The 126,978-nt window shown below is 47.7% G+C and overlaps 2 protein-coding genes across 2 annotated transcripts; one reads left to right on the top strand and one right to left on the bottom strand.

Moving 5' to 3' along the window:
* Positions 1-7,280: 7,280 nt before the first annotated feature.
* EPOR (erythropoietin receptor) lies at positions 7,281-67,023 on the bottom strand. Its single transcript, XM_073654280.1, has 8 exons — positions 66,682-67,023; positions 24,332-24,455; positions 24,022-24,203; positions 22,416-22,585; positions 21,058-21,208; positions 9,290-9,374; positions 9,126-9,213; positions 7,281-9,035 (listed from the first exon to the last, which is right to left on the bottom strand). Exons 1-8 carry the CDS (start codon positions 66,827-66,829, stop codon positions 8,406-8,408), a joined length of 1,578 nt encoding a protein of 525 aa, XP_073510381.1. The 5' UTR covers positions 66,830-67,023; the 3' UTR covers positions 7,281-8,405.
* A 57,079-nt stretch (positions 67,024-124,102) lies between these two features.
* SWSAP1 (SWIM-type zinc finger 7 associated protein 1) lies at positions 124,103-126,942 on the top strand. Its single transcript, XM_073650958.1, has 2 exons — positions 124,103-124,441; positions 126,441-126,942. Exons 1-2 carry the CDS (start codon positions 124,202-124,204, stop codon positions 126,858-126,860), a joined length of 660 nt encoding a protein of 219 aa, XP_073507059.1. The 5' UTR covers positions 124,103-124,201; the 3' UTR covers positions 126,861-126,942.
* The last annotated feature ends 36 nt before the right edge of the window (positions 126,943-126,978 follow it).

The following is a 126,978-nucleotide window of genomic DNA, read 5'->3' as shown; positions in this document are numbered from 1 at the left end:
TATACCCCTTAATAAAATCCTTGAGGGGTATAGTTTCCAAAATGGGGTCACTTGTGGGGGAGCTCCACTGTTTAGTCACACAGGGGCTCTCCAAACGCGACATGGTGTCCGCTAACAAATTGAATGGAAAATCGGCTCAAATTGTTAGCGGACACCACGTTGCGTTTGGAGAGCCCCTGTGTGCCTAAACATTGGAGCTCCCCCACAAGTGACCCCATTTTGGAAACTAGACCACCCAAGGCACTTGTGGGGGGTTTCCACTGTTTAGGCACATCAGGGGCTCTCCAAACGCAACATGGCGTCCGCTAATTATTCAAGCAAATTTTACAATCAAAAAGTCAAATGGCGCTCCTTCCCTTCCGAGCCCTGCCGTGCGCCCAAACAGTGGTTTTTCCCCACATATGGGGTATCTACGTGCCCAGGGGAAATTGCACAACAAATTTTGTGGTCCATTTTTTCCTGTTACCCCTGCGAAAATAAAAAAAAATGGGTCTAATGTAACATTTTTGTGAAAAAAGTTAAATATTCATTTTTTTCTTCCACATTCCAAAAATTCCTGTGAAGCACCTGAAGGGTTAATAAAGTTCTTGAATGTGGTTTTGAGCACCTTGAGGGGTGCAGTTTTTAGAATGGTGTCACTTTTGGGTATTTTCTGTCATAAAGACCTCTCAAAGTGACTTCAAATGTGATGTGATCCCTAAAAAAATGGTTTTGTAAATTTTGTTGGAAAAATGAGAAATCGCTGGTCAACTTTTAACCCTTATAGCTCCCTAACAAAAAAAAATTTTGGTTCCAAAATTGTGCTGATGTAAAGTAGACATGTGGGAAATGTTATTTATTAACTATTTTGTGTGACATATCTCTCTGATTTAAGGGCATAAAAATTCAAATTTTGAAAATTGCAAAATTTTCAAAATTTTCACCAAATTTCCGTTTTTTTCACAAATAAACGCAAGTGATATCGAAGAAATTTTACCACAATCATGAAGTACAATATGTCACGAAAAAACAATCTCAGAATCAGGGGGATCCGTTGAAGCGTTCCAGAGTAATTACCTCATAAAGTGACAGTGGTCAGAATTGTAAAAATTGGCCTGGTCATTAATGTGCAAACCACCCTCGGGGGTAAAGGGGTTAAAGGGGTTTTCCCACGAACGAAAGTTCATTTTGATCTTGGAACGATGATAATTTCCACAATTGAATGTGTTTAAATAAAATGTTCCTGTGCTGAGATAATCTTATAAATGTGCCCCTGCTGTGTACTGTGTAATGACTGTGTCTGACCGTGCAGGAACATGGTCTGATCATACCACAGCTCCTGGGTAGGGGAGGAAGAAAGAGAGTATACAGACAGGACAGAAGGGGATCACAGCTGATTCTTTCAGTGAGGTAAAACATTTCCCTGTCAGTTTTTAAACAATGTTTTACTTCAAAGAAAGAATCAGCTGTGATCCCCTGCTGTCCTGTCTGTATACTCTTTTGCTTCCTCCCCTGCCCAGGAGCTGTGGTATGATCAGACCATGTTCCTGCACGGTCAGACACAGTCATTACACAGTACACAGCAGGGGCACATTTATAAGATTATCTCAGCACAGGAACATTTTATTTACACACATCCAATTGTGGAAATTATCATCGTTCCAAGAACTATTGATTAAATGAACTTTTGTTCGTGGGAAAAAGCCTTTAAGTTTTGTCTTCAGTATGTGAAATGCTGCTCGATGGGGTTGAGATCTGGAGATGACTCGGCCATTGCAAAATATTCCACATCTTTGCCTTAAAAAACTCCTGGGTTGCTTTCGCAGTATGGTTTGGATCATTTATCCATCTGTCCTGTGAAGCTCCATCCATTCAACCTTACTGCATTTGTTGAATGTATCGCCCTGTACACTTCCGGATTCATCCGGCTGCTTCTGTCTTCAGTCACAGCATCAATAAACACTAGTGACCCGATGCCATTGGAAGCCAGGCATGCCCGCGCCATCAGACTGCCTCCACCATGTGTTACAGAGGACGTTCTGCGCTTTGGATCATGAGTCGTTCTAAGCCTTCTCCACATGTTCTTCCTCCCATCATTCTGGTACAGGTTGATCTTTGCTTTGCTTGTCCAGACCTGGGCCTTTTCTTTAGATGTCTTTTGGCAAAGTCTAATCTGGCCTTTCTATTTTTAAGGTTGATTAATGGTTTGCACCTTGTGGTGAACCCTCTGTATTTGCTCTTATGAAGTCTTCTCTTTATGGTAGACTTAGATACTGAGACACCTCCTTCTTGGAGAGTGTTCTTCACTTGGGTAGATGTTGTAAAGAGGTTTTTCTTCATCATGGAAAGGATTCTGGGACCATCCACCACTGTTGTCTTCCCTGGATGTTCCGGCCTTTTTAAATTCCCAAGCTCATGGGTGCAGAATGAACTCTCATCCGCCCTGAGTTTATGTTCCCTGAAGAACTTATCCCTGGAAAGACCCTGACTGTCACCGGGATTGGGGGTGTTGGCCAACGATTACCGATGGCCCGGGTTTTCCTATACTGGAATTCCAGAAGGGGGTTAGGGGAAGTGGGGGTGTCCGAGAACCTCCCCACAAATGTTTTATTGGGGACTGTGATGGTTGGTTGCTCAATACCTTCCTGACAACCCTCCCAGATCTGGCCCTTCATATGATTCAAATAACTTGGGTGTCAATGTCATGCATGATGATCATGTGTTTTGTGGTACAGGAAAACTCAGCTATGTCACATTGTGGGGTGATGTTGCTCAGGATCCCCTAAAAACAGTAAGCATCAGTGCTAAGGGCGATGGGAATAGGCATGGAGATCATGAAGCAGGTGGTGCTGTGCAGCTGACCACGACTTACTGTGACATGGCCAGTGGTAGCTGCCCCATGATTAGCACTGCTTCTGAGGTATCATGGGATGCGGGGAAAACTTTATGCCCAGCCTGTCAGGATGGTAGGAAAGTGTGTCCCACAGCCTGTCAGGGTGAGGGAAAGGTGTTACTGACTGCCTGCCAGGGTGATGAAAAAGTGGAACCCTCAACCTGTGAGGGTGGTGAGAAAGTGTGTCTCACAGCCTGTCAGGGTGAGGGAAAGGTGTTACTGACTGCCTGCCAGGGTGATGAAAAAGTGGAACCCTCAACCTGTGAGGGTGGTGGGAAAGTGTGTCCCACAGCCTGTCAGGGTGAGGGAAAGGTGTTACTGACTGCCTGCCAGGGTGATGAAAAAGTGGAACCCTCAACCTGTGAGGGTGGTGGGAATGTGTGTCCCACAGCCAGTCAGGATGGTGGGAAAGTGGTACCATTAGCCGATCATGGTGATGGGAATGTGTCATCCACAGCCTGTCATGATGGTGGGAAAGTGTATCCCATAGACTGTCAGGATGGTCGGAAAGTAGTAGATAAAGAACTGCCTTCTGGACCCCATCATCAAGCGGGATTGATCCGATATTTATTCGAGAAATATTATCAGCGTCTTAGAGAAGAGACGAACATAACATATTCACTCACATCATTGTAAGGCCATTCTAACCCATCCAACTTAACGTTCCGATGGATGATGCTACCCAGGTCATGTTTCATCTCTATATAAAGGTAAAATTGCAATAGGAAAGATAACGACAATATCTTGGGACCTCCAGGGGCACATCCCATAACCAGCCTCCATATGAGCTCATCAAGGGTAGGTATTTGGGCGAACCTTTGATCTAATAAAAATTAAAGTTTAGGCTTTTGTTACTACCAGCCCTGAAAGGTACAGCTTGCTGAGGGTCCTGTCCATTTTCCTAAGGAGTACCTCCCTTCGCTAAGCTCTGAGACATTTCCGTGACACAGGTTTAGTAATTTTCCTTTTGTTATCTCTTATTTTATGTAATTGTATATACCGTATTGTTTGTTCCCATTTTGTATCATCTTTATAAAAAATATACAAACACTGCCTACCTTTCCGGATTATATATAGAACATTTAATAGCCCTGTTCCTCTTGCTCTGTAAACCGCATCCCTGAAGCCATACGCTACCTGTAACCAGTGTCCAATCGGCCAGTATGAACGGTTGGTGGTGGCAGGTAGTAGTTCTTTCGTTATTGTGGAGTTGGCAGTGACCTTATCGGGGTGTGTGTATATATTCCATGAGCTGGGAGTGTGATGCACTCACTGTTGGCTCCCCAATGGCTGGGCTAGTGGCAGAAGAAGTCGCAGCCTCATCCATCCTTCTTCAGTCAATTGCGTAATTGTCCTGACGATTGTAGGCAGCTGAGTTGCGTCCCCTGACAAACTGGTGGTGACGGTTTGATCTGCGTGATCTCCCTGGTGTTATCCATGACAAACTGGTAGCAGCAGTGGGATCTGTGTGACTTTCCCAGCTGTTATCCTTGACAAACTGGTGGCAGCGGTGGCATCTGTGTGAACCCTTCCCCGGCGTCCTCTCATGACATATTGGTGGCAGCGGTGGGATCTGGGTGATCTCCCTGGTGTTATCCGTGACAAACTGGTTACTGTGGTGGGATCTGTGCGACTCCCCCAGTTGTTATCCTTAACAAACTGGTGGCAGCGGTGGGATCTGTGACCCCCCACCACCACCGGAGTCCTCTCATGACAATCCACCACTATTGTCTTCTGTGGATGTCCAGGCATTTTTTTCCCCCCAAGCTCAGCAGTGTGCTCTTTTTTTTTGCAGAATGTTGATTTGGCCACCCCTAACATCTCTTTTTTTTCAGCCTAATGATGGTCTGTTTCTTTTCCCTTGAGAGCTCCTTTGACTGCATGTTGTGGGTTCACAGCAACAGCTTCCAAATGCAAATGCCACACCTGGAATCAGCGCCAAACCTTTTACCTGCTTAACTGATTATGGATTAACGAGGGACTAGCCCATGCAGCTCATTAAAGAGCTTTTGTCCAATTACTTATGATCCCTTAAAAAAGAGGCATCTACGTATTAAACAGCTGTAATTCCTAAAACCTTACTCCAATTAGGATGTGAATACCCTCAAATTAAAGCTGAGAGCCTGCACTTTACACCCATATTGATTATATAACTGTATCTTGAATATGATTTGGTAAACAGCTAAAATGCCAAAACTTGTGTCACTGTCCAAATATTTCTGGACCTAACTGTAGGTGTGAAAGAGCCAAACACAAGTAGTCCCATCACAGTCTATAACACATTTAGTAGTGATGATGCCCCATAAAGAGGAAAATCAAGAAAGAAAGCTGGAAACACGTCCCAGAACCTGAACCTCACAGTAAAGGATGTGTCTGATAACAAGGTGGTTTTCAAAAACAACCAGCTGAATAATGAGTGCAGCTCTGAAGTATATTGAGTATAGTAAAGGATGTAACTCAGGATCAGTGCAGGATAAGTAATGTATGTACACAGTAACTGCACCAGCAGAATAGTGAGTGCAGCTCTGGAGTATAATACAGGATGTAACTCAGGATCAGTACAGGATCAGTAATGTAATGTATGTACACAGTGACTGCACCAGCAGAATAGTGAGTGCAGATCTGGAGTATAATACAGGATGTAACTCAGGATCAGTACAGGATCAGTAATGTACAGTCATGGCCAAAAGTTTTGAGAATGACACCAAAATTATATTTTCACATGATCTGCTGGCCTCTGGTTTTTATTAGTGTTTGTCTGATGTTTATATCACATACCGAAATATAATTGCAATCATATTATGAGTACCAATAGGTTATATTGACAGTTAGAATGAGTTAATGCAGCAAGTCAATATTGCAGTGTTGCCCCTTCTTCTTCAAGACCTCTGTAATTCTCCCTGGCATGCTCTCAATCAACTTTTGTACCAAATCCTGACTGATAGCAGTCCATTCTTGCATAATCAATGCTTGCATTTTGCCAGAATTTGTTGGTTTTTGTTTGTCCACCCGTCTCTTGATGATTGACCACAAGTTCTCAATGGGATTAAGATCTGGGGAGTTTCCAGGCCATGGACCCAAAATCTCTATGTTTTGTTCCATGAGCCATTTAGTTATCACCTTTGCTTTATGGCAAGGTGCTCCATCATGCTGGAAAAGGCATTGTTGGGCGCCAAACTGCTCTTGGACGGTTGGGAGAAGTTGCTCTTGGAGGACATTCTGGTACCATTCTTTATTCATGGCTGTGTTTTTAGGCAAGACTGTGAGTGAGCCTATTCCCTTGGCTGAGAAGCAACCCCACACATGAATGGTTTCAGGATGCTTTACAGTTGGCATGAGACAAGACTGGTGGTAGCGCTCACCTCTTCTTCTCCGAATAAGCTGTTTTCCAGATGTCCCAAACAATCGAAAAGGGGATTCATCAGAGAAAATGACTTTGCCCCAGTCCTCAGCAGTCCACTCCCTGTACCTTTTGCAGAATATCAGTCGGTCCCTGATGTTTTTTCTGGAGAGAAGTGGCTTCTTTGCTGCCCTCCTTGAAACCAGCCCTTGCTCAAAGAGTCTCCTCCTCACAGTGCGTGCAGAAGCACTCACACCAGCCTGCTGCCATTCCTGAGCAAGCTCGGCACTGCTGGTAGTCCGATCCCGCAGCTGAAACAGTTTTAAGATACGGTCCTGGCGCTTGCTGGTCTTTCTTGGGCGCCCTGGAGCCTTTTTGACAACAATGGAAGCTCTCTCCTTGAAGTTCTTGATGATGCGATAGATTGTTGACTGAGGTGCAATCTTTGTAGCTGCGATACTCTTCCCTGTTAGGCCATTTTTGTGCAGTGCAATGATGGCTGCACGTGTTTCTTTAGAGATAACCATGGTTAACTGAAGAGAAACAATGATACCAAGAACCAGCCTCCTTTTAAAGTGTCCAGTGATGTCATTCTTACTTAATCATGACTGATTGATCGCCAGCCCTGTCCTCATCAACACCCACACCTGTGTTAATGGATCAATCACTAAAACGATGTTAGCTGCTCCTTTTAAGGCAGGACTGCAATGATGTTGAAATGTGTTTTGGGGGTTAAAGTTCATTTTCTGGGCAAATATTGACTTTGCAAGTACAGTAATTGCTGTTAAGCTGATCACTCTTTGACATCCAGGAGTATATGCAAATTGCCATTACAAAAAATGAAGCAGTAAACTTTGGAAAAATTACTATTTGTCTCATTCTCAATACTTTTGGCCATGACTGTAATGTATGTACACAGTGACTGCACCAGCAGAATAGTGAATACAGCTCTGGAGTATAATATAGGATGTAACTCAGGATCAGTGCAGGATAAGTAGTGTAATGTATGTACACAGTGACTGCACCAGCATAATAGTGAGCGCAGCTCTGAAGTATATTGATATTGAGTATAATAAAGGATGTAACTGAGGATTAGTGCAGGATAAGTAATGTAATGTATGTACACAGTAACTGCACCAGCAGAATAGTGAGCGCAGCTCTGAAGTATAATACAGTATGAGTAATGTAATGTACACAGTGACTCAGTCTCTCTCTTTAGGAAACCTGTCAAATAGTGTGTAGCGCTTTGTGCTGACTTTGGCACAATAAAATTACTTTAGTCAAGAAAGATCAAGACCAGAGCGAACCAATAATTCGATGGCAAATAAAGTGGGTTTCCTATACTCTTCCTGTGTTGATGTCTAGGTTTCGGTAGGTGAGGCTGGTAAACGGTTTTCACCCCCACATTTTCCCAATACTCGGCCCTATTCTTTTTCAGCACTAATACACCAGTTACTCGGATTATGCAGTTTTGTCATATGTAGTAGAATAAAATAACTGAGTACAGCGTGGTAAAAAAACCAAAAACATATTTATTACAAAAAGTGGTAAAAAAAGACAAAAAGGTATTCACAGTGGCTTATCAGACTATACCTGCAGCAGGAGGGGATTACACTGCAGGGGTCTATATACAGAGGTTGGGGCTACAACACGGCAGTATGGGATCAGTTCTCGGCCTACATGTGGGGGTACATAGACATACTGACTATGTGACTGTATATCCTAACTCAATATCAGCTCTGCAGAGTCAAAAGCCGATTGTCTGTGACCCTGTAAAACATCTTTTGTTGGTCAGATCAAGAAACGCCCTGGTGGGTATACTGTATATAGAGTCACTTTGCTTCATTGGATATTCTCTAGTTGTTGCCCACACAAGGATGGGCCAAGCGTATGTCTGTGTGCATGCAATCATGCATCCGAGGAAAGGGATATAACATATGACTGTATCCTGCCATGGGAAACTAGATGTTGTGGAGAGAACAGTCGCAGGTTGCTGCAATGTAGAAACTAGGCTAAGAGCAAAGAGAGCGCAAAAGTCGAGAAGACATAGAAACACTGAGTGAAGCTTTGTGAATGGATTGTGCATATCTTACAATATGTCCAAACCCCATAGTATATCCACAGACCATGCACAGTCCTCTGTCTTTCTACAGTATTTCTATATGTTCTGCAGACTTCGTCCATGGCTTCTTCTCAGCACTGGGAGTAGATGTGGGTCGGTAATTGGACACAGATGCTGTTCTGGTAAATGTTTGGAGATGGTGGAGGACTTTTTTCCCCTGATTCGGACATGAGTAGGTAAGCATACTTCAGAGGCTGGCGCGGAGGAATGGAGCGTGTCCTGGGGGATAACAGTCCCTCACACGTCTCTAAGGCTGTGTACTCAAAGCTGGATCCTGGACTCGGCTTACCATCCTCAGAGTTCAGGAAGTCTTCTCTCTGCATGGTCAGAGAGCACGGCTTTTCTTTGATAGGATATCTCTTGCTCTCCTCCACAGGAGGGACCTCCTCAGCAGTCATCTCCACCACGTCTCCTTCTGCTCTACCCTCGTCCATGGAGGTCTTCTCCTGGCCTGGAGTCTCTGTAAGACTCAGCAGCTCCAATTGGGCATCTATTTGTCTCTGAGTGACCATCCATGCTGGAAGCTGGGGCAGAAAAGTCTTGTCCAGGGTCACATAGCTGTCCTTGGAGAGCGGTGGTGTTGAAGGAAGAGGTGGGGGAATAGGAAGTTCGGACAGGACCTCGAGTGTAGAGATTGGGCCTTCATGATAGATGTTTCTGGAGATCCACATGAGGTAGGAGTCTGTTTGATCTAACCACAGCTGTCACAAAATAGAAAATATGGAAAATGAGCAACGCAGGTATCATTTTATCTATTTACTATCATGTTCCATAAGAGGCTTTGTCTGTACCTTGAAATTGCCTTTATGAGTTGTGTATAGCTCCTTGAAATGATGTTCTGGGCTCGGTACTTTCGGCCATACCTTCTTCTTGAGGAACCTGCGGCGTTACAGGAGATGGGGCTCAGTCATTGAGTTTGATTTTCTCATGTCATAAGCTTCAAAATGTCGCTTACCTTCTCTGACATGTAGTTATCAGGATGATGGCAGCAACTGGGATCAGGCCGCAAATCACGTACAAGATGATATACTGAACATCAACTGACAAAATAAAGGTTTGTTTTTAGTGAACAGTTACTGAAGTGCTGCTGCCACCCGTTACTGAAGCGCCGCTCTCTGCTGCCACCTGATACTGAAGCACCGCTCTCTGCTGCCACCCGTTACTGAAGCGCCGCTCTCTGCTGCCACCTGATACTGAAGCACCGCTCTCTGCTGCCACCCGTTACTGAAGCACCGCTCTGCTGCCACCTGATACTGAAGCACCGCTCTCTGCTGCCACCCGTTACTGAAGCACCGCTCTCTGCTGCCACCCGTTACTGAAGCACCGCTCTCTGTTGCCACCCGTTACTGAAGCACCGCTCTCTGCTGCCACCCGTTACTGAAGCGCCGCTCTCTGCTGCCACCCGTTACTGAAGCACCGCTCTCTGCCACCCGTTACTGAAGCACCGCTCTCTGCTGCCACCCGTTACTGAAGCACCGCTCTCTGCTGCCACCCGTTACTGAAGCGCCGCTCTCTGCTGCCACCCGTTACTGAAGCACCGCTCTCTGCTGCCACCCATTACTGAAGTGCAGCTCTCTGCTGCCACCCATTACTGAAGTGCAGCTCTCTGCTGCCACCCGTTACTAAAGCACCGCTCTCTGCTGCCACCCATTACTGAAGTGCAGCTCTCTGCTGCCACCCGTTACTGAAGCACCGCTCTCTGCTGCCACCTGTCACTGAAGTGCCGCTCTGCTGCCACCCGTTACTGAAGCACCGCTCTCTGCTGCCACCTGTTACTGAAGCACCGCTCTCTGCTACCACCCATTACTGAAGCACAGCTCTCTGCTGCCACTCGTTACTGAAGCACCGCTCTCTGCTGCCACCCGTTACTAAAGCACCGCTCTCTGCTGCCACCCGTTACTGAAGCACCGCTCTCTGCTGCCACTCGTTATAGAAGCACCGCTCTCTGCTGCCACCCGTTACTGAAGCACCGCTCTCTGCTGCCACCCGTTACTGAAGTGCTGCTCTCTGCTGCCTCCCGGTACTGAAGCGCCGCTCTCTGCTGCCACCCGTTAATGAAGCGCCGCTCTCTGCTGCCACCCGTTAATGAAGCACCGCTCTCTGCTACCACCCGTTACTGAAGCGCCGCTCTCGGCTGCCACCCGTTACTGAAGCACCGCTCTCTGCTGCCACCCGTTAATGAAGCGCCGCTCTCTGCTGCCACCCGTTACTGAAGCGCCGCTCTCGGCTGCCACCCGTTACTGAAGCACCGCTCTCTGCTGCCACCTGTTACTGAAGCGCAGCTCTCTGCTGCCACCTGTTACTGAAGAGCCGCTCTCTGCTGCCACCCATTACTGAAGTGCCGCTCTCTGTGGCCACCCGTTACTGAAGCGCCGCTCTCTGCTGCCACCTGTTACTGAAGCGCAGCTCTCTGCTGCCACCTGTTACTGAAGAGCCGCTCTCTGCTGCCACCCATTACTGAAGTGCCGCTCTCTGCTGCCACCCATTACTGAAGTACAGCTCTCTGTGGCCACCCGTTACTGAAGCACCGCTCTCTGCTGCCACTCGTTATAGAAGCACCGCTCTCTGCTGCCACTCGTTATAGAAGCACCGCTCTCTGCTGCCACCCGTTACTGAAGCACTGCTCTCTGCAGCCACCTGTTACTGAAGCACTGCTCTCTGCTGCCACCCGTTACTGAAGCGCCGCTCTCTGCTGCCACCCGTTACTGAAGCACCGCTCTCTGCTGCCACCCGTTACTGAAGCACCGCTCTCTGCTGCCACCCGTTACTGAAGCACCGCTCTCTGCTGCCACCCATTACTGAAGCGCAGCTCTCTGCTGCCACCCGTTACTGAAGCACCGCTCTCTGCTGCCACCTGTCACTGAAGTGCTGCTCTGCTGCCACCCGTTACTGAAGCACCTCTCTCTGCTGCCACCCATTACTGAAGCGCAGCTCTCTGCTGCCACCCGTTACTGAAGCACCGCTCTCTGCTGCCACCTGTCACTGAAGTGCCGCTCTGCTGCCACCCGTTACTGAAGCGCCGCTCTCTGCTACCACCCATTACTGAAGCACAGCTCTCTGCTGCCACCCGTTACTGAAGCACCGCTCTCTGCTGCCACCCGTTACTGAAGTGCCGCTCTCTGCTGCCTCCCGGTACTGAAGCCCCGCACTCTGCTGCCACCCGTTACTGAAGCACCGCTCTCTGCTGCAACCCATTACTGAAGCGCCGCACTCTGCTGCCACCCGTTACTGAAGCACCGCTCTCTGCTGCCACCCGTTAATGAAGCGCCGCTCTCTGCTGCCACCCGTTACTGAAGCGCCGCTCTCGGCTGCCACCTGTTACTGAAGAGCCGCTCTCTGCTGCCACCCATTACTGAAGCACCGCTCTCTGCTGCCACCTGTTACTGAAGTGCCGCTCTGCTGCCACCCGTTACTGAAGCATCTCTGCTGCCACCTGTTACTGAAGCACCGCTCTCTGCTGCCACCTGTTAATGAAGCGCCGCTCTCTGCTGCCACCCGTTACTGAAGTGCAGCTCTCTGCTGCTACGCGTTACTGAAGCACCGCTCTCTGCTGCCACCCGTTACTGAAGCACCGCTCTCTGCTGCCACCCATTACTGAAGCGCAGCTCTCTGCTGCCACACATTACTGAAGCACCGCTCTCTGCTGCCACCCGTTACTGAAGCACCGCTCTCTGCTGCCACCTGTTACTGAAGCACTGTTCTCTGCTGCCACCCGTTACTGAAGTGCAGCTCTCTGCTGCCACCCATTACTGAAGCACCGCTCTCTGCTGCCACCCGTTACTGAAGAGCCGCTCTCTGCTGCCACCCGTTACTGAAGAGCCGCTCTCTGCTGCCACCTGTTACTGAAGAGCAGCTCTCTGCTGCCACCCATTACTGAAGCGCAGCTCTCTGCTGCCACCCGTTACTGAAGAGCCGCTCTCTGCTGCCACCCGTTACTGAAGAGCCGCTCTCTGCTGCCACCTGTTACTGAAGAGCCGCTCTCTGCTGCCACCTGTTACTGAAGAGCCGCTCTCTGCTGCCACCCGTTACTGAAGAGCCGCTCTCTGCTGCCACCTGTTACTGAAGAGCCGCTCTCTGCTGCCACCCGTTACTGAAGCGCCGCTCTCTGCTGCCACCCGTTACTGAAGAGCCGCTCTCTGCTGCCACCCGTTACTGAAGCGCCGCTCTCTGCTGCCATCCGTTACTTAAGCGCCGCTCTCTGCTGCCACCTGTTACTGAAGAGCCGCTCTCTGCTGCCACCCGTTACTGAAGCGCCGCTCTCTGCTGCCACCCGTTACTGAAGCACTGCTCTCTGCTGCCACCCGTTACTGAAGCGCAGCTCTCTGCTGCCACCCGTTACTGAAGCACCGCTCTCTGCTGCCACCCGTTACTGAACACCGCTCTCGGCTGCCACCCGTTACTGAAGCGCAGCTCTCTGCTGCCACCCGTTACTGAAGCACCGCTCTCTGCTGCCACCCGTTACTGAAGCACCGCTCTCTGCTGCCTCCTGTTACTGAAGTGCTGCTCTGCTGCCACCCGTTACTGAAGCGCCGCTCTCTGCTGCCACCCGTTAATGAAGCGCCGCTCTCTGCTGCCACCCGTTACTGAAGCGCAGCTCTCTGCTGCCACCCGTTACTGAAGCATCTCTGCTGCCACCTGTTACTGAAGAGCCGCTCTCTGCTGCCACCCGTTACTGAAGCGCCGCTCTCTGCTGCCACCCGTTACTGAAGCGCAGCTCTCTGCTGCCACCCGTTACTGAAGCATCTCTGCTGCCACCCGTTACTGAAGCACCGCTCTCTGCTGCCACCCGTTAATGAAGCGCCGCTCTCTGCTGCCACCCGTTACTGAAGCGCCGCTCTCGGCTGCCACCCGTTACTGAAGCACCGCTTTCTGCTGCCACCTGTTACTGAAGCGCAGCTCTCTGCTGCCACTTGTTACTGAAGAGCCGCTCTCTGCTGCCACCCATTACTGAAGTGCAGCTCTCTGCTGCCACCCGTTACTGATGCGCCGCTCTCTGCTGCCACCCGTTACTGAAGCGCAGCTCTCTGCTGCCACCCGTTACTAAAGCACCGCTCTCTGCTGCCACCTGTTACTGAAGTGCTGCTCTCTGCTGCCACCCGTTACTGAAGCGCCGCTCTCTGCTGCCACCCGTTACTGAAGTGCCGCTCTCTGCTGCCACCTGTTACTGAAGAGCCGCTCTCTGCTGCCACCTGTTACTGAAGCACTGCTCTCTGCTACCACCCGTTACTGAAGAGCCGCTCTCTGCTGCCACCTGTTACTGAAGAGCCGCTCTCTGCTGCCACCTGTTACTGAAGAGCCGCTCTCTGCTGCCACCTGTTACTGAAGCGCCGCTCTCTGCTGCCACCTGTTACTGAAGAGCCGCTCTCTGCTGCCACCCGTTACTGAAGCGCCGCTCTCTGCTGCCATCCGTTACTTAAGCGCCGCTCTCTGCTGCCACCTGTTACTGAAGCGCAGCTCTCTGCTGCCACCCGTTACTGAAGCGCTGCTCTCTGCTGCCACCCGTTACTGAAGCGCAGCTCTTTGCTGCCACCCGTTACTGAAGCGCCGCTCTCTGCTGCCACCCGTTACTGAAGCGCCGCTCTCGGCTGCCACCCGTTGCTGAAGCGCAGCTCTCTGCTGCCACCAGTTGCTGAAGCGCAGCTCTCTGCTGCCACCCGTTACTGATGCGCCGCTCTCTGCTGCCACCCGTTACTGAAGCGCAGCTCTCTGCTGCCACCCGTTACTGAAGCGCCGCTCTCTGCTGCCACCCGTTACTGAAGCGCCGCTCTCGGCTGCCACCCGTTACTGAAGCGCCGCTCTCGGCTACCACCCGTTACTGAAGCGCCGCTCTCTGCTGCCACCCGTTAATGAAGCGCCGCTCTCTGCTGCCACCCGTTACTGAAGCGCAGCTCTTTGCTGCCACCCGTTACTGAAGCGCCGCTCTCTGCTGCCACCCGTTACTGAAGCTCCGCTCTCGGCTGCCACCCGTTGCTGAAGCGCAGCTCTCTGCTGCCACCAGTTGCTGAAGCGCAGCTCTCTGCTGCCACCCGTTACTGATGCGCCGCTCTCTGCTGCCACCCGTTACTGAAGCGCAGCTCTCTGCTGCCACCCGTTACTAAAGCACCGCTCTCTGCTGCCACCTGTTACTGAAGAGCCGCTCTCTGCTGCCACCCGTTACTGAAGCGCAGCTCTCTGCTGCCACCCGTTACTGAAGCGCAGCTCTCTGCTGCCACCCGTTACTGAAGCGCAGCTCTCTGCTGCCACCCGTTACTGAAGCGCCGCTCTCTGCTGCCACCCGTTACTGAAGTGCAGCTCTCTGCTGCAACCCGTTACTGAAGCGCTGCTCTCTGCTGCCACCCGTTACTGAAGAGCCGCTCTCTGCTGCCACCAGTTACTGAAGCGCCGCTCTCTGCTGCCACCCGTTACTGAAGCGCCGCTCTCTGCTGCCACTCGTTACTGAAGTGCTGCTCTCTGCTGCCACCCGTTACTGAAGTGCCGCTCTCTGCTGCCACCTGTTACTGAAGAGCCGCTCTCTGCTGCCACCTGTTACTGAAGCACTGCTCTCTGCTACCACCCGTTACTGAACTGCTGCTCTCTGCTGCCACCCGTTACTGAAGCACCGCTCTCTGCTGCCACCCGTTACTGAAGAGCAGCTCTCTGCTGCCACCCATTACTGAAGAGCAGCTCTCTGCTGCCACCCGTTACTGAACACCGCTCTCTACTGCCACCTGTTACTGAACACCGCTCTCTGCTGCCACTCGTTACTGAAGAGCCGCTCTCTGCTGCCACCTGTTACTGAAGAGCCACTCTCTGCTGCCACCTGTTACTGAAGAGCCGCTCTCTGCTGCCACCTGTTACTGAAGCGCCGCTCTCTGCTACCACCTGTTACTGAAGAGCCGCTCTCTGCTGCCACCCGTTACTGAAGCGCCGCTCTCTGCTGCCATCCGTTACTTAAGCGCCGCTCTCTGCTGCCACCTGTTACTGAAGCGCAGCTCTCTGCTGCCACCCGTTACTGAAGCGCCGCTCTCTGCTGCCACCCGTTACTGAAGTGCTGCTCTCTGCTGCCACCCGTTACTGAAGTGCCGCTCTCTGCTGCCACCTGTTACTGAAGAGCCGCTCTCTGCTGCCACCTGTTACTGAAGCACTGCTCTCTGCTACCACCCGTTACTGAACTGCTGCTCTCTGCTGCCACCCGTTACTGAAGCACCGCTCTCTGCTGCCACCCGTTACTGAAGCGCCGCTCTCTGCTGCCACCCGTTATTGAAGCGCCGCTCTCTGCTGCCACCGGTTACTGAAGTGCCGCTCTCGGCTGCCACCCGTTACTGAACACCGCTCTCTGCTGCCACCTGTTACTGAAGAGCCGCTCTCTGCTGCCACCTGTTACTGAAGAGCCGCTCTCTGCTGCCACCTGTTACTGAAGAGCCGCTCTCTGCTGCCACCTGTTACTGAAGCGCCGCTCTCTGCTGCCACCCGTTACTGAAGCGCAGCTCTCTGCTGCCACCTGTTACTGAAGAGCAGCTCTCTGCTGACACCCGTTACTGAAGCGCCGCTCTCTGCTGACACCCGTTACTGAAGCGCCGCTCTCTGCTGCCATCTGTTACTGAAGAGCTGCTCTCTGCTGCCAACCGTTACTGAAGAACCGCTCTCTGCTGCCACCCATTACTGAATCACCGCTCTCTGCTGCCACCCGTTACTGAAGCGCAGCTCTCTGCTGCCACCTGTTACTGAAGCGCAGCTCTCTGCTGCCACCCGCTACTGAAGCGCCGCTCTCTGCTGCCACCCGTTACTGAAGCGCAGCTCTCTGCTGCCACCCGTTACTGAAGCACCGCTCTCTGCTGCCACCTGTTACTGAAGAGCCGCTCTCTGCTGCCACCCGTTACTGAAGCGCAGCTCTCTGCTGCCACCCGTTACTGAAGCGCAGCTCTCTGCTGCCACCCGTTACTGAAGCGCAGCTCTCTGCTGCCACCCGTTATTGAAGCGCCGCTCTCTGCTGTAACCCGTTACTGAAGGGCAGCTCTCTGCTGCCACCCGTTACTGAAGCGCTGCTCTCTGCTGCCACCCGTTACTATAGCCCCGCTCTCTGCTGCCACCCGTTATTGAAGCGCCGCTCTCTGCTGCCACCGGTTACTGAAGTGCCGCTCTCGGCTGCCACCCGTTACTGAACACCGCTCTCTGCTGCCACCTGTTACTGAAGAGCCGCTCTCTGCTGCCACCTGTTACTGAAGAGCCGCTCTCTGCTGCCACCTGTTACTGAAGAGCCGCTCTCTGCTGCCACCCGTTACTGAAGCGCCGCTCTCTGCTGCCACCCGTTACTGAAGCGCAGCTCTCTGCTGCCACCTGTTACTGAAGAGCAGCTCTCTGCTGACACCCGTTACTGAAGCGCCGCTCTCTGCTGACACCCGTTACTGAAGCGCCGCTCTCTGCTGCCATCTGTTACTGAAGAGCTGCTCTCTGCTGCCAACCGTTACTGAAGAACCGCTCTCTGCTGCCACCCGTTACTGAATCACCGCTCTCTGCTGCCACCCGTTACTGAAGCGCCGCTCTCTGCTGCCACCCGTTACTGAAGTGCAGCTCTCTGCTGTAACCCGTTACTGAAGCGCTGCTCTTTGCTGCCACCCGTTACTGAAGCGCCGCTCTCTGCTGCCACTCGTTAGTGAAGCGCTGCTCTCTGCAGCCACCCGTTACTGAAGTGCCGCTCTCGGCTGCCACCGGTTACTGAAGCGCAGCTTTCTGCTGCCACCCGTTACTGAAGCGCCGCTCTCTGCTGCCACCCGTTACTGAAGCGCCGCTCTCTGCTGCCACCCGTTACTGAAGCGCCGCTCTCTGCTGCCACCCGTTACTGAAGCGCCGCTCTCGGCTGCCACCCGTTACTGAAGCGCCGCTCTCTGCTGCCACCCGTCACTGAAGCGCCGCTCTCTGCTGCCACCCGTTACTGAACTGCCGCTCTCTGCTGCCACCCGTTACTGAAGCGCAGCTCTCTGCTGCCACCCGTTACTGAAGCGCAGCTCTCTGCTGCCACCCGTTACTGAAGCGCTGCTCTCTGCTGCCACCCGTTACTGAAGCGCAGCTCTCTGCTGCCACCCGTTAGTGAAGCACCGCTCTCTGCTGCCACCTGTTACTGAAGCGCCGCTCTCTGCTGCCACCCATTACTGAAGCGCAGCTATCTGCTGCCACCCGTTACTGAAGAGCTGCTCTCTGCTGCCACCCGTTACTGAAGCACTGCTCTCTGCTGCCACCCGTTACTGAAGCGCCGCTCTCTGCTGCCACCCGTTACTGAAGCGCCGCTCTCTGCTGCCACCCGTTACTGAAGCGCAGCTCTTTGCTGCCACCCGTTACTGAAGAGCCGCTCTCTGCTGCCACCCGTTACTGAAGCGCCGCTCTCGGCTGCCACCCATTACTGAAGCGCAGCTCTCTGCTGCCACCCGTTACTGAAGCGCAGCTCTCTGCTGCCACCCGTTACTGAAGCGCCGCTCTCTGCTGCCACCCGTTACTGAAGCGCAGCTCTCTGCTGCCACCCGTTACTGAAGCACCGCTCTCTGCTGCCACCTGTTACTGAAGAGCCGCTCTCTGCTGCCACCCGTTACTGAAGCGCAGCTCTCTGCTGCCACCCGTTACTGAAGCGCAGCTCTCTGCTGCCACCCTTTACTGAAGCGCAGCTCTCTGCTGCCACCCGTTACTGAAGCGCCGCTCTCTGCTGCCACCCGTTACTGAAGCGCCGCTCTCTGCTGCCACCCGTTACTGAAGTGCCGCTCTCGGCTGCCACCCGTTACTGAAGCGCCGCTCTCGGCTGCCACCCGTTACTGAAGCACCGCTCTCTGCTGCCACCCGTTACTGAAGCGCCGCTCTCTGCTGCCACCCGTTACTGAACCGCCGCTCTCTGCTGCCACCCATTACTGAAGCGCAGCTCTCTGCTGCCACCCGTTACTGAAGCGCAGCTCTCTGCTGCCACCCGTTACTGAAGCGCTGCTCTCTGCTGCCACCCGTTACTGAAGCGCAGCTCTCTGCTGCCACCCGTTAGTGAAGCACCGCTCTCTGCTGCCACCCGTTACTGAAGCGCAGCTATCTGCTGCCACCCGTTACTGAAGAGCTGCTCTCTGCTGCCACCCGTTACTGAAGCACTGCTCTCTGCTGCCACCCGTTACTGAAGCACAGCTCTCTGCTGCCACCCGTTACTGAAGCGCCGCTCTCTGCTGCCACCCGTTACTGAAGCGCCGCTCTCTGCTGCCACCCGTTACTGAAGCGCAGCTCTTTGCTGCCACCCGTTACTGAAGAGCCGCTCTCTGCTGCCACCCGTTACTGAAGCGCCGCTCTCGGCTGCCACCCATTACTGAAGCGCAGCTCTCTGCTGCCACCCGTTACTGAAGCGCAGCTCTCTGCTGCCACCCGTTACTGAAGCGCCGCTCTCTGCTGCCACCCGTTACTGAAGCGCAGCTCTCTGCTGCCACCCGTTACTGAAGCACCGCTCTCTGCTGCCACCTGTTACTGAAGAGCCGCTCTCTGCTGCCACCCGTTACTGAAGCGCAGCTCTCTGCTGCCACCCGTTACTGAAGCGCAGCTCTCTGCTGCCACCCGTTACTGAAGCGCAGCTCTCTGCTGCCAGCCGTTACTAAAGCGCCACTCTCTGCTGCAACCCGTTACTGAAGCGCCGCTCTCTGCTGCCACCCGTTACTGAAGCGCCGCTCTCTGCTGCCACCCGTTACTGAAGTGCCGCTCTCTGCTGCCACCCGTTACTGAAGTGCCGCTCTCGGCTGCCACCCGTTACTGAAGCACCGCTCTCTGCTGCCACCCGTTACTGAAGCGCCGCTCTCTGCTGCCACCCGTTACTGAAGCGCCGCTCTCTGCTGCCACCCGTTACTGAAGCGCAGCTCTCTGCTGCCACCGGTTACTGAAGTGCCGCTCTCGGCTGCCACCCGTTACTGAACACGGCTCTCTGCTGCCACCTGTTACTGAAGAGCCGCTCTCTGCTGCCACCTGTTACTGAAGCGCCGCTCTCTGCTGCCACCTGTTACTGAAGAGCCGCTCTCTGCTGCCACCCGTTACTGAAGCGCCGCTCTCTGCTGCCACCCGTTACTGAAGCGCCGCTCTCTGCTGCCACCCGTTACTGAAGCGCAGCTCTCTGCTGCCACCCGTAACTGAAGTGCCGCTCTCTGCTGCCACCGGTTACTGAAGCGCTGCTCTCTGCTGCCACCCGTTATTGATGTGCTGCTCTCTGCTGCCACCCGTTACTGAAGCACTGCTCTCTGCTGCCACCCGTTACTGAAGCGCCGCTCTCTGTTGACACCGGTTACTGAAGCGCCGCTCTCTGCTGCCACCTGTTATTGATGTGCTGCTCTCTGCTGCCACCCGTTATTGATGTGCTGCTCTCTGCTGCCACCCGTTACTGAAGCACTGCTCTCTGCTGCCACCCGTTACTGAAGCGCAGCTCTCTGCTGACACCGGTTACTGAAGCACTGCTCTCTGCTGCCACCCGTTACTGAAGCGCAGCTCTCTGCTGCCACCCGTAACTGAAGTGCCGCTCTCTGCTGCCACCCGTAACTGAAGTGCCGCTCTCTGCTGCCACCGGTTACTGAAGCGCTGCTCTCTGCTGCCACCCGTTATTGATGTGCTGCTCTCTGCTGCCACCCATTACTGAAGCGCAGCTCTCTGCTGCCACCCGTTACTGAAGCACCGCTCTCTGCTGCCACCCATTACTGAAGTGCTGCTCTGTGCTGCCACCCGTTACTGAACTGCTGCTCTCTGCTGCCACCCGTTACTGAAGCGCCGCTCTCTGCTGCCACCCGTTACTGAAGCGCCGCTCTCTGCTGCCACCCGTTACTGAACTGCTGCTCTCTGCTGCCACCTCTTACTGAAGAGCCGCTCTCTGCTGCCACCCATTACTGAAGCACCGCTCTCTGCTGCCACCCGTTACTGAAGCACTGCTCTCTGCTGCCACCCGTTACTGAAGCACCGCTCTCTGCTGCCACCCTTTACTGAAGCGCAGCTCTCTGCTGCCACCCGTTACTGAACTGCTGCTCTGTGCTGCCACCCGTTACTGAAGCACCGCTCTCTGCTGCCACCTGATACTGAAGCACCGCTCTCTGCTGCCACCTGATACTGAAGCACCGCTCTCTGCTGCCACCCGTTACTGAAGCACCGCTCTGCTGCCACCTGATACTGAAGCACCGCTCTCTGCTGCCACCCGTTACTGAAGCACCGCTCTCTGCTGCCACCTGATACTGAAGCACCGCTCTGCTGCCACCCGTTACTGAAGCACTGCTCTCTGCTGCCACCCGTTACTGAAGCACCGCTCTCTGCTGCCACCCTTTACTGAAGCACCGCTCTCTGCTGCCACCCTTTACTGAAGCACCGCTCTCTGCTGCCACCCGTTACTGAAGCACCGCTCTCTGCTGCCACCTGATACTGAAGCACCGCTCTGCTGCCACCCGTTACTGAACTGCTGCTCTGTGCTGCCACCCGTTACTGAACTGCTGTCACTTTTTACTGAAGTGCCGCCCTCTACTACCACCTATTAGTAAAGTGCTGTTTCTTTAATGCCAACACAAGTGCTTCTCTCTATTCTAAACTACTAAGGAAGTGCTGCTCTCATGTGCCACCTATTGACCTATTGAATATATATTGCTCTTTACTGCTGTCTGTTAAAGTGCTGTTCTACACTGTCACCCTTTAGAGAAATGCTGCTCTCTACTGCCACCTAGCTGTGGTGCAGGACGGATGGCAGCTTCTGTGTTTTCACTGTGTACTCACCATTTGATATCTTAATGTGAACATCATCGGCCCAATGACTCCAGTAGCCGTCATAAAACTCATCTGCTTTGGCTCTCACACTAAGTGTGTACTCAGCCCCTTTGATAACGCCATAGAGGAAAAGTTTCACGTAGCCCTGCTGTACTGGTACCTGAATGAAAACAAACAGGCCGTCGATTAGAAAGTAAACTACGAGTGCAGTGATGTCACCGTATGCCCACAGTATACGTCGTTTAGTACAGTGATGTCATCGTACGCTCACATTACACCTTGTTTATTGCCGTGATGTCATCGTACGCTCACATTCTGCCTTGTTTAATGCATTGATGTGTCATTGTACGACCATTTTATGCCTCGTTTAGGGCAGTGATGTCATTGTACGACCATTTTATGCCTCGTTTAGTGCAGTGATGTCATTGTACGACCATTTTATGCCTCGTTTAGGGCAGTGATGTCATTGTACGACCATTTTATGCCTCGTTTAGTGCAGTGATGTCATTGTACGACCATTTTATGCCTCGTTTAGTGCAGTGATGTCATTGTACGACCATTTTATGCCTCGTTTAGGGCAGTGATGTCATTGTACGACCATTTTATGCCTCATTTAGTGCAGTGATGTCATTGTACGACCATTTTATGCCTCGTTTAGGGCAGTGATGTCATTGTACGACCATTTTATGCCTCATTTAGTGCAGTGATGTCATTGTACGACCATTTTATGCCTCGTTTAGGGCAGTGATGTCATTGTACGACCATTTTATGCCTCATTTAGTGCAGTGATGTCATTGTACGACCATTTTATGCCTCGTTTAGTGCAGTGATGTCATTGTACGACCATTTTATGCCTCCTTTAGTGCAGTGATGTCATTGTACAACCATTTTATGCCTCGTTTAGTGCAGTGATGTCATTGTACGACCATTTTATGCCTCGTTTAGTGCAGTGATGTCATTGTACGACCATTTTATGCCTCGTTTAGTGCAGTGATGTCATTGTACGACCATTTTATGCCTCGTTTAGTGCAGTGATGTCATTGTACGACCATTTTATGCCTCGTTTAGTGCAGTGATGTCATTGTACGACCATTTGATGCCTCGTTTAGTGCAGTGATGTCATTGTACGAGCATTTTATGCCTCGTTTAGTGCAGTGATGTCATTGTACGACCATTTTATGCCTCGTTTAGTGCAGTGATGTCATTGTACGACCATTTTATGCCTCGTTTGGTGCAGTGATGTCATTGTACGACCATTTTATGCCTCGTTTAGTGCAGTGATGTCATTGTACGACCATTTTATGCCTCGTTTAGTGCAGTGATGTCATTGTACACCCACATTACTCCTCGTTACCTTGTGTTCTTACCTTTTGAAACCTCTCAGTTTTTGGCACGCTGCTTTCATCTCGCGTGTATCTCACTTCGTACATCATGGAGTTGGACAGCATAGAAATATTAGTAACTTCGAATATGATCAATAATCCCAGCGGCTTGGATTGCTCTTTTACTATGATGTTTACAATGGGCTCCAGATAGACTTCAAAGAGAAAGAAAATGGCTGCAAAGGTTTCTATTAAGAAGCAGAATTCTCAAATACTGGTCATAGCCCCACAGCTGGTGGCCCCGGCTATCCTCATGGTAGACTTTCACCGGACACTTAAAGCGTTTTTACACAAAAAAAAAAAATAGCTCAGAAATGGTGTCAAATAGTAAAAAGGTAAATAATCACCAATCAATGGTCTATGCTTCTCGGGGCTCCCACCTGTCTCTCGGCTTCCTGCTTTTTTTGTTAAATGTTGGACATCTGCAGCCAATCACTGTAATCAGTGCTGATCAACACGTTACTATTACCGCAAGTGATTGGCCGCAGCAGTCACTTCTCCATCCATACAGACTAGGTAGCACAGAGTCTGTCTTTGTACATCCTGCACTTTCTAGGTGGGCAGGTGATTGAAGCAGCCAAACACTGGCTATAGTCGGGATGTGCTAGTCATCATTGCGACTAGTGATTGGCTGCAGTGGTCGCATATGTCCAAACGGAGCAGGAAGTACAAAGACAGAGTCAATACTTATTGTTCTCTCTGGATGGACATGTGACTGCTTTGGCCAATCACTGTCGTAGTAGTACCATATTGATCAGAACTGTAACCAGTGATTGGCTGCGTTCATCTAGAAAGACTAAGTAGTACAAACTCAGTCTTGGCAATTACTGGTCTTTCTGGACAGAGAAGTGATTGCTGCAGCCAATCACTGGCCACATTGCTAGTCAACATGGTATCACTACTACAGTGACTGGTCACATGTCTGTCCAGAAAGAATGGGCAGTACAGAGTCAGTCTTTCTACTTCCTGACTTTCAGGACAAACATGTGACCACTGCAGCCAATTACTAGCAGTATTAGGGATGTGCTGGTCTCAAATTCAAGCAGTGATTGGCTACAGCAGTCATGTGTCTGTCTAAAGCAGGAAGTATAAAGACTGACTCTGTACTACCCATTCTGTCTGGATGGACATGTGTCGGCTGCAGACAATCACAGGCCATGGCAGCAATGTGTTGGTTGGTGATTGGCTGCAGCAGTCACATGCACAGTTGGAGCAGAAAGTATAAAGAATGGAGGGGAACCTATGAAGAACGGGAGCGGTGGTGAATCAGTAAGGTATTACTATGAGTGGTTTATAAAGACTTTTAAGTGGCCCTTTAGCAGTGCCAGCAAGAGTGCCACCATTATATGCCAGCCAGTATAAAAATTCAGAAGCTGAAAAGTAACCCACCCGCAACTCAGTAGTGGTCAGTGGCAAAAAAGTGCTGAATGTAACGCAGCGGTCCCACCTCTTGGCTTAGCTCGCATGGGGGTCCACTTGAACCCCCTCTTACACGTTACTCCCGGACGCCTGGGTGAACCATTATGACTGAGGTTTCTGTATGTCGTGTGTCAGTACATTATATGCAGACGAGGCCGGCAGAGTTTCTTACCAACGTCTTCAGGTCTACAGTTTCGTCTGAAGCTGCTGTTCTCCCAGTTGTCTGTCACTGTGACGTGATAAGGATCCGCAGAATACAAAGCAACCTTTCCAACAGGAAACTGACAGACGTGCCACCAGGTGCCATTGTGAGCAGCCACCGTCTTAAGTTTACAAGTTTCTGTTTCCCCATCACTGGTAAAGAGAAAAATTAAATTAATATAATTTGTTAAAAGTGCATGTAAATACCTCTGGGTGGCCGGGTAATGGCGGTCAGACCAGGCGATTCCTGGCAGTGGTTTCTGATTTACTTTGATACTCACAGTTTATAATGAAAGGTATAGCTGGAAGAGTCCGATCGGCCACTTCCCCAAAAACACGTCAGATCAAATATGGTGGTTGTGAAGCACAAAGGAAGCACAGACTTATTTCCGATGACGCTGGACACTGTGGAAACGAGGAGAGTAACAGTCGGTCAGTAACAACTATGGCTTGCCAATCATTTCTTTGCTGCGAGGCTATCAGGCTCGGCAACATGGCGGCACAAAGACTTGCAAAGAGTCGACGTGTTATCCAGCACTGCAACACGAGCTGGCATTGTCCTCTGACACTTTGCGTCTGTGCAGATTAATAAAAAACTAGAGAAACGCTGTCAATGTGCTATAGCAAAATAGGCAAATGTATCGGGTGACAACTGACAACCTACAAACCTCCACACAGTAATCTGTTGTCACTGGATCTCCCACTTTTCTGTCGCTGATGTAAGGTTTTTCCGACCTGCGACACATGCAGCTGCACAGGTACAGTCTGCAGCCTCTCCTGTGCCTTTTAATCTCTAGCTTAAGGCTTCATTTACACCTCTGCATGTGACCGCTGCAGCCATTCACTAGGCTCAGCAGCTTGTGCTGTCTAAATCAGCAGAGCTACTGAACTCACTGTTGGCTGCAGAGGTTACGTGTTGTGGCTTCACCGCTGCAACCTGTCAACTAAGACCAAAGCAGCAGCGGAGAGGCATCGCTGGGCCTGTGAGCGTGAGTATTGGTGTGTTTGGTATTTTCAATGCTAATAACCCTATATTAAAAAAAATAATTATATATTCCCAGACAGTCCCCTTGAGAAAGTAATTTAAAGCTTAAAATTATAGGTAGACTAGCTTTTACCCGCGGCTTCGCTTCGCGTGGAATTTGGTCTGCCACATTAAGTTTCGTGACAGATCATTTTAATAGTAAAAAAAAATAATCTTAATACTAAAAAAAAATAATCTTAATAGTAAAAAAAAAATAATCTTATTTAGTTACTCGTACATCCAAAATTTCAGATGTCTAACTTCAAAACTGACGGATTCCATACAATCTTTGAACCCCTATAATATGAAGAGGGAAACTCTTGAGGGTGGAATTATCAAAATTCCTTTCTTAGTGCTCATTTAAGCTATAATAGAATCTGCAAATTTCAAGATGCTAAGTTCAGTGGTTTCGGCTGTGCGTTGACCGCTAGGTGTGTCAGTCAATCAGGTTTACAGTTTTATATAATCTTCGCCTGTATGGTGTGTTTATAAAAAGTAGCCCTATGTCCTTCCCCAGGCTTGAAATTATCCATATCAAATTTCATCACAAACGGATTACTAAACACTGATTAATAAACAGGACGGACTGAACTTACTTGCGTTTAATATTGTTTGTGTTAGTAAAGAATTAGTATGTAATTGGAATAATGGACATCTGCAGGTAATTTATCTATGTGTTTTTACTGCAATATACTCCTGTAAACTATGTTATTTGATTTCTTTCGTTCAGCGAAAATATGTAGATTTTGCGATTTAGAAACACGTGAGCAAGCTACGTATAGCTGACCGTGGGAAAAACAGGGCGCGCCTAAATGTATCCCCGCTACCTTCAAAGTTTGCCCTTGCGATTTATTGATGGTCATTGAAAATGCAACTTTAAGTGGGAACTGCAAACGTTTGAAATTAAAGGGTAAGTTATTGGGTATTATTGGGATGCGTGGTATAAGAATATTTTCACCCTTAGCTTCTCCAGTTAAAATTGTGGCCTTTACAATGTGCCTGCCTAGTTCAGTGACTCGCAATCTAGTGCCATTACATAATCTCGGGGCGTTCAAGTTGCGCATTAACAAAACGGGTATACCGACCTTTAATTCGAGCTTATGAGATGGGACCCCGGATAGCTCCAAAGAGTTAAGAAACTCCACGGGGTAGCTCGTACAGTCTTCAGATGACATGACTGTCGATGGAGTTGTAGGTTGTTGCATCGCTGGTTACTTGGTCCAAGATAATTTTATTGATTTTCGCAACTATTTCATTTCTTGGTGCTAGTATAGTTCTTTCACATAGCCAATTTTCATCGTGGATGTTTTGTTGCAAATTTGGAAAAACTTGAGCAATAAGTGCGTCTTCCGAATCCACAACATGACAAAATTGGTTAGTGAATAGAACCATACCTTCTTCGTCAGTTTCGATTCAACCTTCACCGATCTCGAGCAGTTTCTCAGCGTACGCGCCCGACTCTAGATCACTGAATAACTGGACACGCATGTTGGTGGTGAGGTGCAGCTTTTCAACTTTGGTCCATAAATATGATGATTTCCGACATGCGTTAATTTTGTCTGCTGCAGTGCCTCGCTCGATGACAGGCAAAGTTTGCCTAAAGTCCCCAGCCAATAAAACAACCACACCACCCATTATTGTTTGTTTACTGTGTAAGTCTTGTAGACAACGATCAAGAGCTTCGATGGCGCGTTTGTGTGACATTGTGCACTCGTCCCACACGATTAGTTTGCACTGTTGCAACAGGAGGCCACGGGCGCTGCTCTTGCTGATATTACACGATGGGGTTTCTTCGTTCACCAGATTAAGAGGTAATTTAAAGACTGAATGTGCCGTCCGTCCACCGCTTAGCAATGTTGCAGCAATTCCAGAGGAAGCCACAGCTAATGCAACGTTATGACCGCTACAAATTTTTGCTAAAAGTAAATTAAGCAAGAAAGTTTTTCCTGTACCACCCGGGGCATCAAGGAAAAAAAGTCCGCCTTCACCATTCTCAACTCGTCCTACTATTTTGTGATAAATCTCTCTTTGATCAGGTAGCAAACGTGGCTCAGTTTCGCAAACGTGAGCGTCTAACTGGTTGGTATCATAGCTTAGCTCTTTTATCAACTCGTTCGACAGCTCTCTTCTACGCCGCGGTGAGGGTAGACCAAAATCGGACAATTTCTTTCCAGAAATTATTAATATTTTGTCCTCGATAAGCCCCAACGCCTCATTGAAACAGAGATCATCGTTAACGTGATCCATTCTTTCAAATCTGTGCATGATATCCTCTGATAACGCAGTTTTATACTTGTGCCAGAGTTGTAGAGGATTGGATAAACCGCAAGTGCATATCAATATGGCAAACAGCTCTCTTATTTGCGCCGGGGAGCGACATAGCACGGCCTCTTCTAAGGTGGTATCCCAGTGGTTATCATCTTCCAACAACCCCATCTTCTCACACACCTGCCGAAAAGTTGCAAGTTCTTGACCTTCAAATGTTTTTAAATCCGAGAAGTTGGTTGGACCCCTTATTACATTCAGCAGCATACGCAAGCAATAACATTCAAAATTGCTAACGTGCACCGTGCAAATGCGACCTAGAGCGTCTCCTGCCTTCACACCTGGCCAGCCATCGACAGGTGTTCCTTGTAAATGACGTTTCCATTGCTTCCGTGCCACATTCCAAGTATAGTAGCGAGGCACATCAATGTAAAGTAATGTTTTTGCAAGCGTATCACTTTGGCACAACAGGAAAAATGCAGTTAGTGTAGTTTTAGGTGGTGCTTCTAATCTCTCTCTAAAATTATTTTCCGTAAAGTAAACCCTCTCGCCATTGGGTAAATGAATCGCGAGATGAGTGACGGTTGGGTGTCTCTCGTGCAGAGGCAGACCTAAGATCTGCCACGCTGCTTCGTTACTACTAACATCGGCCGGTTCTAAAGGTCTGCACCTCATCTCTTGGGTCAATGTTAACATTCCCTTGTTAAAAATAGCCTGGTCGCTACCCTTATTAATATATTTACAAATATATTTTATCGCCTGTACCGTATTACAGAACTCTACATTTAAATGAGAATTAACATTTTTTGATAAGAGTGGAGAATATGGGACCACCCAGCTATTGTCCACCAATATTTCCTGTGTTCCTCTACGGGTTTTTATAATCGTCGTGCGTCCACCATTCTCTGGTGCTCTGCGCCTGTACAAAGGATAACCTTTGTCATTGGTTTGAGTGTCTTTTAAAAGCTTCCTCGGATATTTTTTGGTACATTTTCCTTCCTTCATGCATGGCGATGAAGAATTGAATGTACCACATGGCCCGTGAATCATATTCTTTGTCACTGTATCATAGAGCTTTTGATCGGTTTCTGGGTTTGGTATCTCAGCACATATGATTTCGTCAATTTGGTTCGGATGCAATTTTTCCTTTAACCACAGCAGTAAGTGCACATGAGGCAAACCTCGCTTCTGTACTTTTATTCTAAATACTCGAGCTGTTAAGTCATGTCTGTCCGTTGAATTTTGACCAGCCATAAGCTCTTTGGTGATTTCTGGCCAAGCGGGGTTGCAAGTCATTGTAATAAATAAATCAGGCCTCCCATAATTACGTACGTATGTGAACGCATCTTGTGTGTATTCGTGTAGGTATCTCGGGCTATTTACAAATGATGACGGGAGAATCACCATCTGACCTAAGTTATTTGGATCCAAATCCGCATCATTTCTTATTGCATCTTGCAAGTGAATATAATTTTCTGCGCGCAGTTTTTTTTTATTTAAAGAAATGAACCTTAAGCGCTCACTTTCCATCTTTACATACATGTCGACCAGAAACTGATGAAGTAGGAGCCTACACTTAAGCATCAAATTAAAATCGCTGCGACGGACCATCAAATGAAAGGCATAAAAATCTTTGCAGGACACCTTTTTGCTTGGCATTGCTTGTTTGGTAATTGGATTTATCTGAGGAATATCAATGCTGTACCCCTCTTGTCCTTTCCAAAAAATTATTGGGTACTCGAGAGCGTCATAGAATCTATGTGTATCGGGAGCCCTAGTGAGCATGCCATCGCGCGGCTGCACAACGATGTCCCGAGACATAGTTTGTTCGCTACTAACTATTACAGCAGCTATTTCATTTGTAGTAGGGGCATTGAATCGTCTCTCATGTTGACCACGTGGTACACGGTCTGGGTGAATCACTACTTTGAAATGATCGTCATTGATCATTCTGTCTCTAGCCGTTTTAAATTCATGCACCAAAATGTTGTGGTCGTGAAGTACTCGTTGTAATTTTTTAACTATGTTTCTATCTACGCTTTGCACGCACTCAGTACGCCTGTTCATTTGTTCTTCTTCGTCACCTATGAAATAAACTTGTAAAAATTGTGGTTGCGAAATGGACGTAGGAATTAAAGAACCGATACGGTGGTATACTTGTCCTTGTATTGTAAAGGTCGGGCAAAACCCTGGCATTGAGACAATTTGATCTGCTCCAAAAGACGTCATATGAAAGCACATGTTGTATTTTCTTATATTATTTAGAAAAAGGCGAGATTCATCAGTTTCATTAGAGAAAAGCTCTTTTAAAGGTTGAACTGGCTCGTCTATATAAGGAAGAGCTACTTTCCCGCCCAAACACCACATACCTGCTGCTTCCTCTTTCCACTTAAGAGCTCCGCAATATTTGCAATCTATGGTCATTGCTTCTATTTTTATAAGCTTGTGAGTTTCATAATCAAGAGTCTCGTCATACTCAAATGCAGCTTTATTAAACAATATCCATGTATTTCTTGTAAATGTTTGACGTCGCTGTGCTGCCCTTTCAGCAACAGTGCGTCTGCGAGATTCGGCCATTTCATAAGTTTCAGTGGCTCTTTGGGACGCCACGTAAGTCGCTTGCTGCTGACGTCGAGCTTGGGACTGTTCTGGAGTTTCAGCAGCCCGTTGAGACGCCAGATACTCCGCATGCTGTTCACGTCGGGCTTGGGACTGTTCTGGAGTTTCAGCAGCCCGTTGAGACGCCAGATACTCTGCATGCTGTTCACGTCGAGCTTGGGACTGTTCTGGAGTTTCAGCATCCCGTTGAGATGCCAGATACTCCGCATGCTGTTCACGTCGGGCTTGGGACTGTTCTGGAGTTTCAGCAGCCCGTTGAGACGCCAGATACTCCGCATGCTGTTCACGTCGGGCTTGGGATTGTTCTGGAGTTTCAGCAGCCCGTTGAGACGCCAGATACTCCGCATTCCGTTCACGTCGGGCTTGGGACTGTTCTTGAGTTTCAGCAGCCCGTTGAGACGCCAGATACTCCGCATGCTGTTCACGTCGGGCTTGGGACTGTTCTGGAGTTTCAGCAGCCCGTTGAGACGCCAGATACTCCGCATGCTGTTCACGTCGGGCTTGGGATTGTTCTGGAGTTTCAGCAGCCCGTTGAGACGCCAGATACTCCGCATGCTGTTCACGTCGAGCTTGGGACTGTTCTGGAGTTTCAGCAGCCCGTTGAGACGCCAGATACTCCGCATGCTGTTCACGTCGAGCTTGGGACTGTTCTGGAGTTTCAGCAGCCTGTTGAGATGCCAGATACTCCGCATTCCGTTCACATCGAGCTTGGGACTGTTCTGGAGTTTCAGCAGCCCGTTGAGATGCCAAAAACTCCGCATGCTGTTCACGTCGGGCTTGGGATTGTTCTGGAGTCTCTGCAGCTCTATGTGCCGCACAACGCACCGCCTGCTCAAGCCTTCGTTGCTCGGCTTGTTGAGACGTCTCATCACGTCTAATTATTTTCATAGCTCGGGCTTTATTAGAGCTTTGCGAAATGTTAGACTTACGCTTTCGCGGCATTTTTATAAGTACTAATTACAAAATAGGTACTTAGTAAAGGTCAAACAAAATACTAAAACAATCTAATTAGTTATATTACGATCGCTGTACAGACGATATCAGTTGTATATGATTGGTCTATGAGGAGCAGCTGTGGGCGGTTACCCATAGCAACCATTCCCAGTGCTCTGTGGGAGCTGAGAGCAGCCTGCTGGTGCTGTGGGTGACATGCTGCGCTGCACACACACAGGGCTGTGCTGCACACAGGAGGGGAGGACGCCATTTGTGTAGCGCTGCTGCCGGTGCTGTCAGGCTGCAGTGTGTGCATCCTCCATGGAGCCGCGCTCAGGTTACTGCCCCTCCCCGTGTGTGAGTCACTTCCCCTCCGCCCAGGTGAGGCGCTCGGAACTGTCCCGGCTGCAGCAGCTGGCGCAGGTGAGCGTATGTTTTATTATACGGTGTTATGTGGAGGGACAATGGCGGCGGGGACCCCCTGTGTGAGGACAATGACGGCCCGGTGCATCCGGGCAACCTGCAGGAGGAAGCCTCACACTCCCCCCGGGCTGTGGGCGCGGGCAGGCCGTGCTGGGACGTGTAGTTCCCTAGTAACCTGTTCCTGATATATGGGCTGTTTTCTGGGCTATTTTTTTTTTAAGTCTGAGAAAATGTCATAAATTATCCTTCTCCCTTCAGCTGTTTCCAGAGTGTAATGTATCAGGGTGAGCTCATGACTGACAGCTGCCAAAGTTTCTAGGAAATGTCAGTCCCTGGGGGTCGTGTGCGAACCCCCTGTGCCACACTTGTACCTGGCCACGGTATATGATCACCCCTGTATTCTGACTGTGGACAGGCGGCAACTGTGACCTCACTATACAATGATCCACTATGGGCAAATTATTGTATTATCAATCTCTTCTGACTGCTGTAAATCAGCCATTTAAATATCACCTGTGTATGTGTGTATATAAGAGTTTGATAAATATACTAAAAAGTTTGATAAATATACTAAAATGTGCATTGTAAAATAGTATCTAATTTAATTAAATTTATGGTTCACAATTTTGGTCATAGTGGCTTCCACATAAAAGGTAGATATATGCTGTCGCGGACTTTTATTTAGAACTATTCAAGACAAACAATTCTACGGTACATCATCTTTGTGTAACTCCAACGGTTTAGGCAGCGTACGCCAAGATAGCTCTCAGAGGCCAGATTTTTTTCCGACTTAATTGACATGTATCGTTATATTACGACCAAAATTACATAAAATCATTACAAATTGTAGCCTATATGTTATTCCGATGTATAATCTATATTACTGTAAAGTTTCATGCAAATCCGTCCAGTCGTTTTTTCGTGAAAGAGTAACAAACATACATACTCACAAACTTTCGCATTTATAATATTAGTAGGATGATACAACACGAGAGGCAGAGCACCTCAGGGATACTGTCACCCGAGAGTCCAAATTCATTCATTTGTGGGCCATTGTCACGCACCACTAAGGAGCCAGATGGCGCACGGCGGGATGGATGGGAAGGGATGCCCTGCGACTAGGGAAAGATTAAAAGGGCATCCCTGAATCTTACCCTGCGCAACCCTGAGCTCACTGACGTTCCTATATGGCTTCTTTCACCCCATGCTGCGATCACGTTCCTGTCCCTGTCTTGCCCTAAGCACGGCCCTGGCTAGTGCATGGGGCAGCAGGAACACTAGTCCTGCTCTATAATACAGACACCAAGGGAGACAGACGAGGATAAAAGAAAACAGCAATCACTCTCAGCACACCTAGACTGTAATGGTATATAATGGGAAAGGAAGGAAGAGGCAAACCAAAAAGGAGATAAGGAAACGGAAGACACCCAACAAACTTCCAAACAGTAATCTCCAGAGACGACTCCAAAACGGCTTCTCAATCCACTGCTCACAACTCCCAAACCAACTCCAAGGTATAGCAAGCTATCACTGGCAACTACTCAAGCTAAAAGGTGAGGACTTATACCAGAGGGGAGTGAAGAAATCAGAACAGATGAGATAACACAGGATGGCTTTAGGAGACAAGCAGAAGAGTTTAACCCTTGCAACAACAGAGCAAGTCAAATGTGCACAGCTTAACCCGTGCAACACCATAGCAAAGAAAATCTACACAGCTACCTGGAAGGCAAAGCAGATCCATCTAGTGCAGGTGCATGTGTTGCCAGGTGCTAGTGGTGTACCGCCAATGGCGGCAGGCCACACAACTGATATGAGGCCCGTGGGCCCCATAGCAGTCCAGGGGCGGACATACCGCCAGTGCAGCTGCACCGGGGCCTAGAAGGTCAGGGGGGACCTTGCCAGGCGGCTAATATTGAGGGCAATCTAGCCTGCTTTTTGGAGCCTGAAGCCATAGGAGCCCATGGCCAGATTGCCCTCATCACACGCGGCGGGCAGGGAGCGATCCCTGCAGCTCTGCTGCTGACAGGAAAAATGGCAGCGGAGCTGAGGGATCCGTCCTCTGCTTCTTGCCCGGCGCTTCCTCCCTGACACAGTCGCGCTCAGCTTGATGACATCATCATGCTGCGGGCACCTGGGTCATGGAGAAAGTTGCCGGGAATGAGGATGCTGCAGGGGAGCAGGCTGACAGGTAAGTTGTATTTTTTTTTTTTTTTTACTGAAACGCTGGGGAGAGTAACAGGTGAATGAGGGGAGGTGGGGGACAGCAATGATGGGGATGGTGGCAATGGGGAGAGCAATGATGAGGATGGTGAGGCTGAGTAGAGCAATGATGGGGATGGTGGGGCTGGGGAGAGCAATAATGGGGATGGTTGCGATGGGGAGAGCAAAGGTGGGGCTGGGCAGAGCAATGATGGGGTTGTGGAGAGCAATGATGGGGATGGTGGGGCTGGGGAGAGCAATGATGGGGCTGGGGAGAGCAATGATGGGGATGGTGGGGCTGGGGAGAGCAATGATGGGGCTGGGGAGAGCAATGATGGGGATGGTGGGGCTGGGGAGAGCAATGATGGGAATGGTGGGGCTGGGGAGAGCTATGATGGGGATGGGGAGAGCAATGATGGGGTTGGGGAGAGCAATGATTTGATTGGGAAGGGCAATGATGGGGATGGTGGGAGAGAGCAATGATTGAGGTGCTGGGAGAGAGCCATAATGGAGGTGCTGGGAGAGAGCAATGGTGGGGATGGGGAGAGCAATGATGGGGGTTCTTGGAGAGAGCAATGATGGGGGTGCTGGGGGAGAGCAATGACGGGGGAGCTGGGGGAGAGCAATGACGGGGGTGCTGGGGGAGAGCAATGACGGGGATGCTGGGGGAGAGCAATGACGGGGATGCTGGGACAGAGCAATGACAGGGGGTGCTGGGACAGAGCAATGAGGGGGGTGCTGGGACAGAGCAATGACGGGGGTGCTGGGACAGAGCAATGACGGGGGTGCTGGGAAAGAGCAATGACGGGGGTACTGGGAAAGAGTAATGACGGGGGTGCTGGGAGAGAGCAATTATGGAGGTTTCACTTTGCTTGTGCTGTAAAGCTTTGTATGTGCACATAGCCTTACAGTTAATAGGGGAGAGTCACAGAGACTGAATAATTTATATTATTGGCCAGTGGAGATTATAGTTAATGGGGGGCACAGTGCTGCTTATCACTTTATATTTTGATTACTAAGTGGCTAATAGTATATTAATGGTGGGGTACATATCTGTAGTCAGGGGTGCAGTGTGGGGGAGACACATGTATATATACAATATATGTGACCTTGTTATTTTTAGGGCTACACTGATCATTGTGACAAGACGAGACATGGCTTGGAGATGTCGACATGAAGGTCTGACAAGACGGAGAAGAAACAGCAGAAACCATCTCTGATCAGATGAGACGTCAGCGGTAAGTGCCTGGATGTAAATATTATTCTATATCTGCACTGTGTGACTTGGAGTGATAATTTTAACTGTAAAATCCCTTAGGCTGCATTCTGTGAAATGTCCGTGTGCTGCCAGATTTTTTTATCGGACGGTCCACAGATTCGTAGAGTTTTAAAGATCCATTCACACATCTATAAAAATCACAGATCTGAGAATGAGATCCGTGAGGGTCAGAGAATGTCCTGTTCTGATCCGATTTTGGGGATCAGAATAGGACATGCTCAATGCGTCTGTAAAAGCGGGCAGCACACCGACACTGCACACAGATGCAGGAATGTAGCCTTATTATGTATAGCACAGTCCCTTAGTATATAGTGTACTCACTTATGTATAGCGCCGTCCTTAGTTATATAGTTTCATCTTTTATTATGTATAACAGCCTCCTTTACGTACCATCCTCTCTAGCTCTAGGGGGTCACAGTTGGGGGGATCATACTGTGTTGGGGTCAGCATACTTTGTCCTGGGAGTTGAGATGGGGTACAGTAGGGTCATTATACTGCGCATGTGGAGAAATTTACCATGGGGGCATCATACTGTGTTTGGGGGGCACTTTTGTTGGCATCATACTTTATGGGGCAATGAAAGAGGAATCTATGACTTCAGCAGGAGGAAAATTACTATGTAAAGGATGTAAAGTTGTGAAATATGCTCTTCTGTGACCTCGATAATTTTTTACATTTTTTTTGTGGGGTGGGGCCCAATTAGATCTTCTGCTATGGGGCCCCATGATTCCTATGTACGCCCCTGCCAGGCGCCATGATCTTCTGACCTCTGAACTAGAGGAGACCTCTCTGTTGCGGTACCCCCGTGATAGCTGGTCTGTATGAAATTGCTGGCAGAGCTCATCAAATTTGATTGAATTGACTATTAAAAGTTTTTCTTCTCACCTGAAGAATAGTTTAATGTCTTTCTAAGTGTCTGTTCACACTGCGTTTTTTTCCGCCATTTTTTAAGAAGCGGTTTGCTGAAATAAATGGCTGAAAAAAGTACTAACAAAATTATCAAAAGAATGGTCCTGATGATTTGTATGGGAAAACAACTTGCTCCTGTTCAGACTTATTGACGTCTTTTAACCAGGTTTTCACAAGATGGCAAGCGTTTAATAGAAATTAGGCCGTGTTCCCACGTAAGTGCAATGTTTTTTCCGTTGAGATTTTTTTGTGCAGAAAATCTCCTGCATCAAGAATATCAAATGCATCAAATAAAGAGGAAAAAGGATGAAAAAAATGCAACAAAACATAGTAATCTGAGCTGATTGTTATTGTGTATTATGGAACGGACTCCTGCAGAAAAAGGTCAGATAAAAACGCATCTTTTTCGCTACGTGTGCATAAGTGTACATGTGACACCCCAGGGGTCTGGTTGTCACAGTGATAGAGATATTACGTCTGAGAGCAGGTGGGAGGTCCTTTGGTCAGGGATCCTGTGCATGCCACACCTCCTGCCCAGTCTTGGGAGGGGAAGAACTTCCCCTGTATAAACCCGGGGCTGAGGCAGGGTGAGTGAGTAGAAGAAGAGAAGAAGTAGAGACAGCATAGGAAGAAACAGCAGTTCCAAGGAGTCAGGGGCTGGCAGCTGCAGAGTTCGCCCTGACTAAGAAGATTCTTTACCGGACCCGGAGTCCGAGGCTGTGGGGACTAACTTCTACCCAGCAGCAGAATCCGTCAGGCAGGGGATTTCAGGTCCCCTGGCCCAGAAGCCCGAAGGCCCGGTCACACGCGTGGGACCAGCACCGCCATCGTGGAGCGGAAGCCATTAGAAGGCCCCGAGTCACCGGCCATACGGGTGAGCACCACACGGTACACTCAGGGACGTGGGCTACTTACATCAGCTTCTAGCAAGGTAGCCAGAAGAGTACAGTCAGCTTGGGAGGCCTACAACTACGCCTGGCCAGGGGAGATCCCATCTGCTCAAGGACTGACCAGGCCCCGTTCGCTAGCAAGTACTCCGGGAGGGTCTATCGTTGTTACCAGTAAAGACCCTGAACGCTACCATACCGTCTCTGAGTGGTTCCTGCTACCCCCATCATCCACGTCGGCTGCCCTGAGGCCATACCCCTCCCGTTGGGGGTTATACTATCACGCTGCACCATCCTTCCACCGGCCTCAGCGGTCTGCCCTGCAGCTGCAGCCCCCTGGCTGCATTCAACGGGTGGCGTAGTCATCAACCATTTTCTACCGCTAACAGACTGCCGTCCAGTTTGACTCCCTGGGCACGGACCGGGTCACCGCCACGAGACTACAACCCTAAACAGATCCGGCTCCGGGTAAGCTCCCGCGTGCGCAACGCAGCGCGACACAGGCCCAGGGGCGCGTCAACTTTGGCGTAGTCGGCAGGATCACGTGCCCGCAACCACCGGGTACTGCGTGCCTGAAAAGCAAAGACTGTTCAAACTTACCAGTGGTGAAGATTCCCGCCATCGGTGAAGATTCCCGCCATCCGGCGCCATCTTCAGCCTTCTTCCCGCCATCGGTGAAGTTTCCCGCCATCCGGCGCCATCTTCAGCCTTCTTCCCGCCATCCGTGGAGTTTTCCCGCCATTGGACGCCATCTTGAGGACGCCGCGCGGGAAGAAGAGGGGCGTGGACTCCGAAAGCGCGCGAGAACTGAAGCCCCGCCTCACGTCCGGACGTTGCGTAAGGTCCTGGAAGGAGCCCAGCAGACGCCGACGTCACAGGAGCGCGACGGAAGGTCCTCAACCCTGACGATCCACTGCGGAGCCGCGGCCTACGGAACAGGATCATCGCAAGGTAGGCCACGGTCCACTAGGGGGGAGGAAGATGTCGGATACGGAGGAGAGCTCCACTGCCTCAACCCCCGCCAGCGCTACCGCTGTTGCAGTTATGCCCTTCACCATGCCCTATATCCCGGGAGCAGCTTGGCTACCCCAGTACTCAGGGGAGTCACATACCCTGCATGACTTTAGAGAAAAGCTGGATAGCCTCTTCCAGGTGTACCCCCTCACAGAAGAGCAAAAAGTGAGCATCCTGGTGGCCCAACTAACTGGGGCAGCCAAAAGGGAAGTAAAATCCTGGCCACCTGGGAGGAAGACTGTCGCAGGGATACTAACCCGGCTGAAGGACACCTTTGATACCCGCACCTCAGCCGAGATTAAACTTAGATTCTACGGGTGCAAGCAGCGAGCGCATGAGAGTATAAGGGACTATGCACTCAACCTACAAGAGGCCCTGAGGGCCATTAAGCAGACCGACCCTAATGGAGTGGGAAACGAGGACAGGCTGTTGACCGAACAATTTATAGAGGGTTTATATTGCAATGCCCACCGCACCCAGTTGCGGGCAATGGCCTTACAGGACCCTCATCTAGAATTTGCACAGTTCAAGGACAGAGCCATCCGGGTGCTCCGAGAACCGGCACCAGGTGGCGTTGTGACCCACAGACGCCCCACTACCACTTACTACCAGGAGGCGGCGCCCTTGTCAGCAGGGCCTGTGGGAGCTGATGCGCAGGCTTTGGACAATGACCCGGCTCCAGACCTACACCATCAGGTCCAAGAGCTAGCTAAAAGCGTTGCTGCGCTAACCCGAACTGTGCAGTCTTTACAGGTTTCCACTCCAGGGAAGATCCAGCTGGCATCCGGACCGGAGGACATCCCGTGGCGTCGACCAAGGAGGACCCCACCGGCCAGAGGAAGACCCAGTGACCGATACAGCGAGGACGGACGACCCATCTGCCGCCGCTGCAATCAACCCGGACATATGGAAAGGTACTGTTCTTTAAACGGGCACAACCTGGGGTAGAGGGCCAACCCCCAGGAAAAAGATCACCAGGCCCATCGAACTGGCGCGACAGATATGTGGGAGGACGTCCAGTCTTGCCTGTGGTACTGGATGGCATTCCCATGAGTGCCCTACTGGACACCGGGTCACAGGTCACCACCATCCCGTACGTGCTCTTCAAGCAGTACTGGAATGACTCGGATATTACCCGCTACCCTGACGACGACTTGAGTATCATCGCCAGCAATGGTCAGCCCGTGCCACAGATCGGATTTAAAGAGGTGACCATCAAAATTGGTAGAGTCGAACTGGCCGCACAGGGACTAATCATTGTAGATATTGACAAACATGAGAGTCACCCAAAAATAACTCTAGGAACTAATGTAATTGAAAATTGTCTTGCAGAGGTGATTTTCCTTTTACAGCAGGTTGCCAAGAATGCCAGCTCCGGCGAGCAGCGGGTGCTCCAGAAAGAGATCCGGGCACTGATGCAACGGCAACAAGTGGAACTCTCCGGCGGTGAGATTGGTAGCGTAAGAATGTGTGACCCTTTTCCTATTGCCATGCCCCCAAAAAGTGAAATGATGATTTGGTGCCGGGCAGCTATTGGTCTGAGAGGTAGAGATTACCAGGCAATGGTAGAACCAGTTTACTCAGACAGTAGGCCCACCATTTTGACAGCACGGGGGGTGGTCAATGTACGCCATGGGAGGGTGCCCGTTCGCATAATAAATATCGGGGAGAGGGAAGTGTACCTGCCCCGGTATGCCACGCTAGCCAAATTATATACCACTAATCAAAATTCTATACAATCTGTGGAACCCTTGCCTCCATCTCACCCGGAGGAAGGTAACGGCTCTAAGAAAGACATGGAGGACTGGTGTCAGCAACTACATCTGGGTACTGACTCCACTCCCTCACACCAGAAACAAGGAGTCTATCGGGTGGTTCAAGAGTATGAGAGAGTGTTTAGTAAACACCCGTTAGACTTCGGGCGAGTCAAGGGGGTAGAACACCGCATCCCCACGGGAGATCATCCTCCCATAAAAGAGAGGTATCGACCCGTACCCCCTGCACATTACCAACACGCCAAGGGGATGCTTAGAGACATGAAGGAGGCTGGGGTAATCCGGGATAGCTGTAGCCCCTGGGCAGCCCCACTAGTTTTAGTCAAAAAGAAAGACAACACCATGAGGATGTGTGTAGATTACCGGAAAATCAACCGTATCACACACAAGGATGCGTACCCCTTACCAAGGATAGAGGAGTCATTGGCTGCTTTAAGATCTGCTAACTTCTTCTCTACCTTGGATCTCACTAGCGGGTACTGGCAGGTTCCTGTAGCAGAGGCGGACCGGGAGAAGACCGCATTCACCACCCCGATGGGACTTAGCGAGTTCACCTGCATGCCGTTCGGACTCTGCAACGCCCCAGGAACCTTCCAACGATTAATGGAGTGCTGTCTGGGCCACAGAAACTTCGAGACGGTCCTGTTGTACCTGGACGATGTCATCGTATACTCCAAAACTTATGAGGACCACCTGAAACACCTGGCGGAGGTGTTCGAAGCTCTGGCGAGTTACGGCCTAAAGGTGAAACCCTCCAAGTGTCACCTCCTGAAACCAAAGGTGCAATACCTGGGACACGTGGTGAGCGCTGACGGAGTGGCTCCCGACCCCGATAAGATCACCGCAATTAAGGGATGGCCAAGCCCCTCCAGCGTAAAAGAAGTGCGGCAGTTCCTAGGGTTGGTAGGCTACTACCGAAGGTTTATTCCCGGTTTCACCAAAAAGGCAGCACCTATGCAGGACCTCCTGATAGGCCAGTCCCGGAAGGCCAAGAACCAGAAGCCGCCCTTCAAATGGGAAAAGCTAGAAGAAGAGTCCTTCCGCCAGCTGAAGATGGCCCTCACGGGGGATGAAATCTTGGCGTACCCGGACTATAGCCAGCCCTTCATCCTCTACACCGACGCCAGTAACATCGGGCTAGGAGCCGTACTGTCCCAGATTCAGCAGGGGAGAGAACGAGTAATCTCCTATGCCAGCTGAAAACTGCGACCCACCGAAAGGAACCCCGAAAATTACAGCTCATTTAAGCTAGAGTTCCTGGCCGTGGTATGGGCAGTCACCGAGCGCTTTAGGCATTACCTCGCTTCTTCCCGGTTCACCGTATACACGGATAACAACCCGCTGACACACCTGGACACGGCAAGACTCGGTGCCCTGGAGCAGAGGTGGATGGCCCGTCTGTCCAACTACGAGTTCACAATTAAATACCGGGCAGGGCGCTCCAATACCAACGCGGACGCCCTGTCCAGGATGCCCAACCTGCCGGACGGAGGAGAAGATCCGGAGGGACTGGAAGAAGTTGAACTCCCTGCGTTCCACCGTCATGGGACTATCCAGTATTCCCACCGGGTAAGGAGTAAGCAGGCTGCTACGTTGAACCCCTTACCTCACTACAACTGGGCGGAAACGCAAGACAGCGACCCTGCCGTCCGACTGGTGAAGGAGATGCTGACTCGCCCGGAGGCTAGCCTGGAATCAGACGCTCCAGAGGAAGCCAAACAACTATGGGCAGAGAAGAGTCGACTGTTCCTTTACAAGGGGAAGTTGTGCCGCAGAATGGTTAACTCCAGGACGCATGAACTACTCTGGCAAGTAGTGGTGCCACGAAGAGACGCAGCCATGGTGATGGAGGCATACCACGACGGAGCTGGACACTTCGAGTGGAAAAAGCTGGAGTTCCTGCTGCGCGAGCGGTTCCACTGGGTAGGCATGAGGGGAACCATCGAGAAGTGGTGCAGAGACTGTGGCCCGTGCAATCTGAGAAGGAAGGACCGGGCCAGCCAGAAGACTCCCCTGCAGTCCATCGTCACCCGGCAACCGTTGGAACTGGTAGCCTTGGATCATGTAAAACTGACCCCCAGCAGAAGTGGCTACGTCTACGCGTTAACCATCGTGGATCATTACTCCCGGTTTCTGGTTGTCGTCCCCGTCAAGGACTTAACGGCTCGAACAGCAGCTAGAGCCTTCCAGCAGCACTTTTGCCGTCCACACGGGTACCCGGACCTAGTGCTGATGGACCAGGGACCTGCCTTTGAAGCGGAGGTCTTCCAGGAATTCTGCAATCTGTATGGCTGCCGGAAGATAAGGACGACACCCTACCATCCGCAAACTAATGGACTTTGTGAGAAAATGAACCAGGTGGTAATGGATCTTCTAAAAACGTTGCCCCTGGAAGAACGCAGTCTGTGGCCTGAGAAGTTGCCCGATCTGGTGGACCTATACAACCACATCCCGGTAGGTTCCACCAACTGTACCCCGGCTTACCTAATGAGGGCAAGACCTGGTAAGTTACCTGTTGACCTGGAAATGGGAGTCCTGACGCCCGAGGACACTTCACCAGAAACGGACTGGGACACAGAGAGGCAGCAGCAGTACCGGAAAGTACAGGAGAGCGTGGAGCGAAGTCTCTGTCAGGCTAGGGAAAGACAAGAGAAGACTTACAACCAGTATGCTCCCGCTGTTCCCCTGGTACCCGGAGAGCAGGTCTTGAAGAGGAAGAGACGGCTCCACAAGTTGGACGACCAGTGGGAGAAGGACCCGTACACCGTACTGCCCTCAAGCCACGAGAACCCGAAGGTCTGTACCATCAGTAAAGACGGAGGGGAAACCACAGCCATTGTATCCCGGGACCACCTGAAGAAGTGCCCCGAACAACTGAGGAACCCTGAGGAGGAACAGGAAGACCATCGACCCGTGGAAGAAAGGGAAGATATGGTTAGTACCGTGCTCGGGGACTTCCCTCGGTCTTGGACTCAAGTCAATGGTGCAGTTGTGGTACCCGTACTCACCTTCCTCCAACCATCATCCCAAGAACCTACGGAGCAACGGGTAGAGCTGGAAGAGCAGCCGGTCCAGGAGGCAGAAGACTCCACCCAAGCGGAACAGGAGAATCCACCCTCTGCTTATAGTGAGCCTGCCGTACCCCTAGTGAGACAAAGAGCCGGTAGACAGCTGCCCAGTTTACCCTTGACAGCTCCTACACCCTGTAGTTCAGGGCCAGACAGTCAGCTCCGTAGGTCCACTAGGGCCACTAGAGGCCAGTTACCCGCACGTTGGAGGATCTAAATGTTTAAGTTGTTTTACAATGTTTACCTGTTTATTGTTGCTTGTGTGTAATTTTGTGTTTCTAGTTGTTTTTAGGAGTCTTCGGTGGATTTACCGGGAATCCTTTGTATATAGTTGGAGCGTAACCCAGGATGGACTAGAGACTGTTAAGGACTCGGGGTAGGACAGACCCCTACCTGGTTACGTCTCCCTGTGTTGGTGAAATGGACACCTTTGCTTTTCTTCAAAGACTGCACCCGGTTGCGGACATCCGTGACCATCTTATTGTGTTTCCTTATTGTATTTTATTGTTCTTTGATATACCTTGTTATATTTTTCTAAAAAGTGTTTAGTCCCGGAGTACTAAATTTCACTAGGGGGGAGTGTGACACCCCAGGGGTCTGGTTGTCACAGTGATAGAGATATTACGTCTGAGAGCAGGTGGGAGGTCCTTTGGTCAGGGATCCTGTGCATGCCACACCTCCTGCCCAGCCTTGGGAGGGGAAGAACTTCCCCTGTATAAACCCGGGGCTGAGGCAGGGTTAGTGAGTCCAGGAAGAGTAGAGACAAGAGCAGCATAGGAAGCAGCAGAGTCACAAGGAGTCAGGGGCTGGCAGCTAAAGAGCTCGCCCTGACTAAGAAGATTCTTTACCGGACCCGGAGTCCGAGGCTGTGGGGACTAACTTCTACCCAGCAGCAGAATCCGTCAGGCAGGGGATTTCAGGTCCCCTGGCCCAGAAGCCCGAAGGCCCGGTCACACGCGTGGGACCAGCACCGCCATCGTGGAGCGGAAGCCATTAGAAGGCCCCGAGTCACCGGCCATACGGGTGAGCACCACACGGTACACTCAGGGACGTGGGCTACTTACATCAGCTTCTAGCAAGGTAGCCAGAAGAGTACAGTCAGCTTGGGAGGCCTACAACTACGCCTGGCCAGGGGAGATCCCATCTGCTCAAGGACTGACCAGGCCCCGTTCGCTAGCAAGTACTCCGGGAGGGTCTATCGTTGTTACCAGTAAAGACCCTGAACGCTACCATACCGTCTCTGAGTGGTTCCTGCTACCCCCATCATCCACGTCGGCTGCCCTGAGGCCATACCCCTCCCGTTGGGGGTTATACTATCACGCTGCACCATCCTTCCACCGGCCTCAGCGGTCTGCCCTGCAGCAGCAGCCCCCTGGCTGCATTCAACGGGTGGCGTAGTCATCAACCATTTTCTACCGCTAACAGACTGCCGTCCAGTTTGACTCCCTGGGCACGGACCGGGTCACCGCCACGAGACTACAACCCTAAACAGATCCGGCTCCGGGTAAGCTCCCGCGTGCGCAACGCAGCGCGACACAGGCCCAGGGGCGCGTCATACATATTTGAACATTAACACTTCTCTCTTCATCGTAGTACCTCTGAGAGCTGCTTTCAGCTTTAAATGGGCTAATTCAGCTATAACATATTTGGGGATATTGATACTGTGACGCTCACAGCCCTCCCTGGGAAATGGGGTACTCGGAGCCGGGTCAGATGTTGGGGAGGCAGTCGTGGCCTGGACCCGTTCCGTGCCCAGGGCCGTCACATGAAAGTAATGGGCTATCAGGGTTGAGTGGTATTATCGACTACGCCACCTGTGGTGTCTGGTGATGCGCCACCAGCGCTGCTAGCAGTCCTCTGAGGCTGGATGTAGTGGCAGCAGGCGATGTTATAACTCCCCACAGGCGGAGCTGGGCCTCAGGGCAGATGTGACAGGAGGATGGGGAGAGTAGTCCTGGGTCACTCAGGTGCTGTGTGGTGCAGTGCAGCAATGAAGGAACCAGAGGCCATAGGGATAGTCTTCCAGGTCTTTTACTCACAGTTCTTTTAAGCAGCGGCAAGGCTTCTCCCTGCTACTCACGGATCACTGCGGCCACCAGGGATGAGGGCTCAGCGCACCCAAGGAATTCAGGTACCTCGATCAGAACCCTCTGAGTGTTCCTAACAGTCCCCTTTGAACCTCTCCTGTGTGTGTGCGTGCAAAGGCTGGGTCCCACTGGATAAACGCAGGTAGAGGGGTACAGGTGGCGTAGGCCGCTCCGTCTGTATCCCTCCCGGGATCCACTAAGCCTCTGGGCTTTTCTGACTGAGACATGAAGTAACAAAGTCAGATATCGGGGGCCGGTCACCCCTCTTGCAGCAGGAGTCCCTCTGGCAGGGCCAGAATGGAGAGTACAGGTGGCGTACGCGCTCCGTCCGTGCTCCCTGGGATCCTTTTGCTTGTCGAGCTGTCACTAAAGCTCCCAACCTTCTCAAGCAAGGGAACTTGACCGGGGTAGAGACTTTGTTAACTCCTTCCCGCTCCTCGTGTCAAGGTCAGGGCATGAGGACCGTGTATCTTCAGCATACTGCAGGCTCCTACACAAGGCCACTGACAGCTGCAAAGACCACAATCAAAGAACCTTGTGCCATAAGATGGCTGGGTAATATATATAAAACTATGTGTGTAACTAAAAGTCTGTTCTACCCTTCACCCACTACATGGTTCCCCTAACTTTTGGTTCCCCCTCACTTGTGATCCTGCTGAGGCAGCACTATGGTGCATACTTGCCTCCCATAGGTCAGGAGTGTGTAGTGTTGAATGTAGATTCAGGGTCCTGACCAGTGCACCTTCCTTACCTGGGTGAGGAGACACTACACCTGCTGACAGGCTGCAGTATCCCCGCTTGTGGCGACCGAACCCTCAGGGGCGCCACAATACCAAGAGACATAAGTTTGACATATTCTCTTAATTTCCCTAAACTTCTACAAATCGGTAGAGGGGGACTGCTCTAGATGGATGAGGAGTTTACATGGATTGGTAGAAGTGCAATTTTTAAGATGACCATCCTTCTGAGGATCCTGTATGTCATTCAAGCCCTTCTGATTGGGTTTCCTCATCCTTCTTCGGGAGTCTTGCTTCAGTTCAAACCAAGTTGATAAAGTCTGGTAAACTTCCCCGCAGATTGTCTGAAGCCCACTGCCACATCACGGCAAACCTCTTAGTGGGTCCCTAACTTTTACTGCCTTAAAAGGAGCGGCGTTGTGCTCTAACCACCGCCGCAGCGCCACTGCACCAGCAGGGCGGGCAGCCTGGTGCCTCACAGCACCCCTGCTGCAAGACTAAGTCCCCATGACTTCAGACCACACCGCCTCACCAGCACAAAGTCACAGCAACAATGGCCGCCACACAGCACCAACACCAAATGGAAGGAGCAAAAAAAAAAAAACACTCACTTTCCTCAAGCTCTCATGTGAGAGCAAAAAAGGCTGGACCCCCTTTTCAGTCTCCTGCTAATTTAAAATGGGAGGAGTGCTGGTCCAAGAAAGGGGAAAGAATATGCAACGCAAAAAAAGAGAACGTGGACCGCACCTCCGAAAAATCATACACTGCCTCTGGGCAAAAATATATGTAACTCAACATGAGGTTCTTTGTTAACCATTCTAATTAGACTGTATGAAGCCCGCTGCCACGTCACGGAAAACCTCTTAGTGGGTCCCTAACTTTTACTGCCTTAAAAGGAGCGGCGTCGTGCGCTAACCACCACCGCAGCAAAAATGCACCAGCAGGGCGGGCAGCCTGGTGCCTCACAGCACCAATGCTGCAAGACTAAATCCCCATGACTTCAGACCGCACCGCCTCACCAGCACAAAGTCACAGCTTGAGGAAGGTGAGTCACAATGCTCCTTTCATGTGGTGTTGGTGCAATGTGTCAGCCATTGCTGCTGTGATTTTGTGCTTGTAGGGCGGAGCGGTCTGGAGTCTTGGGGACTCAGTCTTGCAGCAGGGGTGCTGTGAGGCACCAGGCCGCCCTCCTTGCTGGTGCATAGCCGCTGCGATGGTGGCCAGCGCAAGGCGCAGCTCCTTTAAGGCGACAAAAGTTAGGTCCCACTAAGAGGTTCACCATGACGTGGCAGTGGGCTTCATACAGTCTGACCAGAGTGTTAAACTAAGAACCTCATGTTCAGTTTGTAAATTTTTGCCGAGAGGCATTAAATCAATGTATGATTTTTGGAGTTGCGGTCCATGCTCTTTTTTTGTGCAAACCCTAAAGTCTCATCCCACTATTGGGGCTACTCTTGCTGGCTGTGCTCATCCCGCGGTTCGTTTTCATATCTTACTGCTATCTTCTAATTATATAAAACCACTCTAGGAAAAGGAAAGCTCGTATAAAGACTTTCTATAAGGCCGTGCTCACACTAGTGTATAAAATTATGAAAAAATCAGATTGCACTCGGACCAATGTTATTCAATGAGGCAGCAGATTTTTCTGCACTAAAAACGTTTCTCTTGGCAGGAAAAACATAGCGTACAATAAGTACATTTTTTATGTATTTTTATTTGCGCTTTCATTGCTTTTTTATATAAGTAGCGTAGAGGATATCTTTTTAAAACATAACTTTTAATTAGATCAATAAAAATTAAACCATAAAAACCTCGTTTCCAGTGGGAAGGAACATAAAAGGTATAAAATTCTCTCAATAACCCTTAAAGATCCTATTCTCCAAACCCTTATAAGTCAGCAAAACAGAACAAAGATAGAGACATAAAGAACCCTTTCAAGGGTCCACTATTAAACCATATACCACCAGAAAAACAACACACTTTAACCCTCCAAGTAGGTCAACCTATCAACAAATCAGGCAGGTTAATTATTTACATATAAAGTGACATTGTGCATAAATGATAAAGACACGCGTGGATCTCACCCATTTCCACCGTAGGGATGTCAATCATCAGGGGATCCCCTTCAAGATATCTACCCTGTCGTGCCCCTAGCATTGACTCCGGCCCTAACAAGGGCAGTACCCAAGTGTGGTTCTCATGCTGCTTGCCCAAAAATAAGATCCCTCCAGACAAGTTTCTTTCTTTAAGGAGAATTCATCAGGGAAGTTTACTTGAAAAATTGGGGAATGTTAAATGGAATAAGGCGCAAGCAGTGTGAGGCCCAGATTGCTCAAAGATAAATAAGCAAAAAGTGTCTCAGTGCAAATAAAGTGCTAAGTACCAAAAACGAAAGAAGCATAGAGCTCCCACAGTGGCGGGGTTCTCCTTATGGTGGTGCAGAGTGCTGCATTCTCCTTCAAAAATAGGGAGATGACCGCAAGTCTCTCTCCTTCACAGTTTAAATAGATTCTCATTCCCTCTTTTGGATGGCATCCTAGCTCATTTCCGGGGAAGGAGTCATAAAAATCACCATTACTGCATCATTCTGTTTATAATCTCCATGGCAACGTTTGCAAACCGACAACATTAAACTGTAACCTATCTAAAAAGTACTATTAATCTGCATCATTTCTAAGCAAAAAACGTATCGTCTTTATGGTTGGATTCATAGCGCCGACCCCCATACGCATGTCATACCCGGTCATGTGATCCTTATGGTCAAGCCTCACTATGGCATATCCGGTCATGTGATACCTATGGTCAGGCCTCACTATGGCTACTTTGTCGTCAAGACGCTGCCTCACCCCCACACCTCACTTCCGGTTACGTGCATCCGACGTCGGGTTGTTACCCCGGGAACTTGCGTCATAGCCCATATCGCGAAGCCGCCCTCTGGATTGCTCCAGATGAAGCCCACCAGCCTTATGTCATTTCCAGTCACACACATCCGGCATGGGCTTGTTTCCATGGCAACCTCTGTCTCCATGCAGTGAGCACATCCTTAGTTACCTTCGTAACCTTGGTTGGCACCTGTCTCTAATTCTCCTGCAGGCGCCATTTTTCAAATGACAACAGTTCCGCATGCAACATATACTCAACCCGTCATGAGGGCTCTAGATGCTAGATGGTTAATATCAACTAGAAACGTGCAGACCAAATGTTTCTTGAATAATTTATCTCAATCCTCGCAGGTTGTATAACACATAGATCTGACTTTATGTTTTTAAATCTAATCGGCCCGGATATTAAGCATGGACCATATAGTTCCAAACTATTTGTGCGGTTACATATAGGGTCCTGGTAGAATATAGAAATTAACAGTTGTTATTACTGCATATGCAACCAGATTTATAGACCTGTCTTTTACAGTTAGACCACGGCCCCACTATCAGTATTTGGTCAGTATTCGGTCAGTATTTTTTCTCAGGAGTGGGAGACAAAACCAGGTGAGGAACAATCAGAGAAAAGGTAGAATGGAAACAAGTCCCCAATTCTGCATTTATCACCCGCTCCTGGTTTTGGGGCTGTGGCCTTAAGCTCAAAACATAAGGCACTATAGATATGACTCGCCCCCTGGGCCGTGGGGCACTCGGATCCGGGCAATAGGGAACGATGGGAGTAGTAGTGGCAACCCGGTTCCGTGGCTCAGGGTGGTCAGGCCAGTGGTAGTCCGTTATGTGTTATTGATTATGTCCGACTACGCCACCCATGGATTTGCGGTCATTAGGAACCGCCGCTGCATGCAGACCGCTGGGGCTGATGAGGTGTGCAGCTATGGTAGTGTGACTCCCCACGGGAAGAGTGCGGCCCCAGGGCAGTATAGTGGATGGTGGGAGTGATGGTAGTGAGAGTCCCAGTGCTGATAGTGCTGGAGGAGCAAGGAGCACACAGACAACAGGTTGCAGTCCAGGGGTCTTTACTAAAACAGGTAAATTGACCCACAAACAGTCCCGGCTAGGAGGGGACCTGGATGTCTGAGAGCAACGGGGAAATTGGCCCTGGTCAGGGTGAGGGTGTAGGCCTACCGTGCTTTCTGCGCTCCTTCTGGCTATCTCCTCTTTATAGGGTAACAGCCCACGTTTCCAAGCTTTCCGTGTATTCTCGCCTGTATGGCCTGCGACGTGGGTTCCTTTCTGCTCCCAGCCTTGTACGGCTTTACTGGTCCCTTCGGTTGTGGCAGGGCCTCCAGGCTTCTTAGGCCAAGGAATGTACAGTCCCTTGCGGACTGGTTCTCTGCTGGGGGATGTGGAATCCTTCCAGCCTCAGACACCAAAGTCTGGTAAAGCTAAGTCTTTCTCTGCCAAGACAGGCTCACTGCGCCTCTTGTCTCTGGCTTGTGGCTCTCCTCCTGCCACACTTCCTCTTAGGTGCAATCAACTTTCTGTCCCTGCTCCACTCTGGGACACGTCTCAAAGCTGAGACAGGCAATCCAGTTCTCCCTAACCCTGTCCCCAGTACCAGCTTTTATAGGGGCAGCCTGCTCCCCCTACTGGCCTGAGACAGGAGGCATTGCATGCTAATGTTCCCCTGGCCAGAGAACCTCCCCCTTGCTCTCAGACACAGCTTTAATTACACTTGTGGCATCCAGGTAGGGTGACACATTTTCCCCTAGTGAAATTTAGTACTCCGGGACTAAACAATAAACAAAGACAATATGCACAACAATAACACATTAATAGACAGACGACGCACAAATTGAGTTCTTTAGGTCACAGTGTGGTCTGTGACCGGGTGTCCATATCACCAAAACAACGGGAGCCTTAACCAGGTGGGGGTCTGTCCTACCCCAAGTCCTTCACAGTCTTAGTCCATTCCTGGGTTAGGCTCAGAATGCAGTCCACACAAGGTCCCGGTTATAAAAAGTCCATAACCTGTGAGTCCTTACGGTAGCTGCAAGAAACTGAAACACACTATCAATAAACATGCAGGTAACTTTGGCAAACATTTTAACATTTGGCAACAAGGTTATTTACAATCTTTAGTACACTCTATATTCTCCAGCGAGCGGGTATCTGCCCCTTTGTGCTCCTGGTTGACCTCCTTAACCCACTGTCTGGTGGTGGACCAACCTGACTTTCCCCACTAGCGTTAGGGGTACAGCTACCAGCTGGGAGTACAGGTAGGGCAGGCAGCTGTCTGCGGGTTCTTTGGCTTACCGCAGGCATGGCAGGCTCACTGTCAGCAGAGGGTTGACTCTCCTGGGCTGCTGGTACAGGCTCTTCTGCCTCTGGAATCGCTTGCTCCTCTTCACCTTCCGGCTCTGGTGTTGGTTGTTGCTGTGCCGGTTGCAGGAAATGCAGGACAGGTACCACTATGGCATCATTTATGCGAGTCCAGGACTGAGGGAACTCTCCGAGAACGGTGCTGATCATTTCTTCCTTGTCCTCTGCGGGTTCAAGGTCACTCTGATCCTCTTCTGCACTACGGAGTTGCTCGGGGCATCTTTTGAGGTGGTCCCTGGAGACGACACTAGTGGTTTCTCCTCCGTCCTTGGTGATTACGCACACCTTTGGGTTGTCGTGGTCAGACTGCAGTACGGTGTAGGGTTCCCTTTCCCACTGGTCGTCCAACTTATGTAGCCTTCTTTTTCGCTTTAGGACTTGCTCACCAGGTTCTAGGGGACTAGCAGGGGCGTGTTGATTGAAGAGTCTTTCTTGCTTCTCTCTCACCTGGGCCAGGCTCTTCTCCACACTCTCCTGTACCTTCTTGTACTGCAGTTGCCTTTCCGTATCCCAGTCCGCATCCGGGGAGGTGTCCTCAGGTATTAGGACTCCCATCTCCAGGTCTACGGGCAGCTTACCCGGTCTAGCTCGCATCAGGTAAGCCGGGGTGCAGTTTGTAGCATTCACCGGGATATTGTTGTACATGTCTACCAGGTCCGGCAACTTTTCTGGCCACAGGCTGCGTTCCTCCAGGGGCAACGTCTTCAGGAGATCAATGACTATATTGTTCATCTTCTCACACATCCCGTTGGTTTGGGGGTGGTAAGGCGTTGTCCGAATCTTCTTACAGCCATAGAGGTTGCAGAACTCCTGGAAGATTTCAGCTTCAAACGCTGGACCCTGGTCTGTCAGGACCTGTTCCGGATACCCGTGTGGACGGCAGAAGTATTGCAGGAAGGCTCGGGCCGCTGTTTGGGCTGTCAAGTCCTTTACCGGGACCACCACTAGAAAACGGGAATAGTGGTCCACGATTGTCAGGGCGTAGATGTATCCGGACCGGCTTGGAGCCAATTTGACGTGGTCCAGAGCTACCAGCTCAAGAGGCTGCGTGGTGACGATGGGCCTCAAGGGTGTCTTCTGGCTGGTGCGGTCCTTCCTCCTCAGGTGACAAGGGCCACAGTCTCTGCACCACTTTTCTACTGCTCCTCTCATGCCGACCCAAAAGAACCTTCCTCTTAGTAGGAACTCCAGTTTCTTCCAACCGAAGTGTCCCGCTCTGTCATGGTAAGCTCCCAGGACCATAGCTGCATCTCGCCTTGGGACCACGACTTGCCAGGTCAGCTCGTGCGTCCGGTGGTTGACAATCCTTCTGCACAACTTGCCTTCATAGAGGAACAGCTTGCTCTTCTCCTTCCATAGCTGCTTGGCTTCCTCTGGGGCATCTGGATCTAGGCGGGCGTCTTCCCGGGTCAGCAGATCTTTCACCAGGCGGACTGCAGGGTCACTATCTTGGGTCTCGGCCCAGCTGTGGTGAGGTAGGGGATTCATCATCACAGTTGTTAGATCCTCCTCCTTCACGCGGTGAGAGTGTTGAGCGGCTCCATACCGGTGAAATGCGGGGAGTTCTACCTCCTCCAGCTCTTCTGGGTCTTCGTCACCTTCAGGTAAGTGAGGCATTCTTGATAGGGCGTCCGCGTTGGCGTTGGTTTTGCCTGCCCGGTACTTGATCACGAAGTCATAGTTGGAGAGACGGGCCATCCACCGCTGTTCCAGGGCACCCAGTCTTGCATTGTCCAGGTGTGTCAACAGGTTGTTGTCCGTGTACACGGTGAACTTCGCGGAGGCCAGGTAATGCTTGAAGCGTTCCGTCACGGCCCACACCACCGCCAAGAATTCTAGCTTGAAGGAGCTGTAATTCTCCGGGTTCCTTTCGGTGGGCCTCAGCTTCCGGCTGGCGTATGCGATCACCCGTTCTCTGCCCTGTTGGTTTTGGGACAGTACGGCTCCCAGTCCCACATTACTGGCATCTGTGTGGAGAATGAAAGGCTGGCCATAATCAGGGTAGGCCAGGATCTCATCCCCAGTGAGGGCCAACTTTAGCTGGCGGAAGGACTCCTCTTCCGGTTTATCCCACTTGAAGGGTGGCTTTTGACTTCTGGACTTGGACTGTCCGATCAGGAGGTCCTGCATAGGAGCTGCCATCTTAGTGAACCCGGGGATGAACCTTCGGTAGTAGCCTACCAACCCGAGAAACTGTCTCACCTCTTTGATGTTCGAGGGGCTTGGCCAGCTCTTGATTGCCGTGACCTTGTCAGGGTCGGGGGCCACTCCTTCCGCGCTTACCACGTGCCCTAGGTACTGGACCTTTGGTTTCAGCAGGTGACACTTCGATGGTTTTACCTTCAGGCCATAGCCTGCCAGGGCTTCGAACACCTCGGCCAGGTGCTTTAGGTGGTCCTCGTAGGTCTTCGAATAGACGATCACGTCGTCCAGGTAAAGGAGGACCGTCTCGAAGTTTCGGTACCCTAGACAGCATTCCATCAGCCGCTGGAAGGTCCCTGGTGCGTTGCAGAGCCCGAAAGGCATACAGTTGAATTCGCTCAGTCCCATCGGGGTGGTGAAGGCGGTCTTCTCCTTGTCAGCCTCTGCCACAGGAACCTGCCAGTACCCGCTAGTAAGGTCCAAAGTAGAAAAGAAGTTAGCATATTTTAGTGCGGCTAAAGACTCTTCTATTCTAGGCAGCGGATATGCGTCTTTGTGGGTGATACGGTTGATTTGTCTATAGTCCACGCACATTCTCATGGTGCCGTCTTTCTTTTTGACCAGAACCAAGGGGGCTGCCCAGGGGCTACAGCTGTCTCTAATGACCCCAGCTTCTTTCATCTCCCTTAGCATACCCTTGGCGTTCTGATAATGTGCAGGGGGTACAGGTCTGTGCCTCTCTTTTATTGGTGGGTGGCTCCCTGTGGGGATGTGGTGTTCTATCCCTTTTACTCTGCCGAAGTCTAGCGGGTGCTTACTAAAGACTCTCTCGTACTCCTGTACCACCCGGTAGACTCCTTGTTTTTGGTGCAGGGGAGTGGAGTCAGCACCCACGTGGAGTTTCTGGCACCAGTCCTCCTTTTGTTTCTGGGAGCCATTACCCTCCGCCTGAGGAGATGGAGGCAAGGGTTCCACGGCCCTGATAGCTTTGTGTTCGACGACAAACAGTTTGGCGAGTGTAGCGTACCTGGGTAAGTGTACTTCCCTTTCCCCAATGTTGAGGATGCGGACGGGCACCCTCCCATGACGGACATCAACCACCCCCCGGGCTGTCAAAATGGTGGGCCTGCTGTCTGAGTACACGGGTTCTACCATGGCTTGGTAGTCTCTACCTCTCAACCCGATTGCAGTCCGACACCAGATCATCATTTCACTTTTGGGAGGCATGGAAATGGGGAATGGATCACTGAGTCTTACGCTACCGATCTCACCACCAGACAGTTCTACCTGCTGCCGTCTCATCGGGGCTTTTATCTCCTTGTTGAGGACTCTCTGTTGGCTGGAACTAGCATTCACCGCCACCTGTTGTAGAATTACAATTACCTCTGAAAGACAATTTTCAATTATGTTAGTACCCACAGTTATTTTAGGGTGACTTTCATGACGGTCAATGTCCACAATAATCACTCCCTGTGCCGGCAGTTCAACTTTACCAATTTTAATAGTCATCTCCTTGAACCCCATCTGCGGCACGGGTAAGCCATTACTGGCGATGATGCTCAAGTTACTGTCTGGATACCGTGTGATATCAGCATCAGTCCAATACTGCTTAAAAAGTACATAAGGGATGGTGGTTACTTGCGACCCAGTATCCAGCAAGGCGCTCATGGGGATACCGTCCAGCACCACGGGTAAAACCGGGCGCCCCCCAACGTACTTATCATGCCAATTATAAGGGCCTGGTGATCTTATGCCTGGGGGTCGGCCCTCTGCCCCAGGTTGGACCCGTTTAAATTACAGTACCTGGAAATGTGTCCGGGCTGGTTGCATCGACGGCAAATGGGCTGTCCATCCTCTGCGTAGCGGTCTGTGGGCCTCCCTCGGAACGACGGGATCCTCCTCTGTCGACGCCACGGGACATCCTCCGGACTTGAAGCCAGCTCGATGGGTCTTGATGGGTCCACTTGCAATGCCTGGACGGTCCTGGTCAACGCCGCGACGCTCCTGGTCAGCTCCTGGACTTGCTGGTGCAGGCCTTTCGACGGGGCTTGGTTCAGGGCCTGTGCATCAGCCTCCACGGAGTCCATAGAGTAGGGCGCCGCCTCCTGGTGGTAGGTGATAGCAGGGCGCCGGGGGTTTATAGCGCCACTGGTTGCAGATTCACGGAGCACCCTTATGGCCCTGTCCTTAAATTGGGCAAAGGTCAGGTCGGGGTTCTGGAAGAACATGAGGCGCAGCTGGGCCCTGTGGGCGCTGGACAGCAGACCCTCTATGAATTGTTCTGTTAGCAGTTTATCCGTTTCCTGCACACTGCCAGGGTCAGTTTGTTGAATAGCCCTCAAGGCTTCCTGCAGATTTAGGGCATAGTCTCTGATGCTGTCCTGTGCCCGCTGCCTACATCCATAGAACCTCATTTTAATCTCAGCGGAGGTACGTGTATCAAAGGTACCCCGCAGCCGGGCCAGAATACCCTTCACAGTCCCTTTCTCCTCAATGGGCCATGATTTTACCTCCCTTTGGGCTGCGCCAGTTAACTGCCCTGTCAATATGCTGACCTTCTGTTCCTCTGTCAGGGGGTAAACTTGGAACAAACTATACAGTCTTTCCTTGAAGTCAGTTAGGGCATGGGGCTCCCCTGAGTATTTGGGCAGCCAGGCCGCTCCAGGGATGTAGGGCAAGGAAAAGGGCATCACCGCTGCTGCAGCTGCGTTGGTGGTAGGGGGCGCCTCTGTGTCCGACATCTTCCTCCCCCCCTAGTGAAGTGTGGCCTACCTTCCGACGATCCTCTTCTGTAGGCCGCGGCTCCGCTGCTGCTCTGGACGAGGACCTGGCGTCGCACTCCGATGACGTCAGTGTCGCTCTCTCTCCCTTCCAGGACCTTGCGCAGCGTCGGTGCGTGGGGCGGAGCTTCGGATCTCGCGCGGTTTTGACGTCCACGCCCCTCTTCTTCCCGCGCGGCGTCCTGAAGATGGCGTCTGATGGCGGGAAACAGCTGCGGACGGCGGGAAACGGTCCAAGATGGCGTCTGATGGCGGGAATCGGCTCCGGATGGCGGGAAACGACTCCACAGGTAAGTTACAAAAGTCTTTTTCAGGCACGCAGTACCCGGTGGTTGCGGGCACGAAATCCTGCCGACTACGCCAAAGCTGACTCGCCCCCTGGGCCGTGGGGCACTCGGATCTGGGCAATAGGGAACGATGGGAGTAGTAGTGGCAACCCGGTTCCGTGGCTCAGGGTGGTCAGGCCAGTGGTAGTCCGTTATGTGTTATTGATTATGTCCGACTACGCCACCCGTGGATTGCGGTTATTAGGAACTGCCGCTGCATGCAGACCGCTGGGGCTGATGAGGTGTGCAGCTATGGTAGTGTGACTCCCCACGGGAAGAGTGCGGCCCCACCTCTATCAGATATAGCAACCATAATTCAATTGCTCATTCAACCCCTCAGTAGTTTGCAGTCAAAAGATCCAACTAGTCTCCTTCTTAAGCAAAACCTTGTTATCACCCCCTCTATTATCAGGTTTTACACAGTCAATTCCAGTAAAGGTGATAATAACCCGAGGGTCACCATTATGCATTATGTTTACATGTTTCCCCAAAGATGTCTCTCTATTAGTAGCAATCTCATTCAAGTGCTCACCCACTCACTCTCCTCCTCATTTATCTAATGCTTTCCTATATATTCTTTTTGACGCACATGGGTAGCCTTATAGACCACGTATTTAGACCTGCAGTTTATGAAATTCCTAATCAGGAATGATTCATCCGTCACATTGCTTTCATAAGACTTCGTTACCGCCATATTGGGGCAGGCAATGTAGCCACTACCTTTCAAACAACCTCTCGGTCTGTCTGGCAGCCACACTCTGTTTTCAGCAGGCATTGCAAAGTGGCTCTTTGTAACTCTCTTGCCAATAGACATTCTCTGACGGTATGTGATTTGGGGTTTTACACCCACAATTCCCTTCAGATCATTGTTCATATTTAGGATTCCCCAATATTTTTCTAGAATCCTTCTAACTTGTGGAGCTCCACTGTTATAGGTCCCCATTAGTCTAATTTGCTCATCCTTAGAGACTACTTTACCAGTGGAGGATAGCAAACTTCTATCTTTTTTTAGGGCAAATTGATATACCCTCCTTAGAATCCAGTCCGGATAGCCCCTGGCATGCAACCTATCCCGCAAGTCCTTCGCCTGTCGTATAAATTTCATCTCCGTTGAACAATTACGTCTTAAGCTCATATACTGTTTCTATGGACAGAGTTTTCATTGCTATTTTACTTGCATTCTTTTCTACTTAATTGAATGAGTGGAAAAAAAGCTGCAAAAATGCTGAAAGAATTGACATGTGGCAAATTTGAAAAACTGCTTTGAAGGTTCAAATCTGTAAGGAAAAAAAGCAACAGCTATAAAAGAGCAGGCGGCTTCCAAATAAAACCTCCTGAAGAATGAAAAAGGTTACTTGTTTTAACCACTTCACTGTTTACAAACCCTGAATAAGTTAAAGAAGTGACAAGAGACTGAACTTGTGCGCAGCAGTGTCTTTTATACATTGCTGTGCATTATCTTCATTTTTTTTTTGTGCCAGTTTTGCGGCACTTTTTCAGGTGGATTTCACGTGAGAGAGCGTCCTCTGCTCTTTGTCTATTCAGCTTTTGGCTAGGACTGGAAAGTCTGGGTGAGGATTAAAAGATGAGAAATTAAAAGAGAAAAATTATAAATTATGTATAAATAACATTGAAGGTTCTGAAAATTCTGATTGAATGGAAGGTGAAAAGTCAATTATGATGTGAAGTATTACAGGATGGTTAAAATGAAAGCGTGTGACCCTTCGTCTATCTTTAGCAGTGAAGCTTAATATACAAGGTGCATTGTGTCTGTGACGATGCAGCCTATAATCTTAATAAACCAGACATTTAGATTTGTTAATCCAAGAGAAATACACTATTATCTTGGTGTTGACTTGTAAATGTATGTGTATTTATGTGCCTGGTCAATAAGAACAGACCAGTATTTGTATAACCCTGATTGTTGTCTCCTCTTTGATTCTGGAAACAATGATGCTTGCTACTATGCTAATGACATATTATACTAAGCTAGCTAGATGTTTATTTACTAGAGCCCCCTACTATACCAACTACAGTCATATGAAAAAGTTTGGGCACCCCTATTAATCTTAAGCTTATTGTTTTATATAAATTGGTGTTTTTGCACCAGCTATTTCAGCTTGATATATGTAATAACTGTTGGACACAGTAATGTTTCTGCCTTGAAATGAGGTTTATTGTACTAACAGAAAATGTGCAATCTGCATTCAAACAAAATTTGACAGGTGCATAAGTATGGGCACCTCACCAGAAAAGTGACATTAATATTTAGTAGATCCTCCTTTAGCAAAAATAACAGCCTCTAGTCGCTTCCTGTAGCTTTTAATGAGTTCCTGGATCCTGGATTAAGGTATTTTTGACCATTCCTCTTTACAAAACAATTCCAGTTCAGATAAGTTTGATGGTCGCTGAGCATGGACAGCCCTCTTCAAATGATCCCACAGATGTTCAATGATATTCAGGTCTGGGGACTGGGATGGCCATTCCAGAACATTGACATTGTTCCTCTGCATGAATGCCTGAGTAGATTTGGAGCGGTGTTTTGGATCATTGTCTTGCTGAAAGATCCATCCCCTGCGTAACTTCAACTTTATCACCGATTCTTGAACATTATCGTCAAGAATCTACTGATACTGAGTGGAATCCATGCGTCCCTCAACTTTAACAAGATTCCCGGTGCCGGCATTGGCCACACAGCCCCAAAGCATGATGGAACCTCCACCAAATTTTACTGTGGGTAGCAAGTGTTTTTCTTGGAATGCTGTGTTTTTTTGCCGCCATGCATAACACCTTTTTGTATGACCAAACAACTTAATCTTGGTTTCATCAGTCCACAGGACCTTCTTCCAAAAAGAAATTGGCTTCTCCAAATGTGCTTTTGCATACCTCAGCCGACTCTGTTTGTGGCGTGCTTGCAGAAACGGCTTCTTTTGCATCACTCTCCCATACAGCTTCTCCTTGTGCAAAGTGCGTTGTATAGTTGACCGATGCACAGTGACACCATCTGCAGCAAGTTGATGCTGCAGCTCTCTGGAGGTGGTCTGAGGATTGTCCTTGACTGATCTCACCATACTTCTTCTCTGCCTTTCTGATGTTTTTCTTGGCCTGCCACTTCTGGCCTTAACAAGAACTGTCCCTGTGTTCTTCCATTTCCTTACTATGTTCCTCACAGTGGAAACTGACAGGTTAAATCTCTGAGACAGCTTTTTGTATCCTTCCCCTGAACAACTATGTTGAATAACCTTTGTTTTCAGATCATTTGACAGTTGTTTTGAGGAGCCCATGATGCCACTCTTCAGAGGAGATTCAAACAGGAGAACAACTTGCAAGTGGCCACTTTAAGTAGCTTTTCTCATGATTGCATACACCTGGCTATGAAGTTCAAAGCTCAATGAGGTTACAAAACCAAAAAAGGTGCTTTAGTAAGTCAGTAAAAAGTAGGTAGGAGTATTTAAAACAAGAAAATGATAAGGGTGCCCATACTTATGCACCTGGCAAATTTTGTTTGAATGCAGATTGCACATTTTCTGTTAGTACAATAAACCTCATTTCAAGGCAGAACCATTACTGTGTCCAACAGTTATTACATATATCAAAGTGAAATAGCTGTTGCAAAAACACCAATTTTTATAAAACATTAAGCTTAAGATTAATAGGGGTGCCCAAACTTTTTCATATAACTGTATGTAAATTGATTAGCTCAAACAATGAGACCAAAGTGAGCCCCGCACCTTTACCTCTGACTAATGACCCTTGACCTGTGGATGTGTACTGAAAAAGGACATATGGTTCTGTAGCAGAGAGTTTTGTTACAGGTTGGAAAGAGACTTTAGAAGGAGAATCAAAGATCAGACTCTCTTCACACCATCAGCTTAGTAGGATGGCTTTACCCAAAGAGACACAGATTTGGATTCTACATGATTCTAGTCTAAGGGTATATAGCCCTGACTGGAAAGATATGGATCTGCTCCATTGACCATCAGAGAGACCATGGATACATTTGGGGAGACCAGTTTGGGATGAAGAAGCCACCTGGCCCCATGGATATGTTGTTTGGGGTTGCCAGGAGGGACCGTCCGGTCGTCTGGAACCCATGGAGACATTCGGAGAAGCCAGATTGGGACTAGCCGGTCATCTGGCCCCATGGAACCTCTTGGAGAGACCAGGGTGGGACCCCCGGGTCTCCTGGCTTTGTACCTCGATGGACTGCTAGGTTCCTAAGCTTGCCACAACCTTCTCTCTGTGGGGGCCCGCCAGAAGCGGGGGGGCCACTGGTTGAGGTAGTTGGCCCTAGAAGTCCCAAAGTCGCAGCTGTTCTATCCCAGGCGGGCGGAGCAGAAGGGTGAGACTGTGTAATGTTGTACCATCTTGGGTATTTGCTGGGACTGTTCTATGTGTTTATTGTCCGCTTTGTGGTTCAATAAAGTGTTGCCACGCTGTTTTACCCTCAACCTGTGTTGTCTGAGTAGTGTTATGCCCCAGGGAAGACCACGGGTCTTCACAGTGTCCATGCGGAGTGCTGCTTTATACTGTATGCAGGTGCAGTGGATGATAGGACAGCCATTTAAGGTCATCATATGAAGGCTCCTGAAACTCACAATACGCTGTCAGCCCCTGGTGTGTGCCTGTTCACAGAAGAAAAGGTATCCTTCTATAGTGTTTCAATTTAACAATCCCGTTTAGTCCCCAAATAGCACCGCCCTATAAATGAAAGTGCAATACATTCCTAAAATTCTTCAAATGAAAAGTGCTATAAGTTGTCAAATAATGCTGCCCTACAACAAAAAGTGCCATTCAGTTCCCAAATAATTCTGCCATATCAGTGTCCACATGATAGTGCCAGCAACAGTTCGTAAGACCTTATTTTCTATATTTTCTACCACAGTTTAGTTAAGACTTCTGTTGTCCTTTGCTGTGTAATATGACCACACTTTCCATTTTGCTTTTCAGAGAAGGGACCTGGTGCTGCATTTTTTTGCTATGTGTGGTAGATTGGTATTTTTTTTGTTTGTATGGCCACATTTATACAGTTAGGTCCAGAAATATTTAGACATAAGCTTCGTGATTTCAGCTCTGCAGGCCAATATTTTGGATATATAATGAAACATCTGAGATGCAATTGAAGTGAAGACTTTCAGGTTTAATTAAATGAGATGAACAAAAATATCCTGTGAAACATTTAGGAATTGCACCCATATTTCTACAAAGTCTCCTCATTTCAGGGGCTAAAAAGTAATTGGACAAATTAACTTTATCATAAATAAAATGTTCATTTTTAATACTTTGTAGAGAATCCTTTGCAGGCGATGACTGCCTGACTTCTGGAAGCCATGGATGTCACCATCGCTGGATTTCCTCCTTTGTGATGCTTTGCCACCTTTACTGCAGCTGACTTCAGTTGTTACTTGTTTCTGGGTCTTTCTGCCTTAAGTTTTGTCTTAAGCACGTGAAATGCTGCCCGATGGGGCTGAGATCTGGTGATGACTCGGCCATTGCAGAATATTCCATTTCTTTGCTTTCGCAGGATGTTTTGGGTCATTTATCCATCTGTCCTGTGAAACGCCGTCCAATCAACCTTGCTGCATTTGGCTGAATCTGAGCAGAGGGTATTGCCTTGTACACGTCATAATTCATCCGGCTGCTTCTTTCTTCAGTCACATCATCAACAAACACTAGTGACCCGGTGCCATTGGAAGCCAGGCATTGCCACACCATCACACTGCCTCCACCATGTGTTACAGAGGATGTGCTGTGCTTTGGATCATGAGCCGTTCCAACCTTCTCCGTACTTTCTTCTTCCCATCATTCTGGTACAAGCTGATCTTAGTATTGCTTTTCCAGAACTGGGCGGCTTCTTGAGATGTTTTTTGGCAAAGTTTAATCTGGCCCTTCTATTTTTAAGATTGATTAATGGTTTGCACCTTTATGGCGAACCCTCTATATTTGCTCTCATGAAGTCTTCTCATCTTTATGGTAGACTTAGAAACTGAAACACCTACTGTACGTACTGGAGTGTTCTGTACTTGCGTGGATGTTGTGAAGGCGGTTTTCTTCATCATGGAAAGAATTCTGCCATTATCCACCACTGTGGTCTTCCATGGAGTCCAGGTATTTTTAAATTCCCAAGTTCACATCTGTGCTCTTGTTTTTAGCAGAATGTACCAAACTGCTGATTTGGCCACGCTTAACATTTCTGCAACCTATCTGATGAATTTCTTGTTTTTTTCAGCCTAAAGATGGTCTGTTTCTTTTCCATTGAGAGCTACCTTGATTGCTTGTTGTGGGTTCACAGCAACGGCATCCAAATTCAAATGCCACACCTGGAAATAGCTCCAGACCTTTCACCTGCTTAATTAATGATGGATTAAGGAGGGAATATTCCATGTAGCCCATTTAAGAGCTTCTGAGATAATTGTCCAATTACTTTTGGTCCCTTTAAAATGAGGCAGATACATATTAAAGAACTGCAATTCCTAAACCGTTACTCCAGTTAGGATGTGAATACCCTCAAATTAAAGCTGCGAGTCTGCACTTTAAGCCCATATTGATTACGGTATATAAAATTGTATCTTGAATATGATTTGGTAAACAACTAAAATGTCAAAATTTGTGTCATTGTCCAAATATTTCTGGACCTAACTGTGTGTATGTCATGTACTGACTGAAGCCATAATAACAGAAACAGCTGAGAAGAGGTGGATTTCTGGTAGTTTGGAAAGTCATATCACAGCAGCATAGATGCTGGTGTTATATTCAGAGCTGTAGACGTAACTTTCATTTCCAGTTCATATAGTGACATGTGAGGGTGTACGGCCTGAATGCTGCAGAGAGAACAGAGCACCGCACATGTCCTGGTGCCCCTCCTAGTCCTGTACATCTGCTGCACCAGATAAGACGTTCTGTGATAACTACTACAAGACGATGACGAGTGTCCTCCCAGGACATGGCCACAGTCTTTTTCTGCCCGAACACAAAATATGTTTTCTTCTCTCATTCCTGGAGATTTGAGGTTTAGATCAGAACTTGTTATTGTAAATGTGAACTTGTTTTTGGAAACATGTTATTTCATCATGAGGCACTCAACCCCACTCTTCTCTCCAATTGACTTTTATGTTGAATTACTTTTAAAAAGAGAAAAACTTTTTTTGAACTTTTAGTTTGTTCTACCATATTCTGAAAGACATTTTTACTTCTCTGTCAATGTAACTGCATGAGGACTATACACTGTGTGCAGAATTATTAGGCAAGTTGTATTTTAGAGGATTATATTTATTATTGATCAACAACTATGTTCTCAATCAACCCAAAAGACTCATAAATATCCAAGCTTAATATTTTTGGAAGTTGGAGTGTTTTTTTTTTTAGATTTGGCTATCTTAGGAGGATATCTGTTTATGCAGGTAACTATTACTGTGCAGAATTATTAGGCAACTTGATAAAAACCAAATATAATCCCATCTCACTTGTTTATTTTCACCAGGTAAACCAATATCAGTGCACAAAATTTAGAAATAAACATTTCTGACATGCAAAAACAAAAAACAAAAAAATTAGTGATGAATATAGCCACCTTTCTTTATGATGACACTCAACAGCCTTCCATCCATAGATTCTGTCAGATGCTTGATCTGCTTTCGATCAACATTGAGTGCAGCAGTCACCACAGCCACCCAGACACTGCTCCGAGAGGTGTACTGTTTTCCCTCCCTGTAGATCTCACATTTTATGATGGACCACAGGTTCTCTATGAGGTTCAGATCAGGTGAACAAGGAGGCCATGTCATTATTTTTTCTTCTTTTAGACCTTTACTGGCCAGCCACGCTGTGGAGTAGTTGGATGCATGTGATGGAGCATTGTCCTGCATGAAAATCATGTTTTTCTTGAACGATACCGACATCTTCCTGTACCACTGCTTGAAGAAGTTGTCTTCCAGAAACTGGCAGTAGGTCTGGGAGTTGAGCTTCACTCCATCCTCAACCCCTAAAAGGTCTCACAAGTTCATCTTTGATGATACCAGCCCATACCAGTACCCCACCTCCACCTTGCTGGCGTCTGAGTCGGAGTGGAGCTCTCTGCCCTTTATTGATCCAGGCTCTGGCCCATCCATCTGGCCCATCAAGAGTCACTCTCATTTCATCAGTCCATAAAACCTTTGAAAAATCAGTCTTAAGATATTTCTTGACCCATTCTTGACGTTTTATCTTATGTTTCTTGTTCAAAGGTGGTCGTTTTTCAGCCTTCCTTACCTTGGCCATGTCCCTGAGTATCGCACACCTTGTGCTTTTTGATACTCCAGTAACGTTGCAGGTCTGAAATATGGTAAAACTGGTGGCGAATGGCATCTTGGCAGCTTCACGCTTGATTTTCCTCAATTCATGGACAGTTATTTTGCGCCTTTTTTGGCCAGCACACTTCTTGCGACCCTGTTGGCTATTTGCCATGAAATGCTTGATTGTTCGGTGATCACGCTTCAAAAGTTTGGAAATTTCAAGACTGCTGCATCCCTCTGCAAGACATCTCACAATTTTGGACTTTTCCGAGCCCGTCAAATCTCTCTTCTGATCCATTTTGCAAAAGGAAAGGAAGTTGCCTAATAGTTAAGCACACCTTATATAGGGGGTTGATGTCATTAGACAACACCCCTCCTCATTACAGAGATGCACATCACCAGATTTACTTAACCCTAGAACGCATACCTGGGGCCTCGCAGGCCCGCCCTGTTAATTGTTTTCTATTTTCTGCAAGATTTCTTTAGTTAAAATTTTGAAACTCTAGGTATTCCTCAGGTATATAGTCATTTCCAGTTGGTCATTTATTTATTATTTGCACACGGGTCTAAAAGGCCCCAGGTATGTGAAAGTGTAGATTTTTATGGTCATGCGTTCTAGGGTTAATTGGTAGTTGGCTCTCCATCCTATGCAGCTTGGAGTAGGACAACATGTATAAAAAGTATCATGTGATCAAAATACCCATTGGCCTAAAAATACTGCACGCGGTGTACAACTTGTTGTTCGCTCTTTATTCTATTTTTTTTGTGTGAAGGACTAAAAAAAATTCTTTGATTTTGTTAGTGTTTCTTTACAGTGTTTATCCATTTGGGATAAATATTTTCAAACTTTTATAAGTTTAGACTTTTCCCTGAACATGTCTATTTTTAATTTTACAGACCTTTTTTTCTTACTATCTACATTTTATTAACTCTTCTTGTGGGGGATTAATTTTAAAAAAAGCAATTCTGTTATTTTTTTCCACATTTGAAATTTTATGATGTTCTCCTTGCAGCATAATTGACGAGTTACCAATATTCTCTGGGTCAGTACGATTATGGCGAATCCAAATTTATATAGCTCTTTTTTCTATTTTGCTACCTTTGCACAGACTTTGTTTGTTTGTTTTTTTATGGCATTTTTATATTTTACTACTCTAAAATAACTTTAAAAAAATCTTAGTCTTTTTAGTATCACCATAATTTTTTTTTTACTTTTTTGCTCATTGCGCTATATGATGACTTATTGTGTGTGAGATGGGACTTACTTTTCGCTTTTTAAGTCTTTGATGCTCCATATTTTTGCTTGTCAAAAACGCAGCATCTTTCAGTTCCAGCAAAATGAATGGGATTTATAGAAACCTCGTGCACACTGTGCTTTTGTTCTTTTTTAATTTACTCAGCGTAAACGGACCTGCGGTGCGTGTTAAAAATCCACAACATGTCAATTACTCCTGGGAGTACACTGAGTTTTATGTGCATTTTTTCCCCAACCCTGCTTTAGACCTTTGAGCGCAGTAGCAATGTCATCGGCAACCCGAGATCACATTGTGGGAGGCTTATGGGGGGACAGAGGGAGGTCCCTCCTTCTGGCTAACCACCTAGATGCTTTGGTCTCTACTGAATCTCAACATCTAAAGGGTTAAAGAGCCCGAATCAAATGTTTCCCCAGTTACACCAGGAACCCAGCTATCAGTCGTGGTGATTGCACGAGCACAGCTTCTGAGCCCAAGCATTCACTGTGACATACAGGTATGCCTCGGTGTCTTAACTAAGGGAATTCCATGATATACCTGTACATCAGGGGGGATGCACAAGTATAAGCTTTTTGCTGAAAAAAAAAAATGAACCTCTGCAATAGCGGCTAGGAGGAGTTGAATGAAGTGACCGGTCGAACACGTGCCCTGATGCTCCACTCAAAGTCTACACCACCAACAAAGCTATAGGAACAGGAATGCTCCATTCATCTCCTTCTGGCTTCTGTCGTCTGACCAGAACAGGAGGAGACATAAGTCATTCATCGATCTAAGAATCAAACTTTCCAGCCACAACTATACCAACCTGCACAACAAAGAAAATCTATTACCTATACTTTACAGCAAATAGCACAAAAAAAGCACCAAAGCATGTCAGAATTACTGTCACAGCTCAAGACAAAAAGTACCCAAAAGTTGAAGGGAAAAAAAAAAAAAAAAAACTTCAGCCCTTTCTGCTTTCATTGGCTGTAAGCCATAATCATCAACATTCACAGAAATAAACACATGAAATAGATCACTCTGTGTGTAATGACTATATAATATATGTGTTTCACTTTTTGTATTGAAGAACTGAAATAAACTGTGGTTTTTTGGACCGCCATGTAGAATAAAGTGACCATATTATTTGTAGGAACTAAAGTTAATAAATACATTTTATAATTACAACATGTCCTGCTAACAAAAAAAAAAAAGCCATTATTCGCTTTAATGGTTGATAATAAGGCTACATTCACATGGTGCATTTTTTTTTTGTTGAAATCACAACAAAAAAAAGGCTCCTTGCGGCTCTACCCCCTGTGTGGCAAAAGAACCGCAAAGTGAGAACAACTGAACACTCCAATAAAAAGAGCAATTATGAAGGGACGGCGAACTTACCGTCATTCAGAAGAGAGGACAGCGCGGTATTGTTCTCCTTCCCGCTGCACAGCGCCATCCACATGCCCAGAATCAGGCACCTGCAGTAAAGTGCCCGGGGCTTTCTGGACATATTCCTGGCATAGGATGTACCCGTCCAGCTGGGCATGTTGTCCTCTAGTTAGCTCTCATGAATTTTTGCTGTGGTATCAGTCAATGTGCCCCTGAATGCATTGGTGCATGCTGGATGTTGTAGTTCTCAGTGCATGCGTGTCTTGGGTGGCTCTGTCTCTGCTGTGTGTGACTGAATACTGAGGCGAGACGTGCTCTGCAGTGTGAGATAAGGCCGGCTGTGTACGAGGGATTGATACGGGAACAGTACAATTATATGACAGACTGTATTTCTGTGGTTTGCAATTAGAGATCACTTAAAGGGGATGTGAACCTTCATGGGAAATCCAATCCTTCCAATTTATAAGGCTCCTCCATTTTTGTTAGTAGAGATGATCAATTTGATTTGTGCTGCCCTAGTCGGTCAGGTACATTTACTAGGCCCTACATAGTCATGGCATCTCGTGAGGCCTAGTAACTAGTAATCCGACCACATAAAGGACACTGATGAGCTCACTGAATAACGTAGCGTGATCAATTTTTTTTCTTCCATCTTCTTTGATGAATCTTCACCTGACGCTCTGACAGAAAGCGATCAGCTGCAATCTGTGAGAAAGTGTTCGTCCCATCTTCGCCCTCACTCTGTCACTACTGGGGGAAGTGAAGTATTTCACAGATCTCACTGAAATCTATAGCAGTTAGGTCCATGAGGCCAAAATGAGAAATCCATCATATCTGTTATGGATCTCCATGACTAGAAAGCCCCCATACACATTAAAGTCAGCTGAACCTATTGATTTTGAGAAGATCGTTCGACTGTAAAATGGGTATCGAGGCCTCCTGACTCTCTCCCAACAAATAATGGATGGAATGATGGAATTTCGATCCTTTTGAGTCTCTCTCATAGTGAACTCATGGGCTCCGAGATGAGTGTTTCTTTGTACGGGGGGGAATAGCTACCTAATGCCTAATGTATATTATTATTATTATTATTATTATTAATAATAATCGTTATAGCGTCATTTATTCCATGGCGCTTTACATGTGAAAAAGGGGGTATACATAGCTAAAATATTTACAATAATCTTATTAAAACGAGTCAGCAACTGGTACATGAGGAGAGAGGACCCTGCCCGCGAGGGCTCACAGTCTACAGAGGATGGGGGAGGATACAGTGGTGAGGGCAGAGCTGGTCGTGCAGCGGTATGGTGGAGCAGTGGTTACTGCAGGTTGTAGGCTTGTCGGAAGAGGTGGATCTTCAGGTTCCTTTTGAAGGTTTCCATGGTAGGCGAGAGTCTGATATTTTGGGGTAGAGAGTTCCAGAGTAGGGGGGGATGCACAGGAGAAATCTTGTATGCGATTGTGAGAAAAGAAGACAAGAGGGGAGTAGAGAAGGAGATCTTGTGAGGATCGGAGGTTGCATGTAGGTAAGTACCGGGAGACAGGTTGTGGATGGCTTTGTATGCCAGGGTTAGGGTCTTGAATTCGAGTCTCTGGGCAATGAGGAGACAGTGAAGGGATTGACAGAGGGGAGAGGCTGGGGAATAGCGGGGGGACAGGTGGATTAGTCGGGCAGCAGAGTTTAGGACAGATTGGAGGGGCGCAAAAGTGTTAGAGGGGAGGCCACAGAGCAGGAGGTTGCAGTAGTCGAGGCGGGAGATGATGAGGGAATGGACTAGTGTTTTTGCAGAGTCTTTGCTGAGGAATGTGCGGATGCGGGAGATATTTTTAAGTTGGAGTCAACAGGAAGTGGAAAGGGTTTGGATATGTGGTTTGAAGGAGAGATCAGAGTCCAGGGTTACCCCGAGGCAGCGAGCTTGTCGGACTGGGGAGAGTGGTCAGCCATTAACTTTGATGGATAGGTCAGATGGGGGTGTTGAGTGCGATGGAGGAAAGATGATGAATTCAGTTTTATCCATGTTAAGTTTTAGAAATCTAGCCGAGAAGAAGGATGAAATAGTGGACAGACATTGTGGGATTCTGGTTAGTAAGGAGTTGATATCGGGTCTAGAGAGGTAGATCTGTGTGTCATAAGCATAGAGATGGTACTGAAAGCCGTGAGACTTTATGAGTTGTCCCAGGTCAAAGGTGTAGATGGAGAAGAGCAGGGGTCCTAGGACTGAGCCTTGGGGGACACCGACAGATAGAGGGCGAGATAAGGAGGTGGTGTGTGAGTGGGAGACGCTAATGTCCGTTCTGTTAGGTATGAAGAGATCCAAGATAGTGCCAGGTCCGTGATGCCAAGAGATGAGAGAGTCTGTAGTAAGAGGGAATGGTCCACTGTGTCGAAGGTGGATGACAGGTACAGGAGGAGGAGGACGGAGTAGTGTCGCTTGGATTTGGCGGTTAGTAGGTCATTGGTGACTTTAGTTAGGGCAATTTCAGTGGAGTGATGCGGTCGGAAGCCAGATTGTAAGCAGTCGAAGAAAGAACATAAGGAGAGGCGAGAGGACAGTTCAAGGTGGACTTGTTGTTCCAGTAGTTTTGAGGCATAGGGGAGAAGTGATATGGGGCGATAGCTAGTCGGAGAGGATGGGTCAAGGGAGGGCTTTTTGAGGATGGGTGTGAGTGAGGCATGTTTGAAACCGGTTGTTAGTGACAGGTTGAAGAGGTGGGTTAGGGTTGGGATGAAGACTGTGGTAAGGTTAGGGATGAGGTGCAACGGGATTGGGTTCGCAGGTGGTGAGGTGTGATTTGGAGAGTAAAGAGGAGACTTGATCTTCTGTAATGGTAGAGAAGTTGGGTATGGAGAAGGAAGGTTGAGTAGATATGAGGAGGGGCTGTGGGTACTTCAGGCAAAAGCTTTGTCTAATGTTGTCAATCTTCTGATTGAAGAATGAGGCAAACTCTTCAGCTGAGATGAGAGGAGAGGGCGGAAGCGCTGGGGAACGGAGGAGAGAATTGAAAGTGTTGAATAGCAGTTTAGGGTTGTGAGACAGGGAGAATATGAGAGATGAGAAGTAGGTTTGTTTTGCTGCAGTGAGTGTGGACTTGAAAATAGTGAATAACTGTTTGAATGCGATGAAGTGCTCGTTGGAGTGGGACCTTTTCCATCTTTGCACAGCAACCCTGGAGGCCCGTTGCAGTTCTTTAGTCAGGTTAGTGTGTCAAGGTTGCCTATTAAATGTGCGAGCTTTGGTATGTGTGAGAGGTGCAACTAAATCGAGAGCTGCAGCTGTTGTGAAGTTATATAATGCAGCAGCAACATCTGCGTCGTGTAAGGAATTTATGTCTGTAAGAGGGAGGAGGGTTTCTGTGAGGATGTGCAAGTTTGTGAAGTGGGGATTGTGGACCTGGAGTGGAGAGAGTAGAGAATGTAAGTAGGTTGTGGTCAGAAAGAGGGAGAGGAGAGTTTGAGAGGTTAGATAGGGAACAGAGGCGGGTGAAGATGAGGTCTTGTGTGTGGCCATCTTTATGAGTGGCTGCAGCAGACCATTGAGCAAGGCGAAGGAGGAAGTGAGGGATAGGAGCTTAGAGACAGATGAGTGGGATGTGTCAATGGGGATGTTGAAGTCGCCCATGATGATAGTGGGGATGTCAGTGGAAAGTAAGTGACGCAGCCAGGTGGTGAAGTGGTGGAAGAAAGTGGTGGCTGGCCCTGGGGGGCAGTAAATCACAGCCAGTTGGAGGTTGGAGGGGGAGTAGATGCGCACACAGTGCACCTCAAAAGAAGGAAGAGTGACGAAGGGCGGCAGTGGGATTTGGGTGAAGGTTCAGGTGTCTGACAGGAGAAAACCTACACCTCCACCATGTTTGCTGCTGGGGCAGGGGGTGTGGGAAAGGTGGAAATGCCATACTAAAGTGCGGCTTGGAAGGCTGTGTCAGAGGGGGTGAGCCAGGTTTCGGTGATGGCAAGGAAGGAAAGTTTGTTAGTAATGAAAAGGACATGGATGTAGGAAAGTTTGTTGCAGACGGAGCAAGCGTTCCATAGAGCTCCTGTTAGTGCAACTGGGGAAGCGGAGATTGGGTGGATGGGTATGAGGTTAGAGAGGTTGAGAGAGTTTGTGGTAGATCGTGGATAGGAGGTAGAAGTGACTGTGGGGATATGGTGAGGAGGACCAGGATTTGGAGAGATGTCGCCAGCAGTAAGGAGGAGCAGAGAAAGTGTTAGCATGTGGGAGTAGGAGAAAGCATGGGGTGGCTGTCTGTGTTTGGAGAGACAGGATTGAATATTGATGAATAGTTCTGAGGAGGAGGTGAGATGGATGGGGATGATGGAGGGAGAGATGAATAGTTCATTACTAGTAGTGATGAGCGAGCATGCTCGCTACTACTCGGTGCTCGTCCGAGCATCTCACTGCTCGAGATGCTCGGCGCTCGCCGAGTATTTCCGAGGTTGCTCGGCAGGAGCTTGGGTCCCCTCCCTGCATATTTGGTGCTCTTTAGAGTGCCAAACAACATGCAGGGATTGTCTGCCACACACTGTAATGCCGCAGCCATGTTGGTTGTGGCATTACAGTGATTGGCTGGCCACACAGCGTCATCAAGTCTATATCAGACCTGGCGCCGCCATGCTCGTCACAGTCACTCCGGACTCAGACAATGTAGGGAGAGGTGCTGCTGAGCTAGGGACAGATTTGCTTGTTTCTAGTTAGTATAGGTATACCAGACTATAAAGACACATATCCATCTCAACTAACAGTCCTTCTGAGGACTAATCCAGCTGCATAGATATCAGTGCTAGGGAGGCAGGCAGGGTATATAGCAGACTGCAGTGCACATAGCAAGAGGATCCATTCCAGTTCTGTCTGTTGCTTTTACAGACATTTGTTGAAATAGCCCCAGGTTTCAAGGGCCAGGAATATTTTTTTTTTTTATTTTAATCCTGATTATTTGCTTAAAAAGCAATCCAGAGAACACCATTTTTTTGCGCCATTTGCTTGTTGGCACTGCAGAATACAGCCAGGTCCTTTCCATATTACAGCGGTAAAAATCCAGCTATTTAAAACTGGTTTGTCCGTCACACGGTTCACATATAATTGCGCTGAAAATACTGCCATTTCTGGCCTCCATTGAAATTTTCTTTCAGTGTGTCAGTGAAGCTATTGACATCAGTTTGCTGTTAAAAATAGTTACTTACAGGCCAGGTATTTAAAGCTGTGGTTTGTGTTTCACACGGATCACATATAATTGCGCTGTAAAATGTTAAAATGACATTTCCCGGTGAATGCATTTGTCATGGCTGAAAGCAATGCAAAAGTGCAAAAATGCATCAAAAACGCTACGTGTGAAAATAGCCCAAGGTTTGGAGGAGTATTTTTCTTTTTTGTTTGTTTTGCCTTATATACAAGTCATTACCCTGGAAAGGATGTTCCCTAACATATTTCCCAGGAAAATCCATTTTTTTTCCTGAGTCCGTAAAAGTGGCATAATACTCTGACAACCTTGTTGACAGCAGTGACCTGGGGGTCAGAAATGCTTCCAGGGGTCTTCCCCATGCTGTTCCCATGTCATTTGAGCACTGTTCCCGGCGATTTGGGCAATTTTTAGGCCTCTGCAGACCGCCGGGGGGAGCCGCCTGAAAAATGCTTGAGTTTCCCATAGACTTACATGGGGCTCGTTGCTCGGGTCGAGCACCCGAGTAGTCCAATGTGCTCGACCCGAGCATTTTAGTGCTCACCCATCACTAATTACTAGGTGTAGGGATTAAGGGGGTTAGTAGAAAGTGGAGGACTATATGGGAAAGAGTGGAAACTAACAAAAACATAGTTAAAGGGAATCTGTCACCACTTTGGAGTTATCAGACCTCTACTCTGGCCATACAGGGTATAGAAAAGTAAATCTATACATGCCTGTATGGCCCATAGTAGAAGTCTGATTGCAAAGAAAAGCACTTTAATTAATTCTATTTTGTACAGGCTTGGCATCTGGGGGACGCCAAGCAATCCCCGCCTATCCGATTATTATTCCCCCAAATCCCTGCCTATATGCTTAATTATCATATCCCCCCCTCCTCTGTACATCACTGGGCCCTGTGATGTGCACTGTACTCCCTGACTTCCCGGGCATGCGCAAAGCGTGCTTTGCTTCATCCCGGGCCGGTCAGCCTGTGCTCTGCGCCGCAGGTTTCTATTGCGCAGGCGCCAGGGAGTCACTTTCACTTCCGGCGCAGAGCACAGCCAGAAGGAGCCGAGATGAAGCAAAGCGCGCTCTATGTGAGCTCTATGTGAGTAGTGCTTTGCGCATGCCCGGGAAGTCAGGGAGCACAGTGCACTCACAGGGCCTGTCACATGGAGGGGGGAATATGATAATTAAGCATATAGGCGGGGATTTGGGGGAATAATAAGCACATAGGCAGGGATTTCTTCCCATCTCCTGGACGCCAAGCCTGTACAAAATAGAATTGATTAAAGCGCTTTTCTCTGCAATCAAACCGCTACTATGGGCCATACAGGTATGTATAGACTTACTTTTCTATACCCTGTGTGGCCATATTATAGGTCTGATAACTTCAAAGTGGTGACAGATTCCTTTTAAAAGAGAGTAAGTAGTCAAAGTGTGGGTTACCTGACTCCTGCCCTGACAAACTGCCTCTGAAATAACTGCTACTTAGCGCCAAATTCACTTTGCGCAAGAAGACAAGTGCAACCACCCCACACGCGTGCACCCCTTAGGCAGCTTCTGATTTTATAGGGCAGACTATGGCATCAGGTGAGGGGCATTGTGGAGGCAGCTTGCGGCTAAATTAGCAGCTGATCAGCACACCAGGAGATGGCCTTTATACTATAGGAGTCACCCCAGTACCTTAGAATATTTGCACACAACATATTTTTCAGATGGATTCTACTTGGAATCTGCCTGAAGAAGCGATGTGAAACCGCCGCAAAAAGTGGACATAGCGCACAGCAATGAAAAAACAACACTGCTGCACTCATGTTAATACTTTATTAAACAACGTCAGGGTTCGGAAACTATGAAGCGAGTAAAAAGAAGCAGTGTGTTCATTGCGCAGTGCCCAAAATCTCAGATATCGGTAGCTTCAGCTGACTTTAATGTGTTTGGAGTGTTTTCCATCAAGATACACTTCAGAGAAGCGACTTGTGATTTTTTTAATACTTGGCGTTTTTCTTCAGGAAACAAAAAAAAAAAAAACTAAAACACCTTGTATGGACAGCAAAGTAGATTTCTCATAGAAATTAATGCAGAGAGTTTTCCAGGCGCTTTAGGAGGAAGGAGGATTTTGGAGAAGATGCTCTAAAGAAAACTTAAAATATGTAGGCTCCGATTGATCGAAGCGTTTTCTCCAGAAATGTAGTATAAAACACTTGGAGTTACAAACTTTTTTTGCGCAACTCGAAGTTACAAAAAAATATTGCAAGAATTTTTTGCCGGTTTCGCCAAGCTCTGCCAAAGTTGTTGGAGCTGAAGCGAGAGGGGAACTAATTCATGAGGAGTTGTGGTGTTCTTTACACCAGAAATCTTACTCCAGTCCTCAACTAGAGTAATATATGTGGTGAGGCACATGCCACTTTTCAGATGCACTTGAATTGTTAAGAGGTGTGCGTAGAAGAAAATGCAGAACACGCGAATTGACAATAATGACCGTCCAAAGAAGAGAGTATGTAGTTAAGGTTCTTTTATGGACAGTCATTCTAGGCAGCAACCATCTCCTGCATATTTCTATATTGTTGTGTATCCTGCGGTGTTTGGCCAGAAATCTATAGCCCTTTACGAGGATAGTGCCTGCACTTGCACAACCCCTGGAGGGGAACGTATCTCCCACTAATCTACCTATATCTCCACCTCATATTTGGTTCATTGTGCTAGGAGTCACCATATCTCTTTTTATCTCTTGCAGCAACCATTCTTAATGAATTAAATGCCTCGAATTCCATAAAGCCCACTCATCAAGACCAGAGTGCACCACGCCGGTCATGATGAATCGGTTCCTTATAGTGTGAACAGAGCCTTATTTTTTGCCATAACTTCCTATTCTGGCCCATTGCAGACTCCCCCTATTACCTTCATATGTTCTAATAACTCCTAAAGGACTTCTCAGTCTGGGGACTTCTCAGTCTGGCTGAATATAAGACCTCCATCAGACCGGATTTTGGCACGGATGCCGTCTGCATGTTCACTGTTATGTATCACTGACCTATTGACTTGAATAAGCAACTTCTGACATAAAAGTGACCCAGAGTAAAACCTCATTCACACGTCCGATTTTCACGCATCAGTGCTATCCGTGTTTTCTTGGATAGCAATCATACCTGTGATAGGTCCACAGAAAATCGCAGAGACATGTCTGATTTTGATACGATCAGTGCAAGTCAATGGGTCATTGAAAAAAATTGGACAGAACTCAGATGACATCTGAGTACGGTCTGATTTCCACGGATTGTCAGAATGGGAAAGGTGTAAAAACTATTTTTTTCTATCTCCATGTACGAGAAAATTGTATTTTTCTACGTGGACCATCGGAACGTGAATAGCCCCATAGAATATGTGTTCGTGGAGAAAGTGGCAGCACACTAACAGCAATCACTGACGAATAAATGAGGCCTTAGGGGGCTGAACAGTGATCTGGTCCATTGATCGCTTCAGGCGGTCTACAGGCCACATACACCAGAGGAAACCTAGTGGTCCTTTCTGATTGTCATGAACAACCTCACATGGTGAGCTGCAGATCCGTGATGTAATATACTGGGATTGAGAAAAATTACTGCTAACAAAATGTGGAGACCCCAGCGGTCACGTTTAGTAACCTGGTTGCTTGGTCTGGTCAAGAAGTCTGATCTTAGGTAGTAAACGTTACATGATGTAAATGGGAGGCGAACACCAGGAGATAAGGTGGAAGGAGAACGGCCCAGACGGTGCCCGCTGTATTCTTATCTGTCGCAGCAGACACAGTCCCTCCTAAGCTTCCTATACAATACTCCCGCCGCCACTACGCTCATTGCTGCCTGCACCACGTGTGTATATTACCGTACCCAGACGTAATACAGGAAAGGTGTCCCTTCCGGGGAAGCTGATACAATTCTAGAGAAACGCAGCACAGGACATGTAGTGAAAACCAATCTCTATCAGATTCTAGAAAATGAGAAATGTTTTACGTCAGGAAGATAATCTCTGTTTTCATGACATGTTATAAGAAGTACATTTCCTGATTATATACTGGCCGTCTGGATGTTACAAGCGCCCTCCAGAATAACATGAAGGATGTTGGGTGCACCACGTGCGTCTCTCCTGAGGGGCAACTGCATTACAACCTGAACACTGCCATCACCTTTACTGGCTCTCCTGCGAAATCAGTGAGACGTGCCCCATGTGGAGGTAGCCTAAGACCATGTTCCCGCGTGCAAAAATGCTGCGTTTTTTTTCTGTACCAAAGTACACAATATCAATCTGTTTTGATTATTGCACTTTTTCGATTTTTTTTTTTTTGTTACGAGTTTTTGGTGCAGATTTGTTTATAAAGGTGTATTTTAGTGCAGAAACACTGGGATTCTGCACGGAAAAAAACAAACTGTTTTTTTTTATTTGTGTTTTTTTTTCAGGCTCCCAATGAAGCCTCTGCACCAAAAAAAAAAAAGCACAGTTCATTAACGTCTTTAAATGCACAGCAAGCATGAGCTTTCATGGAATCACGTCCTCTTTGGTTAAACTGTTAAACGCAGCAGATTTTATGCATAAAAGAATAAAATGCAGAGAAAAAAAAAATCAGCGTTCACACTACCTGGGAACATGGCCTTTATGCTGCTTTTTTTTCCAAGCATTTCTCAAGGGTAAAAAAAACTGCAGCAAAGTGAATTTCTGAAATCTCTCGTACACGCTGCTTATTTCTTCCGTGCGGATTTGAACCACCCAAGTGGTTTTTTTTTGCACTTTGTCTATTCTTACAGTGTCTTTGCAGTGTTTTTTCACCCATTCAAATACATAGAAAGAAAAAAATAAATTAAAAACACACATGTAGAAACGTGCAAAAAATGCACATATTTTACACAGCATTTTTTTTGCCAATGCAGAAAAAGAACATACCCGAAAGGGTGTATTCAGACCTTGCAGCTAACGTGCATTTTAAAAAACCCAACGTAGTTTATCGATGATTGTGAACAACTGCTCCTAGGATCTCTCATTTCCCAATAATTGTGCGGTGTAAACAGGCTGCTGATCACTTGACAAATTAGCAAAAACCTCGTTGGTCGAGTGAAATTATTTTTAAGCTTGCTTAAATATATCATCGTTCTCGGCAGCACGTCATCCTGTGAAATCAGTATGTGCTGCTTAGAACAATGACAGCCCTATGAGCACAGAATAATTCATTACTGATCGTTCTCGAAGCTTTTTTTTTTTTAAATACTAAAGCGATTTTTGCAGACTTTTGACTGGACAGTGTCTAGTTTGGAGCAGATTCTTCTTTAAAGGGAATCTGTCACCCCCCTGGGACCCATCAGACCGCTAATATACAGGTGATGGATATGTGAATCTATACTTACCTGTATGTCCCATCCCATATTATCGGTCTTGTGGCTGTGAAATGTCTTTTTATTACTTGTGGGTTACGCTGTGTTCCCATTCGGGGCACGGGAAGAAATCCTGCCTACTTGTTTAATTAAAATATTTCTCCCCTCCCCTGCACGTCATAGTGCCCTGTGACGTGCAGTTCACATGGCCGGATCCCTCCACCTGCGCACTTCACCTGTTATTTCCCTACGGTCTGTGTACAAGTATAGAGCAGGGATCTAGTGCGGAGGCGCCGGGAAGTCACTCTATGAAACACCTCATAGATAGCTGTCTCTTGCCCAAGAAAATTGCCAAACTCATGTGAGTGCCATGACAGTTGGAAGAATACGAAATGAAGTCCGTCCATTCAAAAGCCAAGAGGTGGACGTCGAGCACGCTGGAGCCCTAACCGAGTATATTCGTTGTGCTCGTACATTATGAGTCCCTGCATCTGCATGATTTGCGGCTGTTAGACGTGAGGATTCCCTAACAAACAAGAAATCCCTGAATGTGTTGAGGCTGTCTAACAGCCACAAATCATGCAGACGCAGGGACCCGAACATAATATACAAGCACGCCGAAGATACTCGATTAGGACTCCAGCGTGCTCGGTTAACCCCTTATCCGAGCACGTCTGCTCATCACTAGTAAAGAAGCCTCGACTGCAATATAGTCAAAAGAAGAGTCAGCTCGAGTTTGCAAAAAAGTACAAAAAGTGGACAGTAGAAGATTGGAAACGGGTAATTTGGAGAAATAAAACAACAGTCAATAGACTAGGCTCTGATGGGTGCAAATGGGTCTGGAAGAAATAAGGGAAAAAGGGGCTAACGGATCGAGAAATTGAAGGAACTATCAAGTTCGATGGAGGAAGCCTGATGATGTGGGGTTGTTTCACAGCCAAAGGCGTTGGATACCTGACCAGGATCGATGATTGTCTCAATCTTGAGCTGTATATGACTTTTACAAGACAAATTACTTTCTACACTCGAGTACTATGGGTATGAAAAGGACGACAGTGTTCCAGCAGGATAACGACCCGAAGCATACTACGAGATTGGTTCTATTACAATGAAGTAGAGATGCTGGATTGGCCCCCACAGTCCCCAGACCTCAACCCAAGCAAACACTTGTGGGTAGTAGAGTTGAAGAAGAAAAAAAGTGTATACATACCCAATTGAGTAGACAAGTATGCACAAACTTTGGGATAGTGTAGAAGAGATCTGGGATCGGATTTCGGTCAAGACATAGACATACACTTGCGAAAATAAGTATTTGATACGCTGCCGATTTTGCAAAGAATGGAGAGGTCTTTAATTGTTATTATCGATACACTTAAACTGTGAGAGACAGAATCTAAAAACAACAACCAGAAAAATCACATTGTATGATTTTTACATATTTCATGCAATAAAATGCAATTTAATTAAGTATTTGATCACCTACCAACCAGCAAGAATTCTGGCTCTCACAGACATGTTAGTTCTTCCTTTAAGAAGCCCTCCTACTCTGCACTCATTACCTGTATTAATTCCCATTTGAACTCATTACCAGAAAGACACCTGTCCACACACTCAATCAATCACACTGCAACCTCTCCACCATGACCAAGACCAAAGGAAAGTCTAAGGACACCAAGGACAAAATCGTAGACCTGCACAAGGCTGGGATGGACTACATGACAATAGGCAAGCAGCTTGGTGAGAAGGCAACAACTGTTGGCACAATTATTAGAAAATGGAAGAAACACAAGATGACTGTCAATCTTCCTCGGTCTGGGGCTCCATGTAAGGTCTCGCCTCATGGGGTAAGGATGATTCTGAGAAAGGTCAGGAATCAGCCCAGAACTACACGTGAGGACCTGGTCAATGACCTGAAGAGAGCTGGGACCACACTCTCAAACGTTACTGTTAGTAACACACTACATCATCATGGATTAAAATCCTGCAGGTCACGGAAGGTTATGTGGTCAGATGACACCAAAATAGAACTTTTTTGAATCAACTCCACTCGGCGTGTTTGGAGGAAGGTGAATGAGTACAACCCCAACACCGTCCCAACAATGAAGCATGGTGAGGCAATCATCATACTTTGGGGGTGCTTTTCTGCAAAGGGGACAGGAAGACTGCACCATATTGAACGGAGGATGGATGGGGTCACGTATCGCAAGATTTTGGACAACAACCTCCTTCCCTCATTAAGAGCATTGAAGATGGGTCGTGGCTGAGTCTTCTAGTATGACAATGACCCGAAACACACAGCCAGGACAACTAAGAAGTGGCTCTGTAAGAAGCATTTCAAGATCCTGGAGTGGCCTAGCCAGTCTCCAGACCTGAATCCAATAGAAAATCTTTTGAGGGAGCTGAAACTCAATGACGCCCATCTGGAGAAGATCTGTACGGAGGAGTGAGCCAAAATCCCTGCTGCAGTGTGCGCAAGCTTGGTCAAGAACTATAGGAAACGCCTAACTTTTGTAATTGCAAACACAGGTTTCCGTACCAAATATAATATTAAGTTTTGTTTTTCTATTGTATCAAATACTTATTTCATGCAATAAAATGCAAATTAATTATGTAAAAATCATACAATGTGATTTTCTGAATTTTTTAAAGATTTTATATGTCTCACAGTTGAAGTATACCCATGTTAAAAATTACACTTCTCTATTCTTTGTAGGTGGGAAAACTTGCAAAATCGGTAATGTATCAAATACTTCTTTTCCCCAATGTACTTGAATATGATCGAGAACATGCCCAGAAGGATTCATACAGTGTTGAAAGCCAAAAGGTAAATTTAGAAAATACTAATAAAACAAAAATTAAAATTTAGATTTTTAGGAGCAAAACAGTAATAATGCAGTGACATGATAAGAATCCGCATAACTAAAAATATGCTAAATAGTTGCAAGTCAAATTTATATAAGAGATAGCCAAGATAATTGTCTATAAAATGATGGTAGTCTCACGTTCGAAGCAGTAGTGGATGGTGAGGTCAAAGTCGAAAGTTCAAAACATTGGTATCCTTTTTTGCTTATCAGTGGATAGTGTTGAGATCAATGTACAATTTTCATCTATTAAAACAATCGTATCTAATTTATTGGAGTTAATTCTCTTCCGAATATCTATCAACAGTTGCATAAAGTTAGCCTCAAGAAAAAGCTGTCTGGCGAAACCTAGTGTTTCGTCAATCTCTGAAGCTGGGTACGTAGGTGTTTACTCTGCCACAGAAAGTGAGACATTGTTTAATTCAGCCTATTTACATGTTTATGGATTGATCTTCGAGGAAAATAATGTGAAAAACTCAACATTTTGAGATGATTTCTCCCCAGTAGGGACAATCATAGATTATGCCACCTTTTCAGTTCTTGCTCAAATTTGTCAAATAAATGGGGGATAGTTTAGTTTATAAATCGGGTCATATGTGCAATCTTTCCTTATTTCCAAATATTTTACAGAAGAGTTGGCTAATTGAGATCCCATGTAAATCATTCTCCCTCTATAAGAAAAGGATTTGAATTGCAAATCAAATGCAGCACCTGAAAACTCCTTAAAACTGCTAGCCACAGTGCCCGTATATCCGTGTTATCTGCAGTGCCTGCATATCAGTGCTATCCGCGGTGCTCACATATCAGCGCTATCCACAATGTCCACATATCATTGTTATTCATAATGCCAATATATCAGTGTTATCATCAGTGCCCACTAGAGATGAGCGGTGTTCGACTTGAACTGTTCGCCAATCTCAAATTCGAGCTGTTTTGGTCGGTGTTCGAGCCGTTCGGCGAACACGAACGATTTGAAAAAAATCCGGCTGTTCGAGGTTATGTTCGATAACTGTTCCTGGACCAAAATCATAACTGGATTTTTTCTCAGTAATGATGAAAATTAATGTTTATACGCAGTTTGAGTGTACAGCGGGGCGGGGGGAGGGGCAGGGGATGGATCTCTGCAGGAATAATGAAGATCTCCATTTTTTTTTCTCTTTCCCGCATTTGCAGTGGGGAGGTGCAATCTGTCAGCCTATCAGCAGCGCACACACGGAGCGAAGTGCTTTTTTTCACACAAGCAAGGGCATGTGTCATTGGCAGTGTATGTCACATGTCCTTGCCCTATAAGACCCAGCCATTTTCCCCGTCGCCACCATTTTCTCACTGCTGCAGCTGCGTGTTAGACGGCACCGCTGTTGCTGTGTGCGCTGTACCTTGTTAATTTCAAGCCAATTTTCGCACAAATCTACAGATAGCTTGGGAGTAGGGAATAGTTGTGATTGCAGTCCTTTTAAGGACTAGGTTACAGCATTTCCTACGACTTTTATCAGGCAGGTCTGTGCTCTTAAATAGATAGGTTGGGAGTAAAGACTAATTGTAATTGCAGTCCTTTTCAGGACTAAGTTACATCAGTTCCTATCAGTTTTTGCTAGGCAGGTCTGTGCCAGTGCTGTGCAAGTTTTTTTCACAGCATTTGGCTAAATCTAGCAAAGCAAATCCTTTTTGGCCTATTGCAGAGTGTGTTAGTCAGTGGAGTAGCCTATCTGTGTTGCAAGCTACACCACCTGTGTATAGAATACCAATTTTTTTACTGCACCTAGTGAAGTAAAACCTTTTGGGCATAGCATCATTCTATTAGTCCATCTATACTGACCTCCATCAGGTTGCAAATTGAATATACTTTTTTTCTGCATCTACCTCTGAAAAAATATTTGGGCTTCTAGCAGTGTGTGGGACTTGTTCTATTAGTCCATCTATACTGACCTCCATCAGGTTGCAAATTGAATGTAATATTTTCTGCATCTAGCTCTGAAAAAATATTTGGGCTTGTAGCAGTGTGTGGGACTTGTTCTATTAAACCATCTATACTGACCTCCATCACGTTGCAAATTGAATGTAATTTTTTTCTGCATCTACCTCTGAAAAAATATTTGGGCTTCTAGCAGTGTGTGGGACTTGTTCTATTAGACCATCTATACTGACCTCTATCAAGTTGCAAACTGAATATAATATTTTTCTGCATCTAGCTCTGAAAAAATATTTGGCCTTCTAGCAGTGTGTGGGGCTTTCTCTATTAGTCCATCTATACTGACCTCCATCACGTTGCAAATTGAATATAATTTTTTTCTGCATCTAGCTCTGAAAAAATATTTGGCCTTCTAGCAGTGTGTGGGACTTTCTCTATTAGTCCATCTATACTGACCTCCATCAGGTTGCAAATTGAATATAATTTTTTTCTGCATCTAGCTCTGAAAAAATATTTGGCCTTCTAGCAGTGTGTGGGACTTTCTCTATTAGTCCATCTATACTGACCTCCATCACGTTGCAAATTGAATATAATTTTTTTCTGCATCTAGCTCTGAAAAAATATTTGGCCTTCTAGCAGTGTGTGGGACTTTCTCTATTAGTCCATCTATACTGACCTCCATCAGGTTGCAAATTGAATATAATTTTTATCTGCATCTAGCTCTGAAAAAATATTTGGGCTTCTAGCTGTGTGTGGGACTTGTTCTATTAGTCCATCTATACTGACCTCCATCAGGTTGCAAATTGAATATAATTTTTTTCTGCATCTACCTCTGAAAAAATATTTGGCCTTCTAGCAGTGTGTGGGACTTGGTCTATTAGTCCATCTATACTGACCTCCATCAGGTTGCAAACTGAATATAATTTTTTTCTGCGTCTACCTCTGAAAAAATATTTGGGCTTCTAGCTGTGTGTGAGACTTGTTCTATTAGTCCATCTATACTGACCTCCATCAGGTTGCAAATTGAATATAATTTTTATCTGCATCTAGCTCTGAAAAAATATTTGGCCTTCTAGCAGTGTGTGGGACTTGTTCTATTAGTCCATCTATACTGACCTCCATCAGGTTGCAAATTGAATATAATTTTTTTCTGCATCTACCTCTGAAAAAATATTTGGCCTTCTAGCAGTGTGTGGGACTTGTTCTATTAGTCCATCTATACTGACCTCCATCAGGTTGCAAATTGAATATAATTTTTTTCTGCATCTAGCTCTGAAAAAATATTTGGGCTTCTAGCAGTGTGTGGGACTTGTTCTATTAGTCCATCTATACTGACCTCCATCACGTTGCAAATTGAATATAATTTTTTTCTGCATCTAGCTCTGAAAAAATATTTGGGCTTCTAGCTGTGTGTGGGACTTGTTCTATTAGTCCATCTATACTGACCTCCATCAGGTTGCAAATTGAATATAATATTTTTCTGCATCTAGCTCTGAAAAAATATTTGGCCTTCTAGCAGTGTGTGGGACTTGTTCTATTAGTCCATCTATACGGACCTCCATCAGGTTGCAAATTGCATATAATATTTTTCTGCATCTAGCTCTGAAAAAATATTTGGCCTTCTAGCAGTGTGTGGGACTTGTTCTATTAGTCCATCTATACTGACCTCCATCAGGTTGCAAATTGAATATAATTTTTTTCTGCATCTACCTCTGAAAAAATATTTGGGCTTCTAGCTGTGTGTGGGACTTGTTCTATTAGTCCATCTATACTGACCTCCATCAGGTTGCAAATTGAATATAATATTTTTCTGCATCTAGCTCTGAAAAAATATTTGGCCTTCTAGCAGTGTGTGGGACTTGTTCTATTAGTCCATCTATACTGACCTCCATCAGGTTGCAAATTGCATATAATATTTTTCTGCATCTAGCTCTGAAAAAATATTTGGCCTTCTAGCAATGTGTGGGACTTGTTCTATTAGTCCATCTATACTGACCTCCATCGGGTTGCAAATTGAATATTGTAACGGGTCTGGGAGGCGGAACCTCTGAGCTACTATACTAGGGGGCAGTCCTTGTAAGGGAGCGGGTGGCGACCAGGGAAGACGGGCAGGAGGTCACAGCAGGTGACCGGGACAGTCTCTGAGTGAACGGGCTGGAGGTCACGGCAAGTGACCGGGGCAGTCTCTGAATGTACGGGCAGATGATCACGGCAAGTGACCGGGGCAGTCTCTGGATGAACGGGCAGATGGTCACGGCAACTGACCGGGGCAGTCTCTGGATGAACGGGCAGATGGTCACGGCAAGTGACCGGGGCAGTCTCTGGATGAACGGGCAGATGGTCACGGCAAGTGACCGGAGCAGTCTCTAGGTAAAGGGTTGGTACGACCTGTGGCGGCTGATGATAGACGTGAGCTCCCAGGTGAGCAGGCGAGAGTCTCTGGATGAACGGGTGGTCACAGCATGTGACGGCGGAGCCTCCAGGAAGACCAACAGACAGGCGGCAGATGAGCGCTCCCAGGTGAGCGGGCAGAAGTCTCTGGACAGGAGGGTGGTCACAGCACGTGACGGCAGAGCCTCCAGGTAGGCTAGCAGACTGGCAACAGATGAGCGCTCCCAGGTGAGCGAGCAGGAGTCACTGGACAGGCAGGTGGTCACAGCACGTGACGGCGGAGCCTCCAGGTAGACTAGCAGGCAGGTAGCTGGTGTGTGCTCCCAGGTGAGCGGGCAAGCTGGTCCATAGACAGACTGACAGGAGATGGAAGGCAGACCGTCGGACCTCAGGCAAGCAGGCAGGTGGCTGATGTGCGCTCCCAGGTGAGCGGGCAGGCTGGTCCTTAGACAGACTGACAGGAGTAGTAAGGCAGACCGTCGGACCTCAGACTAGCAGGCAGGTAGCAGATAATCAGGCAGGAATCTGGCAGGTAACTGGCAGGTAACTGGCAACGGGACCTGAGGGCTGAAGCAGAGTAGTGAACAGTGCAACAACATTGCTCGGGCACCTCCATTTTGGAGGAGGTGCCTTATATATGGTGAAGTCCTCCGGCCATTGGCCGGGGACTCCTTAGGACGGCGCGCGCGGCCCCTTTGGGAGGGAGAGCGCGCGCGCGCGCCCTAAGCACAGTGGCTGGGAAGGAGCGCGCGCTGCCAGCAGAGCGGGAGGAGGACGCCGGGCACGGAGCAGGGAGGTGAGGGGAACAGCGTCCCTGCCTAGCAGAGGGCAGGGACGCCGGCGCTACAGTACCCCCCCCTTTAGGCCCCCCCTTTTTTAGGCCAGACAGAAATTTAGCTAGGATAAGAGGGGCATGGATGTTCTCCCGGGGCTCCCACGTTCTCTCCTCAGGACCTAACCCCCTCCAATCTACTAGAAAAAAGGTCTTTCCTCTTACCCTTTTGGTGGCAAGAATGTTCTCTACCTCAAACTCGTCCTCAGCAGAAACCGGAGCAGGAGGCGTACCTGTAGACTTGGAAAAAGAGTTAAGTACCACAGGTTTGAGGAGAGATACATGGAAGGAGTTAGGGATCCGTAAGTTGGCCGGGAGTTTTAATTTATAGGCCACCGGGTTGATCTGACTGATGACCTCCAGAGGACCGATGAACCGAGGCCCTAACTTGTAAGAAGGTATCTTGAGTCGGACATATTTAGATGAGAGCCAGACTTTATCTCCGGGACGAAATTGTGGAGGATCCAGGCGTTTTTTGTCAGCGTGTCTTTTCATCCGTTCGGACGACTGAAGGAGTGCGGATCGGGTACTCTCCCAAATGGAGGAAAATTTGCTAACGAGAGATTCCGCAGCCGGGTTGTCCACAGAGGTGGAGACAGGAAAAGGAATCCGAGGATGCTGACCGAAGACTACAAAAAACGGGGATTTGGAGGAGGATTCGCTCTCGTGATTGTTATAAGAGAACTCGGCCCATGGTAGGAGATCCACCCAGTCTGAATGATGGGCATTAACGAAGTGCCGGAGGTAACTGGTCAGGTTCTGATTGATCCGCTCCACTTGACCATTGGACTGTGGGTGGTAAGCGGAAGAGAAGTCCAGGGTGACATCTAGCAGTTTACAAGTGGCTCTCCAGAAGCGTGAGGTGAACTGTACCCCACGATCCGACACGATGTGGAGGGGCAGGCCATGAAGACGAAAGATGTGATGAATAAAGTCTTTAGCTAGCTCGGGTGCAGACGGGAGGCCTGGCAGGGGAAAGAAATGAGCCATCTTGGAGAAGCGGTCAGCGACCACCCAAATGACCGTACAACCGGCAGAGACTGGGAGGTCAGTTATAAAGTCCATTGCTATATGCTGCCAGGGGGCAGCAGGTACTGGGAGCGGAAGGAGGCGACCGGCTGGCAGATGTCTCGGAACCTTGTTGCGGGCGCAGGACACACAGGCAGAAACAAAGTCTATTACGTCCTTGTGCAGGGTAGGCCACCAGTAGTGCCGGGTAATAAGCTGGAGGGTCTTTTTCTGACTGGCATGGCCAGCCAGTTTAGATGAGTGACCCCAGTGAAGGATCTTCTCCCGATCAGATACGAACGTTTTTCCGGGAGGGAGACGATTTAGACTCACGGGAGCCACCTGCATTACTCTGGCGGGATCGATGATGTGTTTCGGATCTTCCTCGAGATCAGACACCAGAAAGGATCGAGACAGGGCGTCCGCCTTGACGTTTTTGTCAGCCGGGCGAAAATGAAGAACAAAATCAAAGCGAGCAAAAAACAAGGACCACCGGGCTTGGCGCGGGTTAAGTCTCTGGGCATGCTGGAGGTAAGCCAAGTTCTTGTGGTCAGTGTAAATTATTACCGGGTGAAGAGCCCCCTCGAGCAGGGCAGGTAACGCCACTCCTCCAATGCCAGTTTGATGGCCAATAACTCTCGGTCTCCTATGGAATAATTGCGCTCTGAGGAGGAGAAGAGTTTAGAGAAGAAGCCGCAAGTTACCATCCTCCCGGAAGATGATTTTTGAGTAAGTACCGCTCCGGCTCCAGAGGAGGAGGCGTCAACTTCCAGGAAGAACTGCTTGTTGCCGTCCGGGCGATGCAGCACCGGGGCGGAAGAGAAGGCCTGTTTTAAGGAAAGAAAGGCCTCCTCTGCTTCGGGCGGCCACTCTTTGGGATTAGTACCCTTACGGGTGAGCGCGGAAATTGGGGCAGTCCGGGAAGAGAAGTGTGGTATGAAGAGGCGGTAGTAGTTGGCGAAGCCCAGGAACCGCTGAATGGCCTTCAACCCCTCCGGTCGAGGCCATTTCTCGATGGCAGACAGTTTCTCTGGATCCATTCGTAGGCCGGTCTGAGAAATAATGTAGCCCAAAAACGGAAGCGAGGTCTGCTCAAAGAGGCACTTCTCGTATTTAGCGAAGAGGTGATTCTGCCTGAGCCTGAGCAGGACCTGACGAACGTCCCTCCGGTGAGTCTGGAGATCCGGAGAGAAGACCAAGATGTCGTCCAGGTACACCACTACGCAGGAGTAGAGAAGGTCCCGGAAGATGTCATTGACCAACTCTTGAAAGACAGCAGGAGCGTTACAGAGACCAAAGGGCATTACCAGATATTCATAGTGGCCGTCCCGGGTGTTGAATGCCGTCTTCCATTCATCCCCCTGACGGATACGAACCAGGTTGTACGCCCCACGGAGGTCCAGTTTGGTGAAGATTCTAGCCCCTCTCAGACGATCAAATAACTCCGGAATGAGCGGAAGGGGGTACTTATTCTTCACCGTGATCTGGTTAAGGCCTCTATAGTCTATACAGGGACGGAGAGAGCCGTCCTTCTTTTTTACGAAGAAGAAGCCTGCTCCCGCCGGGGAGGTAGATTTCCGGATGAATCCCCTGGCCAGATTCTCCTCAATATATTCGGACATCGACCGGGTCTCAGCAGCGGATAATGGATAAATACGCCCACGTGGAGGAGTAGTACCAGGTAACAGGTCGATAGGGCAGTCGTATGGTCTATGAGGGGGTAGTGTCTCTGCTTCCTTTTTATTAAAGACATCAGCATAAGACCAATAAGGAATCGGAAGTCCAGGTACATTAGCTGGGGTAGGAGAAGGACGGACGGGATGGACGGGAACCAGACAGGTCTTATGGCAGTCCTGTCCCCAGCGAAGGACTTCTCCGGTCTGCCAGTCAAGCACGGGTGCATGTCTCTGGAGCCAAGGTAGACCTAGCAAGAGGGCATGAGAGAGTCCAGGCAGAACATGAAAGGAGATACTCTCAGAATGCAGCATTCCCACCTGCAGAGTAATGGATTCGGTGATGAGTTGGATGGGGCGTGGTAAGAGGCCCCCATCCACGGCAGCAACAGACAAGGGTACAGCCAGAGGTTTGGTGGGGATGCGGTATTTCTCTACCAGGGACTGTGAAATAAGATTCCCGGCTGCTCCAGAGTCCAGTTGGGCTAGTTCGAAATAACGGTTCTCCCCGCAGACGATTGAAACTGACAGCAGCAGAGATGGAGAGGATTTATTCTTGTCTAGGTCGACCTCTCTGAGCGAACCTAGACACAGGCGTTTCCCGACCTCTCTGGGCAGGCACGGATCCGGTGCTCCTTACTGCCACAGTAGAAGCAGCTCCCCTCGGCACGGCGTAAGTCCTGACGGGTTTTGACCATCTTGGTCTGGTCGACCTGCATAGGCTCAGGAGAGTGTACCTGGGGAGAGACGGAGGGAGTGACGGGTTTCTGAAAAGTAGGAGCTAGACGTGGAAACCTCCTCTCACGGGTGACCTCTTTGGCACGCTCCTGGAACCGTAGGTCAATCCGGGTGGCAAGAGATATTAGGTCATCGAGAGTGGTAGGAACGTCCCGACCGGCAAGTTCATCTTTAATACGGCCGGACAGACCCTCCCAGAAGACGGATACCAGAGCGTCGTTATCCCAGGCCAGCTCCGAGGCAAGGGTACGGAACCGTATGGCATATTGGCCCACGGTGAGACTTCCCTGACGGAGGCGTAGCAGTGATGATGCGGATGAGGTCTTCCGTCCGGGTTCGTCGAAGACTTTCCGGAAAGCCGTGAGAAAAGCAGGCAAGTTGGACACCAGGGGGTCTCCTCTCTCCCATAGAGGATTTAGCCAGGCCAGGGCCTCCCCGGTGAGATGGGACATGATGAATGCAATTTTGGCCCGGTCGGAGTTAAACTGGTGGGACAATAGTTCAAAGTGCAGGGTGCACTGATTTATGAAGCCCCGAGCCTGGGCGGAGTCGCCTCCGAAGCGAGGAGGTGCAGAAAGCCGGGGTAGGATACCATGGTATTAGTGGGCAGCGGAGCTGCCGGATTGCGAGGCATGGCACTGGCGGAGGTTGCTGGTGGAGAAGTCAGAGTGTCCAGGCGAGTATTGACATTCCGCAGGTGACCCAGGATGGACTCCTGTTGGGACCTTTGACGGGACAGTTCATGACACAGGTCCGAGAGCGAGGGAGCTTGGGTGCCACCGGGTTCCATGGCCCGAGCAAACTGTAATGGGTCTGGGAGGCGGAACCTCTGAGCTACTATACTAGGGGGCAGTCCTTGTAAGGGAGCGGGTGGCGACCAGGGAAGACGGGCAGGAGGTCACAGCAGGTGACCGGGACAGTCTCTGAGTGAACGGGCTGGAGGTCACAGCAAGTTACCGGGGCAGTCTCTGAATGTACGGGCAGATGATCACGGCAAGTGACCGGGGCAGTCTCTGGATGAACGGGCAGATGGTCACGGCAAGTGACCGGGGCAGTCTCTGGATGAACGGGCAGATGGTCACGGCAAGTGACCGGGGCAGTCTCTGGATGAACGGGCAGATGGTCACGGCAAGTGACCGGGGCAGTCTCTAGGTAAAGGGTTGGTACGACCTGTGGCGGCTGATGATAGACGTGAGCTCCCAGGTGAGCAGGCGAGAGTCTCTGGATGAACGGGTGGTCACAGCATGTGACGGCGGAGCCTCCAGGAAGACCAACAGACAGGCGGCAGATGAGCGCTCCCAGGTGAGCGGGCAGAAGTCTCTGGACAGGAGGGTGGTCACAGCACGTGATGGCAGAGCCTCCAGGTAGGCTAGCAGACTGGCAACAGATGAGCGCTCCCAGGTGAGCGAGCAGGAGTCACTGGACAGGCAGGTGGTCACAGCACGTGACGGCGGAGCCTCCAGGTAGACTAGCAGGCAGGTAGCTGGTGTGTGCTCCCAGGTGAGCGGGCAAGCTGGTCCATAGACAGACTGACAGGAGATGGAAGGCAGACCGTCGGACCTCAGGCAAGCAGGCAGGTGGCTGATGTGTGCTCCCAGGTGAGCGGGCAGGCTGGTCCTTAGACAGACTGACAGGAGTAGTAAGGCAGACCGTCGGACCTCAGACTAGCAGGCAGGTAGCAGATAATCAGGCAGGAATCTGGCAGGTAACTGGCAGGTAACTGGCAGGTAACTGGCAACGGGACCTGAGGGCTGAAGCAGAGTAGTGAACAGTGCAACAACATTGCTCGGGCACCTCCATTTTGGAGGAGGTGCCTTATATATGGTGAAGTCCTCCGGCCATTGGCCGGGGACTCCTTAGGACGGCGCGCGCGGCCCCTTTAAGAGGGAGGGAGAGCGCGCGCGCGCGCCCTAAGCACAGTGGCCGGGAAGGAGCGCGCGCTGCCAGCAGAGCGGGAGGAGGATGCCGGGCACGGAGCAGGGAGGTGAGGGGAACAGCGTCCCTGCCTAGCAGAGGGCAGGGACGCCGGCGCTACAAATATAATATTTTTCTGCATCTAGCTCTGAAAAAATATTTGGCCTTCTAGCAGTGTGTGGGACTTGTTCTATTAGTCCATCTATACTGACCTCCATCAGGTTGCAAATTGAATATAATTTTTCTCTGCATCTAGCTCTGAAAAAATATTTGGCCTTCTAGCAGTGTGTGGGACTTGTTCTATTAGTCCATCTATACTGACCTCCATCAGGTTGCAAATTGAATATAATTTTTTTCTGTATCTAGCTCTGAAAAAATATTTGGCCTTCTAGCAGTGTGTGGGACTTGTTCTATTAGTCCATCTATACTGACCTCCATCAGGTTGCAAACTGAATATAATTTTTTTCTGCATCTAACCCAGACAATAGTTTTGGCCTAATACCACAGTTTGGCCACTCAGCTCTGCTCGGTTCCCATCCATTGTTTTTTTGTGCAAACAACTCCAGAGTTGTGAATTAGTTAACCACCAAAATGAGTGGAAAAAGGCCTGCTGCTGGTGGAAAGGGGAATAGGCGTGTTGGGAAGGGGAAAAAAGGTTGTGTCCGTGGAGTAGGTGTTAAAGCAACAGTAACATCTGCAGAAGAAAGACCATCTTCCAGCAAAACTAAAATGTCTACTTCTTTTAGCGGACAATGTGATAAGATCCCTTTCTTACGACCACGCCAATCGCTACAAATTCCAGATGAGGCACAAAAACAGCAGGTGCTTCAACGGATATCAAGTGCTCCTTTAAGTGGGCTCTCCTCCACATCAACTTCAACATCACAAATACTCCAGTCCTCAGAGGTGTCACCCCAATCGCACTTGCTTCCTCACAGCTCCCAAATCTCCAGCTGCCCGTTTGAGTATGAGGTAGAACAGATGGTTGAGTCTGCAGAGCTGTTTACTCATACTATAGCCTGGGAATCAGAGGTCGGCTCCAGCGCATCTGTGAATCCAGACGAGGAAATGATCTGCACTGATGCCCAGAATCTTTATGAGTCGGATCCAGGACCAGACGCTGAAGGTTCTGACCATAATGTAGACCCTCACTCCCAAACTGTAACTCCTGTTGGTGGAGACAATGAGGAAGACGATGATGAGACTCAAATACCTGATTGGAGCGACAACTTTAGTTTTTTGTCAGGGCAGGAACAGGTTGGCTCTGAGGACGATGGGTGTGATAACACACAGGGTGATGATGATGAGGTTGGAGATCCCACTTACTGTCAACCACAGTCAGCCAAGAGATGAGGTCAGCAGAGGAGGTGGAGGAGGATGCTAGTGACGACAAGGTCAGGTTGCGCCTTCCTGGACAGAGACGTAGTACTGGAAGCACGTCAACAACTGCATCCTCAAACACAACTCTGCCTCTGACCACAAGTCGTGGTGGCTCTTCAGGTCGCATGGGTGCTAAGCCTTGCATAGCCTGGGCATTTTTTCAGATCGATAAAGATGACCCAACTCGTGTTATCTGTAACATTTGTCAACAAAAGCTAAGTAGAGGCCAAAAAATACATAGTTTGAGTACTTCATGCATGAACCGGCACATGGACATGAAGCATAAGTTGCAGTGGGAAGCTCACTGTGCTACAATGCGGCCTAGTCGGCCGGGCCAACCACCGTCTGGTCCATCTTGTGCATCTGCGGCCTCTTCATCCTCTGTGACTGGGGGGACAGCAGTCACACCTGTTTTGGGACGCAGACCTGCCACCTCTTTACCCGCAACAGCCAGCGTGATTGGCAGGTCATCATTTTCTTTGGAGGTGGTAACACCAGCTGGTGTTGAGCGCTGTCCGACATCGATAGCACCACCTTTGGATCAAGGCAACCTAACATGTACGCCTGCATCTTCCTCACAGACCGGCAGTTTGCCGGGGACACCCTTATCAACCCCGTCTAAGCACAACAGCCAGCCCTCAGTCCCTCAGATGTGGACAAATAAAAGACCATTTCCTCCTAGCTATGAGAAAGCTAAGAGGTTGAATTTCACCATCTGCAAGCTCTTGGCTACAGAAATGCTGCCTTTCCGCCTGGTGGACACAGAGGATTTTCGAGACCTTATGTCCGTCGCAGTGCCCCAGTACCAGATGCCCAGTCGGCACTACTTCTCAAAGAAAGGTGTGCCTGCGCTCCACCAGCATGTCGCACACAACATCACCGCTTCTTTGAGAAACTCTGTGTGTGACAGGGTGCATTTCACCACAGACACTTGGACGAGTAGGCATGGACAGGGGCGTTACATGTCGCTGACTGGGCACTGGGTAACTATGGTGACAGCAGGACAAGGGGCTGCTGTCCAAGTCTTGCCGTCCCCACGAGTTGAGCGTCAATCCTCTTTATGTCAAAGTTCCTCCACTGCTTCTGCCTCCTCAACCTCCTCTCGGTCCTCCACCTGCACCCAAAGCCTGTCTGGTCATGCCACAAGCTTTCTAACTGCGCAGAAGGGATCCTGCACACCTCCTTACTATGCTGGCAGTAGGGATCATAGTCATCAGGTGGTTTTTACTTTGAAATGTCTGGGAAATGTGAGTCACACAGCTGAGGAGTTGTGGTTAGCTCTGGAGAACCAATTTCATGAATGGTTGTCTCCACTGGACCTGAAACCAGGGAAGGCCGTGTGCGACAATGCTGCAAACCTGGGTGCGGCCCTTCGCCGGGGCCATGTCACACACGTGCCTTCTATGGCTCACGTGTTGAACCTGGTTGTCCAGCAATTTTTAGCCCACTATCCCGGACTAGATGGCCTTCTGCAAAGGGCACGGTCGCTGTGTGCTCACTTCCGCCGTTCGCATCCCGCAGCTCAGCGACTTACATCTCTACAGAAGTCGTTGGGCCTGCCACTTCACCGGCTAAAATGCGATGTGCCTACCCGGTGGAATTCAACTCTGCACATGTTGCAGCGACTGTGGCAGCACCGACAAGCCCTGGTGCAATACGTTCTGACGTATAGCCTGGGCCAACGGGATCCAGAGGTGGGGCAAATCACGCTGGAGGAGTGGTCTCAGATCAGGGACCTATGCACCCTTCTGCACAGTTTTGAAATGGCGACGAAGATGTTTAGTGGTGACGATGCCATTATCAGCATGACTATTCCGGTGATTTACATGCTGGAGCACATGTTAAACAGAATTCGGAGTCAGGTGGTGGCACAAGAGGAGGTGGAGGAAGTAGAGGAGGAGGAGTTGTATGCGGAAGGGCTAACATCTGCAAGGTCCAGACGGTCGGCAGCACCAAGGCGGCAGGCATGTGAGGGTGGGGGAGATGGTTTTACCAGGGCGCATGGTAGCAGCCAAACTAGTGAGGAAGGTGCAGGAGCCCAGGAAGAAGTGGAGGACGAACTGATGGAAGACTCATCAGATGAGGGAGACCTTGATCACATTTCTGTTGTGCGAGGTTGGGGGGAGAGGACAGAGGAAGGAAGCATGATTGTTACCTCGCCACCAACACAACAGGGACTTGGTGCTCCTGGATGCGCAAGACACATGAGTGCCTTCTTGCTGCACTACCTACAACATGACCCTCGAATTGGGAGAATTAGAAATAATCCTGACTACTGGGTTGCCACACTGTTAGATCCCTGGTACAAAAGTAAATTTGCAGAAATAATTCCTGCCATAGAAAGGGATGCACGCATGCAGGAGTATCAGCAGAGACTGTTGCAGAATCTTACATGTGCTTTTCCACAAAACACCAGTGGTGCACGTAGTGAATCTCACAGTTCCAACTTGCCAACCGTGGGACCGTCGAGTGTTCAGCACTCAAACCGTAACAGAAACACAGTATGTGCTGGTAACATCAATTTTGTGGAATCATTTCTGACGCGCCCCCTGGGCCTTGGGACATCCGGAGCCGGACCCTTTTTGGTGGATGCTGGTGGTTGTAGTCTCCGTGGCGGCGACCCGGTTCTGTGGCTCAGGGCGGTCAAACCAGTGGCGGAACTATTTATGTGGTTTTGATGTTTAAATGTCCGACTACGCCACCCGTGGATTGCGGTCAGAGTGAACCGCCGCTGCAGGGCAGACCGCTGAGGCTGGTGTTGTGGGTGCAGCAGAGCGTAGCATAACTCCCCACGGGAGGAGTATAGCCTCAGGGCAGTGTATGCGGAGGATGGGGGTGATGGTGCAGGGCAGCATCAGTAACGACACGGAGTCAGTGATGCAGTCCAGGGCCTTTACTCACAGTTCTTATTATCCAAACCACTTCTGCAGGTAACGGCTGCCCACGTCGTACTGTGCTCACCAGGTGAGGGGCTCAGACAACTCCCAGATAACTTTGGAGCACTTCACAGGACCCCCTTTGTGTGTCCTCTGTCTGGCCTTTCTTACCAACCCTTCTGTCCGGCTGCCTCGGGCCTCCTCTTGGTAAACTTGGCGCCAGTTTCCCTGACCCTATGTGCTGCCCTCCTAGCGGGTGTAGCGAGGGGCTGCGCCACATAAAATGTCACAGCCTCCGGTTTCTAGCTGAGGGTCGTTTCCTGCCTCTACTAGTTTCGGGGATCGGTCTCCCCCTTTGGCCTGACCCCTCCACGCAGGTGGATTCGGGCGTGCGGTGGCGACTCGCCCGTCCACACCCCTGGGATCCCTTCGTTCCTCGTTCCTAGAGCCTTCTCCGCTCCTCTTCCTTCCTTCTCCCTCTTCCAGGCCTGGGCCTCTGTTACTAGGCCCGCCTCTGGAGCAGAGCTCATGCAGAGCCCCTGCTCCCTGTCACTTCTGCTCAGACTTCTCTGCACTGAACTAAGATGGTGCCCACCTTTTATACTCCCTTCTCAATGCACCCAGGAACTGCTTCCTTCCTGCTCCTGCACTACAGGGTTCCCCTTCCTCAGTGTTCCCTCCCCCCACTCCAGCCAGGGACAGGGACTGTCGTGCCCATCTCAGGGGCATATTGGTCGCCCTGCTCCACGGCAATGTGGTGTAATGCATGCAGGTGTCGGGGTCCTAATCCACACTCCATCCTTACCTGAGAGTGAGATATCACACCTCTGGGTGAGGTGCAATACCTCGGCAGCAACCGAGCCCTCGGGGTGCTACAGTTCCATTTATCTTCAGCCTAGGTGACGCATTGCGATACAGGGCCGTGATTTTGGCTATAAAAGGGTCCCCTAGACCCCTACCCCAAGCTTTTTAAGAGAATAATATATGGCGTGCCAGGAGACTCTATGGAATGCTTTCTCAGCATCCAACGAGAGTATCTAATTACAAATTTTTAACTGCATCTAGCCCAGGAAATACTTTGTGCCTAGTAGCAGTGTCTGCTAGTCAGCGGATTATCCCGGCTGTTAAGCAAGCTACACCACCTGTAGTTTGGACACTTAATTTTTTCAAAGGAAATGCTTCGGGACCACGGGATACTCAGTGAAGAGCATCAGGAGGCACCCCAAGGCATAGGGGCTGGGACTGGCGGTAGGATGCCTTGCGGTGGACAGCCGAGCTCGATCCTTATAAAAGCTTTTTAACTGCAGCAGCTTTAGTGGACGCTACTGGAGCTGGAATTACGCGGCTGCTGGCATGAGACTTGCCCTTCAATAGATCCTTGTAAATGGATTTAAAGTGTATTCATTCAAATTAGAGAGACAATTTAAATTAAAAAGCTTAGAGCTGCCTCCACCACAGGGGGGCTCGCTCGACCCACCAGCGGACAGGCACCAGTATTGGGAGAGGGGGGCTGGTAGTCAGGGTCCACCGCGGCTCTGGCACAAACGGAGGTGGCACGGGCAGGAACGGACTGGCCGTGTCGGCTTCTCACTTTTTGGATTTTAGAAGGGCATGACATGCCTATATCTGTGTCTCCCCCTCCTTTTACTCCTCCACCTCTTTTCCTTTCGCATGACTATATGTACTTGTCACTTTTCCATGTGTTAGTTGTGTCTTCTGAGCAGTTTGTCAGCTTTTGGACACCTTTGAAGGTGTTTTCTATGTGTTTCTATGTGTTTTTTTTTTCCTGCCATTGGTTTTAACGGTGTTCAAAGGTGTTCGACGAACAGTTCGACGAACAGTTCGGTGAACACAAGGGTGTTCGACGAACCGAACCGAACTCGAACACTACGGGGGTGGCTCAACACTAGTGCCCACATATCAGTGTTATCATCAGTGCCCACATATCAGTGTTATCATCAGTGCCCACATATCAGTGTTATCATCAGTGCCCACACATCAGTGTTATCATCAGTGCCCACACATCAGTGTTATCATCAGTGCCCACACATCAGTGTTATCATCAGTGCCCACACATCAGTGTTATCATCAGTGCCCACACATCAGTGTTATCATCAGTGCCCACACATCAGTGTTATCATCAGTGCCCACACATCAGTGTTATCATCAGTGCCCACACATCAGTGTTATCATCAGTGCCCACACATCAGTGTTATCATCAGTGCCCACATATCAGTGTTATCAGTGCCCACATATCAGTGTTATCAGTGCCCACATATCAGTGTTATCAGTGCCCACATATCAGTGTTATCATCAGTGCCCACATATCAGTGTTATCAGTGCCCACATATCAGTGTTATCAGTGCCCACAGCCCAGTCCAATTCTTTGCTTCATGCTTTTCCCAGTAATCTAGGGGTCGCAATTTCACCCCATTCACTTATATTGTGCTGCAGTGTATCAGTGATACATAGCGATCTTTGACCGTGCGACCTGTCATGGCCGAAGTAGCCGCGTAACCCCAGCCTAAAGGAGCATCAACCTTCTTGAATAACTGTTAACTAGCTTTGAAATAACCTTTTACCATATCACTTGACCTGTTCTTGAAGATTTCACCCTTCCAAAGAATGAAAACCAAGGCAAATCCTCTGCAATATCTGCTAGGCTTTTGCTGCAGTCTAGCTACGGCTCAGCGGAAAAATCCGCAGTTGAAAATCTACAGCGTGTGAGTGTGCCCTTGAAATCTAACTCCAGTTTCAGAAAACTTTTATGATAACATGTCACAAGTTTTGATCGTTGAGTGTCCATGTGCTTTGACTCCCCCACCCTCAACAATTGCTGAAACAAAGGGGCAGAAGTGCTGAGCTGAGTCCTGTTTCCCTTAGACTTTGCTTGGAGTGGTGGGATAGGAAGGTATGTAGAAAGCCATACACTGCTCTGCTCACTTCTCCTTAGCTCATCCGAATACAGTTGAAAGGGCACACAGCTCAGCTGACCACCTTTAAACCTTAGTTTCACTGAATGGTGGCAGTCTTGACAGAATTTTACCCCCTAAACTATTTATAAGTACATTGAGCTCTTTCATAAACAAGTCCAGTAATATCTTTAAAAGGCCAGTCTGTTCCTCCATTACGGAGAAATTAGTATTTGAATTGATATGGAAATAGATATGGAAGATCTTAAGCCTCTGTCACTCCAGCTCTATTCCCTGTCAATCACCGCGTCCTCTTGCTTGATTGGCTCCTTTGCCTGAAGTCACATAGCACAGACTGCAGTAAAGCAGGAAAAGGCGGCGCAGTGCGTGGAATAGAGCTATAGTGACAGCGGCTTCAAATCCTGCTGACAGATTCTCTTAAAGACACCATTCACATTAGATAGCTTTGGGCCAAACAATCGTTCAGCCGACAACTCTTTTCCTACCCCACCTCCTCCATACTGAACGTCTATGTCTTTTCGCAGTGGAGAGCGAACTAGACAGATATTGGCGGGTTCAGAAGACATTAGTCGATTAGGTTTGGGGACCTTTATCGAGCAAAACTTCTGAGCTGATACTATGCAGATGTTTAGGCACGATTTAAGCTGTTCATACACTTAAGATAAATGTTGGCTACACCAACTTTTATAGGGTGGAGCTGACTTCCAGCAGAAAAGGCCACCAATAATCTCTTGAGTATGGGAGGAGGGTCTTCATATGTTGTAGGAGAGAGGAATTGTACATGACAGATAATTTTGCCCCATCCAGGCCAACAAAATTAAGGTTATGGAGTGGCCAGCTCAATCCCCGGACCTTAATCCGATAGAAGACTTGTGGTGTGACATCAAAAATGCAGTTTCTGAGGCAAAGCCAACAAATGCAAAAAATGTAGGATGTAGTCAAAGCCTCCTGGGCTGGAATAACAGTTGACAGTAGTCAGAAGTTGGTTGACTCTATGCAACATAGATGTGAAGCAGTTTTAAAAAAACTGTGGGCATACAACTAAATATTAGGTTAGTGATTCACAGGAATGCTAAATCCTCCCAAAAAAAAGAAGAGTACATATTGGGAGTTTGTAAAGACAAAAGAAGACACTGCTATTTTTTAGAACAGCCCATTGTTCAGTTTTTGTTATTTTCTGTAAAGTAGTTAAAAGTATATACATTTCTCTTCATGTTTTGAATTAAACAGTGTGCAATGTTCCCAATGCATGGAAATAAAAACTAGTATAAAGATTTTGTGCTTAACTCGTGTTTTTGAACACACTGCTATTATTTTGAACTCTACTGAATGTTTATGGACACCTATTACTCTATCCAGTGTATGAAATATATTGTCATTCCTATTACAAACAGGTCTTCTGACATTTACTCTCGCTTTTTTCCTATAAAATATCAGGCCCACCAGAGCATTGCACGGAGTGAGGGCTACATATCTGTGGTCACATATGAGGTGCTCCATGACAAGTGACCTGTGACAGAGAGATAAGAGCCCCGAAGGCGGGAAAGACGTAAATACAACTGTGTTTTTGTTTACGAATCTGCCATCATCATCAAATATTTGACTGAAGCATAAACATCATTATCAGCCAGCACCAGATTATATTCAGTTTTCACCATACACGCTTGGGCAGAAAGGCTGGAAACAGTGTATGATATTTTTTGGTGCAGGTAGGATCATAAACCCTTCCCTAAAAGGCATGCCACAAATCATAACAGGGAGGCAAAGCTGGCCTGGTCAAAAGTTACATGAGCCAGGAAAAATATTGGATTGGTCAGCTATAGTTTATGGTGTGCAGGGCCGGCTCTGGGTTTCTGTGGGCCCTGGGCAAAAGAGTCTCAGTGGGTCCCTTTAACACATACCACGATTCATGATGCACAGATACCGCAGAGAAATATATATATAGTACAAGGCCAAAGATTTCACTTCTTACATTACATGACCGATATCTATTGTAAATTCCACAATAGTTAGAAACCGGTGAATCGCTCCATACAGAATACTGGCCCCCATAAAATGCTCCATACAGAATACTGGCCCCCATATAACGCTCCATGCAGGATACTGGCCCCCATATAACGCTCCATGCAGGCTGTTCCTCCCACATAATGCCCCACGCAGGCTGTTCCCCCCTTATAATGCCCCACGCAGGCTGTTCCCCCCTTATAATGCCCCATGCAGGCTGTTCCCCCCCCCATATAAGCCCCATGCAGGATGTCACCCCCCCTTATAATGCCCCATGCAGGATGACACCCCCCTTATAATGCCCCATGCATTATGTCACCCACCCTTATAAAGCCCCATGCAGGATGTCACCCCCCCTTATAATGCCCCATGCAGGATGACACCCCCCTTATAATGCCCCATGCATTATGTCACCCACCCTTATAATGCCCCATGCAGGATGTCACACCCCTTATAATGCCCCATGCAGGATGTCACACCCCTTATAATGCCCCATGCAGTATGTCACTCCCCCTCTTTTAATGCCCCATGCAGGATGTCACACCCCTTATAATGCCCCATGCAGTATGTCACTCCCCCTCTTTTAATGTCCCATGCAGGATGTCACTCCCCCCCTTTTAATGCCCCATGCAGGATGTCACCCCCCCCTTATAATGCCCCATGCAGTATGTCACTACCCCCCTTTTAATGCCCCATGCAGTATGTCACGCCCCCTCTTTTAATGCCCCATGCAGGATGTCACTCCCCCCCTTTTAATGCCCCATGCAGTATGCCACTCCCCCTCTTTTAATGCCCCATGCAGGATGTCACTCCCCCCCTTTTAATGCCCCATGCAGGATGTCAGACCCCCCTCCCTTATAATGCGCCATGCAGGATGTCACTCCCCACTTTTAATGCCCCATGCAGGATTTCACTTCCCCCCCTTTCAATGCCCCATGCAGGGTTTCACACACCCCCTCACTTATAATTCCCCATGCAGGATGTCACACCCCCCCTCCCTTATAATGCCCCATGCAGGATGTCATACCCCCCCTCCCTTATAATGCCCCATGCCTCCATACATTAAAAAAAGAAAAATCAAATACTCACCTCACTTCATACCTGCTGCCGCTGCTCAGCTCTAGACTCCAGCGTCGCCGACATCTTCCCGCTCTGCGCTGTGACGGCTCAGGAGCGAGTGCGGTGGAAAGACGTCACCGCGCCCTCTGACCTGAGACGTCACAGTCAGAGGACGGCAGAAGATAGCGGAGCTGCTGCGGAGGCACGGGGAGAGATAAGTATTGTTTCGCCGGCTGCCAGGGCCCTGAGCAAGCGGAGGGGGGAGTGGGCGCTGACACCGCTCTCCTCCGCTGACGGGTCCCCGACGCTGAGTGGGCCCCCCCACCTGCTCAGGGCCCCGGCACTTGCCTGGGTGTACCGAGTGCTGACGCCGGCCCTGATGCTGTGCTTAGATTGATTGTCACATTTTGCCCCACTCCACCCCCCAAAAAAAGTGATGGATGCTTTAATAAAATAGACTCATCATTTTTAGTCTCAGATAACCGTGCTGCACATAACACTTCCATGTGATGTGGGACTACTGGATACAAATGTAGCAGGACTATTTTGAATCTTTGGGTTCAGGACTAATGATTTTTTTTTTTTTTTCAGAAAATGTACCGGTATTTGTTCTTTAGGCTATATTCACACATCATGTTTTTTTCAGCGTTAATTTTCTGCAGCACAACCTGATCTCTTGCCAGGAGATTGTTCAGAATTTTTGTTGCTGTTTTCTTGCTTTTTTTTTGGTGCGTTTTTTGTTGAGTTTTTTTTCAGAGTTTTTCTCACTGTCCTTTTGTCTTTGTTATGCATGTACATAAAGTTCAGTGAAAAAAAACACCTCATTCTGGTTTAGGCACAAAAAACACTGAAAAAAACATGAAGTGTGAACATAGCCAAAGTTCAACTTTTGCTTCCACTACAGAAGCATGAACACAGGTCAAAAATGCAAGACATATGTGAAACCATATTAACCAGGATTTCAAATGTACAGTGGGGGAAGTGAATTGTTCAGGAATAGTTTACCTAAGACACTGGCAGTGCATTGAGTTTGTATATGACACTATTTACTTTCACACTAAGGGGTCTGCCATTGAGTTGCTCAGGGCATTATTCAATTTCACACCTGCCTGGGTCACAGGTATTGTTCAATCTCACATGTATCTCAGCCAATGTTTACACTGTACAGATCACTAATTTAATTACACTGTACTAATATAAACTACTATCTCAGTGACCAAGACAGATCACTAATTTAATTACACTGTACTAATATAAACTACTATCTCAGTGACCAAGACAAGAAGGTAAAATCACAAAAATAAATGAGTTTCACATACTGCTGTACTTGCTTATTTTCACTATAAATGCAGCAAAACCTGATAGCTAGGTTCACACTAGCCGTTTTTACAGCGTTTGTTCATGTGAGCACCTGGCCACTTACTAAATACTTTTCCAGTACTGAGCACCCATTTTCGTCAGTCTTAATTTTGTGTTTTGTTAGAAATTTGCTTGCTGTGTTGTTAGTGATTTGTTTGCATACAAGGCACAAAATCCTGAACAAAAAAAAAACCATGATGTGTGAACTAAGAATTCTGGAATCTCATAAACTTTGCCGGTACTGCAAAACACAGCTGAAAATCTGCATAAAAAAGGCATCAAAAACCATGATGTGTGAACATAGCCTTACATGTCACATAAACATTACAAGTAGGCTCTTCAGAAAGAAAGAAGACTGTAACAATTGCGCCACCTATAGGAAGTAGCAATCCTAAAAGTCAATATTGAAATTTTAGAATTCCTACTTAAATTCCCAGGGGAGCACTGCATGGGTTATGAAGCCCAACAAACACGTTAAATAGCTGTCGGATGAACAATGCTTCGGCTGACAGCCGTCTCCCCCATATACAAGAGCTCTCGTTCAGCCAAGCACTCCTGTGTTCTTTGTGAGAAAGCTGCCAACTGACATGTCGACTGGCGGCTTATCTCCGGGAGAACAATGCGATCGGCAGTCCAAAATTCGATATGCCTTAACATCTCTCCCAACCATCTGATGATTGGTGCCGCCACACTCATTAGATGGTTGGCTGCATCTGTCAATTTGGCTAACTTATTCTTATGTGTATGGGGGCCTTAAATCTCCCTACAGTGACAACTTGGCACTGTCCAGAACGATGACAGGGTGTATTTTCCATGGCTTTACTGCACACTGACATGAAATGATGAAACTTGTGCAGATGCGCAAGATTTACAGAGAGCCGGCGGTGATGGCCCACAGCGGCGTGGTAACATGATTACTGGAACGACTAGTCGATGGGACATTGGTTTCCCCCAGAGCACTAATTAGCATATTGGAGACAATCACTTATATTGTACAAAGAGCTTGTTAGGCGGGGTGTTAATACTCGAATAAGCATACAATGGGAGACTTTGTAAGGCTTTTATCCGTCTTCATTATTTTAGCTCCTCTCAGCTGATTTATGACTACAGACCACATCAAAATTGAATGTGCAGTGGAAAAAAATAGTCTGGAGTAGAAAAACAGTTCAAAAGAATGTGAGGGTAGGTTGAATGTCTCACCAAATTTATATGAATTTCTACCCTAGGCCCAGAGGAAGCAAGATATTGTTTTTTTGGCATGTCTTTGCCCTGTGATTGCACCACACCTGATTATGTCCTGGGAGGTGGGACGGTTACAGTTTGTTCTTGAAACCAGGTGGTATATTGGAAACAAGAAAGTATTTTCTTTTATTAATTTGGGAGAGAGTATAATAAATGTTCCCCAAAGGTGGAAAAAAACTTCTTAACCTTTTGTTCTTTTGTTGAGCAGCCTCCAGCGAGTCCTTTGTCATTACAAAAGCCTTATCCAAGAAAAAACGGAAAGGACAAGTTTTTTTTTTTTTCAGTATTGCTAAATCGCTTTTCTCCCGTGTGTAGTAATTGGATATAACTAGGAATCAAATATGGGGTGACACTTGTAAATTAAGTCAGAGTTTTTTTTCATTTGGCTCCAAATATGTATATGCGAGCATTTCTGGAGGTTTTGATACAGATTAGCGTCCGATTTCCTACACTCAAACCAGCAGGACGGAGTATAAAGACCAATTTTGTACCCTCGCTGCGGGGTACAGTAAACTTTGTCATTTTTGTAACATCTCTATATATTTCGCCCATGTCTCCTCAATGACTTTAAATATTAAAGATGAGGTAAGTATAGTGTTAAAATCGAAGAAAAAAAAGCATAAGGACACATTCAGTTGCATATATTTTCCAACAGTAAACTTGAATACAACAAGACAACCTTGCATAGCAGAAAAAAAAGATCATGTTGGGCTGTGCGTAAAATCATGAATCATGTGCACTATTTTAATGAATTTGGCATAAAAAACGTCAGTGAAAACCACATGTCAAAAAAGAAAAGTGACTTAAAGAAACCTGCAAATGATGAATTGGGCTCAAAGTACCCTGGGTATAAAATCCAGAACACTTTGTGTTGAAATTTTAAGGCTTTCACTATCAGGACCACTAACCAATTCCAAAATATGTCAGTTCAGGTCACAGACCTGATGATTGGCTATATGGAAATGTCTGGCAATTGTTGTTTTACCAAAAGTATTATTTTCCGCCTCTCGTTTCCTGATTACATCTTTTTTCTCTTGCTATTTTTCTCCCGCATTTTCTTCTCAAAGACTCGAATAGCCGATTTATATTCATTAATTTGTAAAGTGGTTGCTGCACTTTAGGACCAGAGTTGACGTGTGTAGGGAGTTGAGAGCAGATGTGGTTCAACGTCCAGATGGAAAGCAGAGGCAGAGCGACTGAAGAGTGGCTGGAGACTGGGACAGGCAATACATCATTGATTATGTACCAAAGGACAGACTTCGCTGGTCAAGACCTGAGTCCCAGACTCCGTTGGTCAAGACCCAAAACCCAGTCTTCACCATTCATCATGACCCGACATCCAGATGTCACAGGTGAAGCACCAAAGGTCGGACACCTGCCGTGGTGTTGAGGAGACCCGAGTAAACCGGACCGTTTCTTCCAGCGTAGGCGTAGGGTACAGGGTGTGGGCTGTGGCCGTGCTTCAGAAGAGGACTAGGGGACTTGCTTGGAAAGGACTTGTTGCCTAGCGGGAAATACCGGTGATCCCCGTTAGAGCCAGTAGAACAATTGAAAGTGCTTGAAGAGTATATTACTATGACGGGCCTATTGTTGGGCGTGACGCCCGTTGACCTAAGACAGGAAAGGATTAATAGTCATTGAGAGATAACTAGATAGAACATAAAATAGGATATTGCAAAGTGTTATACTGTTTTTATGGTCATTATTGCTAAGATTGTGTTACTTGTTTCCAGATACTTGAATAACCATCTGTTTCTATAAACTTCCATTCTGTGGTGGGAAAATAAATGGCTTTAGTTGACTACTTCCACATCATCATTATCTGTGTTGTTGCACCCCAAAAATCTCTTCCAACACTGAGGGCCAGTGATTAAAAGGTTGGTAAGCGATTTGTTCTAAACTAATTTATGAGTTCTGTTCCACATCCAATGGGGGTTTCTCCGTTGGCATAATCTACTAGTGATGACACTTGTCATGTTCACATGAAGTCTCAGAGCTGCAATTCCTTTTGGCTTGAGTGAATTTACCAACAGGGGGATAGCCTTGATGTTGTCAGCAGGGTGATGACTAGTCGCATGCAAAAGGGTATTCCTTACAGCTATTTTTTCTCTGGTTCTAGTTGTTATTTTTTGACCTGGAATGCTACTTAAATTTAAGTGCAAATGTAGCACCCCGAGGGCTCGGTCACTACAGAGGTATTGCACCTCTGCCAGAGGTGTGATATTCCACTCCCAGGTAAGGATGGAGTATGGACCAGGGCTCAGGTAGCTGCATGCAGCACACACACCCCATTTCCGAGGGACAGCTCAACGGTGCTCCCATTAGACAGTAATGCAGGCACGACAGACCATGTCCCTGGCTGGAGTGGGGAGGGGGGAGGAAAACCCGGTGATGTAGGAGCAGGAGGGGACGGTTCCTGAGCGTAGGTAGGAGCTCATTGGTTGCTGGTCACCTGGGCTCATGTTCTAGAGGGGAGTATAAAAGGTGGGCACCATCTTAGATAGGGGGGAAGTCAGTCTAGTCAGAGAGAAGACAGGGAGCAGAGGCTCTGTAGAAGCTCTGCTCAGAGGCAGGCCTAGAGAAAAGGCCGGGGCATGAGAGGAGAAGGAACAGAGGAGAAGAGAAGGAACAGGAAAGGGAAAGAAGTGGCCAAGAAACAGAAGGGCTCAGGAACAAGAAGGTGGAAGGGACCCTAAGGACCAACGTGAATCGGGTGACGGGTCAGGCAAGAAGAGGGTACCGGATACCAATTTGGTGGAAGCTAATAATCTTCAGCCAAGAACCGGAGGTCGTGACCATCACTTGGTGCGACCCCTTGCTAAACCTTGCTAGGAAGGCATACCATATAGGGCAGCGGGAAACGGGGCCCACGTTTGCCCGCATAGACCCACGGAAGCTGGACAAAAGCTTGGACACTGGTGGGGCATGAGTCGAAGGAACGATAGGAAGGATCTCTGAACCATACTCCTGAAGTGCCTGGAGGGTTGACCGAGTCCCTCACCTGGTGGACACCGCACGGCTTGGGTGGTCACTGCTGGCGCTGAAGTGACCCGGAGCATATGAACTGTGAGTAAAAGACATTGGACTGCAGTACGTTGTCTGTGTACTCCTTGCTCCTCCAGCACTAATGGCACTGGGACTCTCTACACCATCACCCCCACCATCCTCTACACTGCCCTGGGGCTGCACTCTTCCCGTGGGGAGTAACACTACCTCAGCTGCAAACACAATCAGCCTCAGCGGTCAGCCTTGCAGCGGCGGTTCATAATAGCCGCAATCCACGGGTGGCGTAGTCGGACATTACCTACAGCACATCATAGACTACCACTGGTCTGACCACCCTGAGCCACGGGACCGGGTCGCCACCACTACTCCCAGCATTGCCCTGAAGCCCGGTCCCGAGTGCCCCACAGCCCAGGGGGCGAGTCACAAGAATGTAAGTAAATTCTCATAAGTGTAAGAGAATCGTATGTTAAATGAAGTCCCCTGTGCTTGCTATGACGGTGCTCTTGTGACATCTAGTCTGTTGATGGTGCTCATAACAGACCATGATTTTTGCTATGTAGTGTGGTGTTGCACTTTATATTACAAATTATTGAACTATCACAGGTTCAAGTCTTTTATGGGGATTAAAATGAAAAATAAAGTAATTAAGAAAAAATATATGAAAAAAAAAAAATTGTAATGATCTCTTTTTTTCCTCCCAATAGAAATATATATTTTATTTTTAAATACACATATGTGATATCTGTCACAGCAGCAACTAGCATGTATCCTCAGGGCGGCCCCACTCACCGTGCGGTTTCTCCTCACGGGAGGCCGTGCCGCTGAATTTGCTGCAGTCCCGGGAACTGCCCTGGAGTGCTACCTGGCGAATACCTGCAGCCAAGCATATCCTCACCACCAGAGGCTCTAGCAAAACCCAGGTAGTCGTCTAGTCACGTCCCTCCAGGATAAGCCTGGCCAGTGGAGCAGTGGGTCCACACTCACCAGCGTTACAGTATCGCTGTGTCAGTAAAAGTCCAATCTATCGAAATCTAAAATTTATTAGCCCAATCGGCAAAAAACAAAAACAGGAAAAAAAAAGAAAAAATTGACAATGTATCCCAGAAAATTTTAACATATGTGAATATTTTTTAAGGGATATCCCACATTTTTTTACTGCTTAAACAGAGAAAAAAAGAAATGGTACAAGTTTGGTATCGCTGTAATTGTACTGACCTGGAGACTTATGTTGCCAGGCAATTTTTACCATAAAACAAAACACCAAAAAACAATTAAGTTTTTTTTTGCGCAATTTCACAATTGCCATTTTCCCCGTACACTGCATAATGTCATTCTAAGCTGCAACTTGTCCCGCATAAAAAATACCCCTCATACAGCTATGTGTAAGGAAAAATATAAACATTCTGGAAAAAATAAAAATAGCTTGGTTAGTGGTGCGCCACCGCACAATGACAAAATCACACCAGTCCAACTAAGCACGCCAGTCCCAACACCTAGTAAAGAACTGGTCATCTCTCCCTCCATCCACCTCACCTCCTCCTCAGAACTGTTTCTCAACATACAATCCTTTGTCTCTAAACACAGACAGCCACCTCATGCCCTCTCCTGCTCCCACCTACTAACACTTTTTCTGCTCCTCCTCACTGCCGGGGATATCTCTCAAAATCCCGGCTCTCCTCACCACATCCCCACAGTCACTTCTACCTCTCATGCTCGATCTATCAGAAATTTTCACAACCTTTCTAAACTTATACCCATCTGCCCAGCCCCCGCTTCCCCAATCCCACTAACAGGAGCTCTATGAAACACGCACTCCGTCTGCAACAAAGTTTCCTACATCCATGATCTTTTTATTACTAACAAACTTTCCTTCCTCGCCATCATCAAAACCTGGCTCACCCCCTCTGACACGGCCTCTCCAGCTTCACTTTCGTACGGCGGATTCCACCTCTCCCACACACCCCGCCCCAGCAGCAAGCATGGTGAAGGAGTTGGTTTTCTCCTGTCAGATAACTGCTCCTTCTCCCCAATTCACTGCCACCCTCCGTTACTCTCCCGTCTTATGAGGGGCACTGTGTGCGCGCACACGCATCTTCTCCCCCTCCAACTTCCATATAGCTGTCATTTACCGCCTCCTAGGGCCAGCCACCACCTTCTTAGACCATTTCACCACCTGGCTACTTCATTTCCATTCCTCTGACACCCCCACTATCATCATGGGCCCATTGACACTTCCCACTCATCTGTCTCTAAGCTTCTGTGACGATACAGAGTAAAATCTTAATTACGCCAGACATACTTTCTGATGGCAAGAGCAGTACACCTTTATTTTTATGTTGACTCTTTAACCCCTTAATAACATCTGACGTACTAATACGCATCTGTGCCCTGGGACTTAAGAGTCAGACCCGTATTAGTACGTCATCGCGATCGCGCGCGCACACAGGCTGTGCGGGCGCGATCGCCGCCGGGTGTCAGCTGATTGTCACAGCTGACACCCGGTACTATGTGCAGGGAGCGGTCCTGCACCGCTCCCAGCACATTAACCCCCGCGATGCTGCGATCGAAGTCGATCGCGGCATTGCGGGGGCAAGGGGAGGTGATCGGCGATACTCACCTCCTCTTCCGGCTTCCAGCACAGTCTGCAAAGGCTTCCCGGGTGTTGCCATGACGACCAGAGAGCAGGAAGATTGCTTGGACATGCGCAGTGCATCTCCAAGCAATCTTCACACTGTGCACTTCTGACAGCCTTCATGGCATAGGGATGGTGCTCCATTCCTGTGCCATGCAGGCGATCAGAAAAAAAAAAGTGAAAGTCCCAGAGTGGGACAAAGTAATAAAGTGTATAAACTGTGTGAAAGTGGAAAAAAAAAAAAAATATCCAAAAATATTATAAAAAATAAGCTTGCCGCTACCTTCTCTCTGTGGGGGCCCGCCCGAAGCGGGGGGCAACTGGTTGAGGTAGTTGGCCCTAGTAGTCTACAAAGTCGCAGCTGTTCTATCCCAGGTGGGCCAGCGGAGGAGTGAGACTGTGTAATGTTGTACCATCTTGGGCATTTGCTGGGACCGTTCTGTGTGTTTATTGTCCGCTTTGTGGTTCAATAAAGTATAGCGTTACGCCCACAAAAGACCCCGTGTCTTCACAGCTTCTATCCCTCACTTCCTCCTTCGGCCTTGCTCAATGGTCTTCCGCAACCACTCATAAAGATGGCCACACACTGGACCTCTTTTCCCCCCCTTCTCTGTTCCCTATCTAACCTCTCCTTCTGTCGGACCACAATCTGCTTACATTCCCGTCCCTCTCCAGGTGCAAAATCCCCTCTCCACAAACCTGCACACCCTTGCAGAAATCTCAAACATCTCGACCTACGTATACTCTCTGAATCCCTTCTCCCTCTTACAGACATAAATTCCTTACACGATGCAGATGCTGCTGTCGCTTTATATAACAGCACAAGAGCTGCAGCTCTTGAATTGGTCGCCCCCCTCACACATATCAAAGCTTGCACAATCAACAGGCAACCTTGGCAAACAAGCCTGACTAAAGAACTGAGGCGGGCTTCCAGAGTTGCTGAACGGAGATGGAAAATATCCCACTCCAACGAGCACTTCATCACATTCAAACAGTCCCTCACTATTTTCAAGTCCACACTCACTGCAGCAAAACAAACCTACTTCTCATCCCTCATATTCTCCTTGTCTCACAACCCTAATCAGCTGTCTAGTACTTTCAATTCTCTCCTCCCTCTCCTCTCATCTCAGCCAAAGACTTTGCCTCATTCTTCAAGCAGAAAATAGACTTGCCTAAAGTCCCCACAGCCCCTTCTCATAACTACTCAACTCTCCTCCTCCAAAACCAGCTTCTCCGCCATCACGGAAGATCAACTTTCCTCTTTACTCTCCCAGTCACATCTCATCACCTGTGAACTTGACTCAATCCCATCCCACCTCATCCCTAACCTTACCACAATCTTCATCCCAACCATAACCCACCTCTTCAACCTGTCACTAACAACTGGTGTCTTCCCCTCATCCTTCAAACATGCCTCGATCACACCCATCCTCAAAAACCCCTCTTTTGACCCATCCTCTGTCTAGCCTTAGCCCCATATCACTTCTCCTTTATGCCTCAAAACTACTGGAAAACACATCCATCTCGAACTGTCCTCCCACCTCTCCACCTGCTCCCTCTTCGATCGCTTACAATCTGGCTTCCGACTGCACCATTCCACTGAAACTGCCCTGACTAAAGTCACCAACGACCCAATAACCGCCAAATCCAAGCGACACTACTCTGTCCTCATCCTCCTGGACCTGTCATCTGCTTTCAACACAGTGGACCTGATATCACCTCCTTACTAACCAGAATAACACATTGTCTGTCTGCTATTTCATCTTTCTTCTCTGCTAGATTTCTAAAACTTAACATGGATAAAACTGAATTCATCATCTTTCCACCATCTCATTCATCCCCGCCACCTGACCTATCCATCAAAGTCAATGGCTACCCACTCTCCCCAGTCCCGCAAGCTTTCTGCCTCTGGGTAACCCTGGACTCTGATCTCTCGTTCAAACCACATATCCAAGCCCTTTCCACTTCCTGCCGACTCCAACTCAAAAATATTTCCCGGATACGCACATTCCTCAATCATAAATCTGCAAAAACACTAGTGTACGCCCTCATCATCCCACACCTCGACTACTGCAACCTCCTGCTCTGTGGCCTCCCTTCTAACACTCTTGCTCCCCTCCAATCTATCCTAAACTCTGCTGCCCGACTAATCCACCTGTCTCCCTGCTATTCCCTGGCCTCTCCCCTCTGTTAATCCCTGCACTGGCTCCGCATTGCCCAGAGACTCAAGTTCAAGACCCCAACCTTGACATACAAAGCTATCCACAACCCGTCTCCTCCATTCATCTGTGACTTAGTCTTCCGGTGCTTACCTGCACGCAGCCTCCGATCCTCACAAGATCTCCTTCTCTACTCCCCTCACATCTTCTCTTCCCACAATCGCATACAAGATTTCTCCTGTGCATCCCACCTACGCTAGAACTCTCTACCCCAACATATCAGACTCTCGCCAACAATGGAAACTTTCAAAAGGAACCTGAAGACCTGCCTCTTCCTACGAGCCTACAACCTGCAGTAACTCTCGATCCACCATACCACCGCATGACCAGCTCTGCCCTCACCTAGTGTATCCTCACCCATCCCTTGTAGATTGTGAGCCCTCACGGGCAGGGTCCTCTCTACTTCTGTACCAGTCCGTGACTCGTTTTTGTTAAAATTATTATACTTGTTGTTTGCTATGTATACCCCTTTGTCGATGGACCAAAGTGCTGCGAAACTATTCTCCCATCTCTAGTTAATGGTACCTGTCAGGGATTCCAACACACACAGAGGGATGACACACCGTGCCGTCACGCTGTCAGTATTTCGTACGGAGTCGCGAGCACACAATCCGGACTACTCGCTGCATAGGTATTGGTAAGCGACCAGTGAGCGTATGGCGTAACACTCCTGGGTTCCAAAGCCTGGAATCCGCGTTTAACGCCCTCCGTACGATCACTGTCAGCTTCACGATAGCCCAATTATTAATATTCTCTGCCACCACTGGCCGAGTTTGAGTTATAGTACAGGCCTAGCGGGACGCCTGCGTTTCGGTAGCGCATATGGCTTCAGGGAAGGGAACGATTACAGAACAAAAGACACAGGACTATTAAATTTTATATTTAATCCAAAAGGGAGGCAGTGTTTAGGAAAAATATATACAAGGATGTTACAAAGGAGACATTAAAATACATAAGCAGTTACATAAAATAAACAGGTTAGAAGAAGATAACTTACACTATACGATTGCTGAGACGATTCAATATAGGTGGAGGAGGGGCTCCCCAGTTGATTTGAGCATTATCGAACGCGACCTGTTGCTTATAATTCTTATTCCCCCCGGCAATGAGTGCTCCTGTTGTGGCGCCCCTGAGGGTTCGACCGCCACAGGAATGCTGCACTTCTTCAATGGAGTGTGGTATTCCTCCTCTGAGGTAAGGCTAGTGTGATGGTAGTGACCTAGCCTTTTGCATCCAACACCACATTTCCACCAGAGGGAGCTAGTATGCACTAGGTGCTGCTCCCCTGGTTACAGGGAGACTGGGGAACACAAAGTAGTAGGAACCAGTTAGTGGGTGTGGGTGGAGGAACAGTTAGTTAGTGACACTTCTAATTTCATATTTAATAGAATGCCATCTTTGATCTTGGTTCTCTTTGGTCCTTCTTGTTCAGAGTTCTTCTCTGGTCTTTGGTGTATCCTGGCACAACCGGGCTAGTCGGCCCTGGTTGCTGTCAAACGACTGTGTGTAATGTGACTTCCCTCCGGGAGAGCAGATCCTGTGTGGGCCTGCACCGGCATGGGACACAGCCCTCGTACCCCGATCTATGGGACGAGAGGTAGGTTGCAGACAAGGAATGTCTCAACCCGGCCGAGGACCAGGATCAAGAAGGCCCAGGAGCTTTAGAGTGTGGCTCCCTAGCAAATGGGTCCCGGGGAGGATGCAGACGGAGCGGAGCACGCCACCTGTCCGCCTACCTGATCTATTCAGAGGGATTCAGGCTGCAAGAGGGGTACCGGCCCCCGACCTTGTACTCTATGTCCAGGACGGGAAAGCCCGGTTAGGCCCTGAGGATCCCGCCGGGCGTCGGATGGAGAGGAATTGCCACCCGAGCCCTACACCTGAGAGGAGCTCAGAGGGAGACCCGGCCTATCCACACATGCACAAACGGGAAAGGGTGAAGTCTGTAGTGCAGGGACACTCTGGTGTAGGGTCGCTACCAAACACTGGACTTCCACGGAGGTAGAAAGACCCCCGTCCCTGGTGGCCGCAGGACTCCGCGAGGAGCAGGGAGTTGCCTTCCCGCTAACATCTCTGAGTGAGTAAAGCCTTGGAAATTCACCCCTATGGCCTCCGGACTGTTCATTACGCGCCATACCACGCGACGTGGTGCCCGTACTCTCCGCGCTAACACTAACCCCCTTCATCCTGTCTTGCCTGCCCTGAGGCCTTGCTCCACCTGTGGGGAGCAGTGAGAACTTTAGCCGCCACGACACCAGGCCTCAGCGGACTGTAGCGGCACTGGTGGCCCTTCACCAGACACCACAGGTGGCGTAGTCGTTAATCAGCCACTCAACCCAGAATAGCCTACACCATCTCTTTCTAATGTGACGGCCCTGAACACGGGTCGGGCCCGGGTCACGGCTGCATCCCATCTCTTCAACGCAGGGCCCAACACCGAGTCCCCCAACACCCAGGGTAAAACACGGGCTTTCTGAGTAGAGGCGTCACACTGTCTTCTCTTATACGTAAGGGGAGATCTGCCCACACGCCCCTTGTGGTGACATCATGTGGGCCGGTCTCCAGCCTGTACATTTTTATTAAAAACGCTAACTTCTGCAATAACTCATTGCTTGTTGATCGCAGAAGCTTGCAATTTACGCCATTTTTTCCCTTATGATTTTAACTTTATTTAGAGACCACACATCGCATAGCTGCGGTCTGTTATTCTGGTGTTTTTGAGCTACAGCTCTAGGTAGCGTTTTTCAGTGCCAGAAAAATATCCCTATCATTCCCTAGTTGATTCTATCGCTAAAGATATAGGTCTCGTTATTGTCGGACGCATGGACCTTACAATATTTAATATTTTGTTTCAGAGTCAGTGTGTCTGCAAATTTCCCTTTGAGGCTCGGTTACACGCAAATTAGTACAAGCCTGTATTTTAATTACCTCATCTGTCTTTCAGACAAGATGCTTGCTTCATAATGAAGTTATAACACTCCTTGGCTGGCATTTGTTTGCGTAAGCTATTTCTCAGGCATGCGTTAATTGGGGCTTTTGTGCTGAGCAAAAGTGGACAGCTCGGTGCTGAGATGTGGTCAAGGGAATAAGGGAGGGTGATGAATATCTATGTCAGGCAAATATGGAAGAACATTTTCCTGACATTAATACTTCCCTTACAGTACCTACCCTGTCTCAAAGGGTCTGATAGCTTCAGTTGAGGTATCCTTTTTGGAGTGATGTAGCTTCTGGTCCCACTGAGCAAAAAGGACAACCAAAGGCAAAGAAAAACGGCCCCTCAAGGAATGATTGTATGATCCTGCAAAATAGAGACAATGGCCATGTAGAAATACCAAAACCAGTACATATTACGACAAACCAAAAACCATAACAGCTACATAGACTAAACTAACAGAATAAACATGCGTAGTAGATACTCCCTAGATTAATTAAAGAGCTAAATCATAGGTGGGAGTCTATTCTAGAATATATACCCAAGTTATCCATGAGTGAGCCTGGGAGAATGTCACAGCTGTATGTGATCCACAGGGTGTATAGAACTCCTGATATGTTATTTAAAGCAGGGTTGAAGTCTAACTCCGACTGTTAGAATCTATGTTGTTTTACTTTTCGGCCACCTTTTTGTGGTTTGCTGGCTTCTAGTCTTTTCCTCTGGTGCTGGGTGTCTTGGTCACGTGATCTCCTCACTCTTTATTACTCAGCACCCGTCTCCCATTCCTCGCTGGACATCAGTGTTGTTTCACTTGTGCTCTGGCTAAGTTGCCTTGTTAGTTCTTTGTACTTAGGACAATTGATATCTGGGGACTTCTTGTTCCACCAGTTTTGTTTCCTTTAATCTTCGTTTCTGCAACTAACTTTTCTTTTAGGAGGTAACCTGTTTTGCTTCCAGTCCTTAGATCTTTTAGGGAGACCCTTTACCCTTCCTTCAGGTCTTCGTTTGAGTTCAGTGCGGGATAGTCAGTGGGCCAATTCAAGGAATAGGGCACCCACCCCAGCGTAGGGTTTAAGCAGAGTCTCAGTGCAGGGACAACTTTTCCCTCCTATTCCTTAGTTCTTAGTTGCAGAACATAACACCGACTGCCCAAGGTGCGCACAATCTCAGGCAGACATACTGCATATGCTTTGGCATTGTCCTAGATTGTCCTTCTTTTAGATCGTAGTGTTGAACCATATTGGAATGGTGTATTGTCCCTAGGGACCCACGGACATGTATATTAGGGTACGTTGAGGAAATAAAAACAGACAACATGACCAAAATAGCAATTGCGAGATTGTTTATTGCCAGAAAATTGATTGCAAAATATTGGATTATAGAGGAGCCCCCGTCCAGACGCGAATTCATTGCCTAAACGAATTATACAATTCAACTTGAAAAAAGTATTTACACCAAGAGGAATAAGAAGGAATACTTCCATAAATTATGGCAGCCATTGTTGGATAGGATTAATTAGAGTACACCTATATAAATACTACTGTAGAGTAAAACTCTTGGTAAACTGCATGGCGGAGTGGAGAGGGAACAAGGAAAGAAGAAAAAGGGAAGAAAAGGAAAGGGAGTAGGGGGGGAAGAAAGAAAAGGAGTAAAGTAGGGAAGAAAATGGGGGGTAAGGGAAGGGGGGGAACTCACTGTAATATTGTAAAACGAGTATTGTCATGTAATATCTGTTCCAAGTTTTGTTATGTTTAATAAAAATTAATCTGATTAAAAAAAAGATATAGAGCTAAATCATCTCTCCTATTATACTGCATTTTTAGACACGTGAATGAGATTCAATCACTTACCAAAAATTTAGATGAATAGTTTTAAAACTTCTTGAGCCACGTCAATAGCATGTAATTATAGAAGTTTGCTGAGATAATTGGCTAGCCATTGGGGAGAGTTTAGGAGGAATAGGGATTAGGTCTCCAACAATCGATAATTCCGGAGATGGGGGATGTGACTACAGTTGTCGGTTGTACTTTTAAGGCATTTTTCTTCTGCTGACTGGAAATTTTGGATGGTGAAGGTACAGTAAGATGCAAGTGCATTGACACAACAAGAGAAATTGCAGATGCTGAGTAGAGTCTAACACTTTGTCATTCGGAGAAGCAATGTCCTTCATATTTTATCCTGCCATTTATCTGGAAAGTGTGTATTCATTAACATTAACAGAAATAAACACCTGAAATAGATCACTCTGTTTGTAATGACTCTATATAATATACGAGTTTCACTTTTTGTATTGAAGAACTAAAATAAATTAACTTTTGCTGATATTCTAATTTTGTGAGAAGCACCAGTATAAGGCTGTAGTAAGCAGCAGGGATGTAAAATGGATCAGATACCATCTTGGCATGAAAAGAAGAGCTGGTAGTTTCAAATGACAAAAGTGTGGTGAAACTCTTAAGTGTCTCATAGGAGCCCTGTCCCACAATTCTCAAGATCACCACAAGATGTCAGGGTATTCAATGGAGAGTCATTTTGCAGTGATAAATCACTTACATAGCGAGATTTCTACAGCACTTTACAGACATCATCACTGACCGCATTAGGGGTTTAAATAAATATGTATGTACTAGATGGTGGCCCGATTCTAACGCATCGGGTATTCTAGAATATGTATGCGGCCAACCGGGCGCAATCAGAAGAACGTTGTTTAAATTTGGTGCCAAAATCGCTGATTTGGTCGCGGTTGCCGGCCGCGACCAATCAGCAAAACGGTGTTTAACCCCTTTAACCCCTTAAGCCCCGCGGGTGGTTTGCACGTTAATGACCGGGCCAATTTTTACAATTCTGACCACTGTCACTTTATGAGGTAATTACTCTGGAACGCTTCAACGGATCCCCCTGATTCTGAGATTGTTTTTTCGTGACATATTGTACTTCATGATTGTGGAAAAATTTCTTCGATATCACTTGCGTTTATTTGTGAAAAAAACGGAAATTTGGCGAAAATTTTGAAAATTTTGCAATTTTCAAAATTTGAATTTTTAAGCCCTGAAATCAGAGCGATATGTCACACAAAAGAGTTAATAAATAACATTTCCCACATGTCTACTTTACATCACCACAATTTTGGAACCAAAATTTTTTTTTGTTAGGGAGCTATAAGGGTTAAAAGTTGACCAGCGATTTCTCATTTTTCCAACAAAATTTACAAAACCATTTTTTTAGGGTCCACATCACATTTGAAGTCACTTTGAGAGGTCTTTATGACAGAAAATACCCAAAAGTGACACCATTCTAAAAACTGCACCCCTCAAGGTGCTCAAAACCACATTCAAGAACTTTATTAACCCTTCAGGTGCTTCACAGGAATTTTTTGAATGTGGAAGAAAAAAATGAACATTTAACTTTTTTCACAAAAATGTTACTTTAGACCCAATTTTTTTTATTTTCACAGGGGTAACAAGAAAAAATGGACCCCAAAATTTGTTGTGCAATTTCCCCTGGGCACGCAGATACCCAATATTTGGGGAAAAAATACTGTTTGGGCGCACGGCAGGGCTCGGAAGGGAAGGAGCGCCATTTGACTTTTTGATTGTAAAATTTGCTTGAATAATTAGCGGACGCCATGTTGTGTTTGGAGCTCCCCCACAAGTGACCCCATTTTGGAAACTAGACCCCCCAAGGCACCTTTCTAGATGCATAGTGAGCACTTGGAACCCCCAGGTGCTTCACAAATTGATTCGTAACAATGAAAAAGTGAAAAAAAAAAACACTTTTTCATTTTTATGAATCAATTTGTGAAGCACCTGAGGGTTCCAAGTGCTCACAATGCATCTAGATAGGTGCCTTGGGGGGTCTAGTTTCCAAAATGGGGTCACTTGTGGGGGAGCTCCAATGTTTGGGCACACAGCGGCTCTCCAAACGCAACATGGTGTCGCTAACAATTTGAGCCGATTTTCCGTTAAATTTGTTAGAGGACACCATGTTGCATTTAGAGAGTCCCTGTGTGCCCAAACATTGGAGCTCCCCCACAAGTGACCCCATTTTGGAAACTAGACCCCCCAAGGCACCTATCTAGATGCATAGTGAGCACTTGGAACCCCCAGGTGCTTCACAAATTGATTCGTAACAATGAAAAAGTGAAAAAAAAAACACTTTTTCATTTTTATGAATCAATTTGTGAAGCACCTAGGGGTTCCAAGTGCTCACTATGCATCTAGATAGGTGCCTTGGGGGGTCTAGTTTCCAAAATGGGGTCACTTGTGGGGGAGCTCCAATGTTTGGGCACACAGGGACTCTCCAAATGCAACATGATATCCGCTAACAATTTGAGCCGACAATTTGTTAGCGGATATCATGTTGCATTTGGAGAGTCCCTGTGTGCCCAAACATTGGAGCTCCCCCACAAGTGACCCCATTTTGGAAACTAGACCCCCCAAGGCACCTATCTAGATTCATAGTGAGCACTTGGAACCCCAGGTGCTTCACAAATTGATTCATAAAAATGAAAAAGTGTTTTTTTTTTTCACTTTTTCATTTTTACGAATTAATTTGTGAAGCACCTGGGGGTTCCAAGTGCTCACTATGCATCTAGAAAGGTGCCTTGGGGGGTCTAGTTTCCAAAATGGGGTCACTTGTGGGGGAGCTCCAAAGTTTGGGCACAGAGGGGCTCTCCAAACGCAATGTGGTGTCCGCTAACAATTTGAGCCGATTTTCCATTCAATTTGTTAGCGGATACCATGTTGCATTTAGAGAGTCCCTGTGTGCCCAAACATTGGAGCTCCCCCACAAGTGACCCCATTTTGGAAACTAGACCCCCAAGGCACCTATCTAGATTCATAGTGAGCACTTGGAACCCCAGGTGCTTCACAAATTGATTCATAAAAATGAAAAAGTGTTTTATTTTCACTTTTTCATTTTTACGAATCAATTTGTGAAGCACCTGGGGGTTCTAAGTGCTCACTATGCATCTAGATAGGTGCCTTGGGGGGTCTAGTTTCCAAAATGGGGTCACTTGTGGGGGAGCTCCAATGTTTGGGCACACAGGGGCTCTCCAAACGCAACATGGCGTCCGCTAACAATTTGAGCCGATTTTCCATTCAATTTGTTAGCGGACACCATGTCGCGTTTGGAGAGCCCGTGATGTGCCTAAACAGTGGAGCTCCCCCACAAGTGTCCCCATTTTGGAAACTATACCCCTCAAAGATTTTATTAAGGTGTATAGTGAACATTTTGAACCCAGAGGTACGGCACATTATTTGTTTACATTAGGTCATCATATTGAATAAGTTGTCATTATTCTTGAGCGCAAGTGCTCGCTACTTGAGTTTGCATCGGGTACTCAGGTATGCACCATGTACAGCGTGTGCTCGAGTGACATGCTCGAGTCCCTGCTCCGCATGTTTCACGGTTATTATACACCCAAAAAAAAACATGCGGGGATCGCTCGTGCATGGCAGGCAATCCCCGTAAAGTTTTTTGGCCGCGAAGCATATGGGGCAGAGACTCGAGCATGTCACTCAAATACCCACGATACTAAATGCATACCAGAGCACCCGATGCAAACTCAAGTAGCGAGCACTTGCTCTCAACACTAGTCGCCATATCGTCATCTTTTTTTCTTACTTTTGAAAAAAATCCCAACCCCAGCCCTAACCCTAGCACAACCCTAGCCCCAGCACAACCCTAGCCCCAAACCCAGCCCTAACCCTAGCCCAATCCTAACTCAAGAGTTTATTTTTGACGCCGTTCCTTGTGCGGTATAAGTGATTAGACGACTTTATTCTTCGGGTCGGTGTGATTACAGCAATGCCAGAATCATATGGGGTTTTTATGACTGACAGCTGTCACACACTAAAAGACGCATTTTTTGTAAAATCTAGTTTTTGCATCGCCATATTTTGAGAGCTATAATTTTTCCAGATTTTGGCAGACAGTCATGTGACGGCTCGTTTTTTGCGGGATGACTTGACGTTGTTATTGGTGCCATTTTCAGGCACGTGCCATTTTTTGATCGCTTTCTATTCCGATTTTTGGGAGGCAGAATAAACAAAAACCAACAATTCAGGAATTGTTTTTTTTTTTTATTCTGTTCCGCGTGTGGTAAAATTGATGAGGCAGCTTTACTCTTCGGGTCAGTACGTTTACAGCGGTACCACATTTGTATCATTTTTCTATGTTTTGGCGCTTATACACAATAAAAGCTATTTTATAGAAAAAAATATTTTTTAGTATCGCTTTATTCTGAGAGCTATAACTTTTTTATTTTTCGGCTGATGGAGCTATATGGCGGCTTGTTTTTTGCGGGACGAGATGACGTTTTCAGCGGTATCATTTTTATTTATATGCGTCTTTTTTATCGCGTGTTATTCCACTTTTTGTTTAAATGCAGTACCGCTGTAAATGCACTGATTTGAAGAATAAAGCTACCTTATCAATTTTACCACACGCGGAACAGAATAAAAAAATGTAAAAAAACACAATTCCTGAATTGTTGTTTTTTGTTTATTCTGCCTCCCAAAAATAGGAATAGAAAGCGATCAAAAAATGTCACGTGCCTGAAAATGGCACCAATAACAACGTCAACTCATCCCGCAAAAAACAAGCCGCCACATGACTCTGTCTGCCAAAATATGGCGATGCAAAAACTAGATTTTACAAAATATGTGTCTTTTAGTGTGTGACAGCTGTCAATCATAAAAACCCGATATGATTCTGGTATCACTGTAATCGCACCGACCCGAAGAATAAAGTAATCTCATCACTTATCACTTTTTTCATTTTTACGAATCAATTTGTGAAGCACCTGAGGGTTCCAAGTGCTCACTATGCATCTAGATAGGTGCCTTGGGGGTCTAGTTTCCAAGATGGGGTCACTTGTGGGGGAGTTCCACTGTTTAGGCACATCAGGGGCTCTCCAAACGCAACATGGCGTCCGCTAATTATTCAAGCAAATTTTACAATCAAAAAGTCAAATGGCGCTCCTTCCCTTCCGAGCCCTGCCGTGCGCCCAAACAGTGTTTTTTCCCCACATATGGGGTATCTGCATGCCCAGGGGAAATTGCACAACAAATTTTGGGGTCCATTTTTTCCTGTTACCCCTGCGAAAATAAAAAAAATTGGGTCTAAAGTAACATTTTTGTGAAAAAAAGTTAAATATTCATTTTTTTCTTCCACATTCCAAAAATTCCTGTGAAGCACCGGAAGGGTTAATAAAGTTCTTGAATGTGGTTTTGAGCACCTTGAGGGGTGCAGTTTTTAGAATCGTGTCACTTTTGGGTATTTTCTGTGATAAAGACCTCTCAAAGTGACTTCAAATGTGATGTGGTCCCTAAAAAAAATGGTTTTGTAAATTTTGTTGGAAAAATGAGAAATCGCTGGTCAACTTTTAACCCTTATAGCTCCCTAACAAAAAAAAAATTTTGGTTCCAAAATTGTGCTGATGTAAAGTAGACATGTGGGAAATGTTATTTATTAACTCTTTTGTGTGACATATCTCTCTGATTTAAGGGCGTAAGAATTAAAATTTTGAAAATTGCTAAATTTTCAACATTTTCACCAAATTTCCGCTTTTTTCACAAATAAACGCAAGTGATATCGAAGAAATTTTACCACAATCATGAAGTACAATATGTCACGAAAAAACAATCTCAGAATCAGGGGGATCCGTTGAAGCGTTCCAGAGTAATTACCTCATAAAGTGACAGTGGTCAGAATTGTAAAAATTGGCCTGGTCATTAACGTGCAAACCATCTTGGGTTGTAAAGGGGTTAAATTTGGCGGCAATATCGGTGATTGGTCGATGGGTGGCGGCTGCAACCAATCAGCGAACTGTGTTAGTGAGGACCGGAGAGCTTGTTTAAATTTGGCGATAAAATCGCTGATTAGTCGTGACTGCGACCACTCAGCAAAACGGTGTTTAAATTTGGCGCCAATATCGCTGATTGGTCGCGGCCACTGCCTGCGACCAATCAGCACAGCAGTGTTTAAATGTGGCGCCAAGATCGCTGATTAGTCGTGGCAGGAGGCCGCGACCAATCAGTGAATCGTATTGGTGAGGACCGGGGAGCGGCGCTGCCTGTGCGGCTACTTCCGCTGCGAGAAGCCGGGAAATGAGCGGCTGCTCGCAGCAGAAGTATCCCGACCGGCAGCGCCGCTCCCCGGTCCTCCGTTCACACCCTAGCCGCATGGAGGTCAGCGGCGCCGCCGGTCGGGGTCCTTCTGCTGCTAGCGGCCGGGAGATGAGCGCCTCGCGCCGGTCATCTCCCTGCTGCATCGCCGCTGTCCTCTGTCCTGCAGATGATCCGCTAACGGCTGCCATCTTTTTCTGAAATCCCACGTCGCTGATTGGCCGCGGCCGGACCAATCAGTGACGCGGGATTTCCTGGACAGACAGACAGACGGGATAAGACGATTATATATATAGATGTATGTATTTACACATGTAAAATGACCTAAATATACTTTAGAGACACCTTCCCTTTTTCATTTTTGGTTATAGATTAATACACTGTGTGGCAGAGGTATATAGAAATAATAAACAATTTTACCTCCAATTGCCATGGTTCCATGGCATTGAACCTGAGAAATCAGTGTTTGAATTGATATGCAAATAAGGCTGAAATGCTATGGTAGATCTAAAGCATTTGGCACCCCAGCTCTATTCCCCACCCAGTGTTGTCTCCTCCTGCTTGATCGACAACCTCTATGCTGTCTGCCGTCAGTCAAGCAGATCTGCTGACAGATTCACTTCAATAATGGCCCAAAAAAAATGCTCAAAAAAACAACCAAACAATCCAGCCATAAATACTAAGGGTGCTTTTGCACTGCGTTCAGGCACCTGTTCAGTGGCCCCGTCAGAGCTAACATCTGAAACGGGATTCGAGCGTATGCGTCAAAGGGGCCATTGAGTATAATGGTGTCAACAGAGCGAACGTGCGCTTTGACTCGCATCATTTTTGAGTGTGTACACTTACTTTTCACATAAATTGACTGCAGTTTTAATTTTAGACAGGACAGCCGCTTTAATTCACCTGTATAGTAAGTGTACGGAAATTTTTTTTTTTTTTCAAAATTGTGAGTTTTAAGACACTTCTTACCCCCCCAAAATGCAACAGAACGCGATCAAAGCCCCATATTTACGCCAACATGGTACCAATGAAAACTACAGCTCGGCACGTTAAGAAAAAACCCTCACACTGGATGGAAAAATAAAACAAAAAAAAGTCACGGGGCTCAGGAAATTGTGACAAACCAATTTTTGTTTCCACAAATTTTTTTTTTTTTATTAAATAAAAAAAAAAACACAACTATATAAGTTTGGTACCACAATCGTACCGACCTCAGCAATAATTCATTTTTACTGTACAATTAATAGTGTAAAAAATAAATAATAATACAAAAAAAAAAAGTCGGAATTGCGCTTTTTTTTTTTTCTTACAATTTAGCAACCTTTGGAATTTCCCCCCCATTTTTCTGTACATTATACAGTAAACCAAATGGAGTCAACTCGTCCTGCAGATAACGAGCCTTCAAAACAGATATATCGACAAAAAAAATAAAATTGTAAAGAGGAAAATAAAAAAAAAAACAGAAAAATATAAATTAAAATTGTAAAAAAAAAAAAAAAAAGGGGGGGGGGGGGACGTAAAAAACCTAAATAAAATTGTAAATAGGTGAGAAAAAAAATCTAATAAAATTAAAAAAAAATCAAAAATAGTAAAATAGTAAAAAGGGGAAAAATTATTACAATTAAAATAAAATTAATTAACTAAAAATAAAGTAAAATTATAAAAGGAGAAAAGAAAAAAAATAATAATAAAATCCCTGTCCTGCCCAGTGAGGGACGACATGGCTGTTTGCGTCTAAAACACCACATCAGCCATGTTATACTATTTCTGAGGTTTAGCCATCCTGACAGGAATATCTACGACTTGTAGTGCCACAGCACACAGCTAGCAGCCTCCACCCCTCACCTCAGAACAAGCCAACCAGCGGCCATTACCCGTGACGCGCACAAAATGGCGGCGCTTCCCGCCAGAATCTGGCGGTGACTGACGAGTGATGTCTCGGACGCTGCTGCGGGTGCTCAGCGGCTCCCAGGAGCCTGGTGATGAGGGGGCCTCGGAGTGTGGACCCCCAGCGCTGATCTCAGGCCCCCCGGGCTGTGGAATAAGCGGGCTTATGTTTATGGCGGCGGCTCTGGCGGCTGAGGAGGAAGGAGCTGTGCTGTATGTGTGTCCGGAGCCGCTGCAGTCTGTGCCCAGAGCGGGGAGGGCGGCCCGGGATCCCCTCATACTAAAGGTGACGAGGAGCTGAGGACTACTTATATAACGAGCCTCTGAGGTGCTGCTAATAGCAGCCAATCAGCGCGCAGCTTTCATTCTCTCCTCTATAGAGTTGCAGATAAAAGCTGAGTTCTGATTGGTTGCTGTGATTACTAAGACATTTTCTGTCAGACCTAAACCTGAGGTAATCCTTTCACCGACCTCAGTGAGGTGAGGGGTGCTGTTGCTGCTGTCAGGTGTGCTCCCTTCCTTTTCTCATTGATTAGCCAGGTGCGCACGTTCTTACGTCAGCAGGAAGCAGAGGCGTCTCTCCCCATCCTGACTTGGAGCCATAACTTCTTCTCCCTCCATAGCCATAACCAGGGCTGTTTTTTCGCAGCACGGGTTGTATTTCTGAACAACGCCGTTCATTTTACCATATAATCTTAAGAAAAAAAAATCCAAATGCATTGAAATGATGGAAAAATAAACACGCCGTTCCACTTTTTTAGTCTTTTTTTCCCCCGGCGTTTATTCGCTAAAATATGGCCTGGCAACATGATTCTTCAGGTCTGATACGATTATGGCACATATGTCAAACTCTGGCCCCAGAGGTGAGTATATTTGGCCTCTTTCAACTATATCAGCATCCTAGATGCCAATACAGTAGAAAGCAATGATGGAGACCGGAGCGTCCGCTGACGTTCCCTCCTCCATCATTCCTCCTCTGCGTCTGACGTCTCGGCGCAGCGGGCGTGGTGATGTCATTACAATGCGCCCGCTGTACCGAGCTGTGCAGAGCATCTGAAGAGACTGGGGGAACGGGCAGAAGGGAGTATTTTTTTTCTTAATGTGGGGCCCATTATACTGTAAGGGTATGGAGGACTTTGTGGAGGCCATTATACTGTATGGCGGACTATGTGGGGCCCATTAGACTGTATGGAGGACTATATGAGGCCCATTAGACTGTAGGGAGGACTATATGAGGCCCATTAGACTGTAGGGAGGACTATATGAGGCCCATTAGACTGTGTGGAGGCCATTATTCTGTATGGAGCATGATACTGTGATGGGGTGTATAAAAAATTAATCCGTAAATGCCGCAAAGCAAAAATTGATTAAAAACAGCTCTCTCTGAAATAATAAAAAAAAAACGTTCTCCACAGGAAAAATGAACATGTTGTGGATCTTTGAAAAATGCCAACAAGCAAAATTATTTATTTTTATGAATTTACAATTTTTTTTTTATCACTTTATATATATATATTTTATCACTAAAAAATATATATTTATTGTATCTATACAAATTTGGCATTGCCTTAATTGTACTGACTTGGAGATTTGTGTTGCCACATAATTTTTGCGAAGCAATGAATGCCATAAAAGCGAAACCAATATACTGTTGCCGACTTGCTTTTTTTGTCCAATTTCACTGCACATGGATTTGTTTTTTTACTGTTTTCTGCCATATTGGATGGTAAAATGAATGTTGTAGTTCAAAATTAAAATTTATCCCACTAACAAAAACATGAGGATGGAAAAATATTAAAGTTATGGCTCTTGGAAGAAGGGGAGAAAAAAAGCGAAGTGCAAAAACGTGTTCTTCAGGTGACTGTTTTGGTATACAAGCTAAAAAATGACGCCATATTTGAGCAGCGACTACTGAAGACCTGATGATTCTTATCGGGAAGGAAAAATAAAAAATTGGTTATCTGAACTTATCCATGTTTAACCCAGAAGTTGACCACAAAGACTTTCTTGTAGCTGGATTCATAGGGTCGCAACCAGAACAGAGTTTGACCTGCCCCAACCACAACAAAATTCTGCAGATGATCATCCCATAGTGGCTTCTGCTGAGAATACCTACATTTGATAAAGCCGAAGTATTGGAGCCGAATTGAAAGGCTTAGTGAGATTCTAAATAAGAACAGACTCCAGCTACCGTCCACCCCCCCCTCTCCCAGTAGGAGGTCCCAGTACAATCTGTATAATAAATTGATCCACATGACTGATTTTTATTTTTCATTTCCTCGTAGCAAATCCGTTTTGTGTACCCGCCTTCTAGGAAGGAGCTTCTTCAGTTCTTCTCTTCTCTTCATTTAACGTCTCTTCCTCCTTCTCTCATCCTGGTTGATGGACTGGAACGATACCTTCCACCTACGTGCAGCCTCCATGATGGCGCTCATATCTCCGCCCTGATGTTGGACTCCGTATCCCACTTTCACTGCGGCCTCATAGTGTCTGCAGCACCAAACTACGAAGGAACTGACGGGGCCTTTCTTGCTGTCGAAAGGTACTTCCCGAACCAGTGTGTGGTGTATCACGATCTGTCCTCTGGTAAAAAGGAGAAAGTGTATAAAATGAGCTTCATGTCCTCCAGACCACAGTGGAATATGCACGTTGAGGAAGACGGGGGTGTACGCGTCAGTCTTTGTGGCCCTGATGTACAGGACTAACTACCAGACTTGTTTTCTAAGATTTTAATTTAATATGTTTTTGTAAAAAAAATAAAAAAAAAAAAATGATCAAGATTAATAATGACAATCCTGCAAATAAAGTCCCTGATGTGTCCTT

This window comes from Phyllobates terribilis, unplaced genomic scaffold, assembly GCF_046119375.1.
Source record: "Phyllobates terribilis strain yellow unplaced genomic scaffold, ASM4611937v1 Scaffold_11__3_contigs__length_659146591, whole genome shotgun sequence".
In the NCBI taxonomy this organism is placed as follows: Eukaryota; Metazoa; Chordata; class Amphibia; order Anura; family Dendrobatidae; genus Phyllobates; species Phyllobates terribilis.
The sequence above is the reverse complement of the archived record's forward strand: the minus strand, read 5'-3'. Positions and strand labels throughout refer to the sequence as shown.

Coding starts and splice junctions, on each gene's coding strand:
- SWSAP1 (XM_073650958.1), top strand. CDS start 124,202: ATGTCTCGGACGCTGCTGCGGGTGCTCAGCGGCTCCCAGGAGCCTGGT. Junction 124,442..126,440: donor GGGATCCCCTCATACTAAAG/GTGACGAGGAGC, acceptor ATTTCCTCGTAG/CAAATCCGTTTTGTGTACCC.
- EPOR (XM_073654280.1), bottom strand. CDS start 66,829: ATGCCCAGCTGGACGGGTACATCCTATGCCAGGAATATGTCCAGAAAG. Junction 9,375..21,057: donor TCACATTAAGATATCAAATG/GTGAGTACACAG, acceptor TTATTTTGTCAG/TTGATGTTCAGTATATCATC. Junction 9,036..9,125: donor CTCATAAAGGCAATTTCAAG/GTACAGACAAAG, acceptor ATTTTGTGACAG/CTGTGGTTAGATCAAACAGA.